This window comes from Macrosteles quadrilineatus, unplaced genomic scaffold (genome assembly GCF_028750875.1).
Source record: "Macrosteles quadrilineatus isolate MER2022 unplaced genomic scaffold, UCM_ALF_1.0 Scaffold_1__1_contigs__length_201487025, whole genome shotgun sequence".
Taxonomy (NCBI): Eukaryota; Metazoa; Arthropoda; class Insecta; order Hemiptera; family Cicadellidae; genus Macrosteles; species Macrosteles quadrilineatus.
The window spans coordinates 157,302,739-157,446,917 of record NW_026542594.1 but is presented as its reverse complement, the minus strand read 5'-3'; the positions used below and the strand labels follow the sequence as shown (position 1 = coordinate 157,446,917).

The window sequence follows — 144,179 nt, the reverse complement described above, 5'->3', positions numbered from 1 at the left end:
GTCCGATCATGCTGGTTCGCGAACTCATTCAAGTTTATCCCGCTTTACACCTTTACACCAAATTTCATCAAAATCGGACAAAAATTACTCAAGTTATCGCGTTCACGGACACACATATATATATATATATATATATATATATATAAATATATATATATATATAAATTTGAACGAATTGTGTTTTTGGCCTCTGGGGACATCAAAATGAAAAAGTAAATCGCTCCCGGGCTTAGGTCTTACCATGCCACCTACGGTAATAGCTACTTCCCTATTGGGAAATTCGCTAATAACTACACAATGTTCTTCTCCCAAGTTAGGATTGGATCGATCTCCAGAAACTAAATGCGTTTTGTTTACTAAAAATGGATCATACTAAATAAGAACCATTGTTAAAAATACTTTAGCTAAAAAGATTTTAATAATACACTATATTTCTCTAAGTACTCTTGTGTTACATTCCCCTTTATACCACTCAATATCAGTATAGTTGTTAACATGGACTGACCTGTTCTCTCTGAAGGGCAGACCACGTTGCTTGTACATCCTGATGATCTTCTCCAGGATGGACAGCTGAGCTTGGGCCTGGAGTGTCAGAAGTCCCAACACCATCGTCCACACCACGACCATCCTGCTGTTGACTGTCATCTTCTAGGCTTCATGTCTCCTACACATTTAATCACATTAACATGCGTACCCAACCGGTACACACTGTTAAATATTTCCAATGTATTAGGTATATTTATGTGGAGTTTATGAAGATACTAGCAGAGTACCCGTCCTTCGTACGGGGTTAGCATATAGTATAAAATGCTTATTGCAGTTACACTCAAGCTTTGCGTTTGCAATGAGGGAGGACACAGTTTGATAAAAATTTGCTTCTTTATATTTACAGTATTATATAGTGTTACACATCTCTACCATAGCCATAATGTTCTACCACTTCACCTAAACAATAGAGAAAAATTAACTGTAAAAAAATTGTTAATAAAAATATAAACTTAACTGTAAACAATCCTACTTTCACAGTCAGTTCTCATTGCGTATCACAGTTTTTTTTTTGTTGCTTAGTTTAAATTAGCTGTTTTCATAAATGCAAAAAAATATAGTGCTGCACCCTGTTGGTAAATCTCATAACTTTTAATGCTTTTTCATACCTTAGAACCATATTTTTTAGTCGAAACAGGTGACTAAATTCTTTACTTCCTTTTAAATATGAATACTCATAAGGTTACCATGGGGAACTACAGAGCCACTGGGGCGGAGCCCGAAAGGATTTTTGAGATTAGAATATGCTTATATGTTAATCGGGAATGTGAGCTATCATCATGCCAAATTTCAGCCCAATCCGTCCAGTAGTTAATGCGTAATTGAACTTCAAACAAACAAACACACAAACTTTCACATTTATGATATTAGAAAGATTGGTAGACTTAATGTTTAGTAGTATACGTTAACCTAATCTTTACTAACTCAAGTTTAATAATAAAATCACTTAGCCTAATTCGTTTGTGGAAGACATTTTAAAATCGTCAATTTAATGGACATATTGTTAATTTGAACAAATATTTGTTTAGTGAATTGCCAGTGGAAACTATTGCAGTGTAATTTGAACTTGTTTAGAATATTGAATGTACAAGTTATGGAGATTATTGAGATTTTGACCAGCCCTGCGTGACCGTGGCAAGCGGAAACAGGCGGTATTGCCTCGTTTAAATGATTTAATTACAGCACGTGATATCTTACCTTGGATACTTTAATGGTCACTAATTGTTGTCCATTCAATACCTACTGCCGTTCAATATTCCTTCAAATTGTCCATATTAATCCTAATTGATATACAAACGTAACAATTCTAGTCTGGCCAGTATTGTAAAAATATAGTCAATGGTATAATATTCGATGAAAGAAAAACAAAATTTTCTTAAATCATTTTGTTTTTTTACTTGCTTAGAGTATTTCAGATACGTACTGGTACAGAAAAGTTATGGGTGCCAGCAAATCTTGTTTTATTGCTTGTATAAGTTTGTCAATCTTCGAGATAAACTTATTATTTATTTACAAATAGCACTAATTATTCTATAAGCTTGCAGAATTAATTTACTACAAACTTGAGAATAAAGGTAACATTATAAACATACTATACACATACTATACCTGTACATAATCACAACACAAGGGAAGTGAGGAAATGTATTTTTAGTAAGATTTCAAAACTGTAATATGTAAGTAATGTGGTGAAATATAGATAGTTCTGTCCTAGTTGAGTGAAACGTACGAGTGCAGACTATTACGCATTTTATTGGTGTGAAAGTTGAGTAATTTACTGAAACATTTCATTAGAAGCAGTCGTAAAACGGTAATCGGACCGGTAATGTATTTTTTGTCTTTTTGCCAGAAAAACAAGAAGACATTGAGCTCAATTTTAGCTACAGGTCTATAGGTCAGCCTGTGGGAGTATTGGTTGGCTGAGCGATTAAATTTTCTATCAAGGGGCCCACATTTGTTTAACTTTATACTTAGCCTACATAGGAATCATTTTAACTATGGAGTTTATGGAAGTAGACGACAAAACATTAAAACTCCATTTTCAGGATGAATAACGCAATCAAATTATTTACTGGTTATAATTCGACATGACTATGACCTACACACTGCAAACACTCGAGTTAGCACATTCCTAAAATGTCCAGCTCATTAAGGAATCAAGTAAGTATTTGGACACTTGCAATCACGTAGTGATTATTCCGGTCCAACCTTATACTTTCATTTCAGATTACGTTTGTGATTAATTATTGTTTCTGGTCATCCGGAAATAATTAGTCACGTATACCGAATATTTTGAGCCTAATGTCATAACTGGGCCAGCATGAGCTAGACACCATGCTTCCTCCGCCTGTTTTATATAATCGGACCCTCCCATCGCCCTCAAACCGGACCCATAGCAGCAGTCGTGGATGCCGTCATCTTGCTGTATAACTAGGTCATTAGCTGCAATAAGGTCCGGCTTGATTATTGGGAAAAATAATATCGTTTGATGATAAAGTCACTACTCAAGGTTTTGGATCATACTGCTTTGCTATATTAAAATAAACGGTATCAGCAATCTTCCACAGCATCAGAATCACACAGTTGTTGACATCTTTCTCCCGTTACCTTGTCAACAACATGGCACATGGGTAAGCAGTTTGAATAACTTTGTTAATTTATTGGCAAAATCACAAAAGTTGTAATAACTTTTGAACCGTACTCTTTCATCAATAGTTGTACCAAGACGTTTAAAGTTAAAAGGACTAACTCTGTCCTCTGCAGCTTTTGAAAGACATTACCGTTTCATTATCCGTCCAAGTTGAGATCATCAATAAGGTGGGAAAGCAACCTTTCAAACTTAATTGATTGTTTACAAACAGATACGTCTCTGCATTCCTTAAATCAAAATTATCATATCAATTTCCAGAATTTGAGGCTCCACGTTTAAGACATGTCACAATCATTTGCATTTCTTACATACGTACAGTTTCCGCTGCTTGGATAAATTATAGAAAATTGAAAATGTAGGAAAATGAAAATTTGTAGAAATAAATTTGTGTGAAAGAAGTCAATCATGAACTTTAAGTATTACGATCAACTAGGGCGAAAATATTTTTTTCATTTGCACACGAATCATACTGTGTGTCTATAACTGTACTCGTACAGTGGATATAAACTAGTTATGGTAACTAAAAACTTCAAAAGGTATTTTATAATTTGTTATACATATATAATGTTTTTTGTTTAGTTTTTACCGCCCCACGTGTTTCCCTCGACAGCGTGTTCTATGTTCCGCCATCGGACACTGGTCACACCGCAAGGCCGGGGAAAGTCCTTGCCTGACCTTCAACCCACACTGCACTACTTTCATCCGCAGTTGTATAGTGTCCATTTGGCGCGCATTCCCAAAATCTATATTTCTTCCAAAAACGCTCGTATTAAAACTCAATTTTTTTTCAAATTTTTTGGAATAGTTGATTTGTTTAACAAATAATAGTAGTATTTCTTTAGTTTTATTCGGATATTTTGATAAGTTTTGAAAATCTACTAAATGAAAGTGTAATTTTAAGGGGAAAATCAAAATTTTTAACATACTTCATACCATGTAATTACTCATTTTTTTAGTTACAAATGTTTTAAATTACTGTATATGTTTTTGGACGTTTTTTATGTACTATTTTTAATTCTTTAATTTGTTTTGATAAGATAATTCTTTTAAATCATATTAAATCAAATTTATCACAAAATATATTATAGGACCATTATAGGAATTAGTTCAATCCCTTTTATTCAGACAAATGACTCAAAAGATATAAATCCTATTCCCAAAATCATGGATAAAAATAACAGCCTACTAAATATTTTACATATTTAATGGTTGGTTTAGTTCCAATGAGTTTATAAACCAAATGAGCGGGTTTGGATGTAGAAGTGTAAGCATAGTGATGGGTGTTCATAGTGTTTTTCAAATCATCTACCTGATAAGCATTCAAAAAGTTTCTAAAGGTGAAGTGACATTGATGTGATGTTTTAATAGGAGATGAGATCACTGGGGCTATTCTATGACTTTGTCCTTCAGCCTTTGAAAGCTGTTGCCATTTCCGTATTCCTCCAATCCAAAAACCAGTCCGTCTTGACAAAAACGTCAACTTAGGACCAGACCCAACGACGACGGGTCGAAATCGAAAGCGAATATAACATATTTGAAATGCGTTGTAAATGATTACATCTGGAATTACTAATTACTGCATTAATCTAGTCCTCAAAAGGCAAGTCAGTAAAAAAAACTGCTTATTAAAAACAACTATTTACAACATAATAATCATTATATACAACAATATAAAGATCAGGTACTTCATAAAACACAAAGTTATAAAAAATCGAAAAACATGAAAATGCCGAAAAGAAGATAGGTTAGTACACTTTAAGGTAGTATGTATATACTACCTTAAATACATTACTCACACCATATACAACTAAAGACATACAAAACACTATGACTCTACACTCCACCACCAAGATGTATACTACCTGTGTAGTTTTAAACACACCAAACGTCGAATAGGTATAAATAATAATACATAAGTAACATTTCAGAATCAACGTCATGATAAATTTTAAAAACTCTGTAAATCGTTACAGTATATTGAGTAGTTTTAGACTTAGTTTTTGTCTGTATTCTAACCTTATAGCAAGCACTGTTATCAACAATAATGTGACTGACCAGTCCATTGGCGAAAAGTACTTTCTAAAGACAACGCCTCACTGAGTCACAGTTCTCACAGTGTCCACTACTTCCGCTGTGAGTGGACCATTGGACTGAACTGAGCGTTGATTATTTAAGATTTACATTATCAACCAATAATTATTGTTTAAGTAGTTAAGTAGATAATAAGTCATTGTAAATATTCGTAATTTAATAAAGCATATTTTATTTGAGTGAAATATATAATCAGCTACGATTAACGCTACTTGGATAGTCATCTGCTAACTAGTTGGATGACTGAATGATCCCGAATCGCCAGAGGACTCATGCAACACAGTGTTCAATATTTGAGTGCACAATAGCAAAATAATATTGTTGTGCCGTATTTTTCTATTTATAATTCTTAATTATCAGATGCTTAACATATAAAAACCTAACGTCATTTAAACAGAAAGCTTCTCCAAATTAATTTAGTATCACTCCTCCCTATTTAAAAAAAATCTTCGTATATTATACCTGACTATTTTTGTTCTTTAGTCTTTATTATTTCCAACGGCCGAGGCTATCATATATAAACTGAAAGACAGGAGTTACATTATGCCTACAAATTACATAAACAGGCATAAAACAAAGAGGTAAAACAAGTGCAGCGTAGACTGAAAAAGGGAATAAAATAATGATTTCAGATTTTTATTATTATTATTATTATTATTATTCTTTTTGTCGAAGAAGCCGAAACTTCCCGACGACTACCCTACATTATGCCTACAAAATACAAAGACAGGCATAAAACAAATAGGTAAAACAAGTGCTGCGTTATGTAGACTGAAAATGGGAATAACAAATGTTTTTGATGTAATCATGTTTGTTGATTACAGTTCTCTAAACATGGATGGCGATTTAAATTGTTAGACCATCACCGTTAGTTAAGCCTAGGCCGTCGTCAGTTAGTTAGATGATTGTGTAGTAAAGTTTAACACAAGGTTGAACCAATGGCATGGCTGTTCGCTACTAGCGGGTCCAAGGCAACTTACATGTACGACTGATTGGCGTCTATATGTTTATCAACCACCAGGAATCACGTAACATGTGGTTTGGTTCACTGCTATCACTACTAAATTGCCGCCAACAAGAAGTTAATAACGTGTGGGCCCAAAAAACGGCAGCTGTCCTTCCTTCCATTCTAACAAGGAATTTTTAAATCAAAGGCAAATTTAAACATTAATTTGAGCTTGTGTAGTTAATTAACCAATGTGCACAATGCAGACTTGCCTACGATTTATCATACGTAAGTCGTAACCATACGTATGCCTACTGGCCTACTCAGTGTGGGTATTTTCGGGTTCAACAATTAAAGCTTGGTAAAACACCAGCTTTGGTTTATTGCAATTTAATTTAATTGCAATTTCGTGCTATTTTACTTGGTATGAGTAATAGTTGTGTTATTTTATTATTGTAATAATTGTATAAATACTTTACTCAGTGCCTCCTTTTACATATAACTCGGTACTAATTGAAAACCAAATAGTTTTCGTATGATATCAATAAATTTTAATAATTTAGTGTATGATACTAATTTAATTTTTTTGAAACGCTAGAACAAATGTGAGCTAACTACTACATTTTCAATTATAGAAATTTTCACAAACACGCTCGTGTTAGTACATATAGAAAAAAGTAATTTTTGTCTTCACTTGTTTGAACAATTTCGAAACCTTGGGATTTGGCAGCATAACTTTTAAGGTACAATTTGCGAAGGCGAGCTGGATCTGGCACAGGCGGCGAATGTTGTTTGCCTTCTAGAGTGTACAGTTTTGAGAATTGGGTTTAAACTGTTCGATCAAAGCAAATCAATACTTGAAAATTTAAACTGTAACTAAGACTAAATTAGAGTTAAGTTACATTCCCTAAAAGATTTAAAGTACTTCCATCAATCATTCCTCCTCCCGTACAATTGCCAACAACGAAGATAGCAAGAAAAAAAATTGTACAACTTTCGCAGTATCCATGATCACTATTGGATTACTAATTAACCAAATGAATTTAACTGCGAAACATCTATATTCAGTCGTTCGTGACTATTCTTAAATCGTATGAAACATCTACTGATTAAACAGTACTGGATTTCCACGCTAATTATTCAATTAGGGTTGATACTTTAGCTGCCTATTAGGCATATTAACGGACTATACCAAATTTAGGGTTTAAATGACTCTTAGGAAATAATTACAAAATATTTTAACTCTGACAGTTTCATATAATAAATCATTACTATGCTAGTTACTCGAATTTGTCTTTTGCCTTCTTTCCAACGTGATTTTCTGTACTCCTTTACCCGTCTACATTGTTGCTAATCGTCAAAACACAATTTGCTGCACATAAAATAAAGCCACAAAGACAAACTACATATTGTCCCTGGCGGTGGCTAGAATGACATTTCTTACTGTATGATTTTCCTAATTGTCTTCACAGAAGTGGTAACTGTAGAGAAATTCGTAAAGGTAAACATCCAAGTTGGCACATTCCTGTTAACCAGAATATTGCACTTTACACACCAATGGCAATGTTGCATCATGTCACTCTCACTTGTCAAATTCAACCAACATTTGCATAATTGTTCAAACGAATGTTCCAAAGTAAGACATTTGCAACCTTTTTTACGTTGATTGGGTATTTTAAATTTTTTGTTTGAGCAATTTTTGGCGTTGTTTAAACTGTGTTCCAGAATATGGTAATATTGACGATAAACCATTGTATTTATTAATTTGTTATTGTTTTTGGTAATTAAAGCTAGCACGGCCTTCATGTAGTTCAAATTCTTTCACAGTTAATCCGGAAACGAAATAAAAAAAATGGAGTTTGGTTTGATTGTAAAGTATCTATTTTAATGACCCTTTTTCGCCTTTATTACTTTTCATCCCTCTACATGGTCAAGCCTAGTGCTAAGTGTGGTGAGTGTGGCAAGGATCTCGGAGAGAATATTGGTTCCTTCCCAAAACGAGTTTTTATTAAGAGAGTATTTTGTCTAAGGATAATGGATGAGGACCATGACTTTGAATGATAAGCACCAGGCGATCATTGTAGGAATAATAATGTGCTGAAATATTAGGAGCTGGTCTATTGTGTAATTTAGGGGCTAGAATCGTGTCCTCTGAATCCCACCCTAGAACTTATTTACTCAAGACTGCAAACTGTTCCTAACAAAATGGATTTTACTTAACTTACAAGTTTAGCCTCGCTTACTTAATTTTTTTAATCTAACGCCGCTAATGTCAAAATCTCCATCTTTAATGTTTCAGTGTGGGATTGAGTTTGAGTGTAGAGATTCCTAAATCACGTTATCTCTGCCCAAGCGCGCGCCTACCCGATCACCTATAGCGCAGACCACTTTCTCCCGCTGTGCTGGCCCATTGCTCACATTAATACGTCTTAAACATACGCACTCACGCTTGTATATTTAAAACAATAGCAGTAAAAACATATTTACGTCTAGTACAGTACTTCCTGGTGTAAGACGCCTAATAGTGTCACTTAATTTGAAAAGTATGCCCAATATTAATATGTTGTATGTGTCATAAGAAAAGGAACTGTTTAGAGATCTGATCCAAAAAGGGATAATATCTTCAAATTAAAAACGTAAAGCCTCTAAGATAGTTTTCAATATCTATTTATATTACATTATTGCTTTTAGTAATTCCGAACTGCATTAAAATGCCCCTTCGTCTTAAAGCCCTCTTTTATTTCTGTTTGCAACTAACTGCAATATTTTCCATGCATAGCTACAAAGGCCAGTAAGGATTGTCTCTATCACAATTTTCCGTTCACTCTGTGATTTAAAATTTGTATGGACAATTTGCCATAAATAGAATGAGCTCGTGGTAACATCTCTTAAAACAACTTTATTTCCAACATCACCTGTATATATAAACATACGCCTAGCATTAAAATAGTAAAATACTGACCATTCTCAATCATCCTGTAGGTTTTATTCCTTATCAAAAATAATTTGCTTAGTATTAATTACTGGGGTCTAGATATTATGTTAAAAGAACAAACCTAACCTAATTTATCTATAGAATGTGTAAATCTGCCAATATCATATACAGTACATCAATTAGCCCGAAAAAATAGGTATGTATTTAATATATATATATTTACCTGATAAAATACTACCTCTCTCCAGTGACTGGTGTATGTGTGTGTGAGCTCCAACACAGTCGCCGCACAACTGTTCTGGCCCACTGGCTCTCGTACACTTCCCTCTTCCTTATCACTCCCCTTGGCCTTGCTACTTGAAGACCAGCTACACAGTCTTGCTGATAAACCACTTATACACCCCTGGAGGTGATGACATTAAAATACATCCGTCAGAATAACTTAAGCACCTGCTAAATTCAAATAATTGCAGAAATCTGCGACTTAGGGTCTTATTATAATGTTGGCACTCGTTTTTAGGCTGCAAAAAATCGTCTGATACTGTTGTCTTATCTGCAGTTTGTATTTATCGTAGGCTAATTTCCTAGCCTTTGTCTAATTGGAGGTGTAATTTTAAAATCAATAAAGCAATAAAAATTTAAGGTTTTACTAGTTTTGAGAGTTACATTTGCATTATTCCAAGATTTATGACTAAAAATACAAACCAGTTTTATAGGAAATATAAAATTAAAATTGTATGTCTAATGAAAAAAATGCAATTGTTACATGTTATGCTAGAGTGATAATTTGTTCTGAAACCTTAACTTATTTTGAATAAGCATTTTACTTATGTCTATTCTGACTTTTGATAGCAAGGCAGTGAAGTAACTAGGTGCACACTTAAGATCAAAATAGTACTTAGATAATCGTAAACCATCTGATGGTTTTTTGTAAAGCAAATGTTAAATTTTGAACCCGATTTGTTGATTCAACAAAATAACGAGTCAAACATTAAACAAATGAAAACTAAGCAATTTTTAAGAACTAGAGATACATATAAAGAATAATAGCAGAGTACCATTTCGTCGTATGGGGTTGGTGTACAATTATAAAATGCTTATTGCAGTTATACTTCTGCCCTGCGTTTGCAATAGGTGAGGACGTGGCTTGAGAAAATTTGGTTCTTAAAATTTACAGTATGCTAATTTATAACACATCTACCATAGCCATAATGTTCTATCACTACACCTAAACAATAGAAAACATCAAATTATCAGACATTAGAAGAATATCATAATTATTTATTAAATTAAAAATATAACTGTAACATAACTGTAAACAATCCTACTTTGACAGTTATCATGTGTGTATCACAGTTTTTTGTTGCTGCTTGGTATTGGTTTAAATTAGCTGTTGTCATAAATGCAAAAAAAATAATAGTGCTGCACCCTGTCGGTGAACCTGGTATCTATTTAATACTATCATAGAACCAACTTGTTTAGCAAAAAAAACTGGCAAAATGCTTTAATTCCTTTTAAGTTTTAATACTCATAAGAATAACATTGAATTTGAATCCCCGTGGGCCATAGCCCTATAGGATTTTTACATCTTTAATATGCACATACGTTTCTCAAGAATATCAAGTACACCTGTCATCAAAATGTCAGCTCAATCGGTCCAGTAGTTTTCACGTGATTGAACTTCAGAGTTACCTACAAATATCCATACTTTTACATTTACAATATTAGTAGGACAATAGTAACATAATGGCACAGTAGTATTTGGCAAATAATAGACTAGATCACAATTACATCATAAATGACTCACATATCGCTCTAAGCTATCGTTTGTGCACCGTGAATCACGTCTATTGTTAGAATAAACAAACCAGAACCCTCTGGAAAGTGTTCGTAATTATCTTTCAAACTACATTCAAACTATGATATTATAAAGAAGCTATTGTAATCTCATATACTAAAAAACTTTTGCAAAACTTATGACAGCTAGCCTGATCATACTACTGGACAGATACGGTCGGTACCAAATCAACGATATTTTCCTCTAGATGTGCAGAATCCTTTTATAAATTAAAATAGGCTAAAAGTAAGCACAAAAAATGAATTTAAAATTTAAAAAACTAACAAGTAAAGAGCCTTATGGTTGCCACAACAAAATAGCCTTATGGTTGGTAACAAAATAACAACAAAATGTAAACAGAAAATCAAAACAAATGGATGAAATTCCAATCACATGTTTTATATACAGCGTGGGGTGAAAATAGAGAAGTTTGCACAATACATACTTTTATGCATATAAATAGGTTTAAAATACTTACACATTGAAGACTAAAAAGTAGGATATAATTAATGTAAAAAACAATTTTTAAAATACCACGTTTTTAAACGCACCAAAAAGTAGGATATCATTTAATTATATGTGGAGAGAATAATTACTTGTAAGGTTTAACACGAAAAACGTTGGGCGCATACAATAGATAATAATAAAGAGGGTTCGTAAATTCGTTTTTTCAACGTTTTTCAATTTAAATCTTACAAGTATTTATTCCCTCAACATTTATAAATTGTTTTCCACTTTTTGGTGCGTTTAAAAGCGTGGTATTTAAAAAAAGTTTTTTTTTAAGTTATTTAAATCCTTCATACAGCCCGTTTAGTAAGTAGAGTTTTACCAAAAAATGAAATTAAGACAGTTAAATTCTCAATATGTAATTTTCGCCCGCATTTACTGCAGTACAAGGCTACGATGGTGCACAAAAACTGGTACTTTCCTGTTAAAGGGAACATTCATTATTATCGATGATTTTTCTCTCGATATATCGATATTTTTGTTTTCCGATCCATTACAAATTGACAACTGATCTTGTTTAGGCTAAAATAGTCTATTATATGGATTAATAAATGAAAACGTTCTAAGCTAACCTAACATAACCAACCGAACTTGCTGTACTATTTAAAAATTCCTTTTGATAACAGAAAAACAAGTTAAACACAGAATTTTTAAATGTTACACAGCAAGTTTGGTTAGTTATGTTAGGTTATTTTTTTTAGAACAGTTTCATTTCATTATTGTTTGTTGATACTGAACAAAATTTATCGTAGTTGTCAGCTGATATGTTTCAATTGGTTAATATCGATATATCGAGAGAAAAATCATCGATAATAATGAATGTTCCCTTTAACAGGAAAGTACCCAAAAACTTAATGTTCTCTAATCAAAGAAATCTATTGGTGATTTCACATCGACCACAATGTTATAGTCAGGTTAAGGTGAAGCCCATTAAACGGTGGATTAGAGCAGCATATAATAGGTACAAGGTGGGTCACTTGTTTCACAGTACACAGAACTGACCAAACAGCATGTAATGGAAGGTATACAGACCTTGATGTGCCACACTTATGTATAGATTTGTGGAACCACAGAATAAATTAGTGACAACAAAGATGAGGATAAAGATTATGAGTTAAGATTAATAATAAAGTGTCTCACTTTCATTCTGAGGTTATACCATCAAGTTTTAGATAGCAAAGCAGGTATTCCATTTATAACGATCAACAAACGACATGACGCAGCAAAATGTGATAAAAGAGAAGAAAACAGTTGAATGCATCACTTACACAGTGTGCTACAGTATAAAATTATATTTCCTCTGTTAGGTTTTGTTACTGGGATAGATCATATGCCTAAAATTTGCTATAGTTTAAATTAAGATGTCTTTTCGGTTTGGCTTGGATAAAAAATTTGCTTATCTATACTATTATAAAGAAGAGGTGGTGTCTGTGTGTGTGTGTGTGTGTGTGTGTTTGTATGAGCTAATCTAAAAAACTACTGAACCGACTGGGCTCAAATTGCACACACATGAAGCTACAGCTCCGAGGATACATATAGAACTATTCCCGCTTCGATATTGTCCTAGGGCTCTGCCCCGTAGGCTTTCAAAAATTGGAGGTGAGAGATTTAAAAGTAAATATTGATTGATGGTAACCATGGTAACAAAGAACAAACCTACAAAGTTTAAAAATGTAAACAAGCAGAACTAACTGTCAAATGAATTTTGATATCACAATAATTCCACACAGCTGGTTCAAACATATTAAATACTGCATGAATATTAGAACAGAGAGGGTAAGGATTAAAAATTTAAAATAATGATGTCACTAGCCCGAATGTAAAAATTATTTAACATTACTTAAATGGAGCTAATTTCATTAGTATATGATTCTTTCAGTTAGTGGTACTTCATTTGCTTATGTTTGTGTTCTAATATTTGTGAAATGCTGTAATATATTTTACAGGGAATATTTCATAGTAAAAAGAAATTATTCATGCATATATTAAATAATTAAGATTCTACAATCATTGCCGTATCAACCTATGCCCTTATTTTGAGTTGTGTGAGAATTATGTTTTAGATTTATTTTTGGGTAAACAGTAATTTAATATTCCTGCTGCAGCAAACCTATAGACTAAGCGAATTTCCATTTGCCTGATTGTAATTTCCCTAAAATATGTTAGAAAACTACCCTATTGACAGGTTTGAAACTATTGTGATAGCTTTTTGTTTACAGTCCAAATCATTAAACAAGTTATTTTACTATACCTTAAATATATCATTGGTTTTTTATCCTAGGTAGCCTAAATAAGTATTCACAGTATGAGTAAACAAAAAAGTACTATTACTATTATCAAGTTAAGTATTACAGTTCAATTTCGTTTCTAAAATAAATGGTAGGAAGTGAAACGATTTAGCATTTTCGAAGAACCAGCATTAACTCTTTTGCATACTGACCCCGTTGCAAGGCACGGGTATAGCTGCTGGCAAATACGAATAGTAGCGCTGGTTGCAGTAGCGCCAGTCAAATTTTTAAGCGACCCGCGCTACTAATGGGACCGGAGGGATTGATTTATTTAGTAGGGTATCTTATATAGCTTAGTAGAGTTATTCATGTACTACCACAAAGTCTTCATTTTACATCAATTACAATTCCATAATACCCCCGCTGCAGCACAGCTGCAGCCTAAGCGAATTTCCATTTGTGTGACTATATTTTCAATTATCTAAATCAATAACATTAGGTTTAGCGAGTATCTAGGTTATGCTGCTACAGGGAGGGTTACGAGGTGTGATTTTAGGAAAATACTATTACCTTAGAAGAGAAAAAATAACTTAAAAATATATCCATAAATAAAGAAATTAAAGAATTTTGTCAGCTTTTCCAACTGCGCAAGTTAGTTCTAAGATATTAAATAGCATTAACAAGTTTTAAGGTTTACCTACAGGGTGCAGCACTATTATTTTTTTTTTGCATTTATGACAACAGCTAATTTGATCCAACTAGCACTGTGGTACACAAACAGACCTTTACATTTTTCTATCGTTCAGGTGCAGTGGTAGAACAAAAGAACCAAAACTTTCTTAAACCATGCCCTTACCCATAACTGCAATAAGCATTTGATACTTATATGCCAACCCCGTACGAAGGACGGGTACTCTGCTAGTCGCACATAAATCGTTAGTTTACATCAGCACATTCGTGAGATTAAGTAAATAAAACGTTTGTAACAAACAGTGGTTTTAGTATTTCAATATATAGTAAATTAATTTTTCTAAGGTACAATTGTTACACTTGCATACCCTAATAATTATATTAGGTGAATAACACGGTTCGCAATTTAATTTTGCAATATGTGCTTGAGAGTAAATAGTGTTACTCTTTTACTTGGTCAAAGTTTGGAATAAGAATTAATTTATCTAACAATATTCATCAAATTAGTGGTAGAGATAACTGTTTACAGTGGTGGTTATTTTATAAATTTTAAAATGATAACGCAATTAATTTATTTTATCCGAACCTAAGTAATTTTTTAAAGTATTACTTTCGATCATTTACGAAAATTTTTCGAAATTTACGAAACAACGTAATCTCTAATTGATTGTTTACCTTTTCAAAAGGCGGAACAGCTACGCTATTTAATTAGTGACATTGTTCTTTATACAGGAACGGAAGAAACAAAAAGGAAACCCATGTATCTGTTTTTCAGCGGTCGTTAACATGAAGTGGCGAAGTTTGAAACGTCCTCGGCGTTTTGTTCAATGAAGGTCAAAATTTGTCAAGTTGTCTATTATCCCAGAAGTAATGTTCTGATTAAACTATTCATACTGGTATATGTCTTATTAGAACATAATCGGGCTGGAAATAGAAGTCTTTGTTGACCAACAAGGGTTAAGACAGATGTATGCAACTACCCGCGTGTAAAAAAACTACTTAGTTTTATGTATGTCATGAATTTGGATATCTTAATTAGGAACAAAAAAAATTATACAAAATATGTTTTTCTTTGTTCTTCCTTTAAAAACTCAACTGCTTTGCTTTGCCCTCCTCTCTGGAGAAAAAACACGAGGTGCTGAAGAAACACACTTTTAGAATAATGTGTTAACTTTGTCCGTATCACTAAAATTAATTACGTAAAAGTGTATGCATTATTTTTCTAAAGACCGTTGTAGACACAACAGGTTCTGTTGCTAATCTATACTATTATAAAATTGAGGTGTTGTCTGTCTGGCTGCCACGACTAAAATACTAAACCGACACATCCCAAATTAAGCACAAAGATTGTCCACATACCTAGGAATGACATAGGACTATTCTCTTCCCTGAGTTATTCTCGGGCTAGGCCCGTTGGATGTCCAAAGTATTGAGGTGAGGTTTTCAAAAGTAAATAGTAATTGGTCTCCATGTAAGAATGAGAAAATTCACCAACTTTGTTTACCTTTGCAATGTAAACCGTCAGGACTGCTAAATGCTTCTGGATGTTGGATGCTGGATGCTTCTGGTTAAGGCTATACGCTTTAAAATGACACCTCGACACCTAAATCATAAAATACGGCTAAACAATCAGGTCAGGAAAATCATATTATAGGTAAACGTTTAGAAAGGATGTTATTTTATTAAGTATAGGCCTATACGATAACAGATAGATGAATAGAAAATATATTACTAAAACGATGTGTTTGGGTTTATTATAACGAGCTTTAAACGACGCAGTGAATGACATTTAACTCGTAATACATCTCGATGCTGAGAACCAACCACTAACCTATAACACCTCAACGATCTTGTAATATTATTTCATTACTTGAACTAAACTTTTTGGTTGTAACACTTTTGTTAATTCCTATTTAATATGCGTATAATCGTAAGGATATGCGACGCTACCACAATGACCCTCGTACCTATGGGACCAAACTTTGCTCAACGACAATTTGAAAGTTATTTTAACATTCATACAAGCTGTTTCGCCATCACAACTAATCTGCATATCTTCCCCATCTGCAAGTTTTAAATTACCATTATATGGCTCTCTATGGCGTGGTACGCTATACGTGCAAGTACCCCTGTACTCTCAACCCCCTCAGCCATGATCTTATGTTACTTGTGTATCACACACACGCTGTCCTCCGTGGTCTTACGGGCTAGTGATGTTCGAATTTTTAGTTTATAAAACTGAAAATATAAAAATTATTATCTTTTTCCAGACGTCGGTCAACTAGTTCTTGTTTTTGTATCTTTAATTTTATTAAATTCCTAATCAGGACTACTTTTACTTAAAATTGTATTTCTGTGTTTCCACCCTATTTTGTTTATTTTATTTCGACACTCAATTTGAATTTTTTATCTTCAGATTTATTACGAACAATAAACTTTGTTTTAATCAGACCAGCGAAGCTTTAAACCAAGTTGATATGAGATTGATTCACCATGAGACGGGTCTGCAGTTTATGGTACCAGTTTGCAACTTTTTCATAAAATCTTACGAATCACTACAAGTTATTTTAATATTATTCTTAAAATATATCGCTTTAATCTTTTACAGGGACACAATTTAGTTAAACAATAAATCTCTAAATGTTACGTATCTTGATTTGTAAAGTTTTTATGGCCTATTGATAATTTGCCTTATCTACCTACAACTGTGAACAAATATGGATTTGTGACTATAAAAACTTCACTCTTCTCGGTAACGTTTATGAATTACGAATCAATAGATTGATATAAACTAGAGGTCGTCCAGCGGTCAAAAATTAGTCATTTACAGACTTCTCTAGTTTTCACCCCACGCTGTAATAAAACATGTGATAGGAATTCCTTTAATTTTTTTAGATTTTCTGTTTATATTTCGTTGTTATTTCGTCACCAGCAAGTCAACCAATAAGGCCCATTATTTTTTTTTTATTTATAATACATTTTTTGTACTTATTTTTGAGCCTATTTTAATTTATATAGGGGTTCTGCACATCTAGAGGAAAATATATTTCTAACATTATTCGTAGATTTTCCCTACGATGCACTCGAGCTGATGGAAAAAGGTTTAAAAACACGCTTGTCTATTAATGTATAGATGACCCGTAGCAATCGAGTAGTCCTAAACACAAACTTTGAAAGTACAGTAAATCTATGTTAGATCAACCATCTAAGGAGCCACATTCTAGTAGAAGGCCATATTGAATCAACATATTGAAATAATGTTATAAACAGTGCTCGATTCTTTGACAGACAACTGTATATGTTTCGAATGTTACAAAACGAATATGAAAAATGCATACCGGGGGAATGTGTTTTCTGCACCACTCAGAGATGCAGTTTCCAGGTGGACTGCTTGATACAAGTGACGTCACTCATGTAATCTGGCGCCGGAACTCGCCTCTTTGGGGATTGTTGTAATAAATGTTGCAGCGGAAGCGGTGCATATTTACATCCGTTCTCCAGGTGTCGTTGCAGTCGCCCGACCTCCGACTGTACCGCGATGTGCGATTGAAATACCTATTTGTGAATTAAGAGTGCAAAGTACGTCATTGCCGCTCGAGAACTGTAGATTCCACACATTTTTAGTGCGGCAATGACAGTTTGTGCTCGTAATACACACTAAATTTCCCCTACTACCCTTAAATAGCTTATCTTTACACACGGATTAACTTTTTTTATATAAAAAATCAATTAAGTTATGTTTGCGTTAGCTTTGTTTAAGTTTATGTTATTTGCTTACCAGGTTTATGTTATTGTTAACGTACCGGATCCAGGGTTGTGATTGGTGTAGATACCCCAAATGTGAAATCAGCTGGTTTAGCAAACCTGTCCGAGTGGTGATGGCTATTTTGCGTACTGTTTACAGAATATGTCAATGTGATCATTTCCATGCAGTGGTAGGAAAAAAATTACCTGCCAACTAAGCGAATTTCCATTTGTCTGAATCGATTTTCAATCAAATGTATTTAAATAACATTAAGTTTAACGAGTACTTAGGTTTGCTGCTACAAGGAAACTAATAAATTGGATTTTTTATATTAATAGCTTAGTATAAAATAAATAAATTTGCCAAGTTTGGTCAAAATATATCAATAAACAAGCAAACTACAACATTTTACAATATTCTCCTTAAGAATAACATGGGATCTTTAAATTTACAAATTTTTGGAATTTCCTCCGTTACCAATAACCGTACAAAAACCCTTTGATAGGTCTTTAGATAAATTGGGAAATGTTGTGTTTTGAGGGTAAAAAATTAGAAAACCCCATTTTCATCCCTTAAAAAACTCCGTAAAACTCCGTCCCCATAGTCCGATCATGCTGGTTCGCGAACTCATTCAAATTTATCCAACCCCAAAATTCGAAAACCTCTGGGTCCACAGATTTTTACCTCTAAAATTGCCTGCACCCAATACAGTTTTTAACTTATTAGCTAATGCAACAAATCAGGCATGAACTCAAAACTATACTTCTATGGGCAACAAAAATTTCTTTACGACATTAATATGCCATTTTCTAAATGTAAATGTATGCAGCCTAATTTAACACACTCACTCGCGTGTGGAAAGAAGCTATACATACAGAGGAGTGTGACGGCTGGGACTGAACCTGTTAAACAAATAATATGCTACTGTAAAGTGATGATGAAGCCGGTACCTAGAACCACAGACAAGGGAAACAAAGTTTCCCTTACTTAGTCAATGCTAGTTACTTACTTAGTTTCTTAGTTACTTTTGTTTCCTTAGTCAATGCTAGAACCAAGCACCTATTTTATGCAGGAATTGGCACCGGTTCCGACTTGCAAAAAGATGTAAATGAATTGCAACCTATTACTCGTTAAGCAGTTCAATCACTGGCAGTTAAATCAACTATTGTATTTCAATAAAATGTTTGCATGTGTTTTCAACCTAAAGGTTGGGCTAGGTTTGTAGTGATTCTATGGTTATCAAAAGGTTGTAGTACGTAAATAAACATTACTCCTGTAAAGTCTCTTACAGATTTGAAAGAACTTATAGCTTTGATAAGGAATTGCAACTGTCAAAACATGCTCTGAGTAAAGAGGCTTTCTGACGCAAACTGTAGTATAACACCACTCAAGTACGTACGAGTTATGTGAGGGACATGTCTTGAAATCAATTTGTTTGGTTTGTAAATTGGTTTGAATTTGTACAAGTTTGTAAACTCATTACGATGATTGTCACGTGCGAGACCGCAGACAGAGGTCGACCTCAATGAGGAAAGTGAATGAGGAAAATCGATGAAGATGGTTAATAGCAAGTTACGAACGACAGTGGTGTGTAGTGGCATTGGCAGTGGCGATACGACGGTTCAAGGGAATTCGGATACATTACAGAGAAGTGATAGATTCTGTCACATTAATACCTTGAAGAAAGCAGACTGGAATGGGCCTTGTCATAAAACCCAAAACCACACGCGCACTCAAAAAATTAAATCTTTTTTGGTTTGGCGAAGTGGCTGACTTCGTTTTCTACTTGCCATGAATTCACAGAATTCCTCCACAGAGTAAAATCCTGCTCTATAAATAGTCTCTTAATCCGGTTCTTGAAAATTGAAAGACTGCAGTTCTTGAAGTTTTCTGGCAGACTATTGAACATCTTGAAAGAGCTGTACCTAAAAGACTTTACATTCTTTGCCAGCCTAAATCTGGTGGTATTTAGGCAATCTTTCTCATGTGTTATGCTCATGTATATCACTCTTCGCCTCCAGCTCATGCTCGCTCTGTAGTCTTTACACCACAACAGGCAAGCTGACATGCCACTCCTAACTGGGTGACAGTGGTCTACAATGTCCCTGCGGACTCCCTACTCCTTGGAAGCGATGAACCAACACAAGTTATAATACTAATCTGTCCCAGTGTTTGTGTCAGCCCTGGGAAGGTCCTTAAGAAATCATTAAGTTAGCAGCACAATAAAATAGATGCAAAAATAGCAATTCATTTCTAAGATACTGATTTTTAGTACATTCTTGTTTCCCGGATTGATCTGTGGTGTGACTAAGACAAACCTTGACTTCTTCAGTCCGTATGTAATATAGCAGTAATACTAATCTATTTATTGAGTGTATGATTTATGGTAGCTTGCTATGTAGCCTGTACATTCTTTGGCTACTTCATTCATGTACGACTTAAACTAATATGTTAATGTTTTTGCGTCTCTTATCCTTCCGTACAGCTTTATAACCCTCGACTGGATACCCAATAAGTGTCACCAAGTATCTTCTCTTCACTAGAATTTTGACTATCTGTCTGATATTCTAATAAACGAAATCATCTCAAGTGAGACTTTGTGAAATAAATTATTTATACAACCTAATAGCATCACACTCTCCGCGAAAAATTGAATGGACCTGTTAGTCAGGACACGTAATATCAGCACACATTGTTAATTTACCTAGTTGAGCAAATTGAACGATAATCCCCTTTCTACTATTTTTAGTTTTTCTAATGCCTATTAGGATACATTGGGATGATATTAGTTTTTTTGAATGTAAGTCGCCTGATGACCAAAAGTTAATTTACTATCAGAACTAAAATATAGTGTACTGTTATTTCAATTCAAGCTTTTACAACTCAAAGTACATTAACACAGTCGATAGATAGTTTTATACAGGGTGGTAAAAAAGTCCCAGGACAGTTAAATATTTTAAAGAATAATGTAGATAGAGCTACATTACTTGGTACAAAGTTACAGGGCATTAAACTCTATTTTAACACATATTCAATGATCCAATAACTCTTCAGGGGGACGGCTCACAAGGAGTCGGAAGAAAATCTTAAATGAAAGCATAGGTCAATATGCACATCGAATTAAAGGACTTTTTTTAGTAAAATACAATGCCTCAAACCGCACTTCAAAAGGTTGATCCTGCGCAAAATAGCGGCCGTTCAAAGATTTCTTGAATCCGCCATTTTGAATCTTTGGCATTTTTTATTCAGGCATTCTTTTGAGCTTGAATTTACGGCATCGTAATCTGCTAGTGAAGACCTTTAATTTGATGTGCATATCGACCTATGCCTACGTTAACAAATTTCTTCCGATTCCTAGGGCTGTGCCCCTTGAGGAGTAAGCGTATAATAGCAATGTAAATTAAATGAATCTTTGAACAACTGTCATTTTGCGCAGGATCAACCTTTTGAAGTGCGGTTTGCGGCATTGTATTCTACTAAAAAAGAACTTTAATTTGATGTGCATATTGACCTATGCTTTCGTTTAAGATTTTCTTCCGACTCCTTGTGGGCCGTCCCCCTGAAGAGTTATTGGATCACTGAATATGTGTTAAAATAGAGTTTTATGCCCTGTAACTTTGTACCAAGTATTGTAGCTCTATCTGCATTATTTAAAAAAATATTTAACTGTCCTGGGACTTTTTTGCCACCCTGTATGTACATTATTAGGGTTTTAACGGTAAATTTTTTGTTCGTTGTGAGTGATAAGTTGATAGCATTCCGCTTAAGAGCCTTAATTCCCAAGAGCAATAGTTTACTTAGCTATCGTGCTTAAAAACTCCTAACACTTCTCATTTTAACGTCGTGTGATCGTTGAACACAAATATATCACTGTGTATGAAGATAACAATTATACATGAGGCCCAATTAAACTAACTGTGTACCGAAGATGACGTCTTGACATGGTTTCAACATTTACTGTTGAAGACAGTTCAATATCAATCAACTATAAGGATCAATCAATCAATTATAAGGAACATGTTTTATAAGAAGTTCTAATAATTATTACACACTATTTGTCTAGAATACCTTCTTTGGAGGGCTCCCGAGTATTCAACAGGATTTACAAGTAATGTAATACCGTACACAATTCTAAGATCAAACTCATAAAAATAAAAATGAAAATAGTTTTTTTAATTAGTACAACGTTTTTGTATAGTATTAAAATAGTACTTGAAGATTACTTTGCAGAATCGGATGACAGTCGTATTCAGTATTATTTATGTAAATGTCCCCCCCCCCCCGCAGACACCCCAGACAATTAGTAGCGACAATACCTCCCCCGAGCACGGTACACATTTTAATGCATTCTTTAATTAATCTTACACTTTATTCCGCTCATTTTTATTCCAACTGTTCTCTTAGACTCATTTGTCCCTGACATTTCCATACTTAGGCTCTTTTCAGCTGATTTGTCAACGTTTTTATTTCACTGTAAAACTGTTTTACATTTTTCATCTTCGTTATGATTCAAGTTCTCAAACTTAACTTGTTCGCAATTACTAAACTGTGAGACTTCTTTTAATCTTAGAAAGACGTAGCTAATTGTTTCAAGCTTTAACTGCTGGTACTTGGAGAAAGATGGCCTTATTTCGTATTTTCAGGGTTTGCCTGTATACACTAGCAATGTGTACTCTACGTGCTGTAAATATTAGCTTCATAACCCATAACAGTCCAAACGCATGTGAATACGATCGTTAAAATGGATGAAACTATACATAACATTCTAGTATCAAGTTTTACCCAGTTTTCAAATAAAAATTCAGTCGTTGAATTTTTGAACTTCGACATAGTTTGCTGTTGCCAAATACTAATTTCCGTGGTTTACCAACCTGGAAGGTGCACTTATTGTAGTCTACAGCATCATATATGCCATATTATAATATCCAAAACTTAGATAGAAAACACGATTTTAACTTTGGCATACTCTGCGAGTAGCTTATGGCTTTTTCGACAGCCAATTAATTTTAAAAGCCAAACAAAAGACTGCGTTGCTGCTACGTTGTGTGTTGTTGTGCTATTGTGCTACATACCGTGGTGATGTAACAGGGATACAGTAGTAGTATAAATCTTTAAAAACTAAATATATTTTAGAGAAGCTTAGTAGTCAACTTAACTTGTACGAGAAACATATATTCAGATAACATTTAATGTAAACAAAAAGCGTCTTTTCCATAGTTTGATATAAGTTACTCTTTGTAAATTTGTATTCACTGATATTCTGTAAAAACCCCTTTTTCAACTCCAAGTCCTGCATAAGTTATGGATTCGCATTGTCTTTTCATAAAGAACCTCTCGAAATGCCGAAGCAGCGCTAATAGCGTCCTCGGAGGCCAGAAGTTAACAGCGTTAAAAGAATACTAAAGGTTTATGTACGCCTGCTTTCATAGTCAAGCTACAGTTAATGTCTTCAGGATGAGAACCAAGTTTGCTTTCCTCCCGAGGGTTTTACTTGCTTGTTCAAGAAAGAAATACAGTTTGAAGCGCTTTCTCGCATTTAAAGTATTATTTTCATACAGAGTAAGTTTTCAATAATAAATCTGCTAGGAAGTGTTTATGTAAAAACTAGTTGGTACTGTTCCATTTTATCAATTTTATTGACACTTTAAAATGATCCTGTTCACGCAAAAACTTAAATGTGTACTGTACTAGTGTAAACAAGTTCCTGTAATAACCGATGAATATAAACATAATAATATAAAGACTACCACTTTTGACTTAATATACGTCTTAAAAGATTCTGTAAAGCTACTAGACTCGTAATAGTAGATATACAATTATTTTTATGTATCGGAGCCATATCCAACAAGTTTATTTACAAACAGTACATTTATTTTATAGTACCGGGGGACCGAGCCATGGCTTGGTATGTTTATTTCGATTGTAAAAGCAATAAAGGAAACTCGCGTTTTCTTTATAACTAATTTCGACGTTTATTATTAAAGTTTCAGTGAAATTTCAATTAACTATGATGGATATTTTAACTTGGCAATCCAACACATTAATTCATTTATATCTTTCACATTTCTTACGTTTTAAATAAATTTAACAAATGTTAGTAAAATCATTAAGTATTTTTTTTATATCAGTTCCTATAGTAGGAATTAATATGCGATCAGCTACAACAGCATTCGTATAGCGTATTTGCATGGGGTGTGATTTATTTCTTGGTACTAAATTAAATCTTTCTTTAAGTATAAGTAAATCTTCAGCATGAGCATACTTTCTAAAATACTATCATATGATGGATTAGCTGAAGACAGAAGTCCGATTCAAGCGTATATTGCTTACTATAAAGATTATTGTAATAACATTAAGTTCAATACTAATTTAACTGAATACAGCTGTCTAGATTATATAAACAAAAAAAGCGAATAAAAATTATAAAATCTACCCATAAAAGTGAGTTGACGCCAGTGCACTCAAACGTCACCAATATGAAACACTTTTCCCCAATGTCGAGTAATCTTCAGTGTAATCTTTGCTCAATAGTTACAACTGATGTGTTTCCCTTTGTACTGTATTTTGTAATTTGCTTGTATACAGTTGATGTGTGGTTGTAAACACATGTTACAAGTATTTTCTTTACTATTTGCTGGTTATTTTGTTCAACCAACATAGTTACTTTAGCAACCCATAAGGCCAATGTTAAATTTTTAAATTTTCAAATGAGTTGTGTAGCGAAATACACTATTTTCCTGAGGTAGTGACTGTCACCAATCACGTTTTTAGGGCAATATGTCCCTAATCCCAAAATTTAGTAAAAATCCTTCCACTGGATTTGGATATGTATATTACAGACAGACAAACAGACTTAGCTCGTAGTATAGTATATGATAGGATTTCGACAATTGAATCTCTTAGACCCCTCCTTTTTTACTTTTCTTTGCTTAACAATTGCAATGACTCATTCTCCTTTTGCAAAAACCGCATTTTGACTTTTGTAAATAATTGTGTAATACGAGCTCGTCATAAACTGCCATCTACCTCTCTTTCAAAAGTGGTCTATGACACAATTTTGAAAATTGAACGACAACATAAATACTACTAACGTAGTGTGTTTGAACACTGTTCAGTGTTGTGTAGTTGTCAAAGCTCAGGACAATTTATACTTTTTAACAGGAAAGTTCCAATGCAATACGATTCAACGAAATCTATTTTATTGAACCGTTTTCCTCGGTTGACAAAAGTGAGTAGCCGAAACGGTGTGTTCTCCTCACAACCCCCAGTAATAAACAACGCGATGGATATAAATCAAAAGGTTTCTTTCATGTGCAAGTGAGAGTAGGGCCGAGTGTTCACAAACTAAATATGGATAAACTATTGGTATCCTCCTCGAATATGACATGCATCCGAGCAGCGAGCCTACTCTAAGAAAGCGAGGCGATCAAAATAATGACTGGTACGTTACGCCATTGACTATACACCTCTACTATAAGAGAGTATGGTAGAGTATAGTATGGTATGGTATAGTATAGTAGAGGTGTATAGTCAATGGTTACACGAATCTTTTGGGTAATAAAGGAAGAAATTCTGAAAATCCCAATGATTAATGATAATGCGTGCAAAATAACACATTTTGTATAGTACAGTAATTACATTTGTATTTTTTTTATACAGTTAGAAGTGATCAGCCTGGTTGTTTAATGCACAGAAAATGTTTCGACTTATTGTATTTTGTGATAAGTTATTTTACAATGGACATAAGGCAAGTAGAGCACACTGAAGGGTCGCCTCTCCAGGGGTCCGAGTGAGGGAAAGCCCACAAAAAAAGAAACTCTTTCCCCTCCGTGACGGTGACGTAGGGCGCGAGAGTTCTCATAACTTCATCCGCCCGATCATGGCTCCCCTGCGAGCCTATGACAAATGTATCCTTGCGCCAACTTCAAATTAGTTCGCAGGACCGCTCGCACTTCGCACATATGTACGAACGCACACTCACATACTATGTCCAAAATATATTGCTCTGTGGAACTCGCTTCCCTGCCCCTGAGTTTCAATCTCTGTGGACTGAATAGCACGCAAAGTAACTAATTTCTGCATTTAGTTACTTTTGCAGCACTCATTTTTTGTCACACTCCAGTATTCCAACCAAACAACACAAAACAGTGTACTTTTATTAGTACACTAGTGTCCCTGTTGCTCGAATTCGAGCAATTGCTAAGTATTACAGGCGTTATTTTAAAACGAACTTCAACCAAGTCAGCAAATATTTGTAGCAAACTGTTTTATTAGCAAACTTATTGACTGTTTACAATTAACCTATGCTCTTATTTTCACTTATGATTTCTGAAAACAGCTGGAGTTTCATAACAATTTTTGTTTCCCATGTTAATCTTATGGAGAAATGAGAAACTTTAAAGGGCTCCAGGACCTCACTGTCTCATTATTTCCCTAAACAGAAAGTTTCCTGCACAACTTCACGCTACGCTCTTTCCAATGACACCAAAAACATGTTAATCGGTTCAGTAGTTTCGGAGGAGTAATTGTCACAAAAAATCTGCTTGCGTATTAAATAAGTAATAGATGATACGTGTACTATCGAAAATAAGTTGGCAACACGATACTACATGACGACGATCAACTGGTGCAGCGTTTCACATTTCGTGAGGCCATGGATTTAACCTAACCTAAAACATGTAATCGTATAGGGGTTGAAAGACTAATTATTTATAGCTTTATAGTAACTGTAAGTAAAATAATTCATAAATAAAAATACTTTTAAAAAATGCCATGTGTTTGAACTCACTAAAAACGAAAAACGTGGGGTGCATGTAAAAGTTAATTTACAGTTACCTTATTGAACTATTATCTATTGCATGCACCCTACGTTTTTCGTTTTAAATCTTACAAGTACTTATTCTCTCCACATATTTATAAATTATTTTCTACTTTATAGTGCTTTTAAAACGCACTATAAATTTCGTATTTTTATTTATAAATTATTAACTACTTTTTAGTCTTTAATGTGTAAATATGCTATTTTATGTTGCATGTTAATACATAACCAAAACCTTATTAACTGTAAACAAATGTTTGATCTTTTCTTTGAAAGGTTAGAACCTGTACCTCTTAAGCTCTTAACATCTGCTCTTTGAACTGTCAAATTGAAGTATTTACAGCTGACTTCAATAAATTGATATATTTGACTATATACATTCTTCCAAAATGTAAACATTGAAACTTTGGAAGCCCATGGGGCGTATCCTAAGGGAAATATGAAAATAAAATGATTTAATGTTGCATTGTCATCCATTTTGTGGGCTATGTTTCAAGTTTCAAGTCTCTAGCTCAAGAAGTTTAATATCGATTGCAAAATTTGTACCGGAAAAGAAAGCGAGCTAATAAAAACGTTTTAATATTATGTGTAACGCGAGTGCAAGTGCCAATTAGCACACTAGTTAGGCCTACACAAATAACTATTTTCTTTATATACAGTTTTCATCATGAACCCTCAAACCAGTTGTGGAACAAAATTGCAACTTATCTATAAATCAAAGGACGCATTGTTATTTCCTTTTTAACTAGTTTGTTGTATTTTTGGTATGACCTCGTTTTTATGTTCTCCATGCAACAACATCTTAGGCCTTATTAATTGGTTATATATATATTTTTTCCTACAGTCACCCGACAAAGTTGGCTTCCTTGTACTGTTTATAGTACAGAAAGCTGCTAATTGCTGCATATTTATACTTTGCCGTACGGTTTATACTTTGTCGTACGGTTTATACTTTGCCGCACATCAGGATTCCAACGAAACAACACAAAACAGCGTGGTTCTATTATGCACGTAATCCGTGCACGCTTGGAAATAGGTTGGCAACACTTAAAGATAATAATACTATGAGCAGCTGATTGACTATTATAACTACGATTTAACCTGTCATTTCGTGTTTATAGTTTCGGTATTTCTGAACTTTCTGGATTTTTCTTTTAAACGTTTTTAAAACATTCCTACGATCTTAATAAACAAGAAAATACCTTTAAAGCGTTTTTTTAGGCGCTGAAACCACTTAAAATTACAAAAACATACGGAACTATATTCTCAAAACGCGGAGCACATTTCTTGCCGAGGAAAAATAGCGGAGTGATACGGACCGCGGGTACTACTTTCTCTAGGGCACCATTTGTGTTGCCAGCTGAACCTAAAAACGTGTTGTATAGTGTTTGAAAGACTAATTATTTATATGCTTTTTAGTGACTGTAGGAAAAATATAATGTGTAACACGAGTGAAAAAGGCCTTTGCTGCACTCGAGATCATTCCGCCTGCGGCTCGTGCGTAAACATTGCTCTCGTGTGCAGCAAAGTGCCACTTTCACCACTAGTTACACAAATAACTATTTTTAAAGCTAGTATACTCAACAATCAATGTTTAATATTTTTGCATGTATTTCCCCACGTAAAGGGGGAATAAAAAACTGACGTTTCCTGTTTTGTAATAAGTCAGCTGTTATACTAGCTACAGACCTCATTATTGTAGTGAACGATTGTTTATATTATGCCATAGGCTATGTTTGGTTAAACAAACAAACATGGACAAATAGTGATTGGCATGACATCGTTCTTTTGTATCATGAAACTATTTTAAAACAACGAGTCTCTGTCTCTTTAACTAAACGATTGTTTCGCGTTCAGTTTCAGGTTGGTCGCCATGAAGCTATTCCTCCTCGAAACACTATTTTGAAGTGGGTTTTTAACTTTCGAAACACTGTTTCTGCAATGACGATCAAGCCAAGTGGCCGGCCTCGTCCAGTTCGTATACCGGCAAACATCGAAACTGTTCGGCCGAGTGATTGCAAAGTCCAATTCATTCTCGTAGACTATCTATGGTCTTGGCGATTTCAAACTCCTCTATACGTAGAATTTTACATTTCGATCAAAACTTTCACCCTTACAAAATTGTTATGGTACAGAAATTGAATGAAAGAGACTTTCAATTACGTGTTTTGACATGCCAGACACGGTTGCAGCTGGCTACTGAAAATGACATATCTTAAATGTTTTGATTAGGCTATGTCTGATAAAGCTCATTTCCATCTTTCCGGAAACATTAACAGACAAAACTTCAAACACTAGTCTGCTGAAAATCATATGGAGATTTATGAAACATCACTTAATCCATGAAAGTTACTGTTTGGTGTGGTGTGGCAGTGGAACGGTTTGGAGTCATCATCGGACCATATTTTTTTAGGACAAAGTCAACCAATCAACTCATAAGGCTCATGTTAAATTCCTAAAAGTTTAAATTCCCTTAGGGTTTTACCATACCATAAGACCTGACGTTCCTAACGACTGATTTGTACCATTTTAGGTTCATAACACCACTTACTATGACCATGGTCAATTTCGTGCGGATGTATAATAGCATTTACAGGCAACAAATTCAATCCTTATCACTAAAGTGTTCGAATAAAATTTATATAGAACAATTAATGAGTTATTTTACTATAAATTTGTTTTTATGGTAATGAAATATTTGCTAAGTTCATCAATCAATTTCAGTGCGTATTACCTTGGATAAAACATTCTTTATCTATGATAAGGGAGTATGTTTTATCTATGATATTACATTACCTTCTGTTCAGTGAACTTCAATTTTATTTATATTTTTAACAATCCTTGGTTTGATTGACTAGGTACTTAAATGTATAAACATATATTCTCAATCAAATTAAATTTTTCTCTATTATGTTGAATTTCAAAAAAGTAAATAAAACAGATTTTTTTCTCTTGTATTCTTAAAAGGTGTGTTTAATTTTGCCTCTCATATATTTTATAAATATTTATCATACATCAACATTTTACCCTGGTCCTTCGAAATCTATACTATTACTCTCTATCTCATTTATTCTCTTTTCTCATCACTCTCTAAATAATATTTTATTCCCATACTAATACAGTACCATACTCTCGAGAACAGATCTGACGCAAAACACCTTCCTTATTGTCCTTATGGTCAACAAAATAGTAGGTACGAAATCTGTACTAAATCTTGGCATACATTAGGGCCAAATACAAGCATGGCTGGGCTGTTACGTCACTGGACCGGAATAGTTAGTTCAATAATAACTCAGTAGTTCCAGGTGAGGAACATTTTTTCTTCTAGTACAAAAGATGTTACCATAGATAAAACATACTCCTATGATGTTACTAAATATTTTGTTACTAGCATATGATTTGTTTGTCGGAATTTCGTGTTGGCCGGATTAGTGACGTGGACGAACTAAATAGTGTTTTTTTTTGTTTTCTGTGGTAGGTACTATAAACCCTTCACTAGCACAGTCTCAATAAAGATACAAAGATCGATATATGAAAACGAAATACAAAACACACCGCAATAAGGCTGTCGAGAACAGATTTACACCGAGATAAAGACTTTTTACTCAAATCAGATGAACCAAAACCAAAATTAACACATGTCACACAATAATGTAGAGACTATAATACTAGACCACATATTGTGCTCGATATAGTTTCCGAGTGATATCAGAATATGATGGGAATAGCACACCTATGCTTTTTTCCTTCCACCATGGTTGTAAGCAGCTTAAGGAGACTGTCAAGGATAAGTGGCAGAGGCCATCCCACTTTAAAACATTCAGGAATATTGTCCTCGTACACATTCCACGAAGAATTTGTTTATTGGAGATATGCTTTGTTCTGAAAAAGAGGTTCTCTTGTAACATTGCATTTGCCCGTTCATTTGAGGCCTGTGCATGGAACGAAACCCATTCCAAGCAAAATACTGTAAGGGGAAAGGTGGTATAGTACAAAAAATAGATTGTAGGGACGCGAACTCCAAACATTGCAGCTCTAGTTAATATCATGTTAATATATAGTTATATTGTCATTCGATCGATCAACTGATCCACAAACTCACAGCAGGAAATTAAACAATGCGTACCAAATACATTATATATCAATGTTTTGATATTATTTTAGTTAAGAGGGATGACTTTTTTTTATTTTGTTGTATTGTGTTACAGTACAGAGGATGAAAACCACTGAAAACTCAAAAGTAAAAAAAAAGATTCCTGGTTTGGCAAAAGCACCTAAACATGGGTCGCCGGAATGGTCGCCCCCGGAAACATCACGCCCCAGGCTAAAAGTGACGTCATGAAACCAGACAACCAGCTGGTATAAAATCTATGTCCGCGACCGGAATCGTACCCCCCGGGTCGCCGGAATGGTTGCCCCCGGAAACATCACCCCCCAGGCTTACCGTGACGTCATGAAACCAGACAACCAGCTGGTATAAAATATGTCCGCGACCGGAATCGTACCCCCCAAGGGCTTGACAAGTAATTGATCAAAGTCTAGTTGATATGAACTAATTATGTTATTAATTTTAATTCCACATTACCGATGTCGGTATCGGTGGGTAGATTAGTTAGATTAGAATCGGTAAACTATGTTAAGCAGCTGAATATCACAAGACAGATTAAAAAAGTTCAAGATTCTGGTTCCACATCATTTACTATAAGCCCCCTTCACACTGGGCCACCATGGTGGTGACACCGGTGGCGACACCATGGTGGCTACGTTACATTAGCATTGATTTAAATGGGATATCTTCACACTGGGCGTTTTTGGCGCGTCTGGCCGCGCGACCAGAAATGCGGTGGTTTGGGGTTGCGATTTTCAAAGACACCAGTAAGGTGGCGCCACCACGTCGCACCATGGTTCACATTGCGACTGGCAGCGCCACCGGTCACTACCAGCAGGCATTACACAGTCTACTAGTGGAGTGCTAAACATGAAGATCATGAATACCGGTACGGATCAAGTAGATACGGAGCGTTTCATATTGGAAATACAAAATACATTTTTGAGTAAGTGTAAAACTTGTCAGGGTTATTTCTAAGGTCTTGGTAGTGAGTGAAAAAAAATCCCTCTGGTACTTCTATCTCAAAAACAGATGAACCCAAAAACTAGGTTTTTATGTTTTCTTAATTTAAAAAATATATTTGCTAAAGCACCTGCTTCTTCGACGTCCATGATTAAACTGTGAGCTTTGCGGCTGCAGCCACATTGGTGGCTGAGCTGGTGGTTCATGCACATTTTGACCGACCACCATGGTGGCCCAGTGTGAATAGGCCCTTTACTGTAGCCTACATTGTTTTGTTAAATAGAGTAAAACAAGTAACCCATGTGTAATCTATGGTAATCCTATCAGTTGGATATGCTCTCCAATTATATTTACCATTAGAAGCTAAGACGTTATAAGTTGTGAGACTTTACGAGTTCGATTCAAATATATAAAAGATCGGACTAGAGTAGAGTGAGAATAAGAGTTGATAAATAAAATAAAATTGGATTTTTGTTTTTTTTTCTAACTTGGCTGTCAGTCAGACGACAACATGGTGAGCATCTCACGTATTTATTTAGAATTTAGGTTATCATTTTTAATAAATGTTTCAAAATAAGTTGGCCTAAATCGAAAATTAATATTTGTCATGATGTTTCAGAGTGCAGAGGGTATGCTTGCAGGAGCTTCCCTCCTTTCTCGACCGGCAGAAGAGTTTGAAAATGATGTAAGTAAAATTCTAACCTAGCCAACAATACCACAAAGTACTTCTTTTATAGGTACTCTAATCGTTTACCTATAATATTGGCACACTTTCATTGTTTTTTTACATGTAGAACAACCCTTTGCCTATTGAAGAAAGTCCTCAGGCGGCATAGCCTAAGTTATTTTGTGTTTTTACTTTAAATGAAACATTTAGCCTTATGAAATAAGTAAGGAATAGGCCTATGGCTTAACAAGAAGAACCCTGAAGATGGCACACGTTCTGGTGAAATGTAACTTATTGGGTGACACAAACATCTTACTGTAGGTACTTAACTTACTCAAGAACATATGCAATAATAACAAATGACAATCTAATATAAGTTAGGCTAATTTATGTTCTTAAAACTGGGATGACCAAAAAATTATTCAAACAAGATCAGTTTGGATGGCTTTATACAGGCTAACTTAACACTAATACCGAAACCCCACCTAGGCTGACGTTAACCGAAACCCCCGGTCTGTGAGACCCCATTTGAAAAATAATGGACCACGCTTAGAAATACACAAACCGAAACCCTCGGTCTGTGAGACCCCGCTTTAAAATACACTAACGCTGGGCTTCTGAGACCGACATGTTATGAACAGACGACCTGTCAAGGTCACGGCACCCATGCAAAATGAACAAACGATATATGAATAGGTAGGGGAGGAAAAGGGGGGGAAGGTATTGGGGGAATGGAATCTACCAAGTGAACAGTGTTGCCAACATGCGTTTTTGAAAATTCCCGTGGGCCTGTCAGACCGGGGTTTTTGGTATTAATGTTAAACTAGGCCTAGTTTTAAGTTAAGGCCAAGGCTGAACAGTCTACAACCTCTAGTTTATTGCTTCCCTACATTTTTCTGGCGTAACTTACCACTGTAGATGACAAATAGGCCTATTTATGCACCACTTACTTACGAGGTAGGTAGTAATTATAGATGGAATATGTGTATTATTTTGTCAATCAAATAACCCATTTTCCAACAAGTCCAAAGAGCCAACCTTTCCCTAATAGGATATAGGCCTAAATAATATTTTCACAGTTGATGGATGTAGGCCTACCAGAGTGAATTAACCTAGAGTGGTGTCTTCGATCTATGAGTCCGATGATACAATATTTTCATCAAGTTCCTGCTCCCCCCGCTAGAGTGCAAGACTTGTGTCTCCTGCTACTTTCCTACATCGACTCAGTCAACCACCAGACACGAGGGCGTAATTTTGAGGTTACAGATTCGTCTGCAATTGTGTAATTTGGTCCCCTACACCAAAGACGCCTAGAGTGTGATTGATCCAACAGACCGAAGACACATAAAATGAATAATAGGCTATAAAAAAAACATATCCTAATTGTCCTTAACGTTCTCATGTGAGAGCATAAAGTAGGTTTGGAACTATATTGCTCGCTTCCTTGGATTTTTAAGGATCTAGATTTGAACTATTTTAAAAAGTATAGTAGGTAGCCAATAGTAGGTAAAAACTGCCTTTATTACTCAGTATATGTTTTTTCAGCAAACTATTGAAGCAATGTGGGCAATCAAAGCTTATGAGCATGCAGAAATATACTTTAACGTAAGTATTCTAATAGTTATTCCAAAAAGGTTTGTTATAGGGTAATACGTACTTATCTTGGTTGTAAAAATTAAGGCAAACGGTAGATATAGAATGTTAGAATTACTGCCTACCTAGTGTTGTAGGCAGTGTCGGATTTAGGGTAATACGATCAGATTTAGGGTGCGGCCCTAGTCCAAATCAACCCAAGCGACCCGCGTCCTTTAAAAGCAAAACTTTGCCGCTGTGTGTTAACTTCTGCCACCATCACGGGACATCATCATCGCTACCCACGATCTGAGCAAAATTTCGTAGGTGATACTTCAGTTGAGTGTTTAACCAAAGAGTAAACAAGAGAAAATTTGTACATGCACAAATATATGTATATATTCTTAACTGTACTTAGGTGAACATCTCCCTCTCCCACTATCACAGAGACATCATCCTCACCATCTGCGATCACCCAAGGAATTGTAAATATCTCCCGCAATCACGCAGGCATCATTATAACCAATTACAACGAAATCATAAACATCTCCATTCTCCTGTGATCACCCAACATCGTCGTCGTAACCCGCATTAATAGCAAAATATTGATTTTTAAAATTAAAAATTCTATTTTTGTCCTACAAATGTACTACTCACTATTGGCAAATCCAGCATAGATTGTAGGACATTACAAATGATGTGTAGACCATCTTCAACTTTTTTATCCATCCTGAACTGACATAATTATTTTTTATTTTTTTGTACATAAAACCTGTAGTAGTATGAAGTTGTTTAAACTTCTACTGCACTGGAGTGGATTGACTTACACTTAAAATGCATCTAGGTACTAATTTTAATGCATCACACATATCATTGCTCCATTATTCTATATGTAATGTGTCAAATTGATCCTATGCCATTTAAATTCCCTCACAATTGGACTTTGAATTGATTGGACATTAAATATGTGTGTATTTTATTTCAGATTCTATGCTCAGTTGATCCAAGACTTCTCCGACTGACCCCTCATGATGATTTGATATACAAAACATTCAGGGAAGAATTTCCAAACTTGGATGTTAAAGTTTTGAATGAGGATGAAATTAAAAGTCCTGAAGGGAAAGAGGTATGGATTTTTAAAAAGTTGCCTCACTCTATTGGCAAATTTAAAACTAATTTAACCAGTTATTTGTCTGTGCTCTTTTTATTGAATTTTTTATACTTTTATTACCATCACAATCAGTAGCTAAAATCTAGTAAGATTTTTTTTTGTAACTTTATTTAATTTACAATCTGTTCAAGTTGAACAATAAGCAAATGATATAAATAGTAATACAAAAATAACTTGAAGAACATGAGCTAGTGATTGACCACTGTCAACACTAGCTAACAAAGAGAATTTTGATAACACTTAGCCGAATCTGAATGGTAGGTCCAATATCGTATGTCGCTTCAGTCTGTAAATGGTGTTGTGATTGTCCAATAAATTAAGTGCAAGATGATTTGAATGATTTTCCAATTTTATAATGTATTTTTCACTAGATATTGTAATCTTTGACTGTTCGAATTTGAAGATCATTGTTGGTAACAAACCAAGGAGCGTTGACAATTTTACCTAATAATTTTGATTGGTAACGTTGAATAATTTCAATGTTTGAGGTACTTACTGATGATAATTTTATTTTTCAGAAATGGAGACCGTTCTGTGAAAAATTCAAAACCACTGTAGAAGACTACAGTTTTGGAACATTAGTACGGGTTAAGTCAGATGGAGAATACTCAGAAGATAACTCAATGTTGACTACAAGAATACAGTTTCTTGCAATCGAGTTGGCAAGGAACAGAGAAGGATACAATGATGACATAAAAAACAAGTTTAAACCTTGTAAATCAAAGAAACCATCATAGTAAACTCAGGTTTTGTCATTCATTTTAAATATATATTTTTTATTCATTATACTAAAGACTGCTTTGTGATTGATCCCATGAACTCCTTAAACTTCTTGTGCACCTAAATATCTACTTCATCTTCGTGATGTAAATGTTTTTTTTTAATTAATTGGCAAACTAACCTATTCAGGTTACATAACGAATGGTCAGTACATTTGTAGAAGAGTGGAATTGTAACATTCCTTTGGCCCCTTAACCAACACCTTTTGCTTCCTCCTGTGATTTATATTTCCTTTAAAGAGACCTACCGGTAGCTTTGTTGTGTGATATGAAAAGGACTCTTCACGATACTACACTTTTTAAATGGATTGTCCACACAAGGATTTAGTCCAGAAAACAAATGTTGGGCGCCTGCTTAGTCAAATGGGATTTTGTTACGTAACACTGTACTGTAATGCATTTTTACTTATGACCGTTTTTAATGTAGCCGTTTCAGTACAGTTCTTAGAATTGAAAAGTATCTCATAACAGCATTGTTTACTTTCATAACAGCATAGTTTTACTCATAACAACACAGGTAACGGACCAATAAGGTTCAAGGATTGAGAGAAAGAAAGCAAAATTATAATGATTCGAAATTCAACTAATCAGCTGTTCAGGCCAATTTAATTGTTGATTGGTGCAATGTTTTACTGCATCACTGTCAGTGGCAGTTAGAAGTTATGAGTAGTGATTTTTAGTAACTAAAACACCGTCGTAGGTAAAGTAGTGAACGCAACTCGCGTAAATAGTGTTAACGACACTATCTTTACGCAATCGTTGCATAAACTACTATTACCAGACTTAGCTCATTATTCAACGAGTGGTTGGCACATTGAGTTGTTTCATCCTAATCAGTGGCACTGGTTATAATTTATAAACTAAAACATAATCCTCTTAGAAGTTTTGAGAAGTGATTGTAAGGTCCTTTAGTCGGTGGGTATCATATAGGCTAAAGGATTTATTAAGTTTTTTATTGTTAGGTTAATTCAGAGTAGTATAACTCTACACAACCCTTTTTTATAAATAAAATATATAACTACAACTCTAAAATATTGTACGCCACTCGTCCAAAATGTGTTTTCCACATTTGACTTCGTCTCACCCAGGACGTACAATCATTTCATTCTAGGTTCAACCCCTTCCACAATTTCATCTAAGGCACAAAACAACCTTATAACGTCATAGCAAGAGTAGTATTTCGTCATAAGTGATCACAACTCTGCTCATGCTTTGTACTTTTCTAATCATCCAATGATCTTAAAAAAATGTTGTGGAAAATCCTTGTGACAATATTATTTACCTAAAAATTAAAACTTTTCTTAAATATACCTCGCAAGGATCAAAGAAATATAAATTAACCTCAAAAACTTTTATTTATGACGTACTTAAAAATATTTACATTTCATAAATTAACCCTAACTGTATTTACATTTCCCTATACAATACTAGTTTTTTTTTTTTTTTATAGTTGAGATTGATATGATACATAAACAAATTTCTTAGAAACTTATTTACAAACTGTTATAACCATATCTAACATGAAAACTTCTTGGATCTTTCATAGAATTATGAAAAATGATTTGCTGAGTACAATCATAGACAAAAAGAATTAAATATAGACCGTCAGCTGTGCTGCGGTTACCATAGCTTCTGGCGCACACCGCTTGGAGCGCCATGTATTTACAGTGTACGCGCTACGTAAACTACAGCGGTGTGCGCCGGAACCTATGGTAACCGCAGCACGGCTGACAGTCTATATTTAATTCTTTTTGTCTATGGTACAATAGAACTTAATGGTTCCTGACTTAATCCCATATAACTACCTAGACTACAAGTAATAGGCCTAATCTAATTTGATAAATCATAAGTGCAGGGTGGATTAACAATGCTTAGTTTTTACAGTAACAAAAGTTTGACAAACTAATCATAATAACTGCCACAATGGGAAAATTGAGTTGTGCACAAGAGATTTTCCCTGTTTTTCAGTCCTACAGCTACTCAAGTTCAGACATCTCAACATGTTTTGTTTACATATGAGGGAAGACTGCATCCACCAAGTTGCAAAACGTTGAACGAGGGCAGTCAGTTACCAGTCGACAATAGTTACACTGTCTGTAATGTGGATAGGGATGTCAAAAGGTATTATGTATGACCTTGAAAAATATCATAACCTTTAAACAACATGTACTGGGGTTGACACATACATTTTAGCATGACCATGCACTCTTTCAACTATAAAGATTATGCAATTTACATACATACAAACTGATCATTGTGGAAAGTTCAGTAAAATATTAAACATAAAATCATTTATAAACATCAACAATATAACTTTATCCTCATATCACAGCCATTCTTAATAATAAATCATCAGGTTTTAGGAATTATTCTATTTATGCTTGGAAATGAATAAAGCTCTCAAGAAGTAACTTAAAAGATAACAAATCAGTTTTTAAGTGCTTGACTAAAACACAAACTTTGCAAACAACAGGTAAATAGGCTATTTTTTTAATTGGCAGTTATTGTTTAACCTGCTACGTTCTACTTTATAACTTATTTCAAATAGTGTTTGGCAGCAATACAGGTCTCAGTATTAATATTAATATAAATGATTATGATCATCTTAATTCCCATTATCCTGCAATATTTAACAATTAAGATGTAACGGTATGGGAAATAATGCATCTTCATTTAATTGTACCCATGGTTTAAAGCGCCTCAGAAGTAAGATACAGTGAACATTCAATAGTGCACTTAAGTCATGTCTAGCACTAGTCGCTTCTCCTAAGCCCCCCACCACCACATACTACAATTCTCATGCTAGAAGAAGACCCTGTGTGATAGGAACTTCGGCACAGTGCTCACCACTCTGGCTCTTCCTTGCTTGTCAAGGTGTATTTTACATGCAAATTTACAAGAGTTGAAAGCGCTCGGTCGTTCCATAAGCAAGTTTCCTCTGTATCTTACTTTGCTGTGGAAGCCCAAATTTTCAGTACCTAGTATTAAAAAGATTTTATCCGATTCAACCTATAATTTATTTTCCTTTAATAGTGAAGTCTATTCACATCATATCTTAAAAACTCAACACAAGAATTTGTCTTTAGATTTAACTAGTTGTTACCCACGGGCTTCACCCCGTTTGACTTCATAAGTATTAATAAAACTATTGATTGGTTAGGTTAAGCTGAAATAAACAAAACATACTTACAGCTAATGTATTTTAACATGAGGTATATGGAAAGTTCCCTTTGGAAAGCAATTACGACCTTATAGGGCAATTTAAGAAATAATGGATAATTTGGCGCAAGGTTTCTCGTCACGAGGAACATTTTAAGTATATGGTTTATGGGGGTGTGACTTGTAGTTTCGTCAAAAGTTCATGGGTACTTTTGGCTTTATATATAGAAGATGTTCTTAAATATCCCCGCCGCAGCAAACCTGCCGACTAAGCGAATTTCCATTTGTCTGAATTGATTTTCAGTTAAATATATTTTAATAACATTAGGTTTAACGAGTACCTAGGTTTGCTGCTACAAGGAAACTAATAAAGTGTGTTTTTGAGTAAAATATTGATAGCTTAGTACAAAATAAATAAATTTGCCAAGTTTGATAAAAATATAACCATAAACAAGCAAACTACAACATTTGACAATATTCTCCATAAGAATAACATGGGAATTTTAAATTTACAATTTTTTTAATTTTCTCCGTTACTAATAATCGAACAAAAATACTTTTATATACTAAATTATTTGTTTTTTTAAGCTCTTTAAAAAGGTCTAAAGAGAAATCGGGAAATTTTGTGTTTTGAGGGTCAAAAGTGAGAAAAACCAATTTTTACCCCATAAAACCCCGTTCCCATGGTCCGATTGTGCTGGTTCGCGAACTCATTCAAGTTTATCCCGCTTTACACCTTTAAACCATATTTCATCAAAATCGGACAAAAATTACTCAAGTTATCGCGTTCACGGACGTATATATATATACATATATAAAAATTTGAACGAATGGTGTTTTTGGCCTCTGGGGACATCAAAATGAAAAAGTAATTCGGTCCCGGGTCTAGGTCTTACCGTGCCACCTACGGTAATAGCTACTTCCCTATAGGGAAATTCGCTAAAACCAGCTGAGGTCAAATTTTTAGGTATGTTTCTGATGACTGGAGATGTATATTGGTTATGTTTACAAAATTTAGGCCAATTCTATCCCCTTCACCTTACCCAACATTGGAAACGACAGCTGGACAGCTGTTAGTAAGCTCAAACTGTCAATCAGCTGTGACATACATTAGGAAAAACGTGTTAAGGGAACAAAGGTAATCTTTCCCTCCAATAGCCTAAATTTTGTGAACAGACTATATCTAGTTTTTGTTTATTCATTGAAAACTTTACAACTAAAAAACAATAATTTGTAAACGTTTAAACAACCAGCCAACAGTAAAATTTACCAAAAAACAGGTAAACATTCAGTCAACACAAATTTTTAAAATTAAAAACAAATTGTTTAGTATTATTAGTGGTATTTTGTGGAGTTTGAACAGCAATCCCACTCAGCTTGTCCCAATAATCCTATACACTAATAAGGCAACCAGTGTTTTTCTAAGTCACAACTTAACAATAGCTAAATGGGTTTAAAAACTTCAAATCACATTCATATCAGTAATACCTGACTCCAGGAATGGAGGCAAAATGTCGGTCTGATACAAACTACGTAAACCTTCTACATTCTTCTCTATTACAGTACAGTCCCTGTGGCTAGGCTTCATATTATCTCAGGAAGAGAAATATCAGCCAAGATGTGTAGATCTTAGTTGCCTATGTGAGAGATTCCGATATTCGACTCAAAAAAGTTTGATGTGCGAATATTCAGCACACCCCTAGTGTCAATCATTTGTCAGAATTGGCCATTCTGACTGAATTATACTTTGGTATCTTGCTAACTACGAAAAGCTAATGTAATTTGAATGGGGAATATATGACTTGTTTATGGAAATATATCCAATCGACAAATTTAAATTGGCTTCAGTGACCATGCTTTTAAACTCGTACAAGCTTTAACTTTCAGATTGTTCTGAAATAATCAGAAAATTAAGATTCGTAAACATTAACTTCCTACGTAAATAATTTAGCCGTTGTTGAAGGTAAAAAGAAGTGCTAGCCTTTATATTTTTATGAAAATAAATACATTCCTCTAAAAAATAAATTAAATAATTTGTAACTATCTTATTTTGATCTTAAAATATTTACCTATAGGCTTTAGGCTACATATCTTTCAAATGATAACTTTTAAACTAATTAGGTAGCAGTATTATCAAACTCACTAAAATAAAAAAATTAATCAAAATGCTAAATTAATTAATGTAGTATAATTAACTTGTTATAACAGTTGTTTATTATTTACTTGTATTATTTACCCATGACTGCACCGACAACATTTCCTTTAGAAAAAAATATAATTAAATGACTATTATGAACTTAGCTCCTCGATTCATCCACTAACACATAATTAGGTTATATTTAACCCTGCATCATAACATAGATTGCTTTTAAACAGGTGTTTGACTAATTAACTTATCAAATGGCAATTTGCACAATTTATAACAGGAAATAACTTGAGGCTCGAGCTTTTTCATAAATTTGACTTGTGCTTGGCTATAATATACATATCCTTGATGAAATATCTAAGACTCGCACACCTCTACTGAGAACAGAGCTGGTACTTCTAACAGATCACAGATCGCTCTTTCAATTGACTCGTGTTCGGCTTTAAGCCGAGAGGAGATGTTTTGTAGCTTTACTTGAGCCTGTTTCAGTTCTTGAAGACCCTTGGAAATTTTCATATTCCTTGCAACCAACGACTTTTCTCTCTCTCGAAGTATTCTTATTTCTCTCTCACGTTCTGTAATCAAATCAATTGTATTTATTTAATTAATAAACTTGAATTATTTTAAAATTGGTTATTAAAATATTTCTAGTAGGCCACTCAAAACGTCTAGCAATGGATTTACAAACTAAAAATGCCATTGACATTTTAGAATTTAGACTGAAAAATTAAGAGAATTTCCACTGAATCACTGAGAGCATAAACCGAATACGTATTTTTAACTTTTGGTTTAAGGGAGGAAAAAAACAAACAAAATTTTCAACAAGGGAAGTGTAATTTGCAAAGAAGATATTTACTAATACCAGGACAACTGATTTTTTTTCATTGTTGCACACAATCGTGATCTCTTTCCTATGCATATAAGACTAGACATCCATCTTCTAGGCAAACGCCTTTATTATAACCTAATCTGTTCAAAACCCAATGTAAACCATATCAAGCTACATTTAGGCCTAGGTAAAAAATAATAGAACTATCATTTGTATTACTTCCAAACATTATTTATTTCTAGTAGCAAAAACTAATGAAGCCATTACTTTCTACCAGGACAGAGAAAAAATGCTATAATAAAAATTTTCAGAAAGTATAATTATTAAACTGTAGCACTAGGACCCAAATTGGCTTGTTTAGCTATATTCTAAAAAAAAGGCTGCAGCTGCTCCATATAGATAGGAAATTAAACAGCAATAGTTATATCTTTCCAACTGAGCAGTATTAAATACCTGCGACATTGGAGAAAAAGTGTGCCATTGCATCTGGGATGGATGGAAGATCTGGGTTGGCTGCAGCCCTTGACTTTTTATGAGATGTTCCATCCAAGCTGGACTCGTCTAATGAGAAAGAGTTGCTTGCATTTTGAGATATCGCCTGGAAGTAATACAAAACTTTTTCATAGGCTACCACTTTAATGTTGAATGAACAAACATTAACTATATAAAAATAAAGCTAGGTATAAACAATAATTGTGAATTATGTAAAGGCCTAATAATTGAGAAAGCACATGTTTTCGATTTCATGATGTAGACTTCAGTATTGTTTCAAATGTTGTTTTGTTACTAATTTTATTTGGAAACATTATTATTGCATGATTATTTTTTGAGTTTTAAGAATATTCTAGTATGTACATGGGAGAATTTAGTTTTGGGTGCACTGTATCAACTGTTTTTGTGCACTTGATGTGTTGGATTATCAAAGTGACCAATCAGTAGGGTGCAACAAAATTTTAGGACCAGACTTGATGAAAAAAATCACTATTCGAATATGGCACTTCCACCTAAGGGAAATAATTGCTGTTTTGATCAAATTAAATATAAACTGGAGAGGTTTTAACTGGACTCTACAGAAACGGACAGTTAATGAAACAGAGAACTTGGTTAATCACAATAGACAGATTGGTCGATGAGACAGACCAACTCTTTATTTCTCTGTGTTCTAATTCAGACATTACACAATCACAATACTAATTAATTAACTACAATTAATTAAGAAACAACTAATACAAACAAAAACCAACTTGAACAAAACTGCAATAATTTCCTACCTATGCATTTTTTTAAGTGGCTTGGACCTAAGTATCATAGATCGTATTCACTTGGTAATATTTTTTATCAAAATTTAGATAGTAAGTTTCTAAAACCACTCAATTTATACAAATAACTGGGTAGTATACATAAACTTAGGAATTAGATTTATCACTCAATAAACTGAGAATTTTTTTCACCACAAGAAAAAGATAAAAATACAATTTAGCATGTTGATGATTGCGGTTAGTTTTGGATTGTAATAAATTATCAAAATTAACCATGTTTGGACAAATACTGAGAACACAATACCTGAAAGTGTTGTTTGCCATAAAGGTGTTCCTTCTTGTTGTGAAGAGTTGTGAACCATTGGTCACAGGACCTACAATACAGCTCCTCATTGTCCTCATCCTGTGACAGCATCAATAAAAACAAATCAAAATCAAATCAATTTATTGACACAAATAACGTTACATTAGGTGCTTGTAACTGGTGTCTTGTCAATTACAAATCTTAATAATAAAATACAATGGAAAATACATTTTACATAAAACAGAAAATTACAATAACAATAAAAATGTACAATGACTAACCCAAGGTCTGCTAAAAAGTCCCAGATGGAATAATAAACCTTATCCTGTAGAATTCTTGTTTCTTTAATTTTAACTTTAAAAACATTTTATGCCAATTGTTTAAATTTATTCGGCAAATGGTTGTACAGGTTTAGGCCTGTATAAAAAGGACATTTACGCCACACTACACTATTTTGGCAAACTTTCCATGTAAGGATTTAGTCCAGAAAACAGATGTTTGCTGCCAGCTTAATAAAATGGGGTTTCATTGCGTATTTCTGTACTGTAATGAGTTTTACCGGACACCAATCAGCTGATTGGTATTATTTGTTTAAATACAGTATTATTTGGGTGGCAATGAGTAGTTATAAACAAAAACATAACCTCTCTTAAAGGTTATGACTAGTGATTTTTAGTCCTTTAGTTGGTGGTAATATGTAAGGATTTGTACAGATTTAGTAGAATGGCGTAAACTATCGTACGTCACTCGTCCAAAATGTGTTTACCGGACTCGTATGGTAATCCCATACTCGACTTCGTCTCACACTGGAACGACCACACTCGTTTGGCAAACACTTATTTTCAGGACTAGTAACGTAATATACTATTTTCAAGGTTTGTTGTTCGATGGATTGGGTAACTGTAAAGGTTCTTGTTTCTGGTGTTGTATTTATTTTTTATTAAGAACTTTTCAAAATCTATCTTATTTTAATGACATATAATTAAGGCTTTCATAAATAAACAGGCTGGGGAAAGTTAATATGGACTGATATGTTAAATGTTTTTTTTTTTTTACAGGAAGCAAAAAATTTAGCGTTTGCCATAATCCTAATGAATCATTTTTGTATTGAAAATATCTTTTTGCTATTTGTTGAATTTCCCCATAAGGTAATGCCATACCTCAAATTGGATTCTACATGGCAAAAATAACTATTCTGGTAACATTTTTTGATGCACACTGAGAAAGAACTAAACCTAAAAAGCAAAAAAGAATGATTTTAATTTTTTCAATAAATAATCACCATATGTTCCTACCAATTTAATTTTTGGTCAATGATCACTCCAAGAAATTTTTGTTGTGAAATATCCGTCATATTTGATTTTTTTTTATAAGACATTTGTTTTATCACTGTTTAGTGCCAGACCATTAGCTGTAAACCATTCACGGAGATCTTCCAAAGTTTTGTTTACTGAAATTTTCACTTCCAACATTGAGTTGCCTTTCACAAAAGTAGTGGTATCATTTGCAAAAAGTATTAATTCTGAAAGAATTTGTTGGGGCTAGTCATTGATATAGATGATGAATAATAGAGGCCCCAGAATTGAGGCTTGAGGAATTCCACATTCTATATTTATCCAGTCTGAAAAGTACTTTTATTTATTCCCTTTTTTTGAAAGTTCTTTGTTTACGGTTTGCCAAATATGATCTTAAACACTTACAGAATATGTGTTTCATTGTACCAAAACAGTTATTATAAATTAAATAAGGATGTGTAGATTCTCGATATCACCGATACTTGGACATTGGTATCAGTATCAAAAATCGATTGTTAACAACACGTCTGCAACGATTGCACGATTGAAAATCGCTATTGCCGCGATCACGAATGACTGTGATAGCGTCTGCATGACCGTGGGAGATGTTCAGATTTTGCCGCGATCGTGCACCACGACAATGAGGTTTTTGTGACCACTGGGGTTGATTATGATGTCTACATGGCCACAGGAGATGTTTAGAATGCCGCTAGCAGGATTTTTCTGTTACCGCAAGGGGTATTCAGAGGCTTTTGCCCTAACTGTGGAAGACGATGTCGACCACGGTGAATGATCAGAATTTCGACCCTAACATGGGACAATGACAATGTCTACACAATATGTCTGCACGGGCGCGTAGCATGATTATATACCAGGCGAATGGGTTGGTTATGAATGATGATAAAATTCAGCTTATAGAGTTTAGTTTTAATAATAATCAATATAAAACAGATCAAATTACAACATCAAAATCTAAAATGCCACTGCAGCAAAATGTGAATTTTTTAGGTATAACTGTAAATAAAAATCTTAACTGGAAATCACAAGTTGTTAATTTGATCAAATGATTAAACTGCTGTATTTTCTCTCTTCAATCGCGCAATCAGACAAGCTGTTAACTTGAAGACTCAGCTTATAGTTTATCATGCTTATTTTTCTTTAATATATTCAAAATATTCAAACTTCAACAAAAAACAATTAGAATTATCGGGCGAGTTCCTTGTAGAACTCCTTGAAAAAGTCTTTTTCAAACATTTAATTTAACATTTTAACATTTTATGACCACTATATTTTAGAAATTTCAAATTGGGTTAATGACAATCTGACCTTATTCATGACCCAACCCTTTCAATCCCATCACACTAGATTTAAGAGTTATATTAAGCCTGAAACCCATAGATTAGAGAAATTTCATTTATCTCCCCAATATATAGGCCCACAAGTTTACAATAAGTTACCGCTCCGCATAAAAAATATTGATAGTAATGCACAGTTCAGATCCACCCTGAAGACCTGGTTGAAAAAAAAATGTTTCCATCGAATGTTATTTAAATAGGGACGTTAAGTTAGATTAATAATTTAGTAAGACATTTTTGTTATTTCTTAGTTTTAGTATTATCCTGTATATGACACTATGTTCTGTCAAATGATGTAATGACGTGTAATGAATAGATAAATAAATAAATAAATATAATTTTGACTCGATCGTAGGAGATGTGATGATAATGTCTACGCGGCCTAAAACGAATTTGCCGTGATCGCAGAAGACGATGATTATGTTTCTGTTACTTCAAAGCTTCTAAATACAATCACACTAGGCACTGTGAATTAAACTGATACACAATAATAAGGTGCCTCAACTTGAATCGCTCCAGCAAACCAATGTCTTTGACGAGTGCTGACGTCAAAGACGTTGGTTTGCTGGAGTTCCGGAGTGTAGCAGTGCCACAGGGTATACTGTAATATGTCTCTTCATTGTAAAACCACAACTCGGATTTTTTTATACCTTAATTGTTGAAACTGATAAATATCAAGGTTTGGTTTGTGCTCAAGAAAATCTTGGTAAAGAGATCAGAGGCAAGAAATTGTTATACTGATAGTCAAGCAACTATAAAAGCTCTTTCTTAACTCATACAAATTCAACTCTTTTGTGGTACTGTCTTGTTTCTGTGTCTGAATTGAGTACATAGGGAATGATCCTACGCTTTGCTGGGTGCCTGGACGTTCAGGCATTAAAGGTAACAAAGCCAAGGACAGACTGGTAAACGTGTCTCAGCGGCAACTATGTTTGGTCACTTTCTTTCCCTACTAAGTTTCACCTAGGGAAAAAATATTGTATGTTTTATATGCCTTATGTGCATTCTATAGCCTATGAGCCTACCTGTATTGCTTCTGGTAAGCCAGCTGTTATCGCCTTTATTCTACAATTCAAAATCCTGGCATATAGCATTTCCTTGAACAAACTATATAGGTCTAGAAGAGGAATGATTATTAGTTATTGTAAGATTATTTAAATGTTATGCTTACTTACATCGATTTCATCCGTGGCATCAGTCACATCTGATTCTTCAGTACCATTGGTTTTGCAACCTGAAAAAAATTACAGTCTAAAAAGCACATAGAGTGAATTAGGGTTCATTTATATATTAGAGATGGACAGTCCGGAAAATTAATTTTTTATTTTCAAATGGTATCATATTTAATTTGGAATTGGTTTCAATTGTCCCGTAACTATGAGTGACAAAGAATATGTATCCAGATCACAGGGGATGTCCCAAATTTCGCTGCTAAGGCAAAAAACGAATTGATTTGTGTGTGATGATAATATTGCCGTAATGACAGGAGTTCAGAGTTCAACCGCTATTGCTGGAAATGGTGGTTGATGACGATGTCTCCGCTGTTACTTTGCTATAGCGAGTTGACGATGATACTACCAAAAATTGTTATTCCAAATCCATAAATAATGCTAACTACTTGTGCCAGAACAATTTTTCTTGAGTGGGCAATTTTGAGTTGGGCAATTTTATGTTAGTAACTACCATGACAGTCAAAACAATTTCCAGGATGTCTTTCTGTGAACATTTAGCACGATCACCAGCGGGAAATTCATCTTGCAGTACATAGTGTGACTCCTGGGGAGGGCATATCAGTAGTGGGGGTATAGCTGACCGGCCAAAGAATTAGTGAGCACTTTTCGTGTACCTGCAAGTCTACTTTGTCAGTTACTGTTGTTTGTGTACTACAAACTGAGTGGCACAAACTTGGTAGGGGTCGTAGAGATAACATCATGTTTCGTCACCAGTCACAATTTAATTAAAAAAATTTGGATCTGCATCGGTCATGTCAATGAATTCACCAGCTAATTAATAACCCTTTCAATGCTAGAATCTTTTTGCAATTTTCCAAAAAATGCTAGAGTTTTTTACTTATTTCGTCCAAAAAGTGCTAGGCTTGCCACCGGTGCAAAGTCTATTTTGTGAGAGAAAAAATTGGTAAAAATAAAGTTTTTCATCTCGAAAGTGATTTTCAGGCCTCGATCGTATGAGGAATGGATAGAAACCATCGCTGTTTCGTAACAACAACCTAGTCAACCGATATGCCCTCACATGATTAAACACGTTAAACTCCCACGATCGAAAGTCACGCTGGCATGATATATCGTTGCTTAGCACTTTTTGGTAAAAGACGCACAATGATATATCCTTGTGTAGTACTAAATTGGATAACATAAGAGTTTCTTTGGGCTCAGGAGACAGGAACCATTCACGAACAAATTTGGTGCATGTTCAAATGATCATAAAGGATGGTGTGAACACTTCCATGAGATAAATGTACCTCAAATACAATTTCATTGATTGTCAATTCCTGATTTTCACAAACAACTTGTCGTACTCACTCAATATTGACGTCATTGACTGCTGTTGAAGGACGTCTACTACGAAGGTCAATGCTTTCATGGCTTTCACAAAACTGTTTGTGCCACTCATAAACTTGACTTTTCTTCATCGCCTCTTCTCCATAAGCTTAAATTAACAACTAAGGACTGGAGTCCCACTAGGTGGCTTTATTAAAGTAAAATGCATAACTTAATATTCGCACACTGTCAATTAAATGCCATTTTTCAATGCAGGTACATGACTGACAGCAACCAACAATATAGACTCGCAGGTGCAATAAAAACACTTACCAATGATGCACTACGGCTTGTCAGCTATACCCCCATTACCGATATGCCCTCTCCAGGAGCTGGCGACCGCGCTAAATGTCTACAGGAATTCACTTCGGGAATTTTTTACTGTTATGTATTAAATTATGCTACAGTATAGTTTGTAATGTTAGTAACTAACTTACTTTTTATGCGCCTTCTCTTCAAATATGACTTGTACGTTTCAGAGTTTCGATAAACTTTTAATTCTTCTCGGTAGCGTTTTTTGTCAACTTCTGCCTTTTCTAGATATTCTTTTTTGTTTTCTAAACTTAAATTGCTCCATTCATTGCCCAAGATTTTTGTAACCTAAAAAATGTGTAACAGGCGTTTATACTATACAAATTCAATTAAAATTTACATTAGGTAAATGTCAATCTTAAAGATTCTAGAGTAGTGAATGTACATTACTGTATGGTTTATCTACAAGTTCTTCAAATTGTAAACTGATTTTAGTTATTTGAACATTCTTAAAACAGAACTATTTTAAGTTAGTGCTTGTTGAGGAACTTAGGTTGTTACTTGTACAATGAGCAAATTGTCATAATAAATTGTCCTTTAAACTTTAGCAGGAATTATGATACTGTATATAACACAATAAAATACCGGTACATATCTAACTACAGAAGAATTTTAAATTGAAGTCAATACAATATTTGCACTGAAGTCAGATAAATAAAATATCATTTACTGACTATACTGACCTCTGGAAATGGTAGTTTTCTAAACTCAGGAAGTTTTCTTTTTTCATTTAAATAATATACATATCCAGTGCAAGGGGCTTTGGGAGGTCTGTTAGCAAGCTCAGGCTTGCGCTTCCTGCCTTTGGGCCAACCCCCTTTCCTCTTTACCTGTAAACATTTTGTGTGCAAATTTTAAAAGTTGAATAAAACAACAGGAACTGTTCAAATAAATGAACAAAATGGCATATATACCACTTTTTATCTTGGTAGCCAAGTGTCATTAGATAAAATTATAGGCCATTAGAACCAAACAATCATCATTTAAGAGTAGAGAATTTAAGGTTAGTAGTTGTCTCATCTTACTTTTACCTGAATGCTCTTAAATTTGTTTAAAAAGTATATATTATTTTACCTGAATTAAACATAATGTAGTGCCCGCTACAAGACTAGGGCGTAAGATCACGTGATGTCGCAATGACTAGATGCGCGCGCGCGCAAAGATCCAACGTGAGTAGACGACACGGAGGGAGAACAGTGTGTGCGGCCTGCTAGACACCATCTTCAATCTGATGAGTGGCCTTAGCATGAGTAGAGAGGGGGTTGGGGAAGGGTGTAGGCTAGGGCAATGAATTAGTATTTAATTATGTAATTTGTTAGGTTTACCAAATAGTCGTGGTCTCATGATCAATAATCCAAATTTATAGAGGCTCTAATTAATATTTGAATGCACGTTAGCTACATCTAGTTACTATTACAAATCAAAATAAGTCCATCACATAATTATTTCTCTGTTCACTATGTAATAATTAGATGTAATAATTAACATAAAAGCTAGCTGTGATATGCAGCTAAGGTATTATTGTGCACTTTGGCGAGGCAGTTAGATTCTTTTCAATAGAGTTTGAGCTACGACTGGAAATGTGGGTGATTTAATGGTGGTTAGTGGAAGATATATTTGGCCCAATTATCACTTATACTACTGCATTTCACCACAATAAAAATAAATCTAATTTTCAATTTTTTTTTATTTGCTCTGTTAAACTTTCTTTTACAATAAAATAAGCCTAATCAACTTTTCTTAGATGTGGTTTTTTTTTACTTCCTTTATAAAAAACACTAACCTGTTGGAGCTGAATGTACTGATGAGTCACTGTTGGTACTTTCAGAAACTGTAAAAGACGAGTCTGATGATGATGATAATATTTCATAAAATATTCACCTGTTGGATAGGAGGAGCTGAATGTACAGATGAGTCACTGTTGGTGCGGGTACTTTCGGAAAAAGAGAGAGACGAGTCTGATTATGATAATATTTCATAAAATATTCACCTGTTGGATAGGAGGAGCTGAATGTACAGATGAGTCACTGTTGGTACGGGTACTTACGGAAAAAGAGAGAGACGAGTCTGATGATGATAATATTTCATAAAATATTCACCTGTTGGATAGGAGGAGCTGAATGTGCAGATGAGTCACTGTTTGTGTCAGTACTTTCAAAAACAGTGAGAGAAATGTCTGGTGGAGCTGAATGTACAGATGAGTCACTGTTGGTGCCGGTACTTTCAGAAACAGTGAGAGACAAGTCTGATGATGACAATAGACTATTAATTTTAGAAAAACACTCACCTGTTGGATAGGTGGAGCTGAATGTACAGATGAGTCACTGTTGGTGCGGGTACTTTCAGAAACTGTAAAAGACGAGTCTGATGATGATGATAATATTTCATAAAATATTCACCTGTTGGATAGGAGGAGCTGAATGTACAGATGAGTCACTGTTGGTCCCAGTACTTTCAGAAACAGTGAGAGACAAGTCTGATGATGACAATAGACTATTAATTTTAGAAAAACACTCACCTGTTGGATAGGTGGAGCTGAATGTACAGATGAGTCACTGTTGATGCGGGTACTTTCAGAAAAATCGAGAGACAAGTATGATGATGACAATATTTCATAAAACATTTACCTGTTGGATAGGTGGAGCTGAATGTACAGATGAGTCACTGTTTGTGTCAGTACTTTCAGAAACTGTGAGAGACGAGGCTGATGATGACAATAGACTATTAATTTTAGAAAAACACTCACCTGTTTGATAGGTGGAGCTGAATGTACAGATGAGTCACTGTTGGTCCCGGTACTTTCAGAAACAGTGAGATACAAGTCTGATGATGACATTATTAATTTTAGAAAAACATTCACCTGTTGGATAGGTGGAGCTGAATGTACAGATGAGTCACTGTTGGTGCCGGTACTTTCAGAAACAGTGAGATACAAGTCTGATGATGACATTATTAATTTTAGAAAAACATTCACCTGTTGGATAGGTGGAGCTGAATGTACAGATGAGTCACTGTTGATGCGGGTACTTTCAGAAAAACCGAGAGACAAGTATGATGATGATAATATTTCATAAAACATTCACCTGTTGGATAGGTGGAGCTGAATGTACAGATGAGTCACTGTTCGTGTCAGTACTTTCAGAAACTGTGAGAGACGAGTCTGATGATGACAATAGACTATTAATTTTAGAAAAACACTCACCTGTTGGATAGGTGGAGCTGAATGTACAGATGAGTCACTGTTGGTCCCGGTACTTTCAGAAACTGTAAGAGACGAGTCTGATGATGACATTATTAATTTTAGAAAAACGCTCACCTGTTGGATAGGTGGAGCTGAATGTACAGATGAGTCACTGTTGGTGCCGGTACTTTCAGAAACTGTAAGAGACGAGTCTGATGATGACAATATTTTTATCTTCTTTTTAAGCAAGTTTTTATCATTTGGTAAAACATTCAATCCTTTAGAAATTGATGCAGGTTTGAAAACTTCTACTTTTGCTTCCTCTAAATTTTCCCCAGCTTCAGAGATACTTTCCAATTTCTAAAACAAAATATTAAATTCCTCGTCATAATAGCTAACCAATGCATTGATTACTATTAAACATCCATCACTGTTTAACTTATATCATAATTTAGCTAAATTAGAATGTGACAAAAGAGTAAATAGTAACCCAATAAATTAAACATTGTTATAGTTCTAGAACAATTGATTGGAATAAATAGTGGTACCTAGAGATTACTGAAGGCCTAGCCTAGCCTACAATTTTTTTTATTTAAAAAAATTGGCATATTTATGATCTTTTCATACAGTTTTTACTGGCTACTTCAACTTTAAAGACTAAACATTTTGGTATTATTTGATAATATTTAAAACAACGTAATAAACCAGCAATAAATTTATAAAGGAAAGCTTATAATGTACCAACATTGTATTAGCTATCGAAATGTTATGTAACCTATCATTGCGCATCTAGTCAAAAGAAGATTAATTTTGATCTAGCCAGGGTGTCTAGTTTATTTCCATTATAAAATTCAAGACTAATTCCAGACTTTTCAAGACTAATTCCAGATTTTTCAAGACTAGTTTTTTCAACAATTAGTGGGTGTTGATGTATCGATTCTCGATTCTTGATACCGATACCAATTTTTATAGCTTAACCAAAATTTCTAAATAATACTACACCAACTGTCATAAAGTAGTATTATGATAATGTGGTGTTTTCAAGTAAAGAAAATAATGCAGCAATAAAAAATTCTAACTAGCAAATTTGGTTTTTTTATCATGAAATCTTCCGCGTAACGTACGTTTAGACATCATCATTGACTGCAGCAGTTACAGAAACGTGATCATCGTCGTCCGCGATCATGGCAAAATCATGAACATTTCCCGCGGCCTTGTAGACATCAGTGACATTATCGTCGTCTCCCGCGGTCTCAGAAACGTCATCGTCATCGTCCGCGATCGCGGCAAAATCATGAACATTTCCCGCGGCTGTTTAGACATTACCGTCATCTCCCGCGGCCACGGAAACGTTATCGTCGACGTCCGCAATCACGGCGAAATCATGAACATTTCTCGCGGCCGTGTAGACATCATCGTCGTCTCCCGCCGTCACGGAAACGTCATCGTCATCGCCCACGGTCACGGAAACGTCATCGTCATCTCCCGCGGTTACGGAAACGTCATCGTTGTCGTCAACGATCGCGACAAAATCATGAACATTTCGCGTGGCCGAGCGAATATCAGCGTCATCTCCCGCGGTCACGGAAACGTCATAGTCGTCTCCCACGGTCACGGAAACGTCATCGTCATCTCCCGCGATCGCGACAAAATCATGGACATTTTCCGCGGCCGAGCAGATATCATCGTCGTCTCCCGCGGTCACGGAAAAATCATCATCGTCATCCGCGATCATGACAAAATCATAAACATTTCCCACAGCCGTGTAGACATCATCGTCGTCTCCCGCGGTCACGGAAACGTCATCGTCATCTCCCACGGTCACGGAAACGTCATCGTCGTCGTCCGCCACCGCTACAAAATCATGAACATTTCCCGCAGCTGTTTGGACATCACCGTCATCTCCCGCGGTCACGGAAACGTTATCGTCGTCGTCCGCGATCTCGACAAAATCATGAACATTTCTTGCGGCCGAGCAGATATCATCGTCGTCTCCCGCGGTCATGGAAACGTCATCGTCATCTCCCGTCGTCACAGAAACGTCATCGTCGTCTCTCGTGGTTTCGGAAACGTCATCGTCGTCGTCCACTATCGTGGCAAAATCGTGAGCATTTCCCGAGGCCGTGTAGATATCATCATCATTGGCTTTCGCGGTTTCGTAAACGCAAGACGACGATCGCGGCAAAATCATGAAAATTCCAGACTTTGAAATCAAATTTAAGAGTAAATCCCGACTATTCAAGACCATTTTGATATTCAATACTAATTCCCGACTTTCCCGATTTTCCCGACTATTAGACACCCTGTCTAGCACAATAGAAGTCATAAGAATTATGCTTCCTTCTACTTAGCTTTGTCTGAATATTGGATTTGAATACTCACACTGTTAATTCGACTAAAACACTGAATAGATTTAAGGTTATCTGCAGACATTAACACATTCTTCTCCAAATTGGATAAATTCAGTGTTGAGCTTGGAACATTTTTCCTAACAGCTGTTGTTCGGGAATGCAGTAACTGTGCAGCTACGTTGTGGAAATCTTCAACTGATAAGTTCAAACCACCGACTCCTGAAGTCAGGGCATCCGTTAATGACAGCCACTCAAGCCTGTAAAATTCAATTTAATTTATATTTCACAGATCTGTTTTAATTTAACTAGAACGAGCTGTTGAGCCTGTCCTACGTACGGGAATCGAGTAGTCCATTAAAACTGTATATAGTTATATCAATATTTATATTCCTAATTCAAGCATAGTTTTAGCAGCTCAAAATTTATTGTAAAGAAAAATCTGCCAAGATGAATTAAAACATGTGATCATTGTTATTTCCTAACCTTTCCTCAAAATTTTAGTAAGAAAAATTTTCATAAGCTTTTTTTTTAAAGCTCCTGAGCTTCCATTCATATACAGCCATGGTTAAAATAGAATCTTACTTATTTCCTATAATCAATGACAAAATCACAGAGTAAATAAACTAACCTCATAGTTCTATAGAATATGGAATATTTTTATGTTCAACCAGCTGTTAGTTTAAAAAAATTATATTGCACTAAAACAAACTAAAGATTTTAAAGACTGTTAAAAAAATAAATTAGATCATCTAGTATTTTACTATGTATGTTTAAATAAAGTGTCATCGTCTTACCGAATAAATAAACGTATCAATGATTATAGCGTTACACATAGTATAAATAAGTCAACCCTACGTATGTCATTTTATTTTTATCCAAATGCTGAATTTGTGTTGCGAACGCTGAATGTTTACAGCTGTTACGTTAAGCAAATGGTTAATAGCAAAAGCTAGTCTAGAATGTTTACGTCGGCTGCTAGACTTTAAAAAATTAAAACTTAGGCTAATTCATAAAAAAATGGGACCCTAAACTAAAATTATGGATTCGACATTCTCTAGTTCTAAAAATTATCTTTCTTTTAACACAAAAATCATGAAAATCCGTACTTGTGTGAACCTGGCAATAACTCCAGCAATAAGTAGTGAGCGCGCCCGATAAAATCTATTGCTGGCCGTTTTACGGAAAAATACAGCCGCGAAGGTTATTACCGAGAGGGTAACCAGATAGAGGAAACCTTAACGGACACGACAGTATCAATATCATGTACCGGGGGGGGTAAGTTAGGGGGGTAAAGTCGGCTAAAAGTGCTCGCGCCCGAAAAAATCTATTGCTAGACGTTTTACGGGAAAATGCGGCCACGAAGGTTATTACCGAGAGTGTCAACAGATAGAGGCCACCTTTACGGACAAGACAGTATCAATATCATGTACCGGGGGAGTAAGTAAAGGGGGGTAAAGTCGGCTAAAAGTAGTGCTCGCGCCCGAAAAAATCTATTGCTAGACGTTTTACGGAAAAATACGGCCGCGAAGGTGATAACCGAGAGTGTCAACAGATAGAGGACACCTTTACGGACAAGACAGTATCAATATCATGTACCGGGGGAGTAAGTTAGGGGGGGGGTAAAGTTGGCTAAAAGTAGTGCTCGCGCCCGAAAAAATCTATTGCTAGACGTTTTACGGAAAAATACGGCCGCGAAGGTGATAACCGAGATAGTAACCAGATAGAGGACACCTTTACGGACACGACAGTATCAATATCATGTACCGGGGGGGTAAGTTAGGGGGGGGGGGGTTAAGTCGGCTAAAAGTAGTGCTCGCGCCCCATAAAATCTATTGCTAGACGTTTTACGGAAAAATACGGCCGCGAAGGTGATAACCGAGATAGTAACCAGATAGAGGACACCTTTACGGACACGACAGTATCAATATCATGTACCGGAAGGGTAAGTTAGGGGGGGGGGGGTAAAGTCGGCTAAAAGTAGTGCTCGCGCCCGATAAAATCTATTGCTAGACGTTTTACGGAAAAATACGGCCGCGAAGGTGATAACCCAGAGTGTCAACAGATAGAGGACACCTTTACGGACAAGACAGTATCAATATCATGTATCGGGGGAGTAAGATAGGGGGGGGGTAAAGTCGGCAAAAAGTAGTGCTCATGCCCGATAAAATCTATTGCTGGTCGTTTTACGGAAAAATACGGCCGCGAAGGTGATAACCGAGAGTGTAACCAGATAGAGGACACCTTTACGGGCACGACAGTATCAATATCATGTAATGGGGGGGTAAGTTAGGGGGGGGTAAAGTCGGCTAAAAGTAGTGCTCGCGCCCGATAAAATCTATTACTAGACGTTTTACGGAAAAATACGGCCGCGAAGGTGATAACCGAGAGTGTCAACAGATAGAGGACACCTTTACGGACAAGACAGTATCAATTTCATGTACCGGGGGAGTAAGTTTGGGGGGGTAAAGTCGGCTAAAAGTAGTGCTCACGCCCGATAAAATCTATTGCCGATCGTTTTACGGAAAAATACGGCCGCGAAGGTGATAACCGAGAGTGTAACCAGATAGAGAACACCTTTACGGACACGACAGTATCAATATCATGTACCGGGGGGGTAAGTTAGGGGGGGGGGGTAAAGTCGGCTAAAAGTAGTGCTTACGCCCGATAAAATCTATTGCTGGCCGTTTTACGGAAAAATGAGGCCGCGAAGGTGATAACCGAGGTAGTAACCAGATAGAGGACACCTTTTCGGACACGACAGTATCAATATCATGTACCGGGGGAGTAAGTTAGGCAACTAGTAGGAGTAACCGGCGCGAGCACTACTTTTAGCCGACTTTACCCCCCCTAACTTACTCCCCCAGTACATGATATTGATACTGTCTTGTCCGTAAAGGTGTCCTCTATCTTTTGACACTATCGGTTATCACCTTCGCGGCCGTATTTTCCCGTAAAACGTCTAGAAATAGATTTTTTCGGGCGCGAGCACTACTTTTAGCCGACTTGACCCCCCCTAACTTACTCCCATGGTACATGATATTGATACTGTCGTGTCCGTAAAGGTGTCCTCTATCTGGTTACTATCTCGGTTATCACCTTCGCGGCCGTATTTTTCCGTAAAATGGCCAGTAATAGATTTTATCGGGTGCGAGCACTACCTTTAGCCGACTTTACCCCCCCTAACTTACTCTCCCGGTACATGATATTGATACTGTCGTGTCCGTAAAGGTGTCCTCTATCTGGTTACTATCTCGGTTATCACCTTCGCGGCCGTATTTTTCCGTAAAATGGCCAGTAATAGATTTTTTCGGGCGCGAGCACTACTTTTAGCCGACTTTAACCCCCCCCCCCCTAACTTACTCCCCCGGTACATGATATTGATACTGTCTTGTCCGTAAAGGTGTCCTCTATCTGTTGACACTCTCGGTTATCACCTTCGCGGCTGTATTTTTCCGTAAAACGGCCAGCAATAGATGTTATCGGGCGCGCGCACTACTTATTGCTGGAGTTATTGCCAGGTTAACTCCAATAAAATTCGTCGAGTGGTTGATTTAGAATCGTGAAATAAAAAAACCCTGTCAAGTTTTAATATTATAGATAGGCTAATTATTTTTATTATTAATAGGCTATTTGCCAATAAATACAAACTAGGCTAGCTTACAAATGTTGAAAAACTCAAAAGATGCACAGATCAAGAAGCAAGATACGCTGGTCTCAAGTTTTTCAACATTTGTAAGTTGAAAGTTTTTAATTAAAACGTAACCACTTGTTATGCCTTGTAACTTTTTTTATTTTTTAGATCTAGGCTTAACAACAATATTGGAGAAATAACAAGAACTAAAGTTTGTTATAGGATACAGATGTACTGTAGGTATTTTTCCATCAGAAAATGGTGCCTGCTGGAAATTGGCTGTGAAGCTGTGAAGTTGGCGTAACTATTGAGAACTAACGAAAAACTAACATTTGGCATATAGATGTAAGCTTTTTTTCATCTGAAAACGGTGCACGCTAAAAACCCAAAGTGTGAAGTTAGCGTAACCGTTATTATCAGCTAAGATCTTTTTTATTTTTTGACAACTAAAGAAAATATTGGGTAACTAGGCCTATAGGCTAGGGAACTAACGATTAGTATGAACAAAAGTTTATAAGCTAATATGGGTACGCTAACTTCACAGACCTTTCAAAGGACTTAATGCAGTCACAAATTCACATGAGGCTCGACCAACCACCTTGACATGACTTTTCTGACATCAAAATGAGTTTGCTAACGTTCTAGAGCAGGGTTGGTTATGTTAGAACAGCACTATTTTATTATGTAATTCCTAAATGACAATTTTATAAATCATTATAGACCTAATATGAATAAAATATAGTAACTTAGTAGTTTGTTTACACAATGTTTTCAGAAAGGCATGCATAATGACCCCGCGCTACCCGCCTGTCACACCACCTTCCCCCCAAAACGAAACTACACCTAGGGTGATGAAGACTCTTGAAACACAAAGAATAATAGACTAGATTGTTTTTCCCCCTGGCCTAGGACGCTAGGCACAAGTCTGGGATAATTTTTTTCACATTACTTCAGGCTAGACCTAGGGTTTGCGACATATCATTTAGATAAAATCCATCTAAAATCCATCTTGCAGACATGACATGCAAATAGTACAGTTTCTTAACTGGGCTTATTGAATGAAACTATCGATTTGATTAGTAAACCTTCATGCAATTTTTTCACAATCAGCAAGTTTGGTTGGTTAAGTTAGGTTATGATACTTAGTTAAATTTTATAGGTAATAGATATATTTTAAAATATCGATTATTAATCAATATTTTCAATTCGATAGTTTCAATCAATATTAGTGTAGCCCAGTTAAAAAACTGTACCCCATGCGAAAGACATAACCAGTATAAAAGAAAGGCAGAGGATACGCGTCCGGTAACCGGACGTGGATTAGACGTCCGGCAATTACTGTCATAACCTAACCTAACCAACCAAACTTGCTGATAGTGAAAAAATCGAATTAAGGTGAAATTCTTTCTCTATAAAAAAAATTATAAATGCCAAAAATTCTAATAAAAGATGTACAGTTAAGAATAAATGGTATTCAATGCAAACTCTTCGACAAAAAGTTAAAGTCATCAATGGGATTCGAACCCTGGACCTCTTGCATATCAGCCGAGCACCTTATCCACCACACCACGAACACCGATGGCTCGTCATTGTATTGTTGTGGTAAAGGCGTTCCAGGCTCCCGCAACCCCATGACGTCATTGCCGTACGCCTTATCCACGTCCGGTTACCGGACGCGTATCCTCTATGTAAAAGAAAACAAAAATACATTCATGGGCTGAATCAATTCAAGTGTAAGACATACAAAAACAGCAAATGAGAGTAGGACGTAGGCCTAAACTAAAGTGCAGCTAGATCAAGACCTAGCTAGGCCTACACCAAATTAAAAATTAAAGTTAGGCCTAGGCCTAGTAAATAACTGACAACTAACCCTTTGCTCGTTTCAATAATTATTCCATTTTGCAAAACATCATTAGCATCAGTTGTGGTCTCTATTTCACCCCTCGATATGGAACTTGCACCGACGGATAAATCTGACATATTACAGGAAACATCCATGAAATGACGAGTTGACAACATAGGACCTCCTAATTCTTCCTCCATTATCAATAACTTGGTTCACTGTGTGTACACAGTAGGCTACAGTACCCAACTTAATTATTGCACTTTTACAGGTCTTAATCGTGTTGTCACAAAAAAATCTTTGGAAAATTTGTTTGGTTAATTAGCAGAATAACAAATACTAGTGCTAGCTAAAGTTTTAAAAAACTGATAACGAAACATAACATTTCGACTTGTGACTTATGGCTGTTGCTGGTTGCTGTTGTTGTTTTTGTGTTCGTGTTAGTGTTGTGGTCGTTGTGGATAAAATGGGCCAAAAAAAAGGCCAAATAAATAGACAGTCAGGCTGGAAGTTGAGTGCACTAAGTGGAGGAGAGGAACTGAAACTGAACTGAACTTAAACTTAGGGAGGACGAGGAGTGAGAGTGAGAAGTGGAAAGGAAGTGCCTATGCTATGGCTGCTATCACAGCCACCTCTAATACACTACTATTCATAGACATGGTGGAAGGAAAATCAGGCCGCGGCCTGTAGAATTGGCAACGTCGCGAGTGGTGTTTGGTGTTGTCTAGCACCAGACCTCCCATAAGATAACATGGTAGACAGGTGACACCAGCTCATATTTCACGTATTATTCATTTAAATTAAAATTAAGAACATAAATTTATTGAAAATAAAACATATAGAATTGAAAACAAAAACCATATTAAATTTTTTTTTACTTTATTTTTTTTTACAATCTGTTTAGTACAACTGTGAACAATTAGTAAAAGGCATAATATAAGTAAATGACTTGACCAAGAATCTCCCCAGTGAAAGATCTTGGAAAATAAATAGTCATATCATGTAACTAAAACTATGCAAATCGGTATGGAAGTTCAAGAACTTTCACAATTTTTAGTCTGTTGGGAAATTCACTATTGTCCAGCAAGTTAACGGCTAAATTGTTCTGGTGGGTTTCGAGTTTTTCTTGATAGGCTATTTCTTGCTAATTCTTGTCAACGCTGTTGTCCAAAGTAACTGGAGGGCAGTTTTCTTGTCTCAGCGTGAATGTAATATGTACAGATTTTGTTTCATTAACTTTAGTTCTCCATTTTTTTAGCCACAGTTCGAAATCATTTAATGTAACTTGCAATTGATTTGAAGCATCTTGAGGATTTTCGTGAATGGAGAGAAATGCAGTATCATCCGCAAACGTAGCAACCGTAATATTTTGGCCCACGGGGATGTCGGAGGTATATAGTAAATATAAAACAGGTCCAAGAACACTGCCTTGGGGTACTCAAGATTGAATAGGCTTCAAGTCGGATAAAATTTCGTGAAATTTAATCTGGAAGAATCGTTCATTTAAGTAAGATTTTAACAAACTGTAAAAATAATGGGGGAACAAGGATTTAAGTTTATAAAGAAGTCCAGTGTGCCACACTTTATCGAATGCCTGTTGTACATCCAGAAATGCAGCAGAACAGTACTTTTTTGTTTCAAATGAATTTTTAATTATGTCTACTAGTCTGTGGGTTTGTTCAACTGTAGAGTGTCCTTTCCGAAAGCCAAACTGATGCTCAGGAATCAAATTTAAGTATTCTATAATTGGGTTCAATCTTCTTAGGATTAGTTTTTCAAATAATTTGGATACAACCGGAAGCAAACTTATAGGCTGTAGGACGAGACCTCATTTGGTGGTTTGCCTGGTTTTGGAATTACCACAAGTTGAGCTATCTTCAATTTAACTGGAAAATATTCTAGCCGTAATATAGCGTTAAATATGAAGGTCAGCAATAATATTCCTTTCCGTGGCAATTCTTTCAGAATCCTGCCAGTGATTAAATCGTATCCAGGACTTTTTTGGGTCTATTTCCTTTTGTATTACTTTTAGAACTTCGGACGGTGTACAGGGCAAAGACGGGGATATAGGCAAAGATAATTGATTAGGTGAATCCAAATATTCAAAAATATCACTCTCGTCGTTTGGTGGATTTGGAAGTAAGGGTTTGAATACATCTGAAAAGTAATTTGAGAATATACTTGCTTTCTCCATGTTAGTTTTGGCCCAATTTCCATCATTTTTCCTGATTCCTGATTAATATTTAAATAGAAAATCAATTTTTGTACTTTTAAAGTGGAGTCAATATTGTCATAGTCCAGTAACCAAGCTTACTTAAATACACAAGTACCCTAGCTGCTGCCAAACTAAACAGCTGTTACAACACCACTTGCGACGTTGCCACTTCGAAGGCCGCGGCCTGGGGTTAAAGCACGGTTAAAGGCGGCCGTTAGGGAAATACATAGGTGTGCTATTCCAAGGCCCCACTAGAAAAAAACAGGCCATGCTGCAGCACGGGCAGCGCAACACTACGTCACAGTGGTGGATAGTCGTACTAAACTCTTACCATTAAAATCTTACAAACAGCCAGCCAGCTTGTTTATTTACCTAAAACATATGGGAATGGTGATGGCAATGAATTTATCAATGAAATCCATCCACTAGTGTGACGTCATGGATCCTGCAGCATGGCCGTTTTTCTAGGGGGCTTTTTTTCCTAGGATGCTAGGCACGAGCCTGGGAATGTTTTTCACATAACTTCAGGCTAGACCTAGGGGTTGCGGCATCGACACTTAGATAAAATCCATTGGTGACTTGGCGGGGATCGAACCCGGGACCTCACGGACTGAATTCCCGCGCTCTAGCCACTACGCCAGCTCGCTAGACGCGAGTCTCGACAACGACACACGACCGACGCGCGTCTACATGTCCGTAATAACTCAAATAAAAGTAGGCCTACCGTGTATTTGTATGTTTTATTCGTGATGTATTTAAGTATAAAGTTCGTGTACGTGTTTCAAAACTTTAAGACACACCCAACGGGGAAGATCAAGAACTTATAATAGGACTGATGATGGCAATTTATTCTGCCGAAATGCATCTCCTGTAATAGGATACAGCTTTATTAGGATCGACCGGTGGACACAGGTAATTTAACCTTTTATTGAATTTGTATCATTGTTTTGTGTTTGGAATCCCCTTCCCCAGCCCTTTAGGGAAGTGGTGCAAGTGCAAGTCTAAATACTGTATTGCATCAAGGTTGCACCCACCCCTTCCCACAACCCACTCGACTCACGGTGGCCCGCACTAATTTCGAGGTCTTTGCCCAACCCCAAAATTATAACGGAATAAATACGGTTTTTTGTAAACATATTCAATTTGTATTGTATTTAGCCTGATAAATATTATTATAAAAAGTGATAAAGAAATATAAAATATATATTTTACTACTGTTCCTATTATTAGGAATTCGTAAATGAACAGAAAACACATATTATATCATAGGCCTACTAATATTATAAATGTGAAAGTTTGTGTGTGTTTGTTTGTTTGAAGTTCAATCACGCATTAACTATTGGTCTGATTTGGCTGAAATTTAGTATGATGATTGCTCACATTCCCGATTACCATATAGACATATTCTTATCTCAAAAATCCTTTCGGGCTCCGCACCAGTGGCTCTGGGGTTTCCCATGTTAACCTTATGAGTATTCACATTTAAAATGAATTATAGCATTTTGTCAGCTGTTTCAACTATACAAGTTGGTTCTATGATATTCAATATCATTAAATAGTTATAAAGGTTTACCATCAGGGTGCAGCAATATTAGTTTTTTACTTTCTCCCCCTATACCATAGTATATGGAGAAAGTATTGTTTTCGTCAAAATGTTCGAGTTTGAGTGGATATATTCGTTTTGGGTCCCCCTGGACCCAAAAAAGTGGTTTTTGAAGTGATGTTTGTGTGTGTGTGTGTGTGTGTGTGCGTGTGTGTGTCTGTGTGTCTGGATGTGTACAGAGCTAGAGACTACACCTGTGGTCCGATTTCGATGAAATTTGGTATGTAGGTTTTAATCCATTATATCTCCAGGTGTTTTTTTCATTTTTTTGAAATTTTGATTTTTAATGGGGATTTTCCCATAAAAACCCATAAAAAACCGGAAAAATCGGATTTTCTCAAAAATGGCCCTAACGATTTTGATAAAGATTTAGTATGTTGTAGCCCTTTAAATTCTGAACAAAATGGTACAAATCCCATTTCTGTAAAAATTACGGTTCAAAAGTTATGGTAAATTATGTTATTTTCCCATAATAAAAACCCCATAAAATAACGAAAAATGGGGTTTTAGAAAAATACTGTCTTATTTTAACATAGTATGTTATGGTCCTTAAAGTTTTTATAGTTTTTTCATTTTTTTTAAATTTTATTTTTAATGGGAATTTTATTATAAAACCCCATAAAATAACGGAAAAATAGGATTTTCCCAAAAACGGCCCGAACTATTTTGATAAAAATTTTGTATGTTATAGTCCTTTATACTCTGAACAAAATGGTACAAATCCCATTTCCGTAAACATTATGGTTCAAAAGTTATTGTAAATTATGTTATTTTCCCATAAAAACCCCATAAAAAACGGAAAAATAAGATTTTCACAAAAATGGCCCGAACAATTTTGATAAAAATTTTGTATGTAGTCCTTCAAATTCTGAAAAAAATTTTACTTATCCCATTTCCGTATATTTACTCTCACCGCTTACACATGATAAAGGTTGTTGACAAACTTATGGGAGAAAGTATGTGTCAGAATGCTGATACCGTTTATTTCATTTATGACAACCACAGCTAATTTGAAACTAGCAGCAACAAAAAGCTGTGATGCATAATGAGGACGGTCAAAGTAGGAGTGTTTACAGTTAAATTTATGTTTTTAATTTATAAATATATTTTTAATATATTATGCGAATGTTCGATAATTTACTTTTTTTATTAAAAGAACTAAATTTTCTGAAACCGTGTCCTCTCCCATTGCAATCGCAAAGCACTATTATAACTGCAATAAAGCATTTTTTCCTACAGTCACCCGACAAAGTTGGCTTCCTTGTACTGTTTATAGTACAGAAAGCTGCTAATTGCTGCATATTTATACTTTGCCGTACGGTTTATACTTTGCCGCACGGTTTATACTTTGCCGCACATCAGGATTCCAACGAAACAACACAAAACAGCGTGGTTCTATTATGCACGTAATCCGTGTACGCTTGGAAATAGGTTGGCAACACTTAAAGATAATAATACTATGAGCAGCTGATTGACTATTATAACTACGATTTAACCTGTCATTTCGTGTTTATAGTTTAGGTATTTCTGAACTTTCTGGACTTTTCATTTAAACGTTTTAAAAACATTCCTACGATCTTAATAAACAAGAAAATACCTTTAAAGCGTTTTTTTAGGCGCGGAAACCACTTCAAATTACAAAAACATACGGAACTATATTCTCAAAACGCGGAGTACATTTCTTGCCGAGGAATAAAATAGCGGAGTGATACAGACCGCGGGTACTACTTTCTCTAGGGCACCTATTTGTGTTGCCAGCTGAACCTAAAAACGTGTTGTATAGTGTTTGAAAGACTAATTATTTATATGCTTTATAGTGACTGTAGGAAAAATATAATGTGTAACACGAGTGAAAAAGGCCTTTGCTGCACTCGAGATCATTCCGCACTCGCCTGCGGCTCGTGCGTAAACATTGCTCTCGTGTGCAGCAAAGTGCCACTTTCACCACTAGTTACACAAATAACTATATACTTATACGCGAACCCCGTTCGAAGGACGGGTATTCTGCTAGTTTTTCATAATTTGTTACTGTGGTAGGAAAATAATAAATACAAATAAATAATGGACTATTTATTACAAATGTGCGGTACGAGATCTCAGGGTCTCGTCAAAATAGGGTCTCAGGGTCACTAGAAAAATAGTTTTTCTAACCGGGCCTCAAAACGGCACACGGGAGATTTCTCAGGTGCCATTTGACGTCACGACGTCACAACTGCTGACATAACTTTGAGGGAACACCATTACCGCAACGATACGGTATGGAGCCACCAGCCTCGGTGGTGTAGTGGATAGCGTTACAGGCTGATAATCCGAATTTACCGTGTTCGAATCCCGCTGATAGCACTTACTTTTTGTCAATTTTTTTTTCATATCAGCAAGTTTGGTTGGTTTGGTTAGGTTATGACAGTTTAATTTTATAATAAAAAATTGAATTTAAGGCATTTACTTATAATTTTATTTTATGAACAAAACTATTTTTTAGATTACCTAGTAAACCTTCATTCGATTTTTTCATTATCAGCACGTTTGGTTAGTTTGGTTAGGTTATGACACTTTAATTTAATAAGAGAAAAATTATAAAATTGTCTGTTTCTTCAGACGCAGCAGTTACTGACGTCAGCAGTTAGTGACGTCAAACGGCACCTGAGAAATCTTCCGTGTGCCCCACCGGTGGGGTCTTGGCTGGCTGAAGATTGTCAACATTGTACTGGTTCACATAACAAACACTCAGCGCTCTAGCGCTCTCTCTCGCCTTTCTTTGCGAGGTTATGATGAGCAACAGATTACTGCGCAACATAATGTCGGGGTCTCGTACTAGGTGGGTAATCACCGGTAATCACAGCGGACAAGATCTAAAGATCTTCTAACGCACCATTGGAATAATGCAGGAAAATATACAACGCAGCGATTGTGTTAAAGCATAATGATCATATAAATAACTAGCTGTACCCGCGGGCTTTGCCCCGTTTTACTTCATAAGTGAGCTCGTTCGCATGGCTCAATCACGTCCTGGTTGAAGTTCGTTCGCTACGCTCACTCACCTTTAGGTTGGAGCTCGTTCGCTGCGCTCACCTGCCTTCAGGTTAGCTCGTTCGCTACCCTAACTCGCCTCCAGAATGAAGTTCGTTCGCTACGCTCAATCACCTTTTGGTTGCAAATTAGCTGTTGTCATATATAAAAAAATACCCCCGCCGCAGCAATCCTGCCGACTAAGCGAATTTCCATTTGTCTGAATTGATTTTCAGTTAAATATATTTTAATAACATTAGGTTTAACGAGTACCTAGGTTTGCTGCTACAAGGAAACTAATAAAGTGTGTTTTTGAGTAAAATATTGATAGCTTAGTACAAAATAAATAAATTTGCCAAGTTTGATCAAAATATATTCATAAACAAGCAAACTACAACATTTGACAATATTCTCCATAAGAATAACATGGGAATTTTAAATTTACAATTTTTTTAATTTTCTCCGTTACTAATATTCGAACAAAAATACTTTTATATACTAAATTATTTGTTTTTTTAAGCTCTTTAAAAAGGTCTAAAGAGAAATTGGGAAATTTGTGTTTTGAGGGTCAAAAGTGAGAAAAACCAATTTTACCCCATAAAACCCCCCGTAAAGTCCCGTTCCCATGGTCCGATCGTGTTGGTTCGCGAACTCATTCAAGTTTATCCCGCTTTACGCCTTTAAACCAAATTTCATCAAAATCGGACAAAAATTACTCAAGTTATCGCGTTTACGGACGTATATATATATAAATATATATATATATATATATATATATAAGTCTATATATATATATACATATATAAAAATTTGAACGAATAGTGTTTTTGGCCTCTGGGGACATCAAAATGAAAATTAAATCGGTCCCGGGTCTAGGTCTTACCCTACGGTAATAGCTACTTCCCTATAGGGAAATTCGCTAAAAATAATAGTGCTGCAGCCTGTTGGTAATCCTTGTAAGTTTTTAATGCTTTTGCATATCATAGAATCATAGACTATAGAATCAACTTTTTAGTTGAAACAGCTGACTAAATTATTTAATTCCCTTTTAATACTAGGTGGCGTTCGCAGAGGCATCCACAAAATTGAGCGGAGTCATCAAGGGTTCATATTATATTGTTTTTGTCATACTGCAGTAAAAACAGTAGTTTTTAATGCATGCGTTGCGGGTCTAAAGTAGCATTTTTCTCTTTAGGGAGTAAAAATAGTTTTTAGCCTCTATGGAGTAAAAATCAGTTGTTGTCAACTCAGTTGTAAATTTCGATTGTAAACGATTACATGTATCTAAAATATGTATCGATTCGTGCTTTGTAATCATTTTAACCTACACAGTCTACAGTCTCTTCTTACCATAGCATTTTAGTATTGCAGATACATTAATCCATTCCCACACTCAACACTGCTCACCTTTACTACTTCCTTCACCACCCCCTACGTCGTAGACCTGTTTCCCTCTCTTCCCATAGCATTTTAGGATTGTAGATACATTAATGTAATTGCCGAAGACAGTTCCCACACTCTGCACAGCTAGCCTTACTAATTGCTTCACCATTTCATACGTCATAGACCTGTTTCCTTCCCTTCTCATAGCATTTAAGATTACAGATACATTTATCTAACTGCCCAAACGGCCCCCCCACCAGTGTTTCCATTTGAGGGATAAAAATCCCTTTCTAGGGATATTTAGGGCCTTCGAGGGATTGAAAAGGGATTGAGGGATAACTAGGGATAATCAGCGAAATTGAAGGTTTTTTTTAGATTTTCTAGGGATTTCAAGCCTTTGACTTTATAAAATTGAAATATTGTTAAAATAATACATTTTGGCTATATTTCAACAACGTCAAGGACCTATTTTGGCTAATTTTGCAAGGTATTGACACCGTAACGCATTGATTATACTATTTTCCCCCAGATTTTGGTATCAAATCGATTGTAGAAGATACTCCTCAAGGAGTATGTTTTATCTATGGTTTTAGGTAGTGGTAGTGACGTAGTGTTTCAAAGTTGGAACAGACAAGGGGAAGAGCACTAAGAGCAGTAACAGCCAACACTGCACGAAACAAGCGAAGGACAAGTCGGTCGGTGGAATGTAATGGCGGATCTAGACCTAGATTACTGTATTTGTTTCTTATAGTAGCCCTGTTCCCTGTGTCAAAAATGTCGAATGTTTGTTTTCGTTTTAATTTTGTTTTCCGGTGATTCCTATGATGTTTTTTTGGTTAAAGTATAACTTGGTGTAACCTTTTCACCAAGGCATGGTGGCCATGTTTGAAAAAGACTATAAGTTTGAAATTTGAACATTTGAGTAACATTTTTGAAACAATTGTAATTACTTGTACCGTAAATGAAAATTATTAGTTTATAAAATTTTAAAAATACCTATTTGTTTCATTTTTTTAGTTAATTTATCTTGTTTTGTACCACATAGGCAGTTTTTAATCACGGCTACCTTTAATTCCAGGCCGGAGGCCGCGGCCTTCGAAGTGGCAACGTTGCAAGTATAGTGTTGTAAAAGGTGATTGTTTGGAAAACGCTAAGCTATAATGATATTTATGTATTTTTTATAATAAATACGAAAGCTTGGTTACTGGGCTATGAAAATATTGACTCCACATTGAATGTATAGAAATAGATTTTCAATTTATATTGTTTTGGTTTTCTATTCTACATTATGTTTTATTTCCATGTTAACTTATGGGTATGGGACGTCTGGCGCTAAACAATACTACGGTACTTGCAACGTTGCCAATTCTACCAGGCCGCGGCCTGCCTGGAGTTAAAGATGGCCGTGGTTTTAATGGTGCAAAAATGTTTTTTATATAGTATTACTTTATAAATAATATGGGATATTAAAGAATAATACCACCAGTTACCATATTTTAGGTGGCTTTACATGATATCCATTGGTATTGCTGCAAAAATAATAAAGTTATCTAGATTTGATGAAGAGGGATAATTAGAGGGATTATTAGAACACGGACTAGGGATAACTAGGGATTTTTTGACGTTGGCCCAGGGATATTTTTTTCTTGCGGATGGAAACACTGCCCCCCACTCTGCACTGCCAGCCTTCAATACCTCCTTCACCACGTCCTCCGTCGTGGGGCCTGTTTCCCTCTCTTCTCATAGCATTTTAGGATTGAAAATACATTAATCTAACTGCCACAGACGATTCTCACACTATGCTAATGCTTTACTATTTCCTAAGCCACTTCCTACGTCGTGGACCTGTTTTCATCACTTTCCTACATCATTTTAGTATTTTAGATACGTTACTTTTAGATTACGTTGCAGATACCTTAATCTAATCGTCACAAACAGTTCCCACAGTCCAGACTGCTTGCCTTTACTACTTCCTTCACCACTTCCTACGTCTTGGACCTGTTTCTCTCCTTTCCCATAGCATCATAGGATTGCAAATACCTTAATCTAATGGTCACAAACAGATCCCACGCCCCGAACAGCTCGCCTTTACTACTTCCTTCACCACTTCCTACGACGCGGACCTGTTTCCTTCCCTTCCAATAGCATTTTAGGATTGCAGATGCCTCAATCTAATCGGTATAAACAGTTCCCACACTCCGGACAGCTCGCATTGACTACTTCCTTCACCACTTCCTATGTCCCGGACATGTTTTCCTCCCTTCTCATAGAATTTTAGGAATGCAGATACCTTAATCTAATCGTCATAAACAGTTTACACACTCCAGACTGCTCACCTTTATTACTTCCTTCACCACTTCCTACGTCACGGACCTCAAGCTAGTGTCGTAGCCTAATTTGATTATATTTATGATCCATACCGTTTCTGTTCTAATATCTGTGGAATAATGCTATCAGCTATTTCTTTATTTAATGCATTCAAAAGTCAACAGCTGATCATATGTCTTTGTTTATGTGTCAAATACTGCTTCCATAAGGATTACATTGAAACTTTGAGACCCAGTGGGGCGGATTCCTGAGAGACTTTTTTTAACGCCATAGATGTTAGCACTCACCGATATGGTCTTTATCACCATGCAAAATTTGAAAACATTGATTTAGCCGTCTAGGAGGAGTTTGCGTATTACGAAATGCATAAGAGTCGACGTATAAGAGCTTCGCTCAATGAATACTCATAAGGTTAACATGGGGAACTATAGAGCCACTGGGGCGGAGCCCGAAAGGATTTTTGAGATAAGAATTTTTATGCCTAAATGTTAATCGGGAATGTGAGCTATCATCATGCCAAATTTCAGCAAAATCCGTCCAGTGGTTAATGCGTTCACTTGTCACAAACATACATCCATACATCCAAACTTTCTCATTTATAATAGGCCTATTAGTAGGATAGAACTTATTAAAATTCTACATATGCTACCTATGATGCTACCTATATTCCGATCAATGAAAACCAAATAAATAATGACAAAGCAAAATATAATAATTTCAACCAAGCAATTTGCAAAGCAACCAAGGTATGTGACTATCAATCAGTGTCTGAAGTGGACGACAAAAAGTTTCACCAAACGACCAAACTAAACAGCCAAAATAAAAATAAAATCATTGTACTCAGCTGCATGGTGTACCCTAGAAAAGCCAGCCAATTTAATTTGTTTAAAAATTGTTGACATCGACATCTGTCCTCGTCCTGTTTGCTGTTGATTGTTGTTGATGTGTCCGATATTTTAGGTTAATTAACCAACTAAGTTAACAGATAACAGAAACAAACAAAGTGTTGAAAACAAAGTCTAAATTAATTCTTAAGTTAATATGATTCTTCATCAGATTTGGTGATCGTGGGGTTTGATCTTTGATTATTCGGTGTTATGATGTTGATAAACTTATTTTTCATTTCCAAGGATTAATATTTTTATAGCCTAGCCTTTGAAATCATATGTGTTCTTATGTGTATTCTTACGTTGGGCTTCGACATAAATGTTTAAAGAACTATCTTTTACTCTTTATTTTCAAAATGCCATTTTATGCTGTAGCTAATGGAAAAGTCCCTGGAATATACAATTCTTGGTGAGTTGACTTTTTACCATAATCGTATTTCATTGGCCTAGCCTATGTTACAGTAGGGTAGGCCTAAGTTGGGTACAGTTTCTTAACTGGGCTATACTAATATTGATTGAAACTATCGAATTGAAAATATTGATTAATAATCGATATTTTAAAATATATCTATTATAAAATTTATCTATCATAACCTAACCTAACCAACCAAACTTGCTGATGGTGAAAAAATTGCATGAAGGTTTACTAATTGAATCGATAGTTTCAATCAATATTAACATAGCCCAGTTAAGAAACTGATTGCATGAAGGATTACTAATCGAATCGATAGTTTCAATCAATACAGTAGAGTCCCGCAAACTCGGCACTCGATAACCCGGCAGTCTGGATAACTCGGCTATCACCTGGCTTAGATAATTAGTGATTTTTGAGTCCGAGTTAAACATAGACTAAAGCTAGCTCATGTCAAATCATTCACAACTCGTACCAAGGATTTGTTGTACTATATCTGATGACTTAATACTGACTTGTAATATAAATAAAAAAAAAGGCGGGTAAAAAGATTTAAAATTGTATTGTTCTTATTTTTAACCCTAGTTCCCGATAACCCGGCATTTCACAAACTCGGCACCCTTCCAGTCCACATTACGCCGAGTTTGTGGGACTCTACTGTATTAGCATAGCCCAGTTAAGAAACTGTACACCCTAAGTTATTATAAGTAGGCCAATTTAATCAAAATCTGATGATTTTTAACAAGAGTTTTATGGATTTGAACTGGTGATGTTTTTGGCCTCTTCGGTAAAATACCGGTAGGCTACTTATGTTTTTTCACCATAGGCTACTTAGGCCTACACGTGAAGTGAATGGTGTACATAATAAGGTGTATAATTAAATACAGTATATAATACATTAGTGCTGTACGGTATACATTTTTGTGTAGGCTATTCATACTGTTTTAATGCTCTGGTATTGTGTTTTTGACGAGTTGCAAGCTTCGAAAATGTTGTCTCCGCAACAAAAAATGTCGACCAGCTACTGAGTAGGCCTAATTTAACTGTTGGACTAATGAACAGAGGCATGTAAAACCTATTTTGGTCTTTAAGAAATAGTCCAGGGGCCAAAAACATGAAATTTGGTTTATTTTTCACCAGTGGCAGTCTAAAAATGGTCCTTGCAGTTTCGGATTGTGATGCACTTTGCCTAACTAATTGACTGGACTCAACATCTAGATTCAAGATGTTTTATTTTCTCTTTTAAAATATTCACATCATTTTACAAACACGTGAAATTGTCAACTGAAAAAACACAATAACCCTTATACCATTGTCAAACTATACCAAAAATCAAATATTAAAGGTTCATCATCAGACAAATCTTTCATGAGGGTCGTCCACGAAGAAACCACCATCAGGGCTTGGCGTGATAAGTAGTGGGAGTAGCTCCGCCATTCTCACATCGGCGTGCACAGCCCAGCCGTTCAGTACGCTTTTAAGTTCTAACTGTGCTAGAGAGAGCATCGTACGGTTCCACGTTCTGCTGATATAATAACCTAAAAACATGAGAGCCGTCTAAGAAAATTCTGCCAAGTATGAAGTGTGAAGTGTGTGGTGTAATAAGATTTCTGTGGTTGAAGAATCACATAGGCTAGCAGCTGAAATTCATCGTGAATTATGTGCCGTGTATGGCCCAAACATTATGAGTGAAGGTATAAACTGTCAATAGGTTCTTTTTTTTAAATGAAAGAACGAACATTCATGATGAAGATCGGAGTGGTAGGCCATCTCTTGACACTGTTGATTGGATGAACAGACTGAACGAGAAAATTCGTGAAAACTAGAGCTTCACAACCTCAGAGCTTTCCGGGAATTTCCCTGGAATTTCTCGAAGTCTGTTGCATGAGATAGTGTCAGAAAAACTTGGCTCTCACAAGTTTTGTGCTCATTGGATTCCAAAAGTGCTCACCGACGATCGCAAAATGAAAAGAATGAGTTCTGCCATAGACTTTCTCACTTGGTATATGACGTTGAAGGAGACACCTTTTTGAACAGGATCTTTACTGGAGATGAGACTTGGTCAGCCTATGTGAATGCCGAAACAAAACAATAAATGCAATGTGGCCATTCTGCTTCACCTAGCAAGTTAAAGATAGCTCGCCAATTTTTTTCAGCGAGAAATATGATGGCTACAGTTTTTGGTAGGCTAATGCTAAGGGCATCTTACTCGAAGTTGAACTTATGGAGCGTGGTACGACTATTACATCTGCAGCTTATTGTGAAACCTTAAAACGGCTACGACGAGCAATTCAAAACAAGCATCATGGTCTTTTTAAATAAAAAATAAAATAAATATTCTCTATATTCTTTACCTTGATTGAATCGATTGATTTTCTTCAAACGCAAATTATTCACGCCTGTACGAAATTTAATTTATTATTCCATAAAGGTGTGAAAACATCAAAAAGTTGCCCCCTGGTGGGGTTTGAATTAATTTAATTTACCTTAATTAGACTTATGACAATAGACAATATGAGGATATACAATCCTACAGAGCCGCACAGTGCAATAAAAGATGTTATAAGAGTGGGCCAGTGTAATTAAATTACCTCAGAAGTCCGTTGGTGGGCCATGAGAGATCTGGTTGATGTCCACCTTCAAACACCTTCCTGAGCTTAATACTATAGCTTAATAATACTATCACTTCTTAATGTCAATTAAATATGCTTGTTTAATACTCTTTGAAAGGAAACGTTTGGAACTGGTGAATGATATTATTATGAATTGATGATTCTGTGTAAGTTAAGATATTGCAAATAGTAAGGATTGAAATATACTGATTTAAACTTAATTGTTTTTTCAATTCAGTTTAATAAATAATTTATATATTGTCGTGGATGACTATAGTTTTGGGGTTAAAACCCCATTTTCAAATCTTCTCTTCAGTTGTCATATGTCAAACATATTCTCTTCCACAAGCCGTCGCCAAAATTACTTCATACATACACATACAAAAACATTTATAATACAAAAACATGTACATGCGCGTGAGGCCGGCCAAGGACAAAACCGGACTGCGGGATTTGGTTTATGTATTATAAATTTTTTCTTATGTGTTTATGTGTAGGCCTATTTATGGACAACGGCTTGTGCAAGAGAATATGTTTGACATATGACGACTGAAGAGAAGATTTGAAAATGGTGTTTTAACCCCGAAATTATAGTCATCCACGACAATATAGGACTGATTGACAACAGGTTAGTAACCTCATTTTATGTTAAAAAATAATATTCAAGTATTCAGAATTTATACCACAAACTTAACCTTCATTGCAATGTGGCAATTTTAATAAATAATTTTCACTCTGGATTTGTGACCATGTGACTACAACTGACCAACTAAGACATGAAATAATCAGACCAAATGTGACATGATTGTGCAAACTATAGAATGAATTATAATTGTGAGAAGCGGCAGATTGGCAGTAAGTTACTAAACTATTTCTAAATCACAAACAATACAAAACATTTAGGGCTTACGTACACATGTCGACACATTTAACACTCATACCGACGAAGATTCACACATGTACAAACATTTAAAAACTGACTCGGAGCATTTGTCTGACCGAGCGGAATTTTCACGACAACGGTTTTTTCACAAGTAGGACTTAACAATTCTTTTGTTTTCGAGCTGGCGTTTTTGATTCAATTGAAAAGACCGTCACGACAATTTACGACTCGATAAGAAATTTACATTTGCGATCGATTTGATGCATGTACAAATTACCTCACGAACGCAACAATCAATCCGGAAATCTCAACTGTCTCAACTTAAAACTAGTAAAACACTTCCCCCAATCGCAGTTTGGCGAAATTTTGACAATTGCGATCATTTGATGCATGTACAATTTTCACCCAAACTGAAATATCCGAGCTACGAATTAGATAAAGATAAAATTGTTGTTGATGGCGCTGCTACGAGTGAAGTTTTGCGCTTGGCATAGTTTCAGTCCTTCGCTCTCATATCAATCCACGTTACGTCATGGTTGGACGGACTTGTCCGTTGCCTTGGCGCGGATTTTAAACCTTTGGATTTAAAATCGGCACATTTTCTGACATAGCTAGCATTTTGTTTTTCCATGACAAAGTTCGCCCTCACACAGCACAAAGAACAACTGAACTTCGGAAAAGTTCATATGGGACATTTTGACTATATTGACTATATTTGAATATGATGTTTGACTATTTAATTGTATAATTTTAGGGAGGAATGCCAATCTCAAACAAAAGGGTTTCCTCAGGCCAAGTATAAAAAATTTAGTACTGAAAATGAAGCCAAGAAATTTATGGAAACAAACACAATTAATAGCTCAAACCTCCTCTCCATTGCTACTGCTGTAGAGAATATTAATCTTCCAGAACTAAAACCTCTTGGTAAATATTCATCCCAAACATTACTCAAACAAGACAAATTAAGTATGCTTGCCGAAAAACTTGACCAATTCATGGAACAAACAAACAAGAAACTGGATGAACTCGCCAAGAGACTGGACAACTTTGAGGCATGTTGTGCTAAGTAAGTAATTTTATTGTTATAAAATAAATGTCTGTTTTGGTGTTTTTGTACCTTAGACCCTCTTCTCCGTCACTGACTATTGTTGGATAGATTTACCAACCCAATTACATTCATAAAATAAAATGATACCAAAAAGCTGATAGGCCTATCCAAAATTATAGATGACAGCAATAGCTGGCAAACTTATGTAAGTTTGAGTATTGACTTTTGGATACACTGCAGTAGACATCCCATCTATATGTAACAGTGGTTGCCAGTTTTTTATCCAAAAAGAACAGTGCTGTCCCGTGGGTGGGGACCGGGGCGACCCCCGCGGTCAGGGGTACTTGGGTTGCGTCGCGAGTGCCACGGCAAAAGTAGGCCTAATACAACAAATTTAAAAAAAATTAAGTTAGATGTACATTTAACGCAATTTATAAAGTTATGTATAACTGAATTTTGAATACTACGTTGTATGCATTTATTGAACGAATACATATTATTTGACACCAATCATCTATTCTTACAATTCAGTTTTAAAAATCTTTAAAGTACAACTAAAGCTAGAGTTCTACTGGACTGATTTTATTAATTAATGGGTCGTTGGAAAGGTTAAGTCGTGTAGATTTGCAAATAATTATGAAAGTTTGTTTTTGTTATGATTTATGTTGAAAAGTTTAAAAAAACATGTTTTCCATAAGAAATACATTGAAAACGGTGTTTTTCACACTTTTTATTTGTGTGCGACTTTTAGCTGCCATTTTTGAATATTTCCAAGAAGTGCATGGTATCAATTTGTAGGAAATTTTATTCTCTTTCAGAATATCACCTTCCACTTTGGTCGATTTCCTCACCATTTAAAAGTTATTTGCAAAAAATCTAAGCAACCTTTTGGGATATTTTTGTTAAACTTTGTACAACTAAACCTAGAATTCTACTGGACCAATTTTGTTAATTAATGGGTCATTAGAAAGCCTAACTCATGTAGATTTGCAAATAATTATTAAATTGTGATTTTATTAAATATTTGTGGTGAAAAAGTTAAAATAACAAAAATACATTAAAAACTGCTATTTTCAAGTTTCTGTTTTCAAGTTTTTGTAGCCAGCTTTTGGCTGCCTTTATTAAGTATTTTCAAGAAATGCATAGTAGTTATTTGTAGTAAATTTTATTCTCTTTCAGAATATCACATTCACATTCATTACTTAATGGGTTGTTGAAAAGCCTAATTTGTGTAGATTTGCAAATAATTATGAAAGTTTGATTTTATTAGATATTTGAGGTGAAAAAAATAAAATAAAAAATAATACATTTAAAACTCCTTTTTCCATGTTTATATTTCCAATTTTATATTTGTAGCCAACTTTAAGGCTGCCTTTATTGAGTATTTTCAAGAAGTACATGATAGTAATTTGTAGGAAATTTTATTCTCTTTCAGAATATCACCTTCCACTTTGGTCGATTTCCTCACCATTTCAAAGTCATTTGCAAAAACGTTAAGCAACCTCCAAATTTATAGTAGTGAGAAAATACTGAATTAAAGATGTTGTTGTTAAGCTTTGTACAATTAAATCTACAGTTCTACTGAACCGATTTTATTAATTAATAGGTCATTGGATAGCCTAATTTGTGAAGATTTGCAAATAATTATGAAAGTACTGTTGAGTTTGCAAGCAAGATCGTTTGGCTATAAATCGATGATAAATAACTCAATTTTTTGAACAATTTGTGTTGGTCGTGATTTAGCTGTGTGCTTTAATGAAATGGAAGCTGGTATTTCAATGAAGGTTCTTAGGTCAAAACAAATAGAATAACGTAATTAGAATTAAGTAAATATATCTATGAAACTAAATTCCATATTCAAGATATAATCAAATTTATATTTTCTGATTTAGCGATACAGTATCTTGAACTTAACTGATTAAATCTATCAATATCTCAAGTGAAAGCCTTTGAAGTATTTTAAGATAAAGACATATGAAATAACTTAAATTAAAATATAGTTACGTATCATTGATTGCAGATAGGTACTAAAAAGATTGTAATTATTGTTGATTTGTGATTCAGCAGTGTGCTTTAGGTAGTCCGATCTTAATAATCAATAGCTCAAATGAGAGCTGGTATTTCACTTAAGGTTTTTAGACCAAAATGTATAATGTAATTAGAACTGCTCTGCTGGAATACATTGTTAATTGAAGTGAAAAAAAAATTCTTTCGTCGAGTAATACATTAGATAAATTAATGATGATGCTTGATGACAAATATGTGCTTGCATAGCTTTAAGATCAAAATTATGAAAATCGGTCGGGTAGAAGAGCTAACACGACTCGGAAAAGAAAAACCATTTATTTTTATAGATGGCAATAATTAGTTTACCAGTATGCATAATCTAATCATACGAAACATGTGTTAATAATTCAACAGCTTATTGTTATATTGTTATCTAATTAATTTTTCTTTGATTAAATGTTGTTAACAATTTGCATTTGTGTTTAAAGTGTGTTCCTTATGTTAATTGTGTGATTCTAATGTTATGTGCTTAAACTGTACCATTAATATTAGTGAGTAAAGTGGTGTATCGATTTCATAACCATTATTTTACTAGAGACCGTTGTATTTAACCACAACGGGCACTGTTGCTAGTTTTATATATTTGCAAAGTTTTCCCAGTGTCGCTCTGTACACAATGAGTAGATGCAATGTTTTATTTTTATTTCACGCCGACGGCCGACCTTGGGCCTCTGACGATGACTAACGCTAGAGACAATTATACCTCAAATATGCACGTGTTGACGTGTCGCCCCTCTGCCACCCTCCACCGGCTTCTCCAATAATTGCACTAAGAGCTTTATTAACTTATACACCAGTGCAGTGACTGTATAGTAACATATACAGGGTGTTCCAAAAAGGTGGGGGTCATAATTTACGTAGTGATTCCTTGGATCAAAATAAAGAGAATATCAAGAAAAACATTTTACAAAATCGCTTTGTTTACCAGATCTGCCATTTTGTATTTTTTACACAAACATTTTTATCTGTTGAAGTTTTTCAACCGATCTTTATGAAACTTGGTAGGTATGTATGTTAAGATAAAAGAGACCCATGTTAGGGGGAAAAATCATCATGAGAGGAGGGAGGGGGGGCCTGAAAACATCCCACCCCGGGCTCTAATAAACCACGCACTGGTCCTGAAAAAGAACATAGTTGTATGATCCAGTCACAGGTCGCACTAGTATTTATATTCTATATCCTACCTCATTTTTTGTCACAGAGATAGTATTTTAGTATCTTCCTATAAGTTTTAATTGGTTTAAAAACCTGCATATTCAATAGAAATTATTAATTTATATCAACACAATATGTCGGTGATATAAATTACAGACCGGCGATATAAATTGGTGAGTTAATTCAACTACGTCCATATTGACAAGAAAACCTGGTGACAGAATATAAATAGATACATCATTACTGTTTCATATTCCAATTTTCTAATAAATACCCAGTTTATCCTTATTTTCCTATCTCAACAATCAGCACATTGAGCACATATCCCTTTAGCACCCTTTAGTTCTCCTCCTGACATTATGTGATCAACCAATTAATTTATGTTTTAGCTAAGTCATATAATTTTAAAGTATATATTTTTTGATTTTCAGAGGATCTTCTGAGGGAAAAAGGAAAAATGATCAAAACAGTAGTTCTGATGAATTTAGTGAATCTAAGAAAAAGAGGTTTGTATTTCAAGTTTATTCAATTAAAGCAAAGCATTACTGTTGATATATATGTCAAATGTCAGTTTTAAACACAGTTCTATAAACCCTATGTATGTATTACGAGTGTTCTTTGTAAACTTAGTTCCCATCATGCTCTCTTCGCAGCAAGCAGGCTTGTTCAAATTTGAGACCAAAGTTGTGTTTCCTACGTCATCCACTGCTATTCTAGTGGGAACCCATATGGAATGATTAGTGTTGTCATCGTATTCGAAAACATGATTTGATTGTTTGCTGTGATTAGACTTGAAATGTGGTCCCAGTCGTCTACCGCTATAGAACTACTATAGAAAAATGTTATAAATACAAAAGTTGTAGGAAAACTAACCAGAAATAAAACAAAACAAATTGCAGCTCGATAGCTTACATGTCATTCGAATTATGATCAATTAAGTAAAACACTGCAATTTCTATTTTTGGAGGGGGGTGGGGGGGGGGGAAAGCTCAAGGGTTAGAAGTGGGGACTTTTGGGAAAATACACCTCTCATGTGGTTCTATCACATATAAAAAATCCAGCTTTCCACCATTTAGTTGCGAAAAAGAGTGTTTTATTGCATTCACTGGGCTATAATGATGTTGTTTACCAAGAAGTCAATTGATTTTAAACACTACTACACTACTAAACCGTACTGTACTAAACACTACTGTATTTTTTGCTTTAAATCCATAACATTTGTAGTCATTCTGCAGTCACCGTTTTTATGTAGCTGTAAGTCTTTTTGAAAAAAAATTGTGGACGCCTTAACAAAGGGTGCCTTGGCTTGCCAACAGCGAAGAAAGGCATTGTGTGAAATATGACTGTTTAACTTGATACACACAACCTTGCTGTTGTGAACCTTAATTCTCGTTGCAGTTTGAATTGCTAGAAAAAAATAAACACGCCCCCATTGAAACCATTGTTTCCTCTAGCTAGAACACACTGTTAAGTGTTAACTACCTCTGCCCCAGCAAATCTGCAGACTAAGTGCAGGCCTATTTGCCTGATATAATATTCCTTAAAACATTTCCTTAAAAATGTCCAACATGTTCCCTTTTGTTAAATAAACATTTGATAACAACATAAGTATATTCAATTTTAAATTCTTATTGCTTGTTATAAGGTGACGTTTATAAAATCGACAACAGGTCAAAAGTTATTCAATCCATTGTTATATTTTGTGAAAATAAAGAAAATAAAAAGACTCATCCATTCACTAAAAAAAAGGTTATTGCAAATTTATTTCCAATGTGTAATAAATGCATTTTGTTTCAGACTGTTGGAAACAGACAGTGTAGATGAGTTAGGGGAAAGGAGAAGTACAAGGAATAAATCCAATAGTGCAAACGGAAGTGTTGAAGAAGTAGATTACCCATGGCGGGGTAACAGTAATTCTTCACATGATGGCTTCATCATTGATCCTGATGGGTTTACTGTGGTGTACACAGATGGCGCTTGTTCCAACAATGGCAAGCGTGGAGCTAAAGCCGGAATTGGGATTTGGTTCAACCATGAACATCCGTTGTATGTATTCTATTTGCCACGTTAAAAGTAATCTAGCAAATTAAGCTTGAAGTCTGTAACTATAGTCTTAATTGTATGATATAGCTTTTGGATCACTGTACTATTTCATTAGAGTACAGTAGTTTTCAAACGGATCTGTAAACATTCAGACAAACATATACAGACATCAAAACCACTTTTTTTATTCAGAGGGTCCCAAAACAGACGATATTTCCATTAAAAAAACTAGAAAATTTTGACAAAAACAATACTTTCTACATATACAATGCACAGGCAGAAAAGTAAAAACATATCGGCCATTGGGGTGCACTCTTATAACAAAGTTGATATTGAGAGTATTATATAGATAACGTACACATATACCTCTTCAATTTTGCCATACAAAATAACTTTATAATTATAGGGTCTTATCCATAACTTATAAGTGACCGGTACACCTAAACATCAGAGTTTTTATTTTTTTAATTTTGTGTGATATACATTTTTTAAACAGAAAAAGGACAGGAGTTAGCTAGGGTCAACTCTTTTTGTTGTGGAATTTGGTCAATCTTGTGATTATACTATTTATTGTAGTTGCATTTAAAATTTGTTAAAACAAGCTAGTTATCTGATTAAAAAACATATAATTTTGTCAATTATGTTGCAGTAATGTGGCTGCTCCAGTGCAGGGTAATGCAACAAATAACAACGCTGAGATTCAAGCTGCTACTCGAGCCATTCACCAGGCAGCCCTAGCTGGTAATTTGAAGTCTTATTACATTGCAGTTTTAATAAAAACGTCTTACTGTATTACAGCCACAAAAGAGTAGGTTAGATTACACAAGTTTTTAACAACTAAAATGTAAAAAAACACACTTTATTAAGTACAGTATGAAGATTTCAGTAGCCTAATAAAGTAATAATATAAAAGTGTTTATACATAAACAAATAGATGTATCAAAATACAAATTAACAAGGAATTTATAGCTAAAAACATTAAGCCAGTCAGATATTTGATAATAACCAAATATATTTTGAGTTTTACAAAGTTGCATATATTTCAATATTTGGTCCTTTAGTAGGTGTATTTCAGGCATTTTTCAGCATAATACATTAACCAATTTTTTACATTACTCTATAGTATTGTTAACTCCATAGTATTGTTTGCTACTAATAAAGCCATGCATGACAAACGTTATTAATACAAACAAATTGGTTCTATGATATGCAATAGCGTTAAAAAGTTATAAGGTTTACCAACAGGGTGCAGCACTATTATTTTTTTGCATTAATGACAAGAATTGTCCGGTTAAAGAGATGTCATTTCCGCCGAGTGTAGTCCGGTTAAACCAATGTCCGGTTAAAAGGTGTCTGGGAGTCTACTGTAGTGTTATTTCTGATTTCTAACAGTAAGGCCCCAAAGCAGAATGGTTCCTACGTGTCTGCAACGGCCTGTGAAAACCTCAAAATGTGTCCGCAAGCGCTAAAACTAAAAAGCTAAATAATGACTTATATACCGGTATATATATATATATATATATATATATATATATATATTCACTCTTTAGGGCTACTAGTAATATAGTTAAATAAAAAAAGTAAATTTCAATAACTTGTATAGCCTACTTTTAAAACAAAAAACTAAAAAACTATTAAGGGGTAGGCATAATCAGGTTATTTAAATTTACTTTTTTTTAAATACGTATATATATACACATACCTTAACAAGGTCTTCAGAAGTAAAACTTTAAATGTACTATAGTTTCTTTATATAAACACACTATAAAGGGATGGACGGGATTGAAATTTTAGTTCGGGACGGGACGGGACGGGATTTTTATTTCCTTACCGATTTTCGGGACGGGATGGGACAGGATTTTTTTCTGTGCATAAAAAAAGTACTGTATTGCAGTTACCAAAAAAGACATACGAAATCAATTTTTACCATTTGTGGCACTGATCTGTAAAAACCAAAAAATGGGTAACAATTTACAGGTACCTATAGAAACTTGTGACTCGCGGGTCACGGGGTGATCGTCTGTAGAACTCACGGTCACGGCGCGATCGTCGTCATGACTCGCGGTCACGGCGCGATCTTCGGTATGACTCGCGGTCACGGTGCGATCGTCGGTATGACTCGCGGTCACGGCTCGATCGTCAGCATGACTCCGCCATCACGGCATGATCGTCAGTATGACTCCGCGGTCACAGCGCGATCGTCGGTAGGACTCTGCGGTCACGGCGCGATCGTCGGTAGGACTCCGCAGTCACGGGGTTATCGTCGGTATGACTCCACGGTCACGGCGCGATCGTCGGTATGACTCGCGGTCACGGTGCGATCGTCGGTAGGACTCCGCGGTCACGTCGTGATCGTCGGTATGACTCGCCATCATGGCATGATCGTCATTATGACTCCGCGGTAACGGCGCGATCGTCGGTATGACTCGCGGTCACGGCATGATCGTCGGTATGACTCGTGGTCACAGCGTGATCGTCGGTAGGACTCCACGGTCACGGCATGATCGTCAGTATGACTCCGCGGTCACGGCACGATCGTCGGTAGGACTCCGTGGTCACGGCGCGATCGTCGGTAGGACTCCGTGGTCACGGCGCGATCGTCGGTATGACTCGCGGTCACGGTGCGATCGTCGGTAGGACTCCGCGGTCACGTCGTGATCGTCGGTATGACTCGCCATCATGGCATGATCGTCAGTATGACTCCGCGGTAACGGCGCGATCGTCGGTTGGACTCCGCGGTCACGGCGCGATCGTCGGTATGACTCGCGGTCACGGCATGATCGTCGGTATGACTCGTGGTCACAGCGTGATCGTCGGTAGGACTTCGCGGTCACGGCGCGATCGTCGTTATGACTCCGCGGTCACGGCGTGACTGTCGGTATAACTCCGCGGTCACAGCCCGATCGTCGTTATGACTCGCGGTCACGGTGCGATCGTCGGTCCAATAATCGCGGCCACGGCGCGATCGTCGTTATGACTCCGTAAATGTGTCCGCAGGCCCGCGTTTCTCGGCGTTTCGTGTCCGCGACAATGTCGCTCGTTGTTCTGCTTTGGGGCAGTAAGGTTTGCTAGTTAATTGTTTTGAATAAATAATCGTGCATTAAATAATTAAATGATTAAATGAACATGGCGGCCATTTCAGATAAAAGTATTAGAGGCTGTTTGGGAGCTCTGTATTAGCGCTAGTCCGCGACTAAGAACCGGATATTTCCGGTATTTAGGCTGCCGCCTAGAAAACGGGTTTGGGAGCTCGGGATCAGTTAGGCGCACGCCTAACTTGTGCAGGGATAATCTCGCGCCTAAATATTGTTGGTTTGGGAGTCAAGTAGACTTAGGCGCCAGCCTAAGAGATAGTCTCGGTTGGTTTGGGAGACCAATTTCGGGACTAAGAAATATATTTTCGTCATAAAAATTAGTGAGTTTAGTCCCCAACTTTAGTCCTGCCAGGGGGCAGGTCTAAGTCGACATCATGCCGGTATTACCTCATTAGCAAGTTGATTGTTTACATATTAACTAAAAGAATGTTATATAGTACTGTAATTCGTTATTAAATTCCGAACAATTTCATTACTCTCAAAGTATATTTGATAAAAGTTTTTTTTTAGGTTTCTGTTGTTCAAAATAAAACAAAAATCTTGCAGAAAGCTAAATTTAACAAAAGATTATTTGGTTTTTGTTTTACTGTTAACTGCAATATAATTAAGGTACGGGTGCTTATACTGTATAGCCAAACTCTCAGTTGAAAGAAATTCCATTTAGGGTCCATATCTATGGACCCTAAATTGAATTTCTTTCAACTGAGAGTTTGGCTATAAGTACCCGTACCTTAATTATAAATATTTTATTATCTAGGAAAAAATTAGCAATCGCATGCATATCCCCTACTCACCCCCTACGAAAGAGTGAAGAAATAGTAAACAAAACATAAAAAACTGCAAATAGCTCACAGTCATAATAGTTTTCTTTTAATAGCGTTGTGATTGAGCTCAGTTCAGTGTCGTTGACCAAGTGCTAGTTACATCAAAATGGAGTACCTAGATTATTTGGAGTAGCCTATAAGAAAATATATACAGTATATCAATAACCCGCCACAGAAAACCTGCAGACTAAGCGAATTTCCAAATAACCTAATAGGACTTTCAATTAATTTTTTTTAAATAACTTAAGGTTTAACAAGTACCTAAAACTACCCACGTGTAGGTATAATGCTACAGGGAGGGTAATTAAGTGTGTTTTTCACCAAAATATTAACAGGTTTATAAAAAATAAATAAATTTGCCAAGTTTCATCAAAATATATCCATAAATGACCACACTACAACAGTTAACTTATTCTCCATAAGAATCACATGGTGATTTTAAATTTACAACTTTCTGAATAGTCTCTGTAGCCAATAACCGTACACAACATTTTAAGATACTAATTTGTTTTTTATACTCTTTCAAATATTTTAAAAATAAAGATTTATGTTTTAGGGGTTAAAATTGAGAAAAAAACTATTTTTATCCCATAAAACCCCGGGCTCCCATGGTCTGATCATGCTGGTTCCCAAACTCATTAAGGTTTATCGCGCCTTACACTTTCATGCAAAATTTTATCAAAATCAGACAAAAATTACTCACGTTCATGGACGTATATATAATGTATTGGCTATACATAGGCCTATATAAACATTTGAACAAATAGGGCATGTTTTTGTCCTCTAGGGACATCAAAATGGAAAAGTATATCGGTCCCGGAACTAAGGGCTACCTATGGTAATAGCTACTTCCCTATAGGATAATTAGATAAAAGAGTGTCATGTTTAAAATTTTTATAGGTAATTGACAACAAATTTTTTTGTAAGTATTCAAAGATATACCTTTGCTTCACACAATCATAACCTCCGCAATTACTTAAAATACTTTTCATTGTTTTATTTCCGTCAATACCCATATATTATACAGGGCAATTTGCTGTTTAATTTTGAAGCTTTTTATTGCATGAAACCGAGTTTCAGATGTTACCGTTCCACACACAAGGTAATCTTTGTTAAATGATTACCTAATGTTTTTGATCTCTGAAAGAAATCATAATGATTTTCAGAAACCTATGTTGCTCTGTACGTATTTATAAGGTGTAGTACCATAGATAAAACATAGCCGTCATTGAGATGTAAATCAACGATCTTACAAAACTACATTTTTGCAATGGTACAATGCAGAAACTTACACCATAGTCTACTAATTAGCCACCGTTGATATACCAAGATAAAATTGTATCCATCTTAAATTGTTCATCTTTTGTTGTTGTCAACGGTAACGTGCTCTGCAGTGGCCGTTACCAACGTCAAAACCTGAATTCCCCGTGATTCCCTGTCCATCTAGCTGCGCTGCAACTTAGTCGCGACTATACTTGATCTACGACCATTTCAACTTAGGCGCGAGTTCCCAAGCCTGGTTTTTTGTCCGGGGACTAAAGTTAGGCGCGTCCAACACTAGGCGCGTACTAGCTGGGCTCGAGTTCCCAAACCGCCCCTTAATGTTCTTTTCCCGTGGCCTATTAGTGACAATATAAAAGGTCTTAATTTTTCAGGCATAAAAAGACTGAACATTCATACAGATTCCCAATTTATGATCAGCTGTATGACAGATTGGATAAAAAAGTGGAGAAAAAATAATTGGATGACAAGTACTGGAGGGCCAGTGAAAAATAAAGAGCAACTCGTCTTGTTGGATAAGGCAATCAACGGCATGGATGCTGTGAAGTGGGTAAGTAGGTCTTCTAAAACAGATTATGTACATTTAGGTAATAAGTTAGGCCTAACTAGAAGAACGTTTAGGCGCCATTGAAACGTTTAGGGTGCAATAATTAAAATAAAAACTAGGGAAGGATGAGATTGGATTTTTAGTTCGAGAGGAGATATTTTATTTATCATAAAATTTTGAGACGGGATTTCCCTTCTCATACCAAATTCACAAGTCTAAAACAACAGTCTTACTATTTAAGTATCAAGTAACAATTTTTCAGTCTTGTGTTATTTTCAGAATGGTTTTGAAGTGACTTATTTTATTTTGGCTATGTTTACAGTAGTAAAACATGTCTCAAACTGCTTACACTAACAAAACTTCTCATCATTTCCTATGTCAATACAAAAAATTATAAAACAATTAAAGCAATATTTACATGTAAAGAATTATTCATTAAATAAAAACGCCTTCGCAAAGGAACGCAACATCAACACGCTCCTGTATTGCGGGTATTGCATTGACTTTCTGCAGGGTTTGTTTTTTTATTAAATCTCGTATCGAAAAAACCCGACCAAAATATAATCTTGTAGAATGAGATTTAAAATTTCCGAGGGGAAATTTCTAGACCCCTCCATCCCTAAATTTAGTATATCAAAGTGTTTTTCTACGGTTATTGGTAACGGAGAAAATTCAAAGATTGTAAATTAAAAATTTCCATGTTATTCTTATAGAGAATATTGTAAAATATTGTAGTTTTCTTGTTTGATGGGTATTTGATCAAACTTGGCAAATTTATTTATTTTATACTAATTGTTTTTTATCCATACCGAGGACGATCCCATTGGGTTGCGACATTCCAATGACTAACATGTCGCAACCAGAGAGCGCATATTTGCAACTCGCAACATTGCTGGTCAACAGCTGAGATGTAAAATATTATCACGAGTCGGTTATTGTACTTTATTGTAGATATTTTCAATATTGATTAGTTGTCTGTATGGAAATAATTAATTGTTTAAAGAGCATAAAGTAAAGGTTTTGTCTCACAAACCCTAAAAATTCAGTATTTGAAACTACACCAACAGCAGAAAACCACATCTTAGAGAATTCAGAGTGTTTATTTGCAGTTTTGCCAGTTTTTACTAATTATTTTGCCGTCTTTATGGTTACTCTTTAACTTATTTCTAAGAGTACATTCGTCAGTGGAATTCATTAGTTTTGAACAAAAATTCTATTTTCTTAGGCCTAGCACAAAACTGTACAATTTGTCTAACACCAATTAATTAATCAATTAATGGGTAGAGGAAGCTCGATGTCAAATATAGGCCAATAAACTATTAAATATGAGATTAACTACTATAATATCAAGTCTTAGGCCTATACAATGGCTCATGCAGCTTTAATAAAGATAATACTATAAAGATACTATATTTAGATGGAGGATTTTTATTTTGGTAATTTGTTACTGTGTCAGTAAAGCAAGATTATTTAGGCCTGCGATGCTTTTCACTGACTTGAGACGACAGTGTCGTGGGCAAAATATTGTGCAAATAGCATGATAAAATGTTTTATGTATTTGTTTATTACATATTTTACACTGTATTTTATCATCAAAATTTTACGTAGGTCTATGTTTTTTTGTTAACGTCACCTACAAATTTTAAGTTTTTTTTTACCTTATGACAGATAGGTAGACAAATAAAAAAACAATCATTCAAAATTTGGAATCATAACCATAAAGTTATTGAATCTTATCTACTAATATTTCACGCTTAGATAACATAGGTCTGTTTTATGAAGTTTGCTGTAAGATAAGATACATAGACGTTTTTCTGATATTAACTTTAAGCTAATACTTTATAGAGGCACGTTGTAAGTAAATTTGATAACTTTTAATAAAAAAACTTAAAAAAAACGACAATAACTATGAAAAAACTGAAACTGTTAAAAGTGTTTGGTGAATTTTTAAGATTTATATTTCACATACTCTTTATAACTTGGATATGTTTAAATCTTATCTTTGAAGAAGAAGTCATATAGTAAAATGACAGTTATTTAAAAGTAAACATATGAGTTGACCTTAGAAAGAAAATGTCAGTAAATTGTTGTAAAGAGAAAAAAATCACTAATTTTAAAAGTCATAAGTACTTACAAAAAAAGTGTAAGTTTTTAACATATCAATTTGTAATTTATAAAAGTTTAGAGTTTGCCTGTGTGGCTACATAAAAAGTACATCTGTATTCGTAAATACTGTATAAAAACTTCAATCAAATCGAAGGCAAAGCAATTTTGCTATTAGGGCACATTTGGCTTGATCAGTATACCCAAAATTAAAAAATATGAATTTTTTCAATTCACCGCTAATTGTAAAATATATATTAAACTGATTTGCACAAAACATAATTTAAACCCCAAGTATATATTTAAGTAACCACAAGGGCTGTTTAGAAATTTAGGGAATGTTTCCATCTGATGCCGAAAAGTGCAGTCGCGTGCTTCCTAGTACCTACGAGTTTGTCTACTTTTATTTGTTTTGTGCAACAAACTAATGACTCGGGTAGCAGCACAGCGCTTTGATTACGATGAGGACCTTGGATTGTGTGTCACCAGGTTTCTGAGCTCGCATGCGACAGAATCCTATGGCATAGGAATTTTATAGCTCGTCTTCTGCTATGATAAATGGCTTAACTTGTTTGGTGACTATCTAGAACTGTAGTATTATAGTTGCTCTTTCAAAGGCATGATAAACATTTTTTGTTGAACAATTTTTTTTCCAAAACTTTCCTTCCTTCCTGAACAGCCCTTGTATGGTTATTGTTTGATTGATTGACCCTCCATGGTGTTAGGTATCTAGGAGTGTAAGCTATGCCACTGGAAGAAACCAACCCCTCAATCAGATGTGAACATTTTACTAGCCAAAAGTCCCGGAATGTCAGCCTGCAGAGTGTGATCATGTCAATAATTTGCCACAAATTCAAAATATTTTCTGATTACACTTTCAAAATTGTTATCTTTAGCTTAGTTTTTTGTTCCAGACCCACGTGCGAGGCCACATGGGGAACATTGGCAATGAGTGTGCAGACGCCTTGGCTGTCCAGGGGGCAACAATGTATCAGCAACTGTGATATATGTTGCGGTTGAATAAAAATTATATCATTTCAAAAAGTAAGTTGTCAAAGCGTGTTTTATAAATAAACTATGTACTAAATAAACTATGTTGGAAATCATATAGGTATTCTTTACCTCCGTTAGACTCAGATTCCATCCTGTTAAGTAGTTTTTTTGTTTTCACCCGGAACAAAAACACGGACATTAACCACCTCTCCTTTATTTATTCAGTAATAGTATAAACTGAATACTCTTTCAGATATACTGCATTAAATTTCTGCTGTACGAGGTTTATGAAACAACTTGTATTATTAGAGAAAGATTGAGTATAGCTACAATTAATCTCTGTGTAGTGGCTTAGTCTGAAGGTTGCCACACTTGTATACAAAGTTTAATCAAAATGATTGATAGGGAGTGTGCTTATTCCTGAGCTGCTTCTCCACACAGATGACTCCCTCTGTTACATTTTGCTAAGTGTAAAGAAAATAAGGAATAACTAGATAAAAAATAATAGTAGGCTACCCGGCGATCTGGCCCAAAATTGATATTGCGCATGCTCTAGGTAGGGTACTCTCAGCTGGTCTAACCACAACTGATTAGCTGTTGACATTAGTTGACCACGTGACGTCAGTAGGTGTTTGTATTTTGTGGATAAAAAGTGTTGGCCTGACCGGGTTTCGAACCCCGGTCTTTTGAATGGTAGTTGTATGCGTTAGCTGATTGAGCTACAACAGCAGTGTTACGGGTATAGGTTTTATATCGGTAAATGACACCTTGTACCTATATACAGGGTGTGTAAATATTGGAGGTTTGATTTTAACCTATCATTGGAGGTTCACGGGTTCGAATCTAACCTATGTTAGAGGTTCACGGGTTCGAATCTAACCAACCACTAATGGTATTGTAGTGGGAGGTTTATGGGTTCAATCCTAACATATGCTAGAGGTCTATGGGTTTAATGCTAACCTATCATTGGAGGTTCATGGGTTCGAATCTAACCAACCACTAATGGTATTGTATTATAGTGGGAGGTTTATGGGTTCAATCCTAACCTATGCTAGAGGTCTATGGGTTTAATGCTAACCTATCATTGGAGGTTCATGGGTTCGAATCTAATCTATGTTAGAGGTTCACGGGTTCGAATCTAACCAACCACTAATGGTATTGTATTATAGTGGGAGGTTTATGGGTTCAATCCTAACCTAGGTTATATGAATTTATATATGTAACCAAAAGTTAAACAGGTCTATTATACTAGAGTGCTAATGGTGATGGTATAATTATAGTAATGAATGTATAAATATATAAGACTAGCTGTACCCGCGGGCTTTGCCCCGTTTAACTTCATATGTGAGCTCGTTCGCATGGCTCAATCACGTCCTGGTTGAAGTTCGTTCGCTACGCTCACTCACCTTTAGGTTGGAGCTCGTTCGCTGCGCTCACACGTCCTGGTTGAAGTTCGTTCGCTACGCTTACTCACCTTTACGGTTGGAGCTCGTTCGCTGCGCTCACTTGCCTTCAGGTTAGCTCGTTCGCTACGCTACCTCGCCTCCGGGTTGAAGTTCGTTCGCTACGCTCACTCACCTTTTGGTTTCAAATTAGCTGTTGTCAAATATTAAAAAATAATAATAGCGCTGCACTCTGTTGGTAATCCTTGTAACTTTAATGCTATTGAACATCATAGAACAGAACCAACTTGTTTAATTGAAACAGCTGTTATGATTCATTAATTCCATTTAAATATGAGTACTCATTAGGTTAACATGGGAAACTCCAGAGCCACTGGGGTGGAGCCCGAGAGTCCGATCAGAATAAAAACCACTTAGTTTTCCTATTTAATGCCTAAAGAATCAGTGTACCAAATTTCAGCCTCCTAGGTAAGTGGGAAGTGGGAGAATTAGTGATGAGTGAGTGAGTCAGTCAGTCAGTCAGTCAGTGAGGGCTTTGCCTTTTATATATATAAGATAGATTCACTATAATAGATTATATACTATATATTACTTGTACTATATTTTAATATATCTTTTAAACGTTTTAGTCTAAGTTGTTAGAGCTTACAAACTTTTTATCGTGTAGCAGTGATTCTTACTATCTCGGCTGATTACGTGACCTCAAACCAACGCTTTGTTAATCAGTAACAACTGATTATATGACTTTGGATTGTTTTCTACAGCTGTAGCTGTGTAGTTTAGTTTGTTTAGAGTTGGCATCAGTATTACAGCTTCTATTATGGGTAAGTATTAGAAGTAACTATTTATTAAAACTAATACTATTTTGAATTTGTATTATAATACAAATGTATTAACAATAAAGGGTTTTTGAGGTTAAATAAAAACAGTAGATTTTACTCAGAGAAATATATATTTAGTCTATCGGCTATAAATTTTCTACAAAAAGGACATCTATACACTCTGTACGCGCAATTAGGGCACAATGTATGTCCACATGGTTGTAAAGCAACCGTGGGTGCATTTTCCAAGCAAATTTGACACGTTACTGAATTAATTGGGGGATTTGATGGTCGTGGGACTCGTTCTGATATCATAGTGTCTATTTGGTTGGTAGTCTGCCTCAATACACCTTCTAAAGTGTTACGGAGATCCTCCCATAGAGCTGATATAACTGCTGGTTGTAGTCCACATGCATAGGAATAACCTTCTAGTGTATTTCCAGCTAAGTTGGCTATAGTTAGTAGTTCATTCCGTAGTGTTGAGATTCTATCAGCTGCTGCAGCAGGTAGGGTAAATTCCGGGTTATTCATAGACTGAAAGATATTATACAAGAATTAATGTTTTTATCTATTTATATAAAATAGTATAAACCATAAATCAGCTGGCTAGTAAAATTTATTACAGTAGTATACAATAAATCTCTCTCAAGTTGGAGGTAAACAATAGTTAAATTTGTGTGGAAAGTTTATTGTAGTGTAAACATATTAATTTATTTATACTTAATTTCTCTTTAAAGGATACCTACCCTTTGAAGTAACCTCCTGCGAAAGGTTTCAATGCGAGCGCTCTGCCGGCAGCCACGACATTCACGTGTTTCAGGTATAGTTGAAGTAGAATTCTGAAAATAGAAACATATATATTTATTAAGCTGATTAAACAGATAACACAAATCAGAGGTCATATCATATACAATATAATCAGTAGTTGGTAAAACACAGCTACTGCTACCTAATACCACAGTTCATTTGTATAATTTACTATAGTAATTCAAGCATATCTTTATACATTTATTATTATAAACTTGGTAGAAAAACAGAGGTTATGTTACAAGAACACCTAACCTGTAGTTGGCTAGACGCCGGTGCTGTAACCTAGTAGAGAATTTGTAAACTAAGAGTAACATACTGTTAACACTTAATAATAAATTATTAAGTAAAAAGTGAGGTTATGTTACATATACAAAGTCACATAAGTGGCTAACAGTAGTTGGTAGCACTAGTGCTGCAACCTAGTAGAGAATTTATAAACTAATACCTCAACCCTCAGACAACCTCAGATAGTAATCTGTTATGATGAATCTTATATCAAGTTAATCATTATTATAATTATACCATCAACACTGGCGCTCCAGTGGTGAATTAACAAAGTGGTTTGGGTAAAAAGTGAGGTTATGTTACATATACAAGAGATCAAACCTTCAGAACTCATATACAAACAGTTAACTATACCAACAAAAAAAAAAAAAAAACACCCCAACCGGAAATGATTGGTGATTGGTAAGGATTAAACCCATGAACCTCCAATACAAGAATAAAACAACCCAAAATGACTCATTTAGCATAAAGTCAAACATACTATATTTAGTGAACTTTAATGGTAAAGTTAAGCCTTCTTTCAGCTGTTTCACATTTATTATACACTATAGCATATTTATATATATATATATATATAATATAACATTCAACATTTACCAATTATGCTCAACGATAAAAGTTAAGCACTATACACTATATAAAATAAAGTGTTTTTTTTACAAATCCTACTGTGATAGGATTGAACCCATAAACCTCCCACTATAATACAATACCATTAGTAGTTGGTTAGATTTGAACCCGTGAACCTCTAATAACATGTTTTGTGACTAGTTAGCATTAAATCTCTAGCATAGGTTAGGATTGAATAACCGGAAGTGATATATTTTATGTTAGGTTAGATTCAAACCCGTGAACCTCTAGCATAGGCTAGAATTGAACCTCTAAACCAGGTTAAAATCAAACCTTCAATACACACCCTGTATATAGGTACAAGGTGTCATTTACCGATATAAAACCTATACCCGTAACACTGCTGTTGTAGCTCAATCAGCTAACGCATACAACTACCATTCAAAAGACCGGAGTTCGAAACCCGGTCAGGCCAACACTTTTTATCCACAAAATACAAACACCTACTGACGTCACGTGGTCAACTAATGTCAACAGCTAATCAGTTGTGGTTAGACCAGCTGAGAGTACCCTACCTAGAGCATGCGCAATATCAATTTTGGGCCAGATCGCCGGGTAGCCTACTGGTATCCTTTAAAGAGAAATTAAGTATAAATAAATTAATATGTTTACACTACAATAAACTTTCCACACAAATTTAGCTATTGTTTACCTCCAACTTGAGAGAGATTTATTGTATACTACTGTAATAAATTTTACTAGCCAGCTGATTTATGGTTTATACTATTTTATATAAATAGATAAAAACATTAATTCTTGTATAATATCTTTCAGTCTATGAATAACCCGGAATTTACCCTACCTGCTGAAGCAGCAGATAGAATCTCAACACTACGGAATGAACTACTAACTATAGCCAACTTAGCTGGAAATACACTAGAAGGTTATTCCTATGCATGTGGACTACAACCAGCAGTTATATCAGCTCTATGGGAGGATCTCCGTAACACTTTAGAAGGTGTATTGAGGCAGACTACCAACCAAATAGACACTATGATATCAGAACGAGTCCCACGACCATCAAATCCCCCAATTAATTCAGTAACGTGTCAAATTTGCTTGGAAAATGCACCCACGGTTGCTTTACAACCATGTGGACATACATTGTGCCCTAATTGCGCGTACAGAGTGTATAGATGTCCTTTTTGTAGAAAATTTATAGCCGATAGACTAAATATATGAGTGAAAATTTAAAAACGTACGTTTTCATGTCCCTGGCCTTTTACTTCGTAGATACTGGATTTGTAGTTTATTATTATGTGTTTTAATATTTTTTGGGACGGGGGCAACATGTTACACACATTTATTTGGTTTTAAATAGGTTCTAGGTATTTTTTTCGTATTTTTAAAGTCTCGAAATTCACGACCATGACGTGTCCCTAGGGTACATTTTCCAACTTTCACGCTGTTTTTAGACTAATTATTCATGCCGAAATATATAAAGCCATATTTTTATGTCATCAATGGTTATTAAACTCACAAAAAAGGAGCATAATATAATTTTATTGTCATTGCAAACTGACTACCATGACAAAATAAGTCTGTCCCTCGATTTGGCGTCACGACCATTTGGGAAAAATTTTCAACTTTGGAGCACGACAGTGGCAAGCCTGGCGTCGATGGAGTCAGTTGGTTTTAGAGACTAGTTCGGGGTGTACGTCAGGATTGTAGTGCCGGCCGTTTCGAGTTGAAAGGAGGAATTACAAGATTAATAAAGGAAAGATAGTGTTTTTTGTAATTTTGGTGTGTCCATGACCGTACGTAGTCATTCGATGAAGTAGACATGGTGTTAATTTTTGTTTATAAGATATTTCAATTGCTAGATTAACCTAGAAGTCCAATTTGTATCCTCGAACATGAGGTGCAGGGCTACCGCCAGAACAGAGCCAAATAACACGTAATTTCACGACCAAAGTTTCACGACCATCGCGGGTTTTTTCACGACCAATCCAGCCTTATGGATTATAGTGTGTTTGGTCGTGACAATAATTTTAATATAATTGTAAATTGAACAGTTTAGTTCAATTGAAACACATATTTTTATTATAACTAACAGTATAATTGAAGGATTGTTTGGAAAGATTTAGATTATTTCAGAAAATTCACGACCGTACCGCTTGTCCCTGACCATCACGTTTACGATTTCTATCATAAAAATTTCAAAAACTAAAATATCGTCATATTTCAATGTTTTATACACAAAAGAAGCACACCTCTATACAAACATAACGATTTTTCGGGTCTCAGGTAAGTTTTTTCGGAGTTATACAAACTTAGAAAGATTTTATTGGCTTTTTTCAATTTTTTGAGTTTTTTTTATTTTTTTATAGAAAGACCAAATATACCAAAAGCTCAGTGACCTTTTTATTGTATAATGGTCATAAAAGTACATTAGTTTATAGCAAAACATAGTTATAAAAATAATATTAACTATTTTTAATATTCATTTAAACGTCTGTTATGGTCGTGACAGGATTTTGTGTTTCTCCACTAAAGATGCTCTTTTTTAAAAAAACTACCAAAGATATTGCGTTACCATAGACATTTTATGAAACTTCAAATGTTAATGAAATAAAAAAAATAATAAAAGTTTTGAAAAAAGGGGGAAAAAATTTGCAAAGTGCTTTTCCTGAAAACGTACGTTTTTAAATTTTCACTCATATATTTCTCTGAGTAAAATCTACTGTTTTTATTTAACCTCAAAAACCCTTTATTGTTAATACATTTGTATTATAATACAAATTCAAAATAGTATTAGTTTTAATAAATAGTTACTTCTAATACTTACCCATAATAGAAGCTGTAATACTGATGCCAACTCTAAACAAACTAAACTACACAGCTACAGCTGTAGAAAACAATCCAAAGTCATATAATCAGTTGTTACTGATTAACAAAGCGTTGGTTTGAGGTCACGTAATCAGCCGAGATAGTAAGAATCACTGCTACACGATAAAAAGTTTGTAAGCTCTAACAACTTAGACTAAAACGTTTAAAAGATATATTAAAATATAGTACAAGTAATATATAGTATATAATCCATTATAGTGAATCTTATATATTTATACATTCATTACTATAATTATACCATCACCATTAGCACTCTAGTATAATAGACCTGTTTAACTTTTGGTTACATATATAAATTCATATAACCTAGGTTAGGATTGAACCCATAAACCTCCCACTATAATACAATACCATTAGTGGTTGGTTAGATTCGAACCCGTGAACCTCTAACATAGATTAGATTCGAACCCATGAACCTCCAATGATAGGTTAGCATTAAACCCATAGACCTCTAGCATAGGTTAGGATTGAACCCATAAACCTCCCACTATAATACAATACCATTAGTGGTTGGTTAGATTCGAACCCATGAACCTCCAATGATAGGTTAGCATTAAACCCATAGACCTCTAGCATATGTTAGGATTGAACCCATAAACCTCCCACTACAATACCATTAGTGGTTGGTTAGATTCGAACCCGTGAACCTCTAACATAGGTTAGATTCGATCGCCGGGTAGCCTACTAATAATAATTGTATAACTTGTGTGCAAAGTGGAACTTTGCTGCATACAAGAGAAATGCTCACGCACGAGCCGCAGGGGAGTGTGGAAAGTTTCTAGAGTGTGGAAACTTTACACTCGTCTTACACATTATATTATCTTCTCTACAGTTACTATAAAGCATATAAAAAACTAGTCTTTCAAACACTATACATCACGTTTTTAGGTTAGGGAAATGGAAACGCTGGACCAGCTGATCGTCGTAGTATCTTTAAGTGTTGCCAACAATGCCAAGCGTACACGGATTACGTGTCTAATAAAAGCACGCCGTTTTGTGTTGTTTGCTTGGAATACTGGAGTGCGGCAAAAGTAAGGTGATGCAGCAATTAGCAAGTTTCTGTACTACAATCAGTGCAAAGAAGCCTACTTTGTCAGGTGACTGCAGGAAAAGTGCATTTTCCTGTATGTAAAGATGTTCTTAAAAATGTTTTGGTTGTTGAGGGGGATAAAACCAACTGTACAAGGATAAATTCATCTGTATTCTTAACTGTTTATCATTCATGTCGTATAAGAGAACAAAGAATAATTCACAATAATAATTTTGTGGTACAAAAATTCAGTGAAACAGACGATTGAACCAATTAGTTGGCTGCGAGGCACAATAGATGTTACCAACCAGAATAGCTAGGTTATATAGATTATATACGTATATTTTTGATATCTGACATTATTAGTTAAGATTATTGATTTTACCTCATGTTCAATATCAGTTTCAGTAGATAGTTCAAGCTCATAATTCAATAGATTTGTGATAGCGTCTTAACACTGTCACCGAACTAGTATTTTTTTCACAAGAGAACATTTCTTCAGTTTGAATAATTTACTTTTAACTGATCATCCAATTATCCTCATTTCTACCTTTTGTTTGTCTGTTTGTTTACTGAACTAAGATAATAACTGAACAATTTTTATCTTTCTAAAAACTTCTTATCAGTAATAATATGTGAGTTAAGATTATTTGATTCTCCTATTCGCTATGGTGGAGAGAGTTCATTTTGAAGTTGAAGTGACAGTTTCAAATCAAAATGCCATTTTATGCTGTCGTTTCTGGAAAAAATCCAGGAATTTATACCAATTGGTGAGTATTAGATGAATATTGTCTTTAAAACTGGTCGCTGAATCTAGTCCATCTCCTTTTAAGGATTTTTATTTTACATTTAAGACTATTTTAGAGGAAAGTTTTTAGTAAAATAATTTTACCACAAATAATTTGTCCGCTCTTTACTATGTTCACAACTCTCTAAAAGGGGATGGGGGATGGTTAAATTGTAGAGGAGGCCTGGATGGGGTCATACCCTTCTTAATCGGTTTAAGTTTCTTTACCTTCAATCCTAAAATTTCTTTTGAATGCTTTCCATAAATTACTGATTAAATCACATAATTTAGAACACATACAGGTTAGATTGTGTGATAAATAGAGCACACTTTAATAAATTTTAAAATCAAAAACTTAAAGTAAGTTGTCAAATAAATAACCTTATCCCTACTCCAGGGATGATTGTAGAGAACAAATCACAAACTATCCAGGAGCTTGGTACAAAAAATTCAAGACAGAACATGAAGCTGACAAATGTATGAAAAGTAAGGACATAGCGTTGCGGTCCAGTGGTCTAGCTGCTTATACGCCTCAGAAGATTGCAGACTACAGTGTGCCAATCTGGGCATCGCGCAACACTGCCAAGTATTCTTCTCCTGATACGTTTTCTGTGAATTTAAGAACGAACAAAACTGAAGAGAAATATGATAAAAAAAAGAGGTGTTATGACAAATGTCCGGATTACTACACTGTTAAGGTACCAGGATTATATGATAGGATGAATTATATAGAGAAAAATGCTACTTCATTATACACAAGGTAAGAAACCAAGTATTTAATTACAAAATGAATCAAAGCTAGAGTTAGCCTATTTAACTAAAAAAAAACAATAATATTGCGTGAAATTACATTAAACGTTCAGTTTTTAGGTGTTTGTTGCCTCTTGCCTTGCTTCTCTTAAGTCTTATATCTTTCTTCAGGAATTTATAATTTGTTAACATTTTTCAAGGATACCAGCTACGTAAATTCATATTTAGATCCAAGACTCGATTTAAGCAGTAAAACAGCATTCCAGGACCTTTCTCGCTTTATTTTGTCAAAGCCCTAAAACAGAGTACAGTATAGTCATGATTATCCTACCTAAACTGGCCTACCAATGGATATATAAAGGGTGAGTTTTAATTGTCCCCCCCCAAATTTTTTCTACATTTTTTTCAAATATCAATCCCAGTCCACTTCCAAACATTGTTGTGTAGTAAGTACTTAATTTTGACAAGGTGGTCATTTCCGGCCGCCATCTTGGATCCGCCATATTGGATGCAAAATATTTTTTCAAATGTAAAGGTGGGGTTGTGTGACCGATTATTTCGAACTAGATTTTTACCCTGGTTACAATGCCATAAACCGTTTACAAAAATCTTGATCCATTCCAAAGTTATGAGGGCTTTTTAAAACTTTATTTTTAGCCAATTTTAACATTGTGCATTTACAAACTAAGACCATTATCTCAAAATACTGCTAGATAAAGATAAGTATACACTACCAGTCATTTTCGACCTATTTTCACTTGGTTATGACCGATGTATTTTTTCGGCCGCCATCTTGGATCGGTTATTTGAAATATGATCAATTACAGTAGAACCTCTTTAATCCGAACCCCCGTAATCCGAACGTCCACTAATCCGAACCCCTCATTGCTGTACTCTATACAAAGTACCGGTACAGCAGTTCTTTATTGTATACGGTATTTAATGTACAGTACTGTTTATTCACCATGTTTAATACTGTATTAAATAAACACTGTATTTTAATTTATAAAACATTTTTTTCACTTTTCCCAAAATAATTTAGATCAATTTTAGCCATGTTTTAGCTAATCAACAATATGTTCTGTAATCCGAACAATTCACTAGTCCGAACTACCCCTGGTCCCAATTAGTTCGGATTAAAGAGGTTCTACTGTATTTGAAATGAATGGGGTGTTGTAACCCATCATATCGAACTACTTTTTTAAGCCAAACTCAATGCCACAATCAATTTTTTGTTATCAAGTTTTATTTATGAATTATTACATTTTTTGTGTTAAAATACATCCGTAATTTTGAGATTATGGTCTTAGTTTGTAAATGCTCAATGTTAAAATGGGCTAAAAATAAAGTTTTAAAAAGCTCTCATAACTTTGGAATGGATCAAGATTTTTTTTAACGGTTTGTGGCATTGTAACCAGGGTAGAAATCTAGTTGGAAATAATCGGTCACAACCCCACCTTTACATTTGAAAAAAATATTTTGCATCCAATGTGGCAGATCCAAGATGGCGGCCGGAAATGACCACCTTGTCAAAATGATGTACCCAACAATGTTTGGAAGTGGTCTGGGATTGATATTTGAAAAAATGTAGGTAAAAATTGGGGGGGGGGACAATTAAAACTCACTCTGTATGTTTAAAATCTTAAAATTTCTCTGTTACCAAACCCATTCAAGGCTTTAAGTTTGCCTTTCAGTACTGTTTTATATTTTGATGTCTTCATCATGTATCATTATTACCATAGATAAAACATACTCCCTTAGTAGATTTCCCATCCTTATGGAACAGCTGAAGCCAATTTTATTGTTAGTTCTGTACGGTTTTCTGTAGAGGTCGTGTTTTGTTTACAATTTGTTTCCCGTTATTGCAGCCATTTAAATCCTCGTTTAACCGAATAATACGATCTAATCATAAACAATAACTTGTCCCCTAGTTATATAACCAAACAGTAAAGCACAAATCAAGAAATTAACCCTAAAATAATGGAAACAAAGTTTCGTCGACACTAGCGCCTTTGTGTCACGTACATGAACTAGACACGAAAAACGTGCTTCAAAATTTACAATGGGATGAGACGTCTACTTGTGTTGGTTAGTCTATGTTATTACTTTCTCCTCCTAAAGTATAGAAAGTATTGTTTTTGTCAACATTTTTGAGTATGAGTTTAGAGTGGGTATATTCATTTTGGGTCCCCCTCCTGAACCCAAAAATGTTGTTTTTAAAGTTATGTCTGTGTGTGTGTGTGTGTGGATGTGCACAGAGCTACAGACTACACTTGTAGTCCGATTTTGATGAAACTTTGTATGTAGGTACTAATACATAGTGTCTACAGGCTTTTTTCAATTTTTTTACAATATTGATTTTTAATGATTTTCCCATAAAACAACGGATTTTTTCCAAAATGGTCTGAACAATTTCGATACAAATTTAGTATTGTTATAATCCTTTAAATTCTGAACAAAATTGTAAAATCCCATTTCTGTAAAAATTGGAAACTTTGGTTCCAAAGTTATTGTAACTTATATTATTTTCCCATAAAATAACAAAAAATTGGATTTTAGGAAAAAACTGGGTTCGATTAAAATTTGTATGTTGTGGTCTTTTAAATTCTGAACATAATGGTACAAATCCTATTTCCGTAAAAATTACGGTTCAAAATTTATTGTAACTTGTGTTATTTTCCCATAAAAACCCATGAAATAACAAAAATTGGATTTTAGGAAAAAAGCTGGATTTTATTAAAATGGATATGTTATGGTACTTTCTAATTCTTAACAAAATAGTGCAACCCCCAATTGCTGTAACAATTACAGTTCGAAAGTGATTGCAACTTTTGTGATTTTTCCCTATAAAATATCCCACTGCTTACTAATGATAAAGGTTGTTGACAAGCTTATGGGAGAAAGTATGTGTCAGATTGCTGATACAGTTTATATTTAATAAAATTAAAAAGTATAAATACCACTGTTGCAACTGTAAAATATGAGGTAATGGGATGAGTCATGTGAGATGTATGTTGACATGAGGAGTTGACAAACAGTTTGGCGAAAATCAAGCTTGACCCTTTGTGTGCCTGAAATTTATTTTGGTACTTTCTTAAAAGTGCCAGGCTTGCCGCGGGGGTAAAGAGTAGTGCGCAAGAATAAAAATTGGTAAAAGTATAAATTTACATCCCAAAAGTGCCAAGGAATGATACATTGTGCCTCGATCGAATGAAAAATCGAATGAAATCATCCTTGTTTTAAAATAACAACCGAGTCAACCGATAGGCCAATTAAAACTCACATGATCAAAAGTCGTGCTGGCCCAATACATCCCTATCGTTGCGAATGTATTTTTTGGATGTTCCGTGCAAACGATATATCGTTGTGTAGCACTCTAAGGGTTAAACAATAAAAAAGTAATCAGATATAGTTGCTTGAACTGTGGTGTGTATCTTGATCTTCCGAGTTCAGTTGAGAGTAGGAAAAGATGTTTCATAACGTATCCGCAGTAGCGTACCGACGGGGGGGGGGGGGGGGGGGGCCCAGGCCCCACACCAACATAGGCCCCCAAATCAGTGCCGTATTCCCCTAACTTCGAACACGGCCATTGCCGAGGGCCTCTTGGCCTAGGAAGGGGCCTTACTTGGGTCTCAAAAATTGGAAATTAAATTTTGCTGTTGAATATAATCATCTGTTCTCACAATCACCGGAAGCGTCTGCAATGATTGCGCGATCGAAAATCACGACTCCCAGCGATTGCGACGATAATAAGGTCTCGCAACAGCAAAAGATGTTCCGTGTTCACGATTTTGGGGGACAATAATGTTGTCCACGTGTTTGCCGGGGATGTTAACGATTTCGGCTTGTAGAATATATCCCTGCGTCCGCGAAAGATGTTCACTATTCCACCGTAAACATAGGACATATTTACAATTGCTCCGCGGTCTCGGAGATAAGTTGCGCGACCGCGGGAGACGGAGATTACGACCCCACAAACACGGACGCTCACGATTTCGTCTGCACCGTGGTCAATATAGTTTTTTTTTTGCCCCGATCACAGAAGTCGTTTGGACCAATCATAGTAAAATATAATGTATAATATAAAGATAGGCTAATATAATTATATAATGCATTTTATACAAAAATAGTAGGCCTATCTCCTAAATAAAAAAAAAATTTAAAGAAGTGGCAGAAAAAACCGAGTTGTGTTACTTCTTGGATTGCTCGTGCTTATTTCGAATCTCAAACTCATAAAAGCTTAAAATGTTAAAAACTTAAAGGAAAATGTAATTTAGCATCATTCAATTTTTCTCAAATACAAAAATAGATTACATTTAAAATAGTTGAAGTAAGCTCATTTAATCAGTGATACAAAATACATTAAAACATTAAAAGCGTATATTTCTTTTTAGTTCTAATCACTGTTTAGGGTTCCTTTTTTAATAAACACCATGGTCCTGTTTAAAATAATTTTAAACATAAAATGATTTTAAACAGGTTTGGCCTACTATGGAATTTATTATTTCACTTGTATATATATGTATGTAAAAAAGGCCCTCTCATCTAAGCCGCCCCAGGCCCCCAACTATGACAGTACGCCACTGCGTATCCGCTACGGTGTAGTCATACCCCACGATTTCACAGTACTTGTCTGGCAACTAGAATTTGGCCTGAGTGTGCGGTCCAGTTAGCTGTGAGTGAAAGCTCATTAAGTAAAATAAGTAAATAAGATTTTCATGTTAATTAAGTACACATAAAATTTAATTTTTTAACCATAGTTTTTCAGGGTTTACAAGATAAACTATTAACTTCATTCTAATTTGATGATTTCTTTACCAAAAACTTTGTCTTAGTCCTTTGGCCAGAAACATGGAGCAAAAATATGAAACAGGTCAGATGTATGCAAGCATGCCACCTTACTTTGATTATTGGGGAAATACCAGTAATCCCATGCCTTATACGTTTGATAGCAACTGGCTTCATGCAATACACACAAATCAAATTTATGTTCCACCTCTCATTGAAGATTACGAGGGGTTCATTGATGTCTACATTGACGGGGCAGTCTCACGTAAAAGAGGGGTCAAGCCTAGAGGAGGGATCGGAGTATGGTTCAACCATGAACATCCGTTGTAAGTATTTTCATATTTTAAATTTGTACCAATGTCTGAAAAAAAGTTGTAATGCAATGTAACTTGTTGAGTTACGTGTGAAATTGGAAAAAAGGGTGTTTATTTTACAACAATCTATTTATTGATAGCCACACTATCTCAGGCAGTTACCTTGATTTTAAAGTGATCTCAAACTCAACCTTATGCTTGGAACAAACCAAAATTGACATGCACTTGTTTGAAAGTTAACAAATATGGTTAGTAGTTAAACTTACTCCAAATACTGCATAAATGGATTGTCCGGTCGAACGTTAACGCATGAAAGTTTTCTCAGGAACGTAACCGCCCCAATAGAAGGCGTTGTGTCACCAATAAACGCAGAAATACAAGCAGCAACTAGAGCGATTCAACAGGCTGCAGCAGCAGGTGAGTTTTAAATTTAAATTTTAGTTAGCATTACTAGTTAGTAAGATATGACTTCATTTATTTTGTATGGTGTGCTCTTTGGACTGTTTGCGAGTCAAGAGGAAATGCATCTCTGTTTTGTTATTTTATTTAAGTTTCAGTAACTTCGCTAATTGTTAAAAACCGGATGGCTGAATAAATCTTAAATCTTGACTGCCAATTAAGATAAAATCTGTATTAATCAAAATAATTCTACTTAACGTTTGTTAATACCAAAGTGGCACTCTTTTTCATTACTAGTCTTGAGTTTTTTAGTCTTTTAATACCGACAATTGGAAGTGTACCCCGTTCATAAAGGTATTCTTTCAGGATTAACAAGATTGAACATCCATACTGACTCTTTATATTTGGTCAAATCAATAACTGAATGGATAAAGATGTGGAAAAGAAACCACTGGCAAACCAATACTGGGAAAACAGTCAAGTACAGAGGGGCCCTTGAAAGACTTTCTCACATCAAAGGCTGTATGGAAGCTGTGAGATGGGTCTGTATTATATTTGACATAATCCTTGATATTTTGTTGATAGAATTAGCTATGTTGTTGATACCATTCTACCTCTCAACATCTCTATCAAAAATTTATGTAGTTAAGATGCTTGCCTGGTCGTAAACGATTGGTCAAGCAAAATTCAAAGTCTTTTGTGCTTAAAAACCGGACTCAGCTGTCCTTGTTCATCGGGCTTTAGACAAACTGATGGTTCTGGTTAAATAACCCGCTTATACCATGTTTGAAGGGTTTTAAAGTTATTGTGAAAGCTACAATATAATTTATTACACTTATCTTTGCTTTAAAATGAGCACATCGGTGTTAAATCTTAAAAATGCTTTGTGAGTTTACTAAGAGGTAGGAGTATATTTTTCTCATCAACCTATTGACAAAATATTGTCAAAGGGCAGCACATGGATTTGATTACAGAATCATAGTTTTTTACAAGCAAGTATACAAAAAAATAGGGTAAAAATAAGATAGTATTGAAATTTATTAAAAGTAAAGCACAACAAGTACAAGCTTTGATCCTAAAAAAAGTCCGTAGCTTTTTAATAATTCAAAACTTGGACCAACAGTTCTTGATTATTGGGCTTTTGTTTTGATAAACGATCCTTGCTAATGAAACAGCTGGTCTTAGTCAGTAACAAACGTACACATATGATCTCACTCCATTCTACTCTCACATTGAGTTATTTATGTTCAGCTTAAAATATGCACCTACATATGTGATCACTGTCTCAAAATCAGCTAATAAATAATTGACGACGGATAACTACTTCATAAAAGTAGTGATGTAAAAGTGATGTGATAAAAGTAGTGGCTTCATTACAAAGCGAGTAACGTGCTTGAGAAGATATAGTGCTAACATCTTTTTTCATTCAGTATAGCAAACATTGTAGTTTTATTTTGGCTGGTTTTTTAATGATCATTATTTTTAGATACACATTAAGAGCCACCAAGGGAATGAAGGCAATGAGTGTGCAGATACTTTGGCCCGAAACGGTGTAAATATCCATGGGATAAACAAATACAGCGCCTATTCTGTTTAATGGAGTCACTAAAAAAAAAAAAAAAAAAACTATCAGCATTATACATTTTTCTGTTAAGAAATAAGTATTACCATTGTTGTTAAAATTAATAATTGCATTTACTGATACACTGCTGCATACAATACTGATGCATAATTTATGTTGAGTTGAAACTGAAGGTATCCCTACCCTTTATTTTTTAATAAAATGTAATTTTTGCTCAACTTGATTTATTTGCTTTATAATTAAAGAGAAAAATTGCATAACCTGTATATCTCGTATATAGGGAGTCAATTGGTGCAATAAATGTATGTTTTTTAAACTTTGTAGCTAGTTACTTATTTCTCCTTTCATCCAAAATTGAGTGTGATTGGATGGAAATATTATTTTTTTTAAAGAAACGAATATTTTGTTGGTTGTTTTTTTGTAATTTGGCCTCTAAAGCCTCGTCCACACTGGTAGATTTCTGTTCAGAAACATTCCATGCAGACTTTTTCCCATTCACGTTTCTAATTTGTGTATGGGATGTTTACACTACTCTTTGAAAATAATCTGGACACATTTTTGTTATTGGAGTATGGTTTTTTGGAAACAGTCTGCGTACAATTAATGTTTAAAAAAAAAACAACAATACACACACTTTTCAGCAGGTTTTTTTTCAGCAGGTTCATCAAACATTTTCTTTTTTCATGCTCTTTCATTTGATATGTCACAAGGGGTACCTTGCTATTTAAAAAAAATTAGTTGGGGGCAGGGGGGGAATGTGAATGTAACGTAGAATTCAAAACAATTGAGCCCCCTACGTCAATAGATGATTCTCGCAAACTGCATATTTCTATCTATTGCGGTTTTTACATAAATAAAGATGCAAGTTTTAAAAAAAACACCCTGTATAAATGTTTCGTATGTGAGTGTATGGCTACATGTGAATTTCAACAATGACCAATTATCTCTTTTCACCTGGTCTAAAGAATCAACCATTTTCTATAAACCATCCTCCAAGGAATATGTAAAAACAGATAATAAAATATTAAAATAAATAAACAAGACAAAATATACAAAACAGTTTATTACAAAAAGACTTAAACTCAACTCAATACTGTATACATAGTTACAATCTAATCAGAGGGGAAACCGTAAACCTTGAGGTTGCCAGTATCTCTCTTGCGGTCGTACTGGTCTTTGTCATCACAAGCGTAGGCTAGCAGGTACAACTTGGGGTGCCAAGCTACAGTGAAGGTGGCTGCTTCCACAGTGATGTCTCCTACCTTGGCTCCAGTCTCCACCTCAGCTATGTCTATCATCAGGTCCTCACTGGCGGACGCTAGCAGCTGCCCATTGTGACTGAAGCTGATAGTCCTCACAGGCCAGTCTAGCCTGTAACACATCACATTAGACTCAGGAGTAGGCCTAATCACTGACAGAGGCTAGCAGCTGCCCATTGTGACTGAAGCTGATAGTCCTCACAGGCCAGTCTAGCCTGTAACACATCACATTAGACTCAGGAGTAGGCCTAATCACTGACAGAGGCTAGCAGCTGCCCATTGTGACTGAAGCTGATAGTCCTCACAGGCCAGTCTAGCCTGTAACACATCACATTAGACTCAGGAGTAGGCCTAATCACTGACAGAGGCTAGCAGCTGCCCATTGTGACTGAAGCTGATAGTCCTCACAGGCCAGTCTAGCCTGTAACACATCACATTAGACTCAGGAGTAGGCCTAATCACTGACAGAGGCTAGCAGCTGCCCATTGTGACTGAAGCTGATAGTCCTCACAGGCCAGTCTAGCCTGTAACACATCACATTAGACTCAGGAGTAGGCCTAATCACTGACAGAGGCTAGCAGCTGCCCATTGTGACTGAAGCTGATAGTCCTCACAGGCCAGTCTAGCCTGTAACACATCACATTAGACTCAGGAGTAGGCCTAATCACTGACAGAGGCTAGCAGCTGCCCATCGTGGCTGAAGCTGATAGTCCTCACAGGCCAGTCTAGCCTGTAACACATCACATTAGACTCAGGAGTAGGCCTAATCACTGACAGAGGCTAGCAGCTGCCCATTGTGACTGAAGCTGATAGTCCTCACAGGCCAGTCTAGCCTGTAACACATCACATTAGACTCATGAGTAGGCCTACCCACTGACAGAGGCTAGCAGCTGCCCATTGTGACTGAAGCTGATAGTCCTCACAGGCCAGTCTAGCCTGTAACACATCACATTAGACTCATGAGTAGGCCTGCCCACTGACAGAGGCTAGCAGCTGCCCATTGTGACTGAAGCTGATAGTCCTCACAGGCCAGTCTAGCCTGTAACACATCACATTAAACTCATGAGTAGGCCTAATCACTGACAGAGGCTAGCAGCTGCCCATTGTGACTGAAGCTGATAGTCCTCACAGGCCAGTCTAGCCTGTAACACATCACATTAAACTCGAGTAGGCCTACCCACTGACGGAGGCTAGCAGCTGTCTTGACTGCAGCTGATAGTCCTCACAGGCCAGTCTAAGACTCAAGAGTAGGCCACTGACAGAGGCTAGCAGCTGCCCATCGTGACTAGACTGAAGCTGATAGTCCTCACAGGCCAGTCTAGCCTGTAACACATCACATTAGACTCATGAGTAGGCCTACCCAGACGGACGCTAGCAGCTGCCCATAGTGACTGAAGCTGATAGTGTTCACAGGCCAGTCTAGCCTGTAAAAGCTAAGTAGAAAATAGTATAAGCAAAAATATGATATTTAAATATATTGGAAGTTTGTGCCAGCTTAGAATTAACTAATTAACTACTATCCTAATATTGTAAACTGTTGTAGTAACAAAAACTAATTCCTATATTGAAAACAAAAAAACGTTTAACTAAAAGTTAAATTTACTTTACCTGGGTATAGTGAAAGAAAAAGCACTTTTGATGGTGGTAATAAGGAGGAGTATCAATTAGAGAAAATGACCTTGTAATGATGGGAGGGAGTGTACAGCTTAGTTGTGGACTGTGGTTGGTGTCGTGCCAGAAGCGACCGTGCCAGAAGCGACCCGTGCCGCTAGCGACCCACCAATTTTGTACCGTGCCGCTAGCGACCCAAGAATTTGTAGCGGGAGGCGAGTTATGAATTAACGCCGATTCAACTTATATTCTTAACAAAAACTAAACAGAAATACACTATAAAACCATTAAAACGATTAGCTGTCACATTAAATACATAACAAAATACTCCCGCCGCAGCAGTCCTGCAGACTAAATTTATTCCCATTTGGGGAAGAAAATTTGTTTTGTGTGTTGTTATGTAAATTGTTTCGTATAATTCATACAAGTATACATTTACCAACACATATCCATAAATTAAATAAGCAAACTATAACAGTTTGTAGACTCCAGGTGCATTTATTGTAATAGGCCTATTTATTTATTTTTCGTTCGTGTATGTGTGTGTAAAAGTTTATGGACATTAGTAAACAATGATAAGTATTTTTCATCACTTCTCACCGAAAGTAACTATTTTCGATAACAGCTGACATCAATGAAAGTAGCCGTTTCCCAAGCTCTAATTTAGGGCGAGGGAAAATCGATCAGCTGATTTTCCCTCGCTCTAAATTTACTTTCCCTCGCTCTCAATTAGTTTTCCATTTATTCACTACGCGCGCTAGTGTTTTGTTAAGGTTTAACTTAATGATTTAAATCAGCTGTATGTATTGTTCAATAGTTATTTGTGTAACTAGTGGTGAAAGTGGCACTTTGCTGCACACGAGAGCAATGTTTACGCACTCGCCTGCGGCTCGTGCGGAATGATCTCGAGTGCAGCAAAGGCCTTTTTCACTCGTGTTACACATTATATTTTTCCTACAGTCACTATAAAGCATTTAAATAATTAGTCTTCCAAACACTATACAACACGTTTTTAGGTTCAGCTGGCAACACAAATGGTGCCCTAGAGAAAGTAGTACCCGCGGTCCGTATCACTCCGCTATTTTTCCTCGGCAAGAAATGTGCTATGTGCTCCGCGTTTTGAGAATATAGTTCCGTATTTTTTTGTAATTTGAAGTGGTTTCCGTGCCTAAAAAAATGCTTTAAAGGTATTTTCTTGTTTATTAAGATCGTAGGAATGTTTTAAAAACGTTTAAAAGAAAAGTCCAGAAAGTTCAGAAATACCGAAACTATAAACACGAAATGACAGGTTAAATCGTAGTTATAATAGTCAATCAGCTGCTCGTAGAATTTTTATCTTTAAGTGTTGCCAACCTATTTCCAAGCGTACACGGATTACGTGCGTAATAGAACCACGCTGTTTTGTGTTGTTTCGTTGGAATCCTGATGTGCGGCAAAGTATAAACCGTACGGCAAAGTATAAACCGTACGGCAAAGTATAAATATGCAGCAATTAACAGCTTTCTGTACTATAAACAGTACAAGGAAGCCAACTTTGTCGGGTGACTGTAGGAAAAATCGTTTTATTCTTTTACTAGTTGCTCTGCCCGTGCTTCGCTACAGGGTGAGAATGCAGAAAAGAATAATTCGGTTTTACTATAAGATACTATAATATACTATAAGAAATAGTTACAACACACTTATCAGGAAACATATAGGCAAAGGCTCAATCGTGCTTATTTATTATTTAAATGAAGATCTATTAATGTATTACTATCATAATATATAGTGTATTGCATTTAAAATATATGCAAAAGTATCATTCATTGACCACATGGCACCAAGAAACAGATCTCCTTGTAAACAAATTAAAATAAATAGCAAAACAACATTTCTGGCAACAGCTGAGTTTCATAAAAATTTTTGTTTCCCATGTTAATCTTATGAAGAAATACGAAACTTTAAAGGGCCCCAGGGCCTCACTCTCTAAGGCCACATACAGATTGGCCAATGGTTTAAGGGTCTTTTCTAACATACAGATTGACCAAAGGTCCTAATGAGCAGGGGCAAAAAATGGGGGAGGAGCTTACAGCAGCGATGTCCCGTGGGGGAGGAGCTTGTCTATTCAATCAAGTGTTTGTTAACTTTTTCTAATCTTACCAGTCACAGAGGTGGCCAAACTCAAGAGACGAATTTTACTTTTTAAAACACTAAGTTTTATGTAAACTGTTAATCAGAATTCATTGTCCTACTTCTGGATATTGCTTTATATTAATTAAATTGTTTTTTTGCCTTACAATATCCTTTTTAGTGTTGGTATCCTTTTTTATGTTGGTTGCCGCCGGCCCGACCAAACGCGTGCACGCACCGTGACGGTACCAAAATAAATGTAATGAGTTTTTTTACGTGTGTTCTGTGTTTTATGTTTTAAATTGATGACGAATCTGAGAAGAGGATGGACCGGAGGACGTGGCAATCGCCACGAAACATGTAGTTATGTACCAACACTAAAACGGATATTGTAAAAGTAACAAAACAATTTAATTAAACTGTTAAGTAAACAAATAAGGTTTTTACATTCAACTGTAGCTTAAAAAACAAAACAGTGCGGTTTTCTAATACAAATAATCTAAAATCCAATCGTATGTTCGTTTGTCCTTTATGGACTCCGAAACCGCTCAACAGATTGCAATGAAACTTTCAGGTATTATTAAGCATTATTCAAGGATGGTTTGTGTGAAGTTTGGTGCAGATCCGTCAAAAGGGCTCCGCCCCAGTGGCTCTGGAGTTTCCCAATGTTAACCTTATGAGTACTCATATTTAAATGGAATTAAATAATCTCAACAGCTGGTTCAACTAAACAATTTGATTCTGTGATGTTCAATAGCATTAAAAAGTAAATAGGTTAACCAACAGGGTGCAGCACTATTTTTTTTTTTTAATTTATGACAACAGCTAATTTGCAACCATAAGGTGAATGAGCGTAGCGAACGAACTTCAATCTGGAGGCGAGTTAGCGTAGCGAACGAGCTAACCTGAAGGCCAGTGAGCGCAGCGAACGAGCTCCAACCTAAAGGTGAGTGAGCGTAGCGAACGAATTTCAACCAGGACGTGATTGAGCCATGCGAACGAGCTCATCTTGAAAATGAACGAGCATTTGACACAAAACCACATTAGGACAGGACGACGTCTGTCGGGCCAGCTAGTAGGCTATAAAATCTAACTAATTGCTAATAAACTCACTATTAATTTTCTTTTTAAGTACACAAAGTATATTTTTTGGGAGGTCGAGTTGGCTACGAAATTGTTAGTTTGTTTGACCTAGTTATAGCAATAAGGATAATGTTACCATTTAAAAGTCCTGAAGTGTTCTTTCAAGATCCAAAGTATAAGCATTCTCGTTTTTATGTGTATACACATTGTTTGAAAATTACCTTGAATATCCACCCGTCTTAGTATTTCGCACACGATGTTCATTTTTAAGTTCACAAAACCAATCTAGCAATATTCATTATAGGAGTAGTATTTTAACAAAAGTTAAAAAAAGGAAAAATATATTCCATTGGAAGTGAAATAACCCGAATATAATGTTCTACCACAGAATATAAAAATCTACTCACTTATTCAACATTTACGAAAACCAAAAATTAAAATTCTAAACTTCAAATAATTCCTAACATTTTGCCATAAAATCCTGAAATAAATAATAATTTGTTATTAATATTCAGTCAGCTACATTTTCAGTTGCCGCTAAAAGAAAATTATTCCGTTTGTATGATATCCCGTGAAAGCATATAACCTCGTCATATTAGCTTTTAAAATTGCATAGTTTGTGCTGAATTCTGTTGTCAATAATCTGAACTTTTTCAAGTTTACAATGAATTTTTGATTACATCAAAACATATGTCCATGGTACAATTTTGTTTACATCCATACGAAAATTGGGTTATCTGTAAGTCGGTGATGTTTAAGTTAAATAAAGAAAATGTTGTATTTTTTGTATAAAATGTAAAGAAGAAAATGGTTTACGTTAGATTTTGTGTTTTCATAGTATGTGTCATTAGTATTATTAATCTTTCTAAGTTGCCTTGAAGAGATCGCGCACGCAATGAAAATAATAGAGATATGATGAGACATCATGTTATCACCCTTAAAAACTACAATATATCGTAGTACTAATATTGTGAAATTTTGTGAATTTGTTCATTTGTTTGATATCCAATCACGCATTAACTACTGGTCGGATCGGGTTGAAATTTGGTATGAAGATAGCTCACATTCCCGATTAACATATCTAGACATATTCTTATCCCAAAAATCATTTCGGGCTCTGCCCCAATGGCTCCATAGTTTCCCATGTTAACCTTATGAGTATTCATATTTAAAATTAATTAAAAAATGTTGTCAGCTTTTTCAACTACACAAGTTGGTTCTACGATATTCAATAGCATTAAAAGAGACCACCTCTGTATCTGGTAAGATTAGAAAACGTCAACAAACAGTTTACTTGAATAGACTAGCTCCTCCCCCACACACATCGCTGCTGTAAGCTCCTCCCCCATTTTTTGCCCCTGCTCATTAGGACCTTTGGTCAATCTGTATGTTAGAAAAGACCCTCGAACCGTTGGCCAATCTGTACGCGCGCCTCTCTAATTATTTCCTTAAAAAGAAAGTTTCCTGCAAAACTTCACATTACGCTCTTTCCAATGACACCAAAAACATGTCAATCGGTTCAGTGGTTTCGGAGGAGTAATTGTCACAAAAAACTTGCTTGCGTATTAAATAAGTATAGATTTTGATGTTTGAAGTATTGAGAAATGTACGAAGGTTTCCTTTAGAATATTTTATTTTATTTTTATGTTTTAAAAATCAAACAAAAACAAACATAGGTTTACTTTAAGAAGATTTTATTTTATTTTTATGTTTGAACAAATTGTTTGATAGATAATTATTGTAATATATCTGAGGTCTGCTATTCTGTGTTTGTGTATTATTGCGTCGTGATGAAAAGTATCTTTCATAACTCGTACCGAAAGTTATTAATATTATCCGGTACTTGCTCCATTATTCCCGTCCTCGGCTTCGCCTCGTACGTGAAAATAGCTCTCACGTACTCGGCTTCGCCTCGCACGTGAAATTGGGATTCCCTGTGTTCGGCTTCGCCTCACACAAAAACTTGAGCGCGCGCCGGAAAATGCCACTTTCGGTCCTAGTAATGAAATATACTATTTCTCCAACTGCAATGTTTTGACAATGGCGGATACAAGCCGAAACATGTAAACAGCCTACTTTTTAACCTGTTTGTCGGATTATAAGGTATGTAAACCTATTTATCACAAATAATCACATTGAATATAACAGCTCAGGAGCTAGAATGGAAATGAATTATAACCAAATTACTTAAATTACCAATTCCATATATTTTTACGAATGGTGCTTTTGCTCTCTCAGGGCATCAAAACGAAAAATGAAGTAGGTCCCGGGTCTGGGTCTTTCAATTAGACCTAGAGCAATAGCTTATTCCCTATATGGAAAAGAGTATTTTAGCACAACTAAATAAAGAAAGTTTTGAGGTTTCTAGTCATAGTACGGCAGCTTACAACCCCTGATGTTGTTGACCTGCTATCACGAAAAATGACGAAGACGTCTATACTAACTCAAAAATATTAATATAAGGCAAGAAAAGGGTAGGAATTTATTGTATATACTGTATATATTTATAACTAGCTGTTGTACCCGTGCTTCGCAACGGAGAGGACACTGAAGCAAAAAAAAAAAATCTTGAATTCCATTCTTAAAAAAATGTTACACGTTTTCCTTTGGTTTCAGGAACATAACTCAACTAAAACTCTTAGTTTGAAAAATATCTTTGTTTTAAGGCTAGGCTAACTTATAATGCTAGTACGAATTATATAAGGCGCTGATGCATTTATGGAAATAATGTACCCATACGATTCAATTTTGAAATAATAAGCTTATATATTAGTATAGATATAGATGACTAAGCTATCTATACAGATGATGATTTAGATAAAAAATCCCCCAAAAAATCAAACAAACAAAATATGTTAACAATTGTTAACACGTCAACTTCATTAAATTCTAAGAAGCCACTATCTCCAAACAGGCTAGTAGCAAAAATCCAAAGATTGACGATTCGAATGGATTTGGTGTTTGGAATAATATATTGAAAAATAAAGAAAAGATAAGTTAATTGATTAATTGATTATATTGGCTCTTATAAAATGATAAAAATTCAAGAAAAATTTTTTGATTAAGTTACCACACATAACTTGAGTCTATGCTAGCAGCTGGGAACTAGAGATGCTAAAACAGCTCTTTATGCGAATATTGGGCTCTTCCAGGTGGTACATATTACTATAACAAGAATAGGATTTGTTTATAAGCCATTAAAACACCGATTTGAACAAAACATTGTAAAATCCTTTATCAAACAATGGGTCGCTAGTGGCACTCACACTATTACCAGGGTCGCTTCTGGCACGATTTTTGCTGGGTCGCTTCTGGCACGGTCGCTTCCGGCACGTAATCCTGTGGTTTGTTTCAAGTGTATTGTTTACGCCAAGATGTTCAAATTACACTTTAGGTAGGTTACACATCACACGAAAATGAAAGAAATGATGACCAATTAAAAGAAAATGAGAAAAATACTTAATAGTGCATGAGGAAAACACTTAAGAGAAGTTCAGTTTTTAGTTCTTAACAGGCTGGCTTGTTGGATGGGATCTAGACCTTAGTACAATAGTACAAGACCTTATAAATGCCGCTAACATATAATACACAAAATTGACCTCTGACCAAAATAAAGATGCACAAGATAATTAAGGTTTTCATTAAACCTATTAAAACTTCCTGTAGAAAAACTGAAAATTTGGTATCCCTTATCATATCACCTCACCTTGAGAATGTTCTAACACAAGCTAATTCTTCAACATCCCACAATGAGACCAAAGCATCAGCTGATCCAGTTGCAAAATATTTTCCAGTTGGGTCAAACTCTATACAAATGCATGTTCCTGGATGTGCCTTTAAAACATGTTGTAACTGCAACTCTGGATAGCTGAAATATTTTAAAACTATCATCAGTGTGAGAAAGCATTGGACACTAATTTAGAAAATATTGAGTTTGACAGGAAGATTCGTAGCCATAATAATAACTACAGCTGTTGTGCGTAAAACCATAACATCTTTATGTTTTCCTTCAGGCGATTTAAAAAAAATATATGTATTTTCCCCAATTGTAAAGTCACAGAAACCCACATGCGTTTTATCTAGGAATTAACTTTAAATTTCAAAATCCTCCCTCACTATCTAGGTAAGTTCAGAGGCTCGTAACTCAAATAATTTCATTACCCGGGGAAAAGTCAGAGTTAACTGTCTTATGTTTTAAAATCAATTTCACTTGCGGAGGCTTAAGATATTCTTTCCCAAAGTATAATTTAGAGATGTATGCAGCTTCACATAACTACAGCTTTATAATAATAGATTTAAGATTTATAAGAAAATCTTAATAATGAAATCTTTACATGTATTATACTTTTAGCATATAATTGTTCTTGTTTACTTAGATTGAACCGAAACAAACTTTTTTATTATTTTACAACTGGAGCAAGAGCCCACTAGAAAAAAAGGCCACACTGCAGTGCAACACTACGTCACACAGTGGATAGTTGTACTTAAGTTGCCAGACGTAATACAATTAAAATCTGACAGCCAGCTCATTCACCTAAAACATATAGGATATGGCAGTGAATCTACATTCACAAGAAGTGACATATTCATTTATGGATCCTGCAGCATGGCCTTTTTTCTAGTCTGACCTTGTCTAGAGCTACACTAGTTGTCCAAACCTGAGATCCTACTTCAAGTAGAATTTACCTTAGAACAAACAACAGCATTAATACTGATAAGAATAAGAATAAGAATATGTTTATTGTCTTTCAGGCTACATAAGCATTAACAAAGTCAAGTTTACAGCAGAAATGCCAAGTCTCTATACTAATAATTAGGCCTAAGGGTAATATCACATATCATAGAAATATACAATTCATAGGAACTATACAAGAATAAAAAATTATACATAACAGATTTCAAACATTAAAATTCTATCTGTTTTAATAAGAAAAATTCACTAAGTGAATAGAAAGGATTTTTAGATAACCACTCATAAAATTTGTTCTTAAAAACTTTAACAGTATATTTCTTACTAAGATTAATTACTTTATTATATACCTTAAGGGATAGTACTACATGACTAGACAGTGATTTGCTGAGCCTATTGTACTCAATTACTGCTTTATCCCTATTACGAGTGTTGTAACTGTGCATATCCCCAGTGAGTGTAACAAGATCCTGATTTTTTAGTATATAAGATACAAGTTCAAAAATGTAAAGGTTGATAATGGTTTGTATTTCCAACTGAATAAATAAAGGCCTGCAATGAGCACTTTCATCTGACTTGGTCATAACTCTAATTGCCTTCTTCTGAAGGATAAGAATGTCATCAATTTTAGCACAGTTGCCAAACAAAATCAGACCATATCTAAGAATAGATTGAAAATAGGCAAAGTAAGCTGTTTTTAGATAATGACTTGGAACGCACATTGTCAATCGTTTTAAAAGATAGATAACTCGTGAAAGTCTACAAGATATGTGCTCTCAATATGTGGTTGCCAGTTTAACTTGTCATCAATATAAATTCCTAAAAACTTTGCATTTGAGACCAAATCATCAGTAATTACACCATCTACAGTTCTTAATGTAAATAACATTTTTTGAGTTTTTTGATTGTTAAGTAAAAATCCATTTGCTTTAAACCAAGTTGCAGCGTCTTTCAAAGTTGTCTGGGCAAGTAAATTGAGATGAACAAAGTCATCAGAAATGTCTACAAAAGTGGTATCATCAGCATATAACAGAGACTTTGTACGAACAGAGCTAGGAAGATCATTAATACTAATTAAGAACAGCAGGGGTCCTAAAACAGATCCCTGTGGGACTCCGTATTGAACCAAGATTTCCTTGGAATGTTCACCATTAACTGAGACAGTTTGAAGTCTGTTTTTAAGATAAGATTCAAAAAAAGTTAATGAATTACCAGAAAACCCGTAGTAGTTAAGTTTTAATAAAAGATCATCATGGTCAACACAATCAAAAGCCTTTCTCAGATCACACATAGTGACCTGAGCATAGGCTTTGTTCTCAAAAGTCATGAGCACTTCTCTTACGAGCCGATCCACAGCATCGATAGTAGATTTTCCTTTCCGAAAACCAAATTGAGAAAAATTGAGAAAGTTATTGTCTTCTAAAAAATAACTAACTTGATCATAAACCAACATTTCAAAGAGTTTACCAACAATTGGAATCAGCGACACAGGTCGATAGCTTTCAGGTTTGTCTTTTGCGCCTTTCTTATAAATTGGACATATTTTTGAGATTTTTAATTTACTAGGAAAAATACCTTCCTGCAGACATTGGTTAAAGCTAAAAGATAACGGTTGAGCAATACTGTGAATTATATTTTTAACCAGATCATTAGATAAATTATAAATATCTTTACTTTTTGTGTTTTTCATCCTCTTTGCAGCATTAATAACATCACTGGGTGAGATTAACTTCCATTCAAAAACCTTGTCAAATATATATACTGTTTTGTTCTAAGTATTCTTATATTAATTTTTAATTTTAATGCACTCTAATAATATGTAACTGATTTCACCACAATCTCCATTTAAATACCATTTCAAATAGTTAAATGTTTTCCTCATAGAGTGCATCAGTATCTTCAAACCCCAATGGTTTCAAGACTAGCTCTCTGATTGGTCACTGATATGTATCACATGACCAACTCCTTCCTTCAGTAGAGTAGTGGCACACTCTTGGGCAAGTCCTGTTGCTATGAGGACTTAACATGCCTTTTCTCCTACATTTTCAAATACCATAAACCTCTTTACCAACATAAATATTTACCGCTGGCTTATAACTTATTATAAAGACAATTGAAGTGTTTTTTAACATCATATAGTGTGAAAAAGTGAACTTATCAACATTATAGCATTTCAGGATTCATCAAAGGGGGCCCCCAGTCTACGCATCAGTTTAATAACAAAAGGTTAGTGTATCCAATTCAAAATTACTATAATACAGTCCACATTGCTTTCTAATTAACATAAATTCCCCACATTTTTGGTCCTTCGAGCCGGATGGATAAACTCAGTGCGTTGGAAATATTTAAAGAATTGTTAAGATTTAATTTCATTGTGAAATACATTTTTTATTTTATCACAAACACATTTTTATAATTTGTGAACATTTATTAAATAAGCCAGTGTTGTTTTATTGATTTTTTTAAATCATAGGACATTGTACTATATATTTTCAAAATCAAACATATTTAAGTTTGATGATTTTTCATATTTCATTTCCAAACATGCACAAAAGTGAAAGTCTAGTTTCATGTCCAATTTTAAATATTCATGATTATATCTCAGCCATTTCATGAGCCTTATCTCTAGCAGACATACCCCCCTTCCCCTCTCAGTATTCTGTTTGCATTCCAGGATATTCATTGTGTAGCCAGAAATAATTATCCTTCCTTTCCTTGTTCTGATTATCTACAAATGTTATTGATTCTCATCTATCACGAAAACAGCTGATTGCTTTGTACAGTAATATTGTCGATTGATCATTATTGTATTAAATGATACTTCTGGAACTTCTGGAAAGAAAATTAAAATGTAAATAATTTAGTGTGATTTTATATTGCAAATACTTTGCAAAATAAGTTATTGAAATTTCTAGTGAAGAAATAACTTTAATTTATAAATTCCAAGGTGGAGTTTATACAGACCTTTTGAGTTTTATTGTGTGTTTGACTATTCTATTCCAAAATGAGATTTTTATCTTTTGTCAAGCAAAGTCAACTTATTGAACAAAGACTTAGTAGTATTGACAAGCAAGTTACAACATTAAGTACTGTTCAAGCCCTTGAATCTTTAAATGATCAACAAATAAATAGAATAAAGTTACTTTCAACTGCAGCTTCTCAAAAACATGCAGAATTTGAAAAAATTGTTAATAAGTTGTTCTCTACAACTCCCCTACCTGAAGACATCGTAGATGAAAAGGTAACCGAACTTCAAGATAAAATATCTGACCTGTACATAAATATTAGTAGCTTATGTAGCACATTAATACCTACACCTGCAGTATCTGAGCAATTGAATCAGTCCACCGCTAGTTCAACAGCACAAGCTGTGGCTGTACCTCCGACAATAAAATTGCCTTCATTGGATTTAGGTAAATTCTCTGGTCAACCAGACCAGTGGATGTCGTTTCATAGCATATTTGAAAATGCAGTTCATACTAATGAGTCACTCAGTAACATAGAAAAATTTACATATTTGCTATTCTGTCTCTCAGATGAGCCATTGAGTTTGGTGAAATCTTTGCCTCTTAACGCTTCGAACTATGCTATAGCATGGCAATCTCTGATAGATAGATACCACAATACAAGGTTGCTAATCACTCTTCATACTAACAATATCTTAGATTTACCTCAACTTACTAGGCCTACTGTCAAACAATTGCGGAAATTTCTCTCAGTTTACAATGAAAACTACCAGGCCTTAAAAACTCTTGGTCATGATATTGCTAATGAAAGTTTGCTTTTGACAACGCATATTTTGCGTAAATTTGATTCTGCTCTCCGCACTAAGTTTGAGCACTCACGTAATGACTCAAAAAAGGTCCCTACTATCAATGAATTAATTCTTTTCTTGGAAAATAAATGTACACAAGAGGAGGCTGCGGAGTTAGCTTCTGTTTCGAACAAAACATTTTCACCAAATGAAAATAAGAGCAACCACCCAATCAAATCTAATTTTGCGAATAAGGCTAAAACTAATAGGGCTAATGTTGTATTGTTGTCGTCTAACGACAAAGATCGAATGCTTAAATGTATTTATTGCTCCGCTACTACTCACATAGTATTCAAATGTCCTAAATTTGGGGGCATTAATACTAAAGACAGGTTTGACTTCATTAAGAGTAAAGACTTATGTGTAAACTGTTTTGGTATGCACAAACCTAAAATATGTAAATCTAAACAGACTTGTCTTACTTGCTCAAAACGACATCATACTCTCCTGCATTTTGACCAGGCTCAAACAAGATTGAATGAAGCAAACACTGATCCCTGTACAAGTAATGTTAAGTCCCCTGATCATGTCAATCAATCGAATACTCTTATGGGTTTGGCTCGTACTCAGAATAATACTGTATTGCTTGCAACCGCTTTAGTGAAAGTTTCTACTCACAAAGGAAACGGTCTCGTTTTGCGTGCTGTTTTGGATAGCGCCTCACAAACCACACTTATTTCAGAAAGTTGTGCAAATATATTAAATGTAAAACGCTCTGCTGTTGGCGTCCCTGATATCAAAGGAATTTCTGTGGCTAACATAAAGCCTAAAGGTTTCACACATCTGAATATCTCTTCCCTCAGTGGGTCAAATTTGGCCTCTTCTCATCCTGTTCTTATTCTTGATCAGATTACAAGTAACCTGCCTCGAGTTCAACTCTCACCCTTCATCAAAGCTCAACTGAAAAAATACATGCTAGCCGATCCAACCTTTGACTTGCCAGGTCCCATTGATTTATTGATAGGAGCGGATCTATTCCCTCAAACTTTACTTGAGCCGCCTGTAAGTATGGGAGAAAATTTACCCTTCATTATGAGAACAATTTTTGGTTTTGTTGTGCTTGGTGCCGCACCTATTGCTCCCTCCAATCAACCGCTTCAATTTAGTGGAATATCCACTCTTCTCTCAACTAACGACTTAGATCTTCATGCTACTCTTCAACGATTCTGGTCAATTGAAGAACCGCCTCAAACTTTGAAAATTTCGCCAACTGATGCAGAGTGTGAAAAACATTTCCTAAACTCACACTCACGTGACAATACCGGTAGATATATCTGTCGTTTACCGTTTAAGGAATCCCCTCAGAAATTGGGTCTTTCAGCACCTGTAGCTAAACGTATGTTTAACTCACTTGAAAATAAATTTGCTGCTCAACCAGACTTCAAGATGAAATATGTTGAATTCATGCAAGATTATGAGACTTCTGGTCATATGGAAATTTGTGAATCAATTCCGCCCTCAGACGAACCTCACTTCTTCCTACCTCATCATGGTGTTTTTAAAGGAGACAAGCTAAGAGTGGTTTTTAACAGTTCGGTCCCAACTTCTACTGGAATCTCGCTTAACAGCTTACAACACCAAGGCCCAAAACTGCATAACGATCCCACTGATATAATTTTTCGCTTTCGACAACATAAATATGTCTTCACATGTGACATAAAACAAATGTTTAGGCAGATATTAATTCATGAAGATGATAGAAAATTTCAATTGATTTACTGGAGAAAAGAGCCCTCTCATCCGATCAAAGTGTATCAGTTAACCACGGTTACATACGGCATGAGTTCAAGTCCATATTTAGCCAATCGTGTTATCCAACAGCTAATGGCCGATGAAGGTGATAACCATCCGCTAGCAGCCAAAGCTCTGCAAGATCAAATCTATGTTGATGACGCTTTGTTAGGTTGTGACACTTTAAATGAAGCCCTTGACTTACAGCAAGATGTTATCGATTTACTACTCAAAGGAGGATTTCAGCTACGAAAATGGTCTTCTAATAATGAAAAACTTCTTGAAAATGTTCCGCTGGATCATCGTGAAACTCCCCTCATGCTTCGAAGCACTGATCAACCTTGTCACAGTGTCCTTGGCTTAAAATGGATACCACAAACAGACAAATTTTCTTATGCTATACCCAAACCCTTAGGAGTACATACAAAGAGAGCACTTCTTTCTTTTATTGCTCAGATTTATGACCCCATGGGGCTAATTTGTCCGCTGGTTTTTTGGGCAAAGGCATTAATGCAGCACATTTGGTGTTTAGGGTTAGAATGGGATACTCAGCTTCCTGAGACACTTTCTGAGAAATGGTCTCAATTTATCAGTGAGCTCTCAGAAATTGACAATCTAAAAATACCTCGCTACCTTCCCATGGTAAACGCCAGTAATATACAATTACACGGCTTTTCAGACGCTAGTGAATCAGGCTATGCTTCATGTGTCTTTTTAAGGTTAGAAGATTCTGATCACAATGTTTCAACTCATTTGTTGATTGCAAAATCAAAGGTAGCTCCGCTTAAACGCACTACAATACCTAGGCTTGAACTATGCGGCGCTCATTTACTTGCCAAGTTGCTTCACTATTGCATCAATAAGTTTGATAAACAGTACCATATTACAGCTATCAATGCGTGGTCAGATTCTATGATTGCTCTGTCATGGATCCACACCCCATCTTACAAGCTAAAACTATTTGTAGCAAATAGAGTAGCTCAGATACAAGAGCTTACTCCTTCATGCATATGGAGACACGTTTCCTCAGCAGAGAACCCTGCTGATTGCGCCTCTCGTGGCCTAACACCATCCGCTTTAATGAATCATGAGCTCTGGTGGTCAGGACCTAAGTGGCTTAAATGGGACTCAATTACATGGCCACAAACTAAACTTTCCCCAGATCCTGAAGAATCTCTTAATGAACTGAAATCAGAGACATTCAACCTCATAACATCAACTGATGACTCTAAACTACATTTTTTAAGTAAATATTCCTCATGGTCTAAACTTGTAAACGTTATGGCTTATGTTCTTCGTTTTATTAAATGTCTAAAGCTAAAGGCAAAAATAACCACTCATTTAACCAAACAGGAATTTGAAAGTGCAACAAATTGCATATGTTGGTGTGTGCAAAAGGAATGCTTTGCAAATGAGATCAAATCGCTTCAAGCTAAGAAAACATGTTCTACCCAAACACAACGGTTTGCCCAGAACAACAAAATAACTTTCCATTTCATACCACCTCGAGCTCCACACCAAGGAGGCTTGTGGGAGCAGGCAATAAAAAGTGCCAAATACCACTTGAAGAGGTAGGTACACAAATCCTTACCTATGAAGAGTTTCTAACACTGATTGCTCGTGTTGAGTCAATGTTAAATTCAAGGCCTATTACACCACTCTCTGCAGACCCATCTGACCTTGAAGCATTAACTCCAGGACACTTCCTGACAGGAGGACCTCTGACGTCTCTAATAGAACCTCATCTCACGGATATCTCTGTAAATCGCCTGAAACGGTGGAAACTTGTGCACGCATTTGCTCAACACATATGGAACAGATGGCATAGAGAGTATCTGCAGACCCTCCAAGAACGATCTAAGTGGATTACTCCAGAAGAAAACCTCAAGATCGGAGACTTAGTAATCATTCATGAAGACAATACTCCACCTCTTGCTTGGATGCTTGGTCGAATCATCTCAGCCTCTCCTGGTCAAGATGGCACTGTAAGAGTCGTTCAAATCAAGACAACTACAAAAACCTTAACACGACCTGTAGTTAAGGTTTCCCGCCTTCCTATAAACTAACCTAACATAACTAGGGGTCTGCGGGTCAGACTTTTTTGGTTCGGGTCGGGTCGGGTCGGGCCAATAATTTTGGTCCTCGGGTTTCGGGCCAAAATCGGGTCGGGCCAAAAATTATTAATAACCGGATTTTTTTTCTTTTTTTAACTCCTATCTGTGTTTATAATATTACTTGAAAATAACATATGGAAAAAGATTGTATTTATGTATATTATTTCATGTTCATAACTTATTTACAGCTTAGGAGTTGCCTCAACTGCAAGAAAGAAGAAAATAATTTTTTTTATCAAGCCATTCTTTCCCATTTTCATAACTATTGAAATATCTAAACAGCTATATTACAACAAGTTTGTAATGGAACTTAATGTAAATGGATCATAAACAAATCAATTAACCTTATCACAAGTTTAGGGCCTGTGGCTTCAAGACTGCAAGCAAGAAGAAAATAAAAATTCTATGTTTCCACCATGCAATATGAATCATTCATTCCCTGCCTCCTAACCTCCTCTCACACTTACAATAGCATTATTAGTTACATCATCATAAATAAAGAATTATCTATTATTGGCATTAGTATGCCTACAGCTTTACATAGGAATTATTTTTTATAGGGCCTAAAATAGTAATAGACTAAGCAAAATGACAAGTGGAGAACTCATTGAAGAAAAGATATTGTGTAAACTAATTTACTATAAAACTCTAAAACAACAAATAACACACATACATTGTTTATGGTATAGTTATAGTAAAGACTGTAAAAATTGCATATCATGTCATACACAGTAATAGATACACAGTTATAGGCACAGTTATAGGTATTGCAAGAGATTAAAATCCTAAAACAACTGATTTTAGCTAATAAATGAAAAGAATTAAAAATCCATAAACTCAAGTCAAACAATATCACAATTATTAGGTACCCGAAAAGGAACTCTTAATATATAGAAAATTATATTAAATCAAGAGAAAAGAAAGTTAAATGCTAATTTGGCAACATAAGCAGACAGCAGAGACATTATAGTGCCCTAATTAGCAACACAACTCAATGTTTTTATACTGTAAGTCAATGTTTTTGAAACTGTAGGGTCTTTTTCTCGAAGGAAGGGTAGTAGAATGTAAACAAAAAACCATGAATCACTCTCATAGCCGGGCCCGGGGACACTCAAGGTTACAGACCCTCCCCCTCCCCTCCCCGCCCCTCTTACACAACCAGAGCCAGGCCCGGGGACACTCAAGGTCATAGACCCTCCCCCTCCCCCGCCCCTATTACACCACCCGGTTGTTCCAATTGCTGACAAAATACAAGTAACAAAACAAGGAAGTAGAGACAAAAAGATATATTTTCTTTATTCAAAAATATAAAACTGTTACAGATAATTTCCAAAGAAATTAATTCATGGTAGTTTGTGTCTTGTAAATATTGTATTGGATCTTAGAAATATCTTTTTTGAAACTCAATCTAACTTAAGAAAAAAATAATTTTACTGATGAAAACTTTCATAAAATTATAAAATATTTAGGCCTAACCTCTTTGTAGACTTGTTGATACTTGATACTTAAAAAAAAAATTAAATGGTGACCATAAAATGCCGAACCAGACGATCAGAAGTGTTGTTTTGTTTTGTTACTGAATGACAAAAAGGACAATAGGAAAATAAAAGAACAAGATACAGATCTGTACACTATATCAGATATTTCTTTTGTTTATAATTTATTATGTAAATAAAATACTAAAATATAATTTAAACTAGGTATGGAATAAACAATAAATAATTAAACTGGTACCTCTGGATAAATAGTCTTTCTTTTGACTTCGTTTTCTTTGCACTGTTGCGTCACGGCTTTTGTTTTGTCAGTAGACGACTGGCTCTGGCTAGTGACAGTAAGGCAATAATTGCTCTGTTGTGTCTTTGTTCTTAAACGTGAGCAAACTTAATATTTAATTCTAATTTTTACATTTTAATTCCTTTGTAATAATGTATATAAGAGTGTTTCTTTGAAAATTACTTATTATAACTTTAAAAATAGCCTAATAATTATTTTTTTGGCCCGACCCGATCTTGGCCCGAACAAATCTTTGACCCGACCCGTTCTCTCGGGCCTTCCTGGCCCGACCCGACCCGAAAAAATCGGGGACCCGCAGACCCCTAAACATAACTCTGGCTACCAACCCCCTTCCTTATTTTTATTCCTCATATTTCAATCATGCATGGTTCTTGTTTTTCTGTTGAACCGGATCGGTTCAAGGGGGCCGGTATGTCAAATATATATACTGTTTTGTTCTAAGTATTCTTATATTAATTTTTAATTTTAATGCACTCTAATAATATGTAACTGATTTCACCACAATCTCCATTTAAATACCATTTCAAATAGTTAAATGTTTTCCTCATAGAGTGCATCAGTATCTTCAAACCCCAATGGTTTCAAGACTAGCTCTCTGATTGGTCACTGATATGTATCACATGACCAACTCCTTCCTTCAGTAGAGTAGTGGCACACTCTTGGGCAAGTCCTGTTGCTATGAGGACTTAACATGCCTTTTCTCCTACATTTTCAAATACCATAAACCTCTTTACCAACATAAATATTTACCGCTGGCTTATAACTTATTATAAAGACAATTGAAGTGTTTTTTAACATCATATAGTGTGAAAAAGTGAACTTATCAACATTATAGCATTTCAGGATTCATCAAAGGGGGCCCCCAGTCTACGCATCAGTTTAATAACAAAAGGTTAGTGTATCCAATTCAAAATTACTATAATACAGTCCACATTGCTTTCTAATTAACATAAATTCCCCACAAACCTTATGATTAATATTTACCTTATGCACTAAGTCTCTTACACTAATACAGGGGTTATCTATTTGTTTCTTAATATCTTTTACTGAATTAATAAAATATTCATTAAATACATGGGGATGTATATTGACTTCCTGATTCTTACTTAACAAATTACTATTAGGCCTATTAATGTTAATTATTTGCCATGCAGCCTTACACTTGTTTTTACTCCTTTCAATTTTATTTACGTTAAAGTTAAGCTTAGCCTCATGAATAGCATCTTTATATTGTGCTTTCAAAATTTTCAACTGAACATTAGCCTCTGGTGTTTTCAGTTTGCCTAAAAATAATAATCTGTCTTTCATTTTTGCAAGGTTTTTTGTATACCATTCATTGATTGATTTTTTCCCATTACTAGGTCTAACTCTCTTTAAAATCTGAAAATAATCTAATTTCCCTAGTACTACCTCAAAAACTGCATTAAAAATAAGGTTTGCATCCAAGTGTGCAAGACTCATTAGGAAACATTTCCAATCAAAAGCAGTTAGGCTACTTGTCAAATCAGGTATAACATTACTGGGTAGGACTAAATTAAATCTATTAGGAACATTGTTACTAGTCTTGTTATAGATTTCTGTACAATGAAGTTTAAAACTTAAACCATCATGATCCGAAAAGGGAAAGTCAAAGATTTTACACGGACCAACTCGTTGCCTTGAACAGTTAATAAAGACGTTATCCAAACAGTTATTGCCACGGGTTGCAGCTGAGTTCAAACAGAAAAAGTTATTTTGCCTTAAAATATTGAGAAATCCTTTTACAGTTTTTACATCCTTATTGACATTAAACTTATTATTTACATCTCCACCCACAACCACTGTATAATTAAGCCACTGAGATAAAAATAACAACAGACCATCCAACTTATCTAAAAATATCAGCATCACCAGAGGGAGAATGATAAATTGACACAATAATTAATTTATGGCTCTCAATAATAACTGCTGAGGCTTCAAAATGTAACTCAACACAAAAAATATTAATATCTAAAAGTTTAGGAATAAAATGGTTTTTTACAAAAATAACAGTGCCTCCCCTTATACGTTCTTCTCTACAAAAAGCGCTAACACAGTGATATCCATCTGGAAATGAATTCATAATTTCATTTTGGTTGAGCCAGTGCTCGGACAAGCAAATAAAATCAACTTCATTTACCCTAGTTAAAAAACTTTCTAAAACAATTTTTTTCCCATTTAATCCCTGTATATTTAAAAATAAAAAACCAAGCCGAGTGGTTCGATTTGGCCCCCCCTTAAGTACCAAATTGTTGCTATCATCCTTTTAGCGAATTTCCCTATAGGGAAGTAGCTATTACCGTAGGTCTCATGGTAAGACCTAAGCCCGGGACCGATTTACTTTTTCATTTTGATGTCCCCAGAGGCCAAAAACACCATTCGTTCAAATTTTTATATATCTATATATAGAGATATATATATATATATATGTGTCCATCCGCACGATAACTTGAGTAATTTTTGTCCGATTTTGATAAAATTTGGTTTGAAGGTGTAAGGCGGGATAAACTTGAATGAGTTCGCGAACCAGCATGATCGGACTATGGGAACGGGGGTTTATGGGGGGTTTTATGGGGTAAAAATAGGTTTTTCCCATTTTTGACCCTAAAAACACAAAATTTCACAATTTATTTTTAAACCATTTTGTAGAGCTTAAAAAAACAAATAATTTAGTATATTGAAGCGTTATTATGCGCCTAATTGTTACGGAGAAAATTCAAAGAAATTGTAATTTTAAAATTCCCATGTTATTCTTATGGAGAATAAGTCAACTGTTGTAGTTTGCTTGTTTATGAACATATTTTGATCAAATTTGGAAAATACATTCATTTCTTACTAAACCACAGTACCTTTTAATATTTTACATTAAAAAAACTTGTTTACAGGAAAACTTGTTTTGTTGCAGCAAACCTAAGTACTCATTAAACTAATTCTGTTAAAATAGGGAATAAATGTGATATTTTAAGGAGACATTTTAGTTTAAATCCAATCAGGCAGATGGAAATTCGCTAAGTCTGCAGGTTTGCTGCGGCGGGGGTATTTACTGGTTATGCCTATTTCATAACTTATACAAGTTGGCAGAAAGGTTTTACTTTTTCATTTTGCCCACATTAATTCAAATATATCAGAGGCATAATGACAACACAAAATTAATACAGTTGACCTCAATATCTAGAATCTGAAGCCGTATGATAAAAATTTGAATTAAGTTTTTCAAGCAAGTGAGGTTAGAGTTATGAAGGTGATATTCGAAAAAGTCTGAGACACTAAGGTGTTGGGGTATGACAGTGATGTTACATCACGGCCTTTATAACTTAACTTTTACATGCTAAACCTTTATAAATTGAACTCAAAACTATTAATACGTACTGAAGAGTAACTGTGGAAGCAAAATAAAACTATTTTAATGCACATAAAGTACAGTATTTATTATTTAGCAATAATTGTAATTTATTGTAACGTAATAACTAATAACAATAAATGTAATTTTCACCATACTGCAGCAAAAACAGCCGTTTTTAATGCATGTGTTACGGGTCTTAAGTAGCATTTTTACTCTCTATGGGAAAAAAAATCAGCTGTTAACAATATTGAGCTCAATATTGTGAATTTTGATTCGTATCAACGAAATTATTTATTGATTGATTTATTAGGTAAGGTTTCAGCCTGATTGCTTGACATATCGATGGTATAATGTACTGTAACACAATCGTAACAGACGAAATTGATTGAATCACTTACTAAACAGCTACTTATTTGCATTAGCAGAATTGAAAACAAGCTGGAAGTCGTTTTGAGAGGTTAGCTTTGTTTGTTAATTAATGATGACATATGACAAAATTATAGTTCACCACATGTGCAGAATCATTTTATAAATTAACCCTCGAGCTGGCATGCGGCCGATATCGGGCGATTTACGCCACGGCCAAAACGGCAGCGCTCGATATCGGGCCCATTTACAACGGAAACTGCCGATTTTGTCACGAAAATGAAAAAAAAATCACTTAATATAGTATTATTTATTCGGTTCAGAAATGAATAATCTGTCAATTAATTGATGTGCATTTCAACTGTTTATATGCCTTTGGGAAAACTTAAAATTCTATGAAAATAAAGCGTCAGCTGACGACATTGTCATTGTAACTGTTTAAAGAATTTAGATACTGTAGATGGATAAACTTAGATTGAAAGATAGATGTAGATAGATAATAAAGAGAGAAAAACTAGATGTTTCTTAGTGGACTGTATTTCTTCAACTGAACAAAAAGTAAACAAACATGATATAAAAAAGTTATAAGACCAGCTGTTAGAAACAGTAAATTAGGAAAATAACTTTAAACAGTAACGCAATAGCTTATTACCAGCGTCTGTTGTTGTTTATTTCGTGTTGTGTTTGGTTAGTTTCGGTGTTTTTTTGTTATAAGTTTTATTTTTTATTGAAATGTGAGTTGATTTTACTTTAAGATGAATGATTGTAACTACTGTGACCGATCTAGTGAGTTCCAATTCTAAGTAGCGAGGAGTCATGCAATTCAAGTACTAGGCCTAGTGTAGGTTGTACACCGAATATGTATATGGTAATAAAAACTGTTATATGTACTTTATTTTTAGAAACAAGGTACATGTATTATATATCATTCTTTTCCTCATAGAATTCTGCACAATTTGTATATTTTGAAATTTTTTTTGAGTTCATTGATTTGTGTTATATTACGGAATTATATATGCATATATATAAAAAAAGTGTCTGCTTAGTAAATATACTAAAAAATCTTTTTGTAAATTAAAATTTCATATCTAAAATTTATATAATATTATTCCTTGTTTTTTGCTGAAAAAAATTATATATAATATAATGTGTTTTCTGGGTTATTTATACAGGGTGTCTCAGACCACCCGGCCGGCTTGTATAGCTCCAATATGAAAGCAAATGGAAACCTAATTGCAACTGGAACCCCCTATTTTGACCCCAAGGAATTCAGCTAAATTATTTTCAACCCCAAAAAAGCACCCCAAAGGACAGATTTTGGGGGGTGGGGGTGGTTTTTGGGAAATTTTCAAATGTAAAGGGGGGTCGTGTTATACCTCTTTTTAAAGGTCCTTTAGTCCTGAGTATTTTAGTGGAAAAAGATTTAAATTATCTTCATCCCTATTTACAGGGTGTTCAAAAACGTACAAAAAATAGACCTTTGAACTACTTTTCACTGTAAAGAGGTGGAATTTCGTGGGGGGTTCAAATTTTGATAACACTTTAATTAATAAATGAGCTTTCAAAAAACTCTGGTTTCAACCCTTTTGCTATCTTTTTACTTATGTTACACATTTTCAAACTTTTTTAAGTTTCAAAAGCTGTTATCTCAAAAATTTCAAATGGCAACATGGGTTTCATTACAAACCACATTGTAGCCCTTAAAATTTGCTATAAGTTTTGTATTTAATGTTTTTTGGTATCTTCATTGGTTAAAGAGATATAGCAAAATTAGTGTATTTTAATTTTTTATTAAATGGTATTCAAAGTGTTTGCTGTTGTAAATGTACACGTCTAGGTCTCAATTAAAACTAATTATGTTAAAAAATTAAAATACTACCCAGATTGTTAAACTTTGGAGGATTAATAAAGGAAAAAAAACACAACTGCAAATATTCTTAGTTATTTTACAATTACAAAGTTCTAATTGCTTTGAATGAATACTGTCTATAAATGCTACTGGTAAATAAAAAAAATCATCACGAAATCAATGAGCGTGTGCGTGAAACTGGTCACGTTTGATAAGATAAAACAAATTATAAGGAACTTACTGGATCTGTAAAAGAGGTGAATGCACCTGCGGTAGTAAAATAGCAATATAGTACCATAATAGTGGAGAAGAAGTACTACGTGCATAAACAGAGTTGGGGTTTGCATGGAACAAAATGGAAGGCAATTTAAGCATTTGTAGAAGTCCATCGGTATGTAGGCTATTAATGCTGATTCAAACAAATTATTCATTCAAAGCACTATTAGAGCCATGAAATTGTAAAATAACTAAGAATATTTGCAGTTGTGTTCTTTCCTTTATCAATCTTCCAAGATCAACAATCTGAGTACTATTTTATTTTTTTAGACAAGATCTTGTTTTAATTGAGACCTAGTGGTGTACATTTACAACAGCAAACACTTTGAATACCATTTAATAAAAAATTAAAATACACTAATTTTGCTATATCTCTTTAACCAATGAAGATACCAAAAAACATTAAATACAAAACTTAAAATAGCAAATTTTAAGGGCTACAATGTGGTTTGTAATGAAACCCATGTTGCCATTTGAAATTTTTGAGATAACAGCTTTTGAAACTTAAAAAAGTTTGAAAATGTGTAACATAAGTAAAAAGATAGCAAAAGGGTTGAAACCAGAGTTTTTTGAAAGCTCATTTATTAATTAAAGTGTTATCAAAATTTGAACCCCCCACGAAATTCCACCTCTTTACAGTGAAAAGTAGTTCAAAGGTCTATTTTTTGTACGTTTTTGAACACCCTGTAAATAGGGATGAAGATAATTTAAATCTTTTTCCACTAAAATACTCAGGACTAAAGGACCTTTAAAAAGAGGTATAACACGACCCCCCTTTACATTTGAAAATTTCCCAAAAACCACCCCCATCCCCCAAAATCTGTCCTTTGGGGTGCTTTTTTGGGGTTGAAAATAATTTAGCTGAATTCCTTGGGGTCAAAATAGGGGGTTCCAGTTGCAATTAGGTTTCCATTTGCTTTCATATTGGAGCTATACAAGCCGGCCGGGTGGTCTGAGACACCCTGTATATGTTTTAAAAAATGGTTGCGCGGCGCCTAACAAACCCTTGCCACTACAGAGTAAAATGACTGCCAGCTCTAGGGTTAAAATAGGTTAAAAAATGAGCGCAAAAAATTAAACAATCTTAAAGAAATGTAGAACATTCAACAATTATTCATAATTGTTCTGAAAAAGATGCTTGAAAAGTCGGTCGAACGCACTAATAATTCAAAGCCAGCTAGACATGCGCCATGTCAGCTGTTGACTGTAGAGTTAGACAGACTGTCGATTTAGTGAGGTTTTACTGTTAACATTTAAAAAAAAAACCTTTAACATATTCTTACAAAGAGAAAAAGCCAAATTGTATAAAAACAAACACTGACAATGGCGATGACTCCTTGGTACGTCAGGACTCTTGATGTGTAGATTTTGTTCTGCAGCAAGTCCTGTATCCACATAGGTTTCCATTTGGAGGACAAATATTTCTGGTTGTGGAGGAAATATATAGGTGACCAACATTAATTATTGGTCACCTTAATAGTTCCTTTGCAACCATAAATCTTCAACAGGTACAATAGCGCTGTATGTGGTGCGATGGCAAGCAAGTCAACCTGTGCTATCCTAATACATCATTAAATACAACTTTTTCTTCGAATAAATGTTTTACTAATTTAAAAAAAGGTGTATTTTTACGAGAAAACCCCAAAAGAAACTTGCTATATTTATTTGTTCACACATTATTTTTATTAAGAACATATATTATCGGTTCTATATTAGTATTACGGCCTTAGGGTTGGTCCAATGGTGGCCGGGAATGATGGGTTTGTACAGTTGTAGATTATTATTTTTATTACAATTAATTACATTATATTTGCAACTGAAATGTTATTCTTTTCTTGGTTATGTTTAATTTTAAAGAAATATCTTTAGGCCTACCTCAAAATATGAACGCAGCCTTGTCCATTTGTCAAAAAAAATAAGGAACTCTGATTGTTCCATGAAATTTCATTGACTTCAAAACTAAACTGCTCCTCAGTTTTGATTTTGTGTGTTCGAGAATCAATAAAAGAGACAAGATCTTCTTTATTGCCAACGGCTATTGTGTTTCCATCAGGTGCCCAGGTTATATTTATGTTTTCTCCTGGAAAGAAAATTATTGAAATAATCAGTCACGACTCACCATTAACACCACACATGTACAGAATTATTATAATTAACTAATGTGTATTTGGGTGTATGTTAGAATGATGACTCTTTGCCAAGACTAGGTTGCATACCCGGTTGGCTGGTTCCTCCATGGATCACAGTAAATTATCCGTCAAACAGATAGTTTTATTGTATGCCATCATGCTACAAACACCTTAAACTTTCTTGTCAAGACTTAAGATTTCATTAGTGAGGAGTTGGATTTTTCAAGCATATCATCATGGATTGGTAAATTTGTTTCTGAGAGGTGTTTATCAACTACATGGTGGACCATTTTGAGTAAATTGGAGGGCCTCTGGCCAGGCCGCGTTAAGGGTCAATGGAGCCCTGGACAAACTCAAAAGCAGTGCCCCCCTTTTTTCCTAGTGCGGGCAGTAGATGGACGTGCAGTGCCTGCCAGGCGCCCCTCAGCCACCGGCGTCCCTGGGCATGTGCCCAGTCTGACCGTTTATAAAAGCGGACCTGGCCTCTGGCAGTAGTTAAAATCGTCAGGGCAAAATTTGGCAAACGAATGTATGATAGTGGACGAGTCATAAAGAGAACATTTTTGTGTTTGGTGGTACCGTCACTACGAATAAGACCTTCCTTGTGTCTGTGGAATAAAGGGTCTCTAATACATTGCTCCATTGCTGGCATTGTTACGAACTTGGATCCCTCCTAGTAATACAGTAAAACCTCAATAACAAGTCACCCTTCACAACAGTCTTATTTGACAATTCCCAAGAGTGACTTGTTATCAAGGTTCTAGAGTAGGTACCAACATCAGTACCACATGGGAGGAAGTTTGCTTGGGGTCTTTTCAGTCATTTTTTTCAGCCGATTTTCTTTTCTACTGACTATTTCCTTCTAATAATTAAATAATATGTAGGCCTATACTTTTTACATTAGCCTATTTCATACTTTACGAAACAAGAATTGGTTGACGTGGGACTTGTGTACTTTTACGGGCCTATAAGCTCTAAGGACTTCTAGAAATGAAAAGCTACCCATCCTCAAAATATTAGGTTGCAGGGAGTTCTGAGTAAGCCAATCACTGTCATTACCAGTACCGTAATACTGACCTTTAGTATTGATGGTAGCTGCAGACCTCTGGGCCCTGGCATCCCATATTCTAACAGTCTTATCACCACTAGCTGTGCTAAGCAACTCAGGGTTGGATGCATGCCAACACAGTTGGTCAACACTTCCAGTGTGGCCGCGAAACGTGTGTTCTTTGTTCTAAAAGAAAAACATCAGTACAGTATACAGATCAACTAATTTGCCACTTATTTTAACTAATTTCAACCTTCCCGTCCACCAAAGCTCCAGATTCTCTAAGAAGCCATTCAATGCTGGGTCCAGACTTTTTAACCTTCTCCCAATGGACATCAATGCCTGCAACCCAGGGACAATGAAGAGTTTGAAGCACGATGTATAAGAGTGTAGAAGAATGCCACTTTTTTTTAAAAAGCCAAAGACATAAAAAAAACACACAAAAAACATGTATTTTATCCCTACTTTTGTGACACTATTTCTAAGCTCGAAATGCTTATGTAATAAAGTTCTCTCTCTCTCTCACACAAGCCTTAAAAACACATAAGAAGTCTGACAAAAACTCTTAAATAGCCTATATGATATTTTTATACATTATAGATAGCCTACATGGAATTTTAGTTTAGTGATTTTACCTATAAGCCCATTGTCACAATAAAATTGCATCTGATTACATACAAGAATTTTTTTTTCTTTAGTGACTTACAAAAACAACTAGGTATTAGGCCCCTACTTTCATATTTATTTGTCTTAAAACTTACTATCTTCCTCCTCAGAAAGACGAGGTTACGGTTTGCAATCATTTATCCTCTTCGGTCCTTGTGTGCACAAATTTAAATTTGGTCATCATTCACTTTCAGAGTTTGAATTCCCGCTAGATTTTGGTCTCCCAATAACATCTGGGCCGCTTTCCTGCCAAGTTTTATTGGTCTACCAAGACTAAATAGACTACAATACCAGACTATTTCACTCAATCGTAAGACAGTCGCAGCATTTTGTCACAGACAGAACATAACAAACCTCCAAACTCCAAACACTCACTTGTGGTTTAGGCCTACTCATGTAGGCTAATATTTTTTTCCAAAACAGGTTAGGCAACCAAAGAAACTAAAAATAGTTATATTGCAGAGACAGAAAAATATTATTAACCAAGCAAATGCTGCGATCCATTGGAATTTAATGTAGGACTAAATTAAGTAGCAATGTCCCAGGATGGAGCAGTTCCGTCTAGGAATGCCAGAGCGACGAGACAGAAATGATAAGGCCTAAGTATGCCAATGGGTTAAAAATATTATGAGGTGTGGCTCCAAGTGTCTCTAGTTTTGGTCTTAATGTTCGCCCATTTATTGTGCAATCGCAGGGTTTTATCTAGATGTATCTTAGAAACTTAAAGTATACTTTGGAAAATTATGGGCTTCAATGTAACGTATAAAACATTACAAAAAAAATGTTCAAAAATTTTTGTGGGGTTAACATTTCTCAAAAATTATAAAATAAATTTAAAAAATTATGTTTGCGCTCAATAAATTGTTATAGGCTAATTTAAATAGGTCTACAAATATTTTTAAATAGCCACTTTGTTCAGAATTTTATGAGGATTCCAAATAGGTATATGATAATATAAGGAAGTAGGTTTGCAAATAAATAAGTTATGGGCAAAAAACGGATTTCGGTACATAGCGTTTAGCTAAGAATGCATAGCATAACCATAGATAGGAATCTGGCTGATAACTTACATCAATATCACGACCTACTTCTTCAGGATCATCAACCAGCCCTTCAAAATCACTTAAAAAATCTTCTTATAATGCACCACGTATATCACTACTTTTGATTTTTAACACTAAAACGATAAACGTAATAAAACACATCAGTCAGGTTGAAATTCAGAGCTTAACAAAATTCAAATCAGAATTAAAAAAATATCTAGTAGAGTTAAGTTTAGAGGACATAGACAGTTACCTAGACGGTGACAAAAATTAGTATTAAGCTGGTTATTCTTTGTATTAACCCTGACCTGTCCAATTCCTTAAGGCAAAGGACTACGGACGGAGAGATCATGTATCATGTATGTATGTCATCAGTTGCTATGCTGAGTGCATAGCAACGCTGGTGGCGCTGCCTACAGATTGACAGGCAAAGCGCTCTCTCAAAACACTAAATGCTTTTTACCATGCGGTTGGCATTCTGGGTTATAGTAGCCTATGTTTTCTGTGATTTCGGTGAGATGAGAGAGGTAAGATTTGTGGCTAATCCTACCAGGGCCAGCAAGAAACAAGACAGAGGAATTCTTGATTCCGTAGCTCCTTGACTGTTTCTTTGACAAAAACTAGCGGCTTATGATGTTTTCGCTATATCTGAACATAAGGACCTAAGAGGAATGAAATTAGTTTCTGTGTCCAAGGGGGATAAGTTATGTACATAAGATGTTTGTCACGATTGCGTGAGACGGTGATGTCCACAAGACCATGGAAAAAAATTACGATATTAATATATACCATGGTAAAGATAACATTATCACCGATAGGCGATGGCACGGTTGGATTAAGCGAGGAGTCCGACTACCGGAGGAATGGCGCTCGTACAACAACCTAGGCTGGGATAAATTGGTTTTAGCAGAAATGCTAGGTACAAACTTTCAGACAACTGTAGCAAAAATATTTTTTAAGCATAAAAAAATGCCAGTAGGTAATAAAGTTTTTATAGCATAAGTTACCTTTCATTGTTCCAGGCAAGGTCCTGGCCCCATTTAGGTGAAAGATTAAATGGGTTGTAGGCCTACTGTAAGTTAAGAACATTGCAGTTTGAATATGCTTAAACAAGAGACAATAGGGAACTAGGCTAGGTCCACCTATACGACCTAGCCTATTTCTCATGGGGCCATACTTAGGCTAAGTTTGAAACAAACTAAAATGGTAGGAGGCTTAGGCCAGGCGCACACATGCAATTTTGAGTCGCGCAACAGTTGCCCAACTGCACATTTCCCTCCACACTGAAATATGGTCATGTGGTTCCAATCTTCAAAGCCGGTGATCGTTGTGATGTTACAAATTACAGGCCCATAGTAATCCAGTCCGTCCTCAGTAAAGTTTTTGAAGGGCTTATTTTAGACATCGTACAGCCTTTATTTAAACATATCATAATTGATGAGCAGCATGGCTTTACCTCCGGTCGCTCCATTGTGACGAATCTTTTATCCCTCCAGTGTCTGGTGTTGGAAGCCTTTGGTCGAAGAAATCAAGTTGATGCCATTTACATTGACTTTAGTAAAGCTTTTGACAAGATAAATCATAGCCATCTGCTTGCAAAGCTCCAAGGCTATGGGTTCACTGGAAGGATTCTACAATGGTTTAAGAGCTACCTTACCAATCGACGGCTTGCTGTACGCCTTGGTTCTGAAGTCTCTTCTTTCTTCGCTGCAAGTTCTGGTGTTCCTCAGGGGTCTCATCTTGGACCGTTCTTGTTTTCCATCTTTATTAATGACATTAAGAAGGTCATCAAAGTCCCATTTCTTCTATTTGCGGATGACATTAAGCTACTCGTTGAAGTTGCATCCCATCATGACTGCCAGTCCTTGCAGGACGCCCTTGATGACGTATTTGGCTGGTGCCTCTCCAATGACATGGCTGTGAATCCCACAAAAACCAAATTGATCACGTTCAGCAGGAAATTAAATACAGTGTTAGCTGACTACTCTCTTGATGGTAACCGGGTTGAGAGATGCAATACCATCAAGGATCTTGGTGTTCTAATTGACTCCTCCTTCGAGTTTGGACCCCACATAAACCAAATCTGCACCAGGGCCTCTCGTATGCTCGGATTGGTATTCCGCTCTGCTAGACATGGCTTGAGCAACCATGCCTGTATTATCCTGTACAAGTCTCTCATCCTGCAGCTACTCGAGTATGCTTCCTTGGTTTGGTCACCATACCATCTTGGCCATATTTACCATCTTCAGTCGGTACAAAGACGCTTCATCAGGTTCCTGGGATGTCGTGCTGGACTTGACTTTCGTGATGTCCGGGTTGACGAGCTCTCTAATTTGTATGGCATTCCGAGTCTTGAAAACAGAAGGCGAGTGGCTGATGTGACCTTTCTTTACAAACTGGTAAATAACCAAGTCAACTGCCCCTTCTTGCTGGAAAGGATAAACTTCCATGTTCCTTCGAGAATCACGAGACATCAGCGTGTATTTGAACTTGACCATACTGGGACCAACTACGCCAGATCCAGTCCCTTTCCCCGGATTATGCGCCTCGGGAATGTGATAAGCAGCTCTGTTGACCTTATTACTGCCTCCTTGGGAGTGGTTCGGCGTTCTGCAGCTGACAGCATCCTTGAGGGTACCCCGTAAAAGCACTGTTGTTTTGTTCCTTTTGTTGATTTTTCTCTTGTTAATTTTGTGTTCTATTTTGTTTGTATTCTTGTTATTGATATACTCATTGTTATGTTTTTTTATTGTTATATTTTGTTATTGTTATATATTTTATACATTGTTATTTCTCTGTAACATCTATACTCATTGTTTTGCCATGTAATAATTAGTTTTAAATATTGTTTAGCTATTTTCCTATTTGTAACTACTTAATGTAAAATGGTGTTTGCCGTTGGTGTTCAATAAATAAATAAATAATAAATAAAATGTTTAACATTGTTTTAAATTGGAGTGTGCACACCAAGGAAACAGTCTAGGGACAGTCGCGCAACTGTTGCAACCGATGTTCCCGAACCCAATTTGCCAGCGACTGCTCTGCGACTCAATTGTTGCGGGACTGTCGCTCCAGGTTTGGTATCCATTGAACCAAGTGTGGATGCGCACACATGCAACTAAATTGTCGCTGTGTCGTTTAGTCTCGCCCAAGGAATTCAACTACTCGTGGCCAGATCTGTCACTAAGTTAGTGTTTGCTCTCTTTTTGTTGTGTGAAGTTTTTAGAAAATTACTGGGTACAGTTTTTATACGAGTTCCGTGATGAGAATGTCAAACAATTAATTGATTAAGTTGACAAGAGGCCGCCTTTATATTTTAAGTCATTGAAAGACTGTTCGGATATTAATTTGAAGAAGAAGTTGTGGGATGAAGTGTCCTTGGCAGTTAATAAAGATTGGAACAACCTAACACAAGCGGATAAAATAAAAAATCACAACTTCAACAACAAAGCACATAGGCCTACTACGGCTGTATCATTGAAATCCATTCGGTACTGTTAACGAATGTTATGTCTAATTACATCTTAAAAACTTAAGATTCACGACTAAAAAGTTGCCTGTGTGCGCACTCCAGCTCAACTGTTGCTAGACTTCAGAGTCTCCGAGTGGGTTGCGCAACAGTCCCCTGATTAGTCGGGCAACTGTTGCGCGGCTCAAAATCGCCTGTGTGCGCCTGGCCTTAACGTAATCGATACTTGATTATTACTCACCATTCTATCCCTGTCCAACGAGAATATTGTAACTGATTTATCAAAAGAACCTGAAGCTAACCTCCTTCCATCACAGCTCCAACCAACAGAATGCACTTTTGAAGAATGGGCAGAATATTCCCTTATTTTGTTTCTAGTTTTAAAATGATTTTGTAGCTCTTCTAGGCGAGATTGATACATTCCTCCTTTACCAAATCCCATTGTGGATCGTAGGTAACTATCAAAGTAAAAAGTCAACTAGGCTATTAGGCTAAATCGAAAAGCCTAAATATTCATTTGGATTTCATCTTCATTTAAGGCCTATGCCATAAGGCACGAGTTAAGTTAATGATTACTGAACAAACGAAGTACTAGACTAGGTAGGATAGCCTACTCGTAATGTGAAATAAGTAAATAAAATGTGACTAGGTTTACTCGACTAAAACTTTACATAAGCGTCTAGACTGCCAGTGCAACTCCGAGGAACGAGCAACGAGGATCACTGGATCCTGGATCAGATCGGAAAACCCCCCACCACCGCTCCGTGCCGATGGCGTGACTAGCGTCTAGACTGCCAGTGCAAGTCCCAGGAACGGCCGATCGGAGGATCGTGGATCAGATCATACCGGCGCATCAGCATAGCTTATCTAACCATGGTGGAAGGAAAAAACATAGGTGTGCTATTCCCACATATTCTGACGTCACTCGGATTGCAAACAAAAGATCACCTGATTGTAACTGTAAAATTAGTATATGTATTTGTTTTGATTTGGTTGTTATTGTTTTGTTTCAAATCATAACAAATACATACTAATTTGACAGTTACAATCAGGTGATCTTTTGTTTGCAATCCGAGTGACGTCAGAATATGTGGGAATAGCACACCTATGTTTTTTCCTTCCACCATGTTATCTAACTGTTCGCGGAAAATTGTTATATGTATCACTGTCGCTGTCAAAACGTATAATTTGTAGATTAAATTTGAATTAAATATAATTAAACTATCATGGGGACGCGCCAAGGTCCGCGGCCAACAAGGTCTACGACCATTAACCTGACCTACGATTGATGGTGCGAAATGTCCGAGCTGAACCGGGTGAAGGGGATGTAGTCGTGTTTGCTGCCGGTAGACCTTGTTGCCAGTGGCCAACGCATCTGTTAGGCTGGTGCGGTCAGGACAAAGTCTCCTTTACATAACTAATATGCATTTGTTTATTGATACTATCATTATTATAGTATTTAAATGGGATAAGAGTAAGACTAATACAAAATTAACCCGTGCTATATATTTGTATAGCATTTTTGCTACTAAGATAAATAAATCTGGTTTCTGCTTATTTTCTTAGAATAAAAAAATCCTTTTGTATTTTTTGAAGTTAATTACCCTTTTCGAAACCCTCCTATAGTAGGTGAATAATTTACTTTAAACTTTGCAATGTTAAATAAATATTTTAAAATCAGAACGATAATTAAACTTTTGGCCAGAAGATATCATAATAAGTTTTATTTTAAAAAAGGCAACTTAAATTTTTGGGGAATGCTATTATTGTATTAATTGTAATAATATATGAGTGAACGAATCTTCTTACTACACTTATATTAACAATTGAGTTATTTGATTTTACAAGGAAATCATTGTAAAAATAAAGCTTGTTATACATAGCCGGCACTTATTGTATATGTATGGCTGAGTACCATACGAAACAACGCCTGCAAAAACTAGTATACCTTTTGCAAACTCCGCTGTATTGTGGGATGACAGGAACGCCTTTTCCATTCATTTAATCAATGGATTGTTAATCTTTGTTGCTTTTAATAATATTTTATTTATGCGCTGCTATGTTGTAGTTTTGTAAAATTTCTCAAAATTACATCATATTTTCAATTATTGTATTGTACTTATTAGAAACTAATTTTAAATATCTCTATTTGCGTCATCAAGGCTCACTTACATTACCGGTATTTATGCTCTCAGTTTTAACTGATGACTTCTAATGAATGCTAAACGATCTGCTTCAATTCGAGGTAACATGCTGCAACAAAGTGTTTCCAGAATCGAGAACTTAAGAAAACCTTATATGGCTTACTGATAACCTGTGTTAAGTAATTTAAGTCGAGTCATTTTATTTCTTTG

General features: G+C 35.4%; 6 protein-coding genes across 8 annotated transcripts in view; 3 read left to right on the top strand and 3 right to left on the bottom strand.

Moving 5' to 3' along the window:
• The window catches only part of LOC128983049 (glucose dehydrogenase [FAD, quinone]-like), a 3,812-nt gene extending 3,176 nt beyond the window's left edge, over nt 1-636 (bottom strand). The window contains exon 1 of the mRNA XM_054402181.1: nt 506-636. Within this exon, the coding sequence (XP_054258156.1) occupies nt 506-627 (122 nt within the window). The 5' untranslated portion in view covers nt 628-636. The remainder of the gene's footprint in view (nt 1-505) is intronic.
• Nucleotides 637-32,496: 31,860 nt separating this feature from the next.
• Nucleotides 32,497-36,267, top strand: LOC128983055 (protein PBDC1). Its single transcript, XM_054402188.1, has 5 exons — nt 32,497-32,578; nt 32,684-32,749; nt 34,277-34,336; nt 35,289-35,429; nt 35,993-36,267. The coding sequence occupies exons 1-5, from the start codon at nt 32,576-32,578 to the stop codon at nt 36,209-36,211; spliced, it is 489 nt and encodes a 162-aa protein (XP_054258163.1). The 5' UTR covers nt 32,497-32,575; the 3' UTR covers nt 36,212-36,267.
• Nucleotides 36,268-40,227: 3,960 nt separating this feature from the next.
• On the bottom strand, nt 40,228-60,896 carry LOC128988311 (uncharacterized). Its single transcript, XM_054409508.1, has 9 exons — nt 60,504-60,896; nt 55,034-55,259; nt 52,787-53,011; nt 50,154-50,300; nt 49,596-49,758; nt 47,776-47,834; nt 43,951-44,049; nt 42,841-42,985; nt 40,228-42,133 (listed from the first exon to the last, which is right to left on the bottom strand). The coding sequence occupies exons 1-9, from the start codon at nt 60,674-60,676 to the stop codon at nt 41,916-41,918; spliced, it is 1,455 nt and encodes a 484-aa protein (XP_054265483.1). The 5' UTR covers nt 60,677-60,896; the 3' UTR covers nt 40,228-41,915.
• Nucleotides 60,897-71,952: 11,056 nt separating this feature from the next.
• On the top strand, nt 71,953-91,077 carry LOC128983047 (ribonuclease H1-like). Its single transcript, XM_054402180.1, has 7 exons — nt 71,953-72,310; nt 76,563-76,874; nt 80,510-80,584; nt 81,876-82,124; nt 82,771-82,862; nt 87,696-87,871; nt 90,886-91,077. The coding sequence occupies exons 1-7, from the start codon at nt 72,180-72,182 to the stop codon at nt 90,973-90,975; spliced, it is 1,125 nt and encodes a 374-aa protein (XP_054258155.1). The 5' UTR covers nt 71,953-72,179; the 3' UTR covers nt 90,976-91,077.
• Nucleotides 91,078-99,469: 8,392 nt separating this feature from the next.
• Nucleotides 99,470-107,733, top strand: LOC128988259 (ribonuclease H1-like). 2 transcript variants are annotated; one of them, XM_054409504.1, is made up of 6 exons: nt 99,470-99,563; nt 99,978-100,340; nt 105,283-105,444; nt 105,758-105,849; nt 106,198-106,373; nt 107,318-107,733. In XM_054409504.1, exons 1-6 carry the CDS (start codon nt 99,511-99,513, stop codon nt 107,426-107,428), a joined length of 957 nt encoding a protein of 318 aa, XP_054265479.1. In that variant the 5' UTR covers nt 99,470-99,510; the 3' UTR covers nt 107,429-107,733. The 2 variants fall into 2 exon arrangements, with proteins under 2 accessions (XP_054265479.1, XP_054265478.1); XM_054409503.1 differs by having other exon boundaries at nt 105,166-105,444.
• Nucleotides 107,734-108,461: 728 nt separating this feature from the next.
• LOC128988285 (THO complex subunit 3) lies at nt 108,462-142,475 on the bottom strand. Of its 2 annotated transcripts, none has more exons than XM_054409505.1 (5): nt 142,067-142,475; nt 136,677-136,833; nt 135,346-135,550; nt 117,182-117,343; nt 108,462-108,784 (listed from the first exon to the last, which is right to left on the bottom strand). In XM_054409505.1, the coding sequence occupies exons 1-5, from the start codon at nt 142,265-142,267 to the stop codon at nt 108,526-108,528; spliced, it is 984 nt and encodes a 327-aa protein (XP_054265480.1). In that variant the 5' UTR covers nt 142,268-142,475; the 3' UTR covers nt 108,462-108,525. The 2 variants fall into 2 exon arrangements, with proteins under 2 accessions (XP_054265480.1, XP_054265481.1); XM_054409506.1 differs by lacking the exon at nt 108,462-108,784 and adding an exon at nt 109,730-109,814.
• Nucleotides 142,476-144,179: the final 1,704 nt, after the last annotated feature.

Bases quoted from the DNA above. Each gene is read 5' to 3' on its own strand.
- LOC128983055 (XM_054402188.1), top strand. The intron at 32,750-34,276 runs GTAAGTAAAATT...ATGTTTTTTCAG, and splicing joins CAGAAGAGTTTGAAAATGAT to CAAACTATTGAAGCAATGTG. The intron at 34,337-35,288 runs GTAAGTATTCTA...ATTTTATTTCAG, and splicing joins ATGCAGAAATATACTTTAAC to ATTCTATGCTCAGTTGATCC.
- LOC128988311 (XM_054409508.1), bottom strand. From the start codon at position 60,676: ATGGAGGAAGAATTAGGAGGTCCTATGTTGTCAACTCGTCATTTCATG. The intron at 47,835-49,595 runs GTAAGTTAGTTA...AATTTTTTTCAG, and splicing joins GAAGAGAAGGCGCATAAAAA to GTTGCAAAACCAATGGTACT. The intron at 42,134-42,840 runs GTATTTAATACT...ATTTGATTACAG, and splicing joins CTTTTTCTCCAATGTCGCAG to AACGTGAGAGAGAAATAAGA.
- LOC128983047 (XM_054402180.1), top strand. From the start codon at position 72,180: ATGTGTTCTTATGTGTATTCTTACGTTGGGCTTCGACATAAATGTTTA. The intron at 82,125-82,770 runs GTATGTATTCTA...ATTATGTTGCAG, and splicing joins TTCAACCATGAACATCCGTT to TAATGTGGCTGCTCCAGTGC. The intron at 82,863-87,695 runs GTAATTTGAAGT...TTAATTTTTCAG, and splicing joins TCACCAGGCAGCCCTAGCTG to GCATAAAAAGACTGAACATT.
- LOC128988259 (XM_054409503.1), top strand. From the start codon at position 99,511: ATGCCATTTTATGCTGTCGTTTCTGGAAAAAATCCAGGAATTTATACC. The intron at 99,564-99,977 runs GTGAGTATTAGA...TCCCTACTCCAG, and splicing joins CCAGGAATTTATACCAATTG to GGATGATTGTAGAGAACAAA. The intron at 105,445-105,757 runs GTAAGTATTTTC...AAGTTTTCTCAG, and splicing joins TTCAACCATGAACATCCGTT to GAACGTAACCGCCCCAATAG.
- LOC128988285 (XM_054409505.1), bottom strand. From the start codon at position 142,267: ATGGGATTTGGTAAAGGAGGAATGTATCAATCTCGCCTAGAAGAGCTA. The intron at 135,551-136,676 runs GTCAGTATTACG...TTTTCTTTCCAG, and splicing joins AGCTACCATCAATACTAAAG to GAGAAAACATAAATATAACC. The intron at 117,344-135,345 runs GTAGGCCTAAAG...AAAATATTTCAG, and splicing joins GGCTGCGTTCATATTTTGAG to CTATCCAGAGTTGCAGTTAC.